Below are 144,179 nucleotides of genomic sequence, written 5' to 3' on the forward strand. Positions count from 1 at the left end.
AGCGCCGACTGCACCTTCGCTACGGTGGAGAGAAGGAAGAACGCGACGATTCGGCCATCTGGTGCAACAAGCTTGTCGACATCCAGAAGCAATACAAGATCATCAGCAACGGGCAGGAGAAGGACTCCGTGGTTGACCTCGCTGAGACCATCATCGACCCCTGATACGCCAACATGAAAGAAGACGACCTGAACACGTGGGAGGTACCTCTGAATCTAGCCTACATAACCTATGCGGCCAAGGACGCATACGCATGCTACGACATGTACAGGCAGATCTTGGACATGAGGGCGTGTCTGCTTCCCGTAACCGACGAGTACACGGACAGCCGCAGCGTCATGATCAAGCGTGCCAGGAAGGTCTAGATGTTGTACTTTATCTGTTTATAAGCACCTTTATCATCTGAGTGTTTCATGCATTAGCCTATGTGTCGTAATTATCTGTTTTGTCCGAAATATTTCTTTTAAGAACCCATTAACCTGATTGCTTTTTTAGTGGCTATTTGCTTATGTATGTAAACTAGTTCACTTGTCCGTAAAAAAACTAGTTCACTCGGCTGCCGTGCTTTGAATCTCCTTCCTCCCAACATATTCCTCTCCTCAGGTGGACCCAGCAGGTCTCTGAATTTTCTCCCACTTTCTTTTTCGATGTAAACTGAGTTTTCTCCCAGTACTTTCCCCTAGAACCAACTCAACTGTCCCACGTCTAGCCTAAAAAATAATAATACCCCACGTACTATTAACTCATCAAATTAAAATGATATTTTATTTCGTAAGTTGAAAGTTCTTACAAAATAATAATAATAATTGTTTATATATAACTTGCCAAGTTAACTCCTAGTGATTGCGTACATAAGCTTGCAAAGATTTTACTGACGTGCAATCATGTGTTTATGTTTTTATAACATTTCTCCGTCTAGCCCAACATGATATTTTCACCCAGCCCAGCAAGTCCGCGGATTTCGAGAAAAATGCAAATGGGATTTAAACGGGCTGCATAGATGCTACATCATTGTTTCACCCAGCCCACCAAATGGACTAAAAAACAAATGGACTGGCTGACATGTGGGCCAGTAGGTCGAAGCCTAAGAAGGCGTTGGATTTACATCCAACGGCCGGCATTCTTCTTCAATCTCTCGTCTTCTTCCCCCAGCGCTGCCGGAACCGCCTGCTCCAGCCTTCGGCGTCCAGCGGCGTTGTTTTGCGCTCCTCAGCGAAACGCTACCCCGCCGACGGCCAGGCCATCCCTCCACTCCGCACCTCCTGTTATTCTCTGCCGAGTGTAGGCCCACCCCGCACCCGAACCAGTCAAGTTTCCCACTCCTCTCCGTCTGCGACTCCACTGCCGCGTCTTCCCCATCTCCGGGTCGTTCCAGTCTGGGGCCTTGCCGTCGTCCACCGCCTCGGTGCGCTCGGCGCGGCGTGGTCAACATACGAGAGTCATCGGAAGAGGACTGTACGTGGAGAGCCTGACGGCTGGGACCCACGAGGTCCATGGTCGCACGCAAGGAAAGTTCCTCCTTATTACGCACTGTACGTGCACTGTACGTGGGAAGGGCTTCTGTATTTCGCGAAAAAAACGTTCCCCCCGCTGACAGGTCGGACCCACCAGCTATATCTTCGCACGCAAGGAAGTGCCTCCTTATTACGCACCAAAAAATGAATACCCCCTGCTAGCTGGGACCCACCATAGTGGGTGGCTGACTTGTGGGCCTACTAAGTTGACGAGGACGGAGGGCTTTGTCAACTTAGTCAATATGAACGATTCTAGCTCCAGTGACCGTACGATGTCCATCCAACGGCCATAGTGCTTCTTCAACCTCTGGTCTTCTTGCTCCAGCCGCCCAAAGCAGCGCCGGTCGTGCCGCGTGCTCCTGCCTCTCGTGGCCGGCTGTGATGCCGCGGAGGCCTCACCGCCCCCTACTACTCCCACCGCTGGCCCAGGGTATCCCTCTACTCACCCACACCCCCTGTTATTCTGCGGCGACAGCAGCCTCACGCCGCAGCCGAACCAGTGAACCCTCGTACTCCTCTCCGCGTGGGCATCCACTGCCGCGTCTTCCCCGGCTCCGCGTCGTCCCCTTCCTAGGCCTCGCCGTCGTCCACCGCCTTGGTGCTCTCGGCGCGGCGTGGTCAATGTGGTCAACGACCGACTTCCATCGGAAGAGTACTGTACGTGGAGAGGCTGACAGCTGGGTCCAAGGCCACAGCCCAGTTTTTTTGTGATTTGCCAAGTAAGTCGCTTTGTCAGGCCTGTTGGGCTGCAAATCTTTCAAGACGAGGAGAGCTTCATTCGGCTGGCCGAGAAAATGGCCTATCAGTAATGAGAAATGGGCTGTACATTTTTAAAACACATCAAACCGGCAATTAGTTTCAAATATCTTTTTTTCATTTCGAGATTTTAAATTACATTAATTTTTATGCGTGGAGAATTTGTTGGATTTTATATTGATATACATTTATTTTTAAAATCAGTTTGAATGTGAGTCGAAATTTCGGGATTAAAAACAGTTCGGACCGCACCGAAATATGCAAAATTTCGTATAATTTTTTAACCGTGGCCACAATATGGGCTGTAATGCTAACAAAAAGAATATGGGCTCCAAAAAAACCTTAAGAATTAGCAAATGGGATGTAAATTATTAGAAATAATGGCGGATGGGCTGTATGCTGTTTTCCACAGATTTGAGGCTTTCCTAAAAAAAGGTTGACGCACAAGCAGTGACTGTTGGATGTCCATCCAACGGCCGTCGTGCTTCTTCAATCTCTGCTCTTCCTGCTCCAGCCGCTCAAACAAGCACCGGCGGGACTGCCTGCTCCCTCCTCCCCGCGGCCGGCTGTGCTGCCGCGCAGGCCTCACCGCCCCACGTACTCCCATCGCTGGCCTAGCCATCCCTCTACTCACCCACACCTGCTGTTATTCTCCGGCGACGGCAGACGAACCAGTAAACCCTCGTACAGTCGTACTCCCCTCCGCGTGGGAAACAACTGCCGAGTCTTCCCTGCCTCCGTGTCGTTCCCTTCCTAGGCCTCGCCGTCGTCCACCGCCCTGGTGCTCTCGGCGCGGCCTGGTTAACATGGTCAACGACCGACATGCATCTGAAGTGGACTGTACGTGGAGAGGCCGACAGCTGGGTCCACGGCCGCACGCAAGGAAATGCCTCCTTATTACGCGCAAAATAATGATTCCTCCACCTGACATCAGGGACCCACCGAAAGGGCCTCTGTATTTCGTGAAAAAAACGTTACCGCCGCTGACAGCTCGGACCCACCAGCTATATCTTCGCACGCAAGGAAGTGCCTCCTTATTACGCACAAAAAAATGAATACTCCCCTGTTAGCTGGGACCCAGTATAGTGGCAGGCTGACTTGTGGGCCTACTAAGTTGACGGGGACGGAGGGCTTTGTCAACTTAGTCAATATGCACGATTCTAGCTCCAGTGACCGTACGATGTCCATCCAACGACCGTAGTGCTTCTTCAACCTCTGGTGTTCTTGCTCCAGCCGCCCAAACCAGCGCCGGTCGTGCCTTGTGCTCCTGCCTCCCGTGGCCGGTTGCGATGTGGCGGAGGCCTCACCGCCCCCTACTACTCCCACCGCTGGCCAGACCATCCCTCTACTCACCCACACCCCCTGTTATTCTGCGGCGATGGCAGCATCACACCACAGCGAACCAGTGAACCCTCGTACTCCTCTACGCGTGGGCATCCACTGCCGTCTTCCCCGGCTCCGCGTCGTCCCCTTCCTAGGCCTCATCGTCGTCCACCACCTGGTGGTCTCGGCACGGCGTGGTCAACGTGGTCAAGGAATGGCTTCCATCGGACATGGACTGTACGTCGAGAGACTGATAGCTGGGTCCACGGCCGCAGCAAGGAAGTGCCTCCTTATTACGCGCAAAGTAATTATTCCTCCACCTGACAACAGGGACCCACCGGACGGGCCACCGTATTTCGCGGAAAAAACGTTTCACCCTGACTACTGGGACCCACCAGCTACATCTTCGCAGGCAAGGAAGTGCCTGACAGTCGGGACCCACCTGGTCGAACCGTACGTAGGGTTGTCATTCTGGTCGCGAACGTGTACGTACATACTGGTCGTTGTAGAGGCGCACATGAGTCATAGTAGAGGCGCGCAGGTAGCATGTACACGTACGTACAGCGGCGAGGGTGCAAGAAAGAAAATACGGCCACGTACATACATACGGGCAGTGTCTCGAACGCCTACTCGTGCATACGTACATGGCTGGGTCGGAACAGAGAAACAGCGTCGTTGTCGTGTTCATGGGGTGCCAACCGGCTGGGTCAGAACGGAATGTGTGGCCGTGTTCATCGAGAGGGCTTGGATGAAATAGGCGATGGAAATGAGGCCTGGCGTACCGCACAATGGAGGAAACGACCTTGTGTTCGACCGGCCACGTTCGAAACGGGATCCTGTTGATCGGGAGGGGCCTGGCGTACCGCACAATGAGGAAACAGACCTCCTATGGTCAAAACGGGGGTCCTGTTGATCGGGAGGGGTGTGGCGTACCGCAAAACGGACGAAACGGACCTCCTACGATCGAAATGGGGGTCCTTTTGATCGGGAGGGGTGTGGCGTACTGCAAAATGGAGGAAACGGACCTCCTACGGTCGAAACGGGGGTCCTGTTGATCGGGAGGGGTGTGGCGTACTGCAAAACGAACGAAACGGACTTGTGTTGGAGCGCTATGGTCGAAACGGGGGTCTCGTTCATCGGGAGGGATGTGGCGTACTGCAAAACGAGACTCCACGGGATACTGTTCATCTCCACCATCGACCTCCTCCAGCCTCCACAGGCTACCGTCGACCTCCTCCAGCCTCCACGGGCTCCTGTTCATCCAGCCTCCACCGCGCGCTACTCCACCGGCTACTGTTCAACCACCCCTCCACGGGCACCCCTCCATCGTCTACTGTTCATCCAGCCCTCCACACCACGGGGTCCTGTTCAGCCACCCCTCCACGGCCACCCCTCCACAGTCTACTGTTCATCCAGCCGTTCACACCACGGGGTCATGTTCATCCAGAGGCAACGCCACCGCTCACTGTTCATCCAACCCCCCCCCAACGATCACTCTTCATCCAATCGATCGGCTTCAATTAGCAGCAGTAGCGAAGGAATCGCTCTATCGGGTTCAGTTAACAGCCATCGATCGATCGCCTCGGGTTCAGTAACGCTTAGCCTGCAGTGCAATCACTCAGGTTCAGTTAGAGCCCAACGCCTAGCTCGGGTTCAGTTAGAGCCAACGCCTCGCACATGTACGAGACAAACGCGCATCACTCAGCCCTCGACCTCCCCACCGTAACCAGCAACTCCCCGAAATTTTCCTCCCCTCGCTTCTACCACGGTTTTTTCCGTCATGGACGGCCCAAAGAATGTCATCCAGCTGCGTCTCCGGCCCGCCCAGGACGAAAAGCCCATTTTCTGTCAAGATTTTTTGTCATAGAAGTATGAGCCCACCACATCTATGATGATACCAGGTTTTGTCACAATTATCGTCATAGAAGTGTCATATGTATGACAGAAAAAAATTTCGTTCGGCCCAAAATGTCACGGATGTGTCTTTTTTTTGTAGTGCCAAGGGGACATTGATGACCCCAAGTTTAGGGGTTATGTATATAAGTATTCGAACAATGAGGACGAGGAAAGACAAGCAGTTTTCAGAAGGTTTCTCTGGCACTGAAATTTCGACAATAGTTTGTGAAGGGTAATTTAACGAGTACAAGGAAATGTGCAGTGGCCCAATTTTTTGTACAAGTACAAGCCTGGACAAGTTCTTATATAGAGAAATGCGCTCCCAAGGACACATGGGAATTATTGTCAAGCTAGTTTTCATCACGCACATATGATTCGCGTTCGTTACTTTGATAATTTGATATGTGGGTGGACCGGTGCTTGGTTACTGCCCTTTCTTGGACAAGCATCGCACTTATGATTAACCCCTATTGCAAGCATCCGCAACTACAAAAGAAGTATTAAGGTAAACCTAACCATAGCATGAAACAAGTCGATCCAAATCATCCCCTTACGAAGCAACGCATAAACTAGGGTTTAAGCTTCTGTCACTCTAGCAACCCATCATCTACTTATTACTTCCTAATGCCTTCCTCTAGGCCCAAATAATGGTGAAGTCTGATGTAGTTGATGTTCACATAACACCACTGGAGGAGAGACAACATACATCTCATCAAAATATCGAACGAATACCAGATTCACATGACTACTAATAGCAAGACTTCTCCCATGTCCTCAGGAACAATTGTAACTACTCACAAAGCATATTCATGTTCATAATCAGAGGGGTATTAATATGCACTAAGGATCTGAACATACGATCTTCCACCAAATAAACCAACTAGCATCAACTATAAGGAGTAATCAACACTACTAGCAACCCAGAGGTACCAATCTGAGGTTTTGGTACAAAGATTGGATACAAGAGATGAAATAGGGTTTGAGAGGAGATGGTGCTGGTGAAGATGTTGATGGAGATTGACCTCCTCCTAATGAGAGGATCGTTGGTGATGACGATGGTGATGATTTACCCCTCCCGGATGGATGTTTCCCCGGTAGAACAGCTCCGCCGGAGCCCTAGATTTGTTCTGCCAAGGTTTCGCCTCATGGCGGCGGAGTTTCCGCCCGTAAGCTTGCTTATGATTTTTTCCAGGGTAAAAGCCTTCATATAGCAGAAGATGGGCACCAGAGGGCTGCCAGGTGGCCCATGAGGCAGGGGGCGAGCCCAGTGGGGTAGGGCACGCCCCCCACCCTTGTGGCCGGGGTGTGGGCCCCCTCTGGTACTTCTTCCGCTCAATATTTTTTATTTAATCCAAAAATGGCTTTCATGGAGTTTCGGGACTTTTGGAGCTGTGCATAATAGGTCTCTAATATTTGTTCCTTTTTTAGCCCAGAATCCCAACTGCCGACATTCTCCCTCTTCATGTAAACCTTGTAAAATAAGAGAGAATAGGCATAAGTATTGTGACATAACGTGTAATAACAACCCATAATGCAATAAATATTGATATAAAAGCATGATGCAAAATGGACGCATCAACTCCCCCAAGCTTAGACCTCGCTTGTCCTTAAGTGGAAGCCGATATCAAAAAATATGTCCACATGTTTAGAGATAGAGGTGTCGATAAAATAAAATACGTACATGAGGGCATCATGATCATTCTTATAACAGCAACATATATATATATATATATATTGTCATATGATTTCTTATGTTCAAGTAACAATCTATTTACAATGTCAAGTATGAATCAGAAACTTCATTGAAAACTAACAAACTATGATCTCGGTCATTGAAGAAATTGCAATTTATCATAACATCGGAAAGAGTCAATATAAGAGCTTTTCAGCAAGTCCACATACTCAACTATCATTTAGTCTTTCACAATTGCTAGCACTCATGCAATACTTATGGTTATGAAGTTTTAATCGGACACAGAGAAAGATAGGGGCTTATAGTGTTGCCTCCCAACCTTTTACCTCAAGGGTAATGTCAACAATAATAGTTCATGCTAACTTACATCCAACTGGATATATATATATATATACACACATATCAGGATCTTTCCAACACGAGGTGCTTGCCCAAGGATAAAATGTAAAAAGGAAAGGTGAAGATCACCTTGACTCTTGCAGAAGACATATGTAAAAGATAGGCCCTTCGCAGAGGGAAGCAGAGGTTTTCATGTGCTTTTTGGTTGGATGCGCGAAATCTTAATGCAAAAGAATGTCACTTTATATTGCCACTTGTGATATGAACCTTTATTATGCAGTCCGTCGCTTTTATTGCTTCCATATCACAAGATCGAATAAAGCTTATTTTCTCCACACTAATAAGTCATACATATTTAGAGAGCAATTTTTATTGCATGCAACATGACAACTTACTTGAAGGATCTTACTCAATCCATACGTAGATATGGTGGACTTTCATGGTAAAACTGGGTTTAAGGATATTTGGAAGCACAAGTAGTATCTCTACTTGGTGCAAGGAATTTGGCTAGCATGAGGGGGAATGGCAAGCTCAACATGTTGGATGATCCATGACAATATACTTTATTTCAGATATAAGAAAACATAACCCATTATGTTGTCTTCTTTGTCCAACATCAACTCTTTAGCATGTCATATTTTAATGAGTGATCACAATCATAAAAGATGTCCAAGATAGTATATTTATATGTGAGAACCTCTCTTTCTTTATTACTTCCTATTAATTGCAACGATGACCAAAACTATGTTTGCCAACTCTCAACAACTTTTATGCATCATACTCTTTATATGTGAAGTCATTACTCTCCATAAGATCAATATGATCTCTTTATTTCTTTTTATACTTTCTTTTATTCCCTCAATATCATAGCAAGATAGAAAATCCCTTGACTCAACACTAATCTTTATTATATATATATATATATATATATATATATATAGCTCACAGACTCGATTACATAGAGGGATCATAAAGCAAAACTCAAAACTAATTCATACCAAAACTTTATTCTACTAGATGAAGATATTACAAAAAGGATCAAACTAAATAAAATGGTAAAGATAGGAGTGTGATGGTGATACAATACCGAGGCACCACCCCCAGGCTTGGCAGTTGCCAAGGGGAGTGCCCATACTCATGTGATTATGTCTCCTTTGCTGGTGTAGAAGGTGGAGTTGTTGATGATGGATAGTCGCACATCGAGCGTAACCGCTCCTCCAGTTTGCGGATAATGCCCTTGAGAGAAAAGATATGATCCTTCAACAAAATATTTTCACTTGTGAGATACTTGTTTTGTATGCGAGCTAACTCAATCATCTTGAAAGCTTCAATCTTAAGTTGGGGTAAAGAGGTTGGGAAGAGGTTGAATGTCTTCTTGTTCTCCCTCCGGAGCTTGTTCCTCCATGGCTTTCTTGATCTCCTCCTCCTTGTTGATCTCCCCGGGTTCTTCTCTCTTCAGATGTATCTTCAATAGCCAAGCATCCTTGTCTTCATTGTTGGAGGAGGGTGACGTCATGATGCCTGGCCTTGACAAGTCTGACAGAAAACAGCTCAAAATAAAGACAGAGGGTATTTGCGTGATACGGTGATCAAAACCTTCGGGAGATTATATAATGAATTTTTACCGACCAAAAGAAGTATCATGCAAGAAAAGGGAGTCTGGAGAGCACACGAGGTGCCCACGAGGCAGGGGGTGCACCCAGGGGGGTACGGCGCACCCTCCAACCTCGTGGACGCCTCGTGCCCTTCCCGGACTACTCCTTATTTTCCTATTTTCTTAAATATTCCAAAACAGAGAAAAATTGCTATTAGAACTGTTTTGGAGTCGGTTTACTTACCATACCACATACATATTCCTTTTCATAGTCTGAAACGTTCTGAAAGTGTCCCTTATGTATTTCTCTGGGGTTACGGTTTCAATAATGTTAGTTTCAACATTTATAGGATTACCTGAGATGTAATGTTTGATCCTTTGACCTTTAACCACCTTTGGCTTTGTGCCTTCGAAACTGTTGATTTTTATGGCACCGGAACGATAGACCTCCTAGATAACGTGAGGGCCTTCCCATTTAGAGACAAGTTTTCCTGCAAAAAATCTTAAACAAGAGTTGAATAGCAAGACATAATCACCTACATTGAACTCACGCTTTTGTATCCTTTTGTCATGCCATCTTTTAACTTTTTCTTTAAATAGTTTGGCATTCTCATAGGCTTGGGTTCTCCATTCATCAAGTGAGCTAATGTCAAATAATACCTCTTCTCACCGGCAAGTTTGAAGTCATAATTGAGCTCTTTAATGTCCCAATATGCCTTATGTTCTAGTTCGAGAGGTAAGTGGCATGCCTTTCCGCAAACCATTTTATATGGAGATATACCCATAGGATTCTTATATGCAGTTCTATAAGCCCATAATGCATCATCAAGTTTCTTGGACCAATTCTTTCTAGATCTATTAACAGTCTTTTGCAAATTTAATTTAAGCTCTCTATTACTCAATTCTACTTGACCACTAGACTGTGGGTGATATGGAGATGCAATTCTATGATTAACATCATACTTAGCAAGCATCTTACGAAAAGCACCATGAATAAAATGTGAACCACCATAAGTCATTAAATATCTAGGGACACCAAACCTCGGAAAAATAACTTCTTAAGCATCTTAATAGAGGTGTTATGATCAGCACTACTAGTTGGAATAGCTTCTACCCACTTACTAAGGCAATCAACAACAACTACAATATGTGTATATCCATTAGAGGAAGGAAATGGTCCCATATAATCAAAGCCCCCAACATCAAATGGTTCAATAACAACAGAATAATTCATAGGCATTTCTTGGCATCTACTAATATTAGCAATTCTTTGACATTCATCACAAGACAAGACAAACTTACGGGCATCTTTGAAGAGAGTAGGCCAATAAAAACTGGATTGTAATACCTTGTGTGCAGTTCTATCTCCAGCATGGTGTCCTCCATATTCCTCGGAGTGACACTTGCATAGGATATGTTCCTGTTCATGCTCAGGTACACAACGTCTAATAACACCATCTACTCCCTCTTTATAAAGGTGTGGGTCATCCTAGAAGTAATGTCTTAAATCATAGAAGAACTTTTTCTTTTGCTGGTATGTGAAACTAGGTGGTATAAATTTAGCAACAATGTAATTATCATAATTAGCATACCATGGAGCAGTACGAGAAGCATTTATGACAGCTAATTGTTCATTAGGGAAGCTATCATCAATAGATAGTGGGTCATCAAGAACATTCTCTAACCTAGACAAGTTGTCTGCAACGGGGTTCTCAGCTCCCTTTCTATCAGTAATATGCAAATCAAATTCTTGTAGGAGGAGGACCCATCTAATAAGTCTAGGTTTAGCATCTTTCTTTTCCATAAGATATTTAATAGCAGCATGATTAGTGTGAATAGTTACTTTAGAATCAACAATATAAGGCATGAACTTATCACAAGCAAATACAACTGCTAAGAATTCTTTTCAGTAGTAGCATAATTTCTCTCGGCACTGTCTAGAGTTTTACTAGCATATTGAATACCATTTAGTTTCTTATCAACTCTTTGTCTTAGAACAACACCTACAACATAATCACTAGCATCACACATAATTTCAAGGGTAAATTCCAATCAGGTGGCTGAACAATAGGTGCAGAAATCAAAGCTTTCTTAAGTATTTCAAATGCTTCTACACAATCATCATCAAAGACAAAAGGAATATCTTTTTGTAAGAGATTGGTCAGAGGCCTAAAATTTTTAGAGAAGTCCTTAATGAACCTCCTATAAAAACTGGCATGACCAAGGAAACTTCGTATACCTTTAATGTCCTTGGGACATAGCATCTTTTCAATAGCATCAACCTTAGCTTTATCAAGTTCAATACCTCTTTCAGAAATTTTATGCCCCAAGACAATACCTTCATTAACCATAAAGTGGCACTTCTCCCAATTCAAGATGAGGCTAGTATCTTCGCATCTCTGCAAAACTCGATCAAGGTTGCTCAAGCAATCATCAAAAGAAGACCCATAAACGGAGAAATCATCTATGAAAACCTCACAAATCTTTTCACAGAAGTCAGAGAATATAGCCATCATGCATCTTTGAAAGGTAGCAGGTGCATTACATAAACCAAAAGGCATACGTCTATAAGCAAAAGTACCAAAAGGGAAAGTAAAAGTGGTCTTTTCTTGATCCTCTGCTGACACATGTATTTGAGAGAAACCAGAGTAACCATATAGAAAGCAAAAACGTGTATGTTTGGTTAATCTTTCTAGCATTTGATCAATAAAAGGTAAAGGGTAATGATCTTTTTTAGTAGCTTTATTTAATTTGCGGAAATCAATTACCATCCTATAACCTATAATAATTCTTTGCGGGATCAATTCAGCTTTATCATTAGGAACAACAGTAATACCTCCCTTTTTAGGGACACAATGGACAGGGCTTACCCACTCACTATCATCAATGGGATAAATTATACCTGCCTCCAGGAGCTTTAGTATTTCATTTCTTACCACTTCTTTCATCTTAGGATTTAACCGTCGTTGGTGATCAATAACTGGTTTGGCATCTTCCTCCAAATTTATTTTGTGTTGGCATAGAGTGGGACTAATGCCCTTAAGATCATCAAGAGTATATCCAATAGAAGCACAATGCTTCTTCAGAGTTTTCAATAATCTCTCCTCTTCCTGCTCTGAATGGTTAGCACTAATAATAACAGGATATATCTTCTTTTCATCAAGATAATCATATTTAAGAGTATCAGGTAATGGTTTAAGCTCAAACACGGGATCACCTTGGGTGGAGGACGATCCCCTAGGATTTCAACAGGCAAGTTGTGTTTCAAAATAGGTCCCTGTTTAAAGAATACTTCATCTATCTCCCTTCTTTCATTCATAAACATATCATTTTCGTGGTCTAGCAAATATTGTTCTAAAGATCATTAGGGGGCATGGCAATAGAAGCAAGACCAATAATTTCATCCTTACTAGGAAATTCTTTGTCATGGGGTTGTCTATGAAATTTAGCAAAGTTAAACTCATGATACATATTCCCCAAACCAATAGTAACACCATCCTTTTCACAGTCTATCTTAGCATTAACAGTATTCAAGAAGGGTCTACTAAATATAATGTGACAAAAGTCATCTTATGGGGAACCATGAACAAGAAAATCAGCAGGATATTTAACTTTCGCACACAAGACTTCAACATCTCTAACAATCCCAATTGGTGAAATAGTATCTCTATTGGCAAGCTTAATTGTAACATCAATTTCTTCTATCTCAGCAGGTGTAATATCATGCATAATTTCTTTGTATAAGGAATGAGGTATTGCAATAGCACTAGCACCCATATCACATAAGCCATGATAACAACGATCTCCTATTTTAACAGAAATAACAGGCATGCCTGCAACAGGTCTATGTTTCTTAGCATCGGGTCTAGCAATTCTAGCAGCTGCATCACAGAAATAAATAACATGCCCATCAATATTATCAGCCAAGAGATCTTTAACCATAGCAATACTAGGTTCAACTTTAATTTGCTTAGGTGGTGTATATGTTGTAGTATTACTCTTACGAACTACAGTTGAAGCTTTAGCATGATCCTTTATCCTAACAGGGAAATGTGGTTTCTCAATATAGGTAGCAGGAACAATAGGATCATTATAAGTGATAGTCTTTTCTTCAACTGTAATAGGTCCAACTACTTTTACTTCAGTGGGAGGATTATATTTAAATGACTTCTCCTTAGTGAGGTCAACATGAGTAGCAAATGATTCACAGAAAGAAGCTACTATCTCAAAGTCAAGTCCATATTTAGTGCTAAATTCACGAAAAACATCGTTATCCATAAAATATTTTAACACAATCAAACTTAGGTGTCATACCTGACTCCTTACCTTCGTCGAGATCCCAATCTTTAGAGTTGCATTTAATTCTTTCCAATAAATCCCATTTGAATTAAATAGTCTTCATCATAAAAGACCCAGAACAAGAAGTATCGAGCATGGAGCGATTACTGAGAGAAAGTCGAGCGTAAATATTTAGAATAATCATTTCTCTTGAGATCTCATGATTGGGGCATGAATATAACATTGACTTAAGCCTCACCCAAGCTTGAGCGATGCTTTCTCCTTTGCGATTCCAAAAATTATATATATAATTACAATCACGATGAACAAGATGCATAGGATAAAACTTCTAGTGAAATTCCAGTTTCAATCGTTTGTAGTCCCATGATCCCATATCATCACATAGCCTAAACCATGTCAATGCATCTCCCTTCAAAGATAAAGGGAAGTCCTTCTTCTTGACAACATCATCGGGCATACCTGCAAGCTTAAATAATCCACAAACTTCATCCACATAGATTAGGTGTAAATCGGGATGCAATGTTCCATCTCTTATAAAGGGATTAGCTAGCAGTTTCTCTAACATACCCGAAGGAATTTCAAAGTAAACATTTTCAGTAGGTTCAGTAGGTTGAGGAGCAACTCTTTGCTCTACTGGTCTGGGTGAAGATACCCCGAACAAGCCCGTCAAAGGATTATGTTCCATACTAACAAGTGACAGTAAATTTCAGCACACTATATATTTTTTCCTTACCAAGTTCCACTTACCAAAGGCGCTTCACTCCCTGGGAACGGCGCCAGAAAAGAGTCTTGATGACCCACAAGTGTAGGGGATTTATCGTAGTTCTTTCGATAAGTAAGAGTGTCGAACCCAACGAGGAGCAGAAGGAAATGACAAGTGGGTTTCAGTAAGGTATTGTCTGCAAGCACTGGAATTATCGGTAACAGATAGTTTTGTGATAGGGTTATTTGTAACGAGTAACACGCAATGAAAGTAAATAAGGTGCATCAAGGTGTCCCAATCCTTTTTGTAGCAAAGGACAAGCCTGGACAAGTTCTTATATAGAGAAAAGCGCTCCCGAGGACACATGGGAATTATCGTCAAGCTAGTTTTCATCACGCTCATATGATTTGCGTTCATTACTTTGATAATTTGATATGTGGGTGGACCAGTGTTGGGTACTGCCATTTCTTGGACAAGCATCCCACTTATGATTAACCCCTATTGCAAGCATCTACAACTACAAAAGAAGTATTAAGGTAAACCTAACCATAGCATGAAACATGTGGATCCAAACCTGCCCCTTACGAAGCAACGCATAAACTAGGGTTTAAGCTTCTGTCACTCTAGCAACCCATCATCTACTTATCACTTACCAATGCCTTCCTCTAGGCCCAAATAATGGCAAAGTTTCATGTAGTCGACGATCACCACTAGAGGAGAGACAACATACATCTCATCAAAATATTGAACAAATACCAAATTCACATGACTACTAATAGCAAGACTTCTCCCATGTCCTCAGGAACAAACATAACTACTCACAAAGCATATTGATGTTCATAATCAGAGGGGTATTAATATGCATTAAGGATTTGAACATATGATCTTCCACCAAATAAACCAATTAGCATCAACTACAAGGAGTAATCAACACTACTAGCAACCCACAGGTACCAATCTGAGGTTTTGGTACAAATATTGGATACAAGAGATGAAATAGGGTTTGAGAGGAGATGGTGCTAGTGAAGATGTTGATGGAGATTGATCCCCTCCATATGGGAGGATTGTTGGTGATGATGATGGTGATCATTTCCCCCTTCCGGAGGGAAGTTTTCCTGGCAGAATAGCTCCGCCGGAGCCATAGATTGGTTCTGCCAAGGTTTCGCCTTGTGGTAGCGGAGTTTCATCCCGTAAGCTTGCTTATGATTTTTTCCAGGGTAAAAGCCTTCATATAGCAGAAGATGGGCACCGGAGGGCTGCCAGGTGGCCCACGAGGCAGGGGCGCGCCCAGGGGGTAGGGCGCGCCCCCCACCCTCGTGGCCAGGGTGTGGGCCCCCTCTGGTACTTCTTCGGCTCAATATTTTTTATTAAATCCAAAAATGACTTTCGTGGAGTTTCAACTTTTGGAGCTGTGCAGAATAGGTCTCTAAGATTTGCTCCTTTTCCAGCCCAGAATCCCAGCTGTTGGCATTCTCCCTCTTCATGTTAACCTTGTAAAATAAGAGAGAATAGGCATAAGTATTGTGACATAACGTCTAATAACAGCCCATAATGCAATAAATATCGATATAAAAGCTTGATGCAAAATGGACGTATCAGACACTCAAGAACATGTCCAATCACACATCCACTAGACAATCAAACACACAAGATCCACAAAGGTACATGAACAACAAAAGGAAAAATACAAGGTAGAGTTCATCTCCATGAGGAGGTCTTGATGGGGGGTCCACCCGTGAGGAGGTCTTGATGATATCCCACAGGATTCTTCTCCAAGATGGAGGTCTTTGCCTCCAATGGAGTAGTAGTCTATCTTTCTCTCAAGAGAAGAGGTAGGTAGGAGCAAAGCTCACATAAAAATGATCTATCACTTTGCTAACCCTAGAAAGGAGAAGGGGGAGGTCTATTTATAGTCTAAGCCTCGAAGGGGTAAGTGGAACAGGGGACACATGGTCCTCCAGCCTGAGCCTGCGCGCAGGCAGGCGCTGGATGTCCGGGGCTTCGGGACGAGCCGGATGTCCGAAGTCTCGGCCGGATGTCCGGGCAGAAGTGGCCAAACTTCAGGTGTGTTCCGTCGTTGATGCCGGATTTTTGGGGGAGAGGCCGGATGTCCGGGCTTTGGCGGGGCGCCAGATGTCCGGCTGCTGATGCTGTTGGCCGTCCGTTGGTACAGCTCCTTGGCGGCTGCACAGGCGCCGGATGTTCGGCCTCTGGGCCGGATGTCCGGCCGATATAGCTTCAGCAGCTCCGTCTTCTTCCGTCGTCACTTCCAGGCTGCCCGCGCGGACGGTGTAGTTGTTCCTTGGCGCTTGCACTCCTCCTCGACATCCATGAAGCTCCGACAACACCCATGCATGCACATGGGAGAAGTGTCAAGTAGTATACCATCCTCGAAGGGATCAAGTGAGCACGTGTAAATGATAAGATTTACCTTTGTGTATGTGAAGTAGATGTCGCACGTGTCACTCTCCGAACGGACTCTTGACATGGTGATTTCCATAGGATGCTCCGCATCATCTCACTCCCTTGGGAAAGATCCGACCTCGGATCGAAAACCAAATCACCATGGGAAAGAGATGGCTTCACCATGTAGAAGTGGACGTTCACCAAGTACTCGTCATCTTCAAGCTCGAAATGGGCACTCTCCAATCTCGCACCGTTTTGTGATTCCTTAAAAAAACAAGAACAACAAACACTTGGAAAAACAAATGTGGTTAGCGTTAGTGCAAAACCAAGCATTCAAGAGGTGATTCACCTAACAAGTGTTGTCATCAAGCATAGCATATGGTTTGACAAAGGGTTGTGTCATGACATGTAAGTATATGAATTGAGCACAAGCAAAGATATCATGGGGACAAGCATGTAAATGTGAGGTAGAGATGCTAATATGTTTGACAAGAGAATAAGCATCTACCTCGAAGTCATAGCAAGCATTGACAAAGCATTTGACAAATGGTCGATGGTAGGCATAGGAATCATTCACAACACCAAATAAGTTGAGATGCCTAAACACATGGGTCAAGTGCAAGACAATCCAAACATAACGTGCATAGGGTGTAGTGAATATAGTGTGGCACTCAACACAATAGAAAGAGCAATTGTTCATCATGTGTGAGGCAATCAAGTGAATCATGTGACAAGCAAAGGGACATGGCATATGCGAAGAAATGATATTGGTGCAACCAACCATATGATAGTAGCAATTAGTCCAAGAATTGGATGCAACACACAAGGTATATATGTCATGAAGAATGGAAATGTGGCAATCATGGGTGAAAGCAATATCTCGCACATGCATGCAAATGGTGCAAGAAACACATGAAGTATGATCCACAATATCCAAGATCAAGAAGGATGTCACCTTGAAAGCGTGTCCTTGTGCAATCTTCACAATGCCGAAGTGGTAGGAAATGTGGTGTAGAAGCGAGTCATGGTAGAATGTATGAGGGTTGCTCTCAAGAGCTCGAATGGTCAACTCACGTGAAGTGGAAGTCGACACAAAGTCCAAGTATCCTACACATGCACACAACAAAACAAAGAATGTATGCCCATGGTAGATAAACACATCGTCCATCATGATGGTTCTTTTCTCTTGCACATAACCATTAGAAGCACAAGTGCATGAATAATATGATGCAACAATGACAATATTCATGGCACTAGGTATATGATGAAAAGAGGTAAGACAAGCATGCTTCACAAGAATTATGTCAAAATCTCCAAATATATGCGAGAATGCTATGGGGGCAATCTCATGAGCAAGACGAGAATCATTGTTCCACTCAATACATGGCAAACCATCTCGCATGAGAGAGGCAACACATGGAGATATATGACAATAAGCAATATGAGTCATGTGCAAAGCATGGAAATGGTTGTCATAAACCGCATGAAATGAGCAAGTATGATTCATTGGTCATGCAACATAAGCAAGCATAGTAATCAAGTCGTGCAAACTAGTGGAGCGAAGATGCAACACGCTAGAAGAAATCATGGCAATCATGTCATGTGAGTAAATACTAGGCATAGACAATTCACATGACATATCGGAAGCACGAGCACAAAGCAAGATGAAAGTATCATCATAGGAATGGGGCACAAAGAAAACATGGCAATAACAAGATATATCTCCACCAAGCTTGCAAGTACACATAAAAGTATGAGAATCAATCATCATGTGTAAAGCAAAGCATGGGTCACAAATGCATGGAGAAGGCATAGGAATGGGCATATCATGCAAAGTGAACATGGCAATATGGGCAAATGATACATAAAGGACAATAAGCCATAACCATGTGAGGGGCATGTAGAAGAAATGCGCGAAGTGTTTGCACGAAGAGAGCGGTGGGAAAGACAATCCACGTGATCCCAAGTCATCATTGCTCTCTAGAGCTCATTTTGTCAACTCATGGGATTGTGAGGTTGACAAGTATTTATGGGTACCTATAAAAAAGAGACACAAACCAAAGAAATTGTGCGCGTGGTAAATGTACACATCATCCATCATGATGTGTATGTGCACATGTGAGTTAGCACAAGATAAGCATCGCTCAAAGAAATTAGATGCATGGTATAAGAACATGTCATCCATCATGAAAGAATAGTTATTATGTATGACACGACGGGGACACAAATTGAGAATGCAAGTATATGGCACATCAATAGCATGTTTGTTCATGGGGAGCATATGGTGAACACAAGTATTGGGATCATGCAATGAGTTGGGTGGATCAAATTCTCCTAACATGTATGAGGAAACTATGGGGGTCTCCTATTGGAAACATCATATGGAGAAAATGGACAACATCCAAAACAATGCATATCTGAAGCTAGGTTGTCATGGCATGGCATATGATATAAATAATGCAAAGGAAGCATATCAATATCATCACAAGACAAAAAAATGCCAATAACCATGGGCTTGTCATCTTTGCCATAAGTGTAATTTGGGTTTATTTGAATGGCATATGCATAGTAACTATGAAGAGATTGCAAATATGACATATGGTGGATCTCATGCATAGCATATGACAAGTCAAGCGGATTGTCAAACATGATGTGACCTAAAGAATTGTCATAAGAAATCCTATGTAACATGGCATCACAACTAATAGACTCCACATGAGAATCATCATATTCATCATAAATGGGCAAATCATCGCATGGTGAAATCATACTAGCATGAAGCATGGTACTAGGTGGATCAACATCATGCAAGCAATCAATGTCAACAATGTCCACTAGTGGGACTAGAGCATCACCGTCACCTATGTTACCTTTGTCATTCCACTCAAGTGGTGTAGGTGAGGTGGGAAATACCAAATGGTGGTCAATATCGTCATCTTGATGGAACCATGTGGGGGGTGCATCATATTCCACCATGGTCATCGTCTTGTCCAAAGGAAGGACGAAGTCGTCAAGGATCGACACGTCATCATAAATGGGACCTAGCACCAAATGAGAAGACACAATAGAGGTAGAGGTCAAGTCGTTAGTGTTGAAATTGGCCTCACAAGACCTATCAACTATCTCACTCTCTCTATGTGGTGGTTCACTCACTCCCTCAAAATAGGTGCACTCAAAGTCACATATGGTGGAGTCACTCATCTCACTCAAGTGGTGGGGGTTGTGGCTCACCTCACATGGGAATTGTGGAAACTCATCATATGTGGGGCTAGTGGTGAACTCACTCTCACTCTCAATATGGTGGCACAAGTCACTCAAGTCATCATATGTTGTCGTGGTCGAAGGGACAATCCCATGCTCAACCATATCGTCATCGTCGCCGTGGATGAAGGCTGAACATGGCACATCATCACTCTCGCCTCCAAAGATGGAAGCATCATCCTTGCTCGCCACCTTATCGCTTGCCTCCAAAGCTTGGTCCTTGAAGGTCTCCTTAGTCGTACTCGTCGCTGCACCGTCTTGAAAAAGAGTCGAAGTAGACTCGGCATCATCAATGCCACAAAGAGGGATGGCTGTGAAGTCGAAATTGGGAGTATCATATTGGAGCTCGTCGGGCTTGGACATCGTGGTGGTACAAACCTCATGCTTGGTCACCGCGAAGTGTTCTTGGGGTGGAGAAGCTTTGGCCTTCATGAGTTCTTGTTCCGGCTTGAGAGCACCAATATAGTAGTCGTCGAGGGACTTGTAGTTCTCGAGGAAGATAGTCTTGGAGATGTCGTTGTTCAATCCCATCATGAAGTGGAAATTCATCGAAATGGGGTCGTCCATGCCGGCTCGTCGCAAGGCAATCTTTATCTCCTTGAAGTACTTGTCGATGGTCTTGGATCCTTGGATGGTTTTCTCCAATTAGCGTTGAAGTTGTTCCATGTAGGTTGGTGGCACAAAATCTCTCCGCAAAACTCTCTTCATCTTGGGCTAACTCATGTCGTAGTTTTCGGAAGGTGTGTGAAGCCACCATGCTGATGCATAGTCGTGGAAGTTTCTTGTGGTGCACTTCACTTGATCTTCAGGACGAACTTGATGTAGCTTGAGGTAGTCGTCCATCAAGCGCTCCCACTTGAGATACTCCTTGGGTTCTTGACTCCCATAGAAAGGAATCTCACTGTCGTTGTCGAGGTCATAGTAGCTCGTGGAAGTTGTGGACTTGAGCTTGGGGAGCTTCTCTTGAGCGTAGTCCTTGGGTGCCTGTTGGCGAAGATGTCGTATGTCCGTAGGCAAAGATGCCTTGAAGTCGCTTGGCGAAGATGCCAAGGGAGATGGTGAAGTTGTTGAGCAGTTGTTGGTGTTGAGCTCTTGACCTTCACGTTCGTGTTGGTGATGGTGTCGATGCCGGTGTGATCTTGCCGGAGATGGTAACTCGGAAGCATGTGCTCTTGAGCATCTTCTCGAAGATGAGGAAGATCTCTTGTAGGACTTGATGAGGGCTTTGATATCCTCCATTTGAGCTTGCATCTTGGCATCGGAGTTGTTTTTCATGGCATCGAAGTCATCGTTGTTGTAGACCGAAGGTGAAATGCCTCGCCTATCCATCACAAGACTCGAGTAGAGGTGAGTAGGAAATGAGATAAACAATACCAAGTTAGCTTTTCCCAAAGTTAAGGATGTATCCCGTTTCACTCAATGTGAAATGAAAGAATAGTGGAATTGGTACCAGACTTGTTCACTCACACCTATCAAGTAAAGCTTATGGTGTAGCTCGGTGAGGATAGTGGCACAAAAAATTGATGCAAAATGTTAGCAAGAGTGAAAAATGTTGAAAGAGATTCACAAATTCACAAGTGAAACGAGTAGACCAGTAGCAAACAATGGCACACGGAAACACACACACACGGATAGATAAATGGGGTCATGCAACCAAGGAATGAGCAAAAAATGTGGAGTCCACGGAAAACGCTCGTGTTGCACAACTCAAGAGAGACGCTAGCAAGATTGCTCAATAGGCGGATACGACACTTGTGCACAACCTATAAGATGTAAAATGGATAAACTTTCTATCCCAAGTATGCTATATATGTATGGTTCCCGGTGTTTCTCACACAATGATCCAAGATGATCAAGTATGATACCATATGATATATTGTGATGCACTATGATACGATGCTATGGCTCTTGATTACAAGCTCTTTGTTCACTCTTTTTCTTTGCTTAAAAGCTTTGTTTTGATATGGATGGCCACTTTGCGAAATGCACAAACCAAGATAGCAATTGTGTATATGTGGGAACAATCTTGTGACATAAGAGATGATATGATACCAATATGATATGGTATGTATGCAATGGAAGGTGTAGATCACTAATGTGCACAAGTAACGTTGTCGGCAATACTCAAAGGCTAGTCTCGATAGGCAAGTGACGCAAAATGGGATAATGGTTATCAATGCAATTGCAAGGGGAATATACAGTGGTGTCGTCGAAGTTACCGTCCTTGATGATGATGAGAGGCGGTGTTGCCGATGTTGATCCGTTCCTAATTAGCCGAAACACCTTAGGAAACGGAAAAACCGCAAACTCAAAATCTCAAACGTCAAATGTCAAATGGTGGTAGCGGAAAGCGGTGGTAGTTTTGCACTTGGCAATGCAGAAGTGGAATGATGGGCTATGCACGTGTCGGAGTTGAAGTTTCCGTCCCTAAGTAGCCGAAACACCTTAGGAGACACAAGCCACAACTCAAACAAGCTCAAACAATAATTGGGTTAAGTTGGGTTGGCGAAATGTATGGTGGGAAAGGTTATGCGGAAGTGGTCGTGGTGGTTGATGAAGAAGCAACCGTCCCTAAGTAGCCGAAACACCTTAGGAGACTCGTATCACAACTCAAACAACGTCAAATGTGATGGGGAACAAAATTTGTTAGGTTGCGGAAGTCGGCGGTGGTAATGCGGATGATATGGTGGAGGGCCTAGGAAAACTTGCCAAATTTTCGAAATTTTTATGGAGTTAAATGGTGTTTAAACCTATCTAGATGGATGGGGGATGTCAATAGCTTCTCAACGAGCTAAAGAACGCGAAAGTCGGACTCCAGATGTGAAAGTTGTGGGCAAAACGGTGAAACACAGGAGGCTGAAATGCCAGGGGGCGGACATCTGGGGGTTTGGCCGGATGTCCGGGAACTGATGTCCAGAACCGCATGTGATTTGCGCTCCGGGAGCCGGATGTCCGGCTTGGGGCCTGGATGTCCAGCCCGCTAGCCCGGATGTCCGGCCCAACGATTCCAGATCGGGATTTGGACTTCGAAACTCGATTTGCGGGCGGAAATTGATGATTTCGGGGGGAAAATTATGGAGATTTCGTCGATGGAAGATGGGGAAACTTGGCGAGATGCTAGATCCACTCGAAACCAAGCAAATCCATGGATCAAAATCAACAAAACATCATCAAACCAACAAGTCACAAAAAAATTGGGGGCTTTTTTGATGGGGATTTTCGAATTTAGGATGAAATCAAGCAAAAGAAGGCTAGAAAATGGTGGGAGGGACTCTAAATACGTGATAAACGTGGCTCATGATACCATATGATACGGGGCTAATCCAGTGTAGGCCTATCTTTCACGATTGGAGTGGGATCCCTCGAAGAACACGGGGAAGAACGGGGAGAAATCACAAAGGGAAACCCTCAAGAACAAGTCCAATCACACATCCACTAGAAAATCAAACACACAAGATCCACAAGGGTACATGAACAACAAAAGGAAGGATACAAGGTAGAGTTCATCTCCAGAGGAGGTCTTGATGGGGGGTCCACCCGTGAGGGGGTCTTGATGATATCCCGCAGGATCTTCTCCAAGATGGAGGTCTTGGCCTCCAATGGAGTAGTAGTCTCTCTCACTCAAGAGAAGAGGTAGGTAGGAGCAAAGCTCACATACAAATGAGCTATCACTTTACTAACCCTGGAAAGGAGAAGGGAGAGGTCTATTTATAGTCTAAGCCTCGAAGGGGTAAGTGGAAAAGGGGATACATGGGCCTCTAGCCCGAGGCTGCGCGCAGGCAGGTGCCGGATGTCCGGGCTGGGGGGGGGGGGCGAATGTCCGAGGCTTCGAGATGAGCCGGATGTCCGGGGTCTCGGCCGGATTTTCGGGCAGAAGTGGCCAAACTTCGGGTGCATTCTGTTGTTAATGCCGGAGTTCCGCGGGAGAGGGTGGATGTCTGGGCTTTGGCGAGGCGCCGGATGTCCGGGGCTAGTGCCGGATGTACACCCGCTGATGTTGTTGGTCGTCCTTTGGTGCAGCTCCTTGGCGGCTGCACAGGCGCCGGATGTCCGGCCTCTGGCCCGGATGTCCGGCCACTGTAGCTTCAGCAGCTCCGTCTTCTTCCGTCGTCGCATTCAGGCTTCCCTCACGGATGGTGTAGTTGTTCCTTGGCGCGTGCACTCCTCCTCGACATGTGTGAAGCTCCGACAATACCTATGCATGCACACGGGAGAAGTGTCAAGTAGTATGCCATCCTCGAAGGGGTCAAGTAAGCACGTGTAAAGGAGAAGATTCACCTTTGTGTATGTGAAGTAGATGTCCCACGTGTCACTCGCGGAACGGACTCTTGACATGGTGATGTCCATAGGATGCTCCGCATCACCTATGGTAATGTGCGCTGTTGAAGGTAGATTGTTTGACCGGTCAATTGATCGTGCATCAACAAATTACGGAGTTGGATGGTGAGCCAGTGAACATATGATCACCATAAAATGTATTTTATTAACACAGCACAGACTCAAACTACCCTTTCTTTCTTTCATGTGCACGCTGAAAGGTGGGCCCCACGGAAACGCGTGCTGATGGTGCAACACTATTTGCGCCACATGGAATGTTTGACTGGTCAATTGATCGTGTCATCAACAAAATACGGAGTTGTACGGGTGAGCCCGTGACCGTATAATCACGACATGTATTTTTTGACACAGTACAGATGCAAGCGCTCATATATACATGCAAACACTCACCGCTATAAGCGCACACATGCAGACCCTACCCCTATGAGCACCTTCGAGAGAGTGAGCCAACATGTGATCTTGAGATTTTATGAAGTCATGATAGGTGCCTAATAGTCGAGGGGAACGTCTCCTCCCACTGAACGCACATCACCAGAAAATACTGAAATTAATCCAGCATAAATGTGAGCACCAGGACTTTAGCCCTGGTGGGCTGGGGAAACCACTGGCATCCTAACCATCCAACCACAGGTTGGTTAGCACCACAAAATGTATATGGTGACCATGATGAGCTTATTCTGAAGTCCAATGACCATATCGTGCATTCGGTTCAAATACAATGACTATAAGTGTCGTCAACAAAATACGGAGCATGCATCAAATACAATGTCCATTAGTGTCATCAAAAAAATACAGAGACATATCCCGAGCTAGATACAGTATGATCACCACGAGAATGTATACGGTGACCATAATGAGAATATTCTAAAGTCCAGTGACAGTATAGTGCTTTCGCTTGAAATACATTGACCGTCATGCGTGAATGTGTCAGGGGCATGCATACTTTTAGAGGGCCGAGAGATAGTTTGTGTGCGTACGTGACAGTGGTGTAGAAAGAGGGGGTGTTCGGTGGAGACAAGGAGAGATATGCCATTCGTTCTCTTTCCCGTGACTAAGATTTTACAAGAAAAATATAAACATTTACAATGCAGAACAAATATTATTGGATGCACCATGCAATTAACTTTCATGTATAACATTATACTATTGTATATGCTTATTTTCTTAGTGGCCGATTGCGTGTGGGGTGTGGTGGGCACATCATTTCTAGTTGTGGTGGGTCAACGTGAGGACTCATGGGTCAGCTCCATCCTGCGCCAAATAGGTTGGACCGAGATGCATTATACGAAGACCCATGTGGAGAACTCGGCATACAAGACGAAGCTACCAGAGTCGTGGAGGACTCTATCCCCACTAATGATAAGCCGACTGTATATGATTTGTAACCCTAGGTCCCGAGTATGTTATAGAAGCCCAGGGGCTAGTTCGTTGATACTATACCCACACGCACAATGTCTGGTATTCACGTGTACTTTATACACACCCCTATCACAAATATACAGTACCAGGAGTAGGCTTTTTCCTAACCTACAAGGGCCCAGAGTTGGGTAAAACTTTGCATCATATTACCATCCAGCCTAACAGTCAGGGATATCCTACTGAATGATCTGATGGAATCATATCTGCCAACTACTAAGAGAGAGGTGTTGGGGGGAGGGCAATGTGTGCGAGAGAGGCCTTGTGGCACCCCGGCTAAGAGCAACCGGTTTAACTTGCATTGCCAACCCACAGATCATGTCTTCTTGCAATACACAACATCTTGGTATAGAAAATAACTGCTTTATTAAAAGTAGTGGAAACATAGTTTGATATTACATCAAGTAGCGAGGCCAATCGGCACACTCCGCGCGGCTGAACAATATCTACATTATTTAGTGAACATAAATGGGCCTCGAGCACGACATCTACACGGCAGTGGAACAACGACGTAGCGGGACTCCATAGAACAGGGACACCGATGTGGAGATGATCTAGACACGGGAGCACTCCTATCCAGTTAGACTTTCCTGAAATCTGGCATAATACGCCAGGTCAGTACATTGAATGTACTTGCAAGCTCACAACAAGCATAACCATAATGACAAACAATATCATGACATTTAATCAAGTTAAATACAAACATCAACATGCTACTCATGAAGTGAAACCAAACTTGTGTACTGAGTCACTCGGACTCTCTTACCAACGTGTTGCCTTGCAACCAAATGGTGATCATAGTGGATCACAAACGGAACCATACTCGATTCAATGGGTTACCTTGTAACCAAATGGTGATCACTCACGGATAGCAAATGATACAACAACAGTCAGCCTCACTGACATCATCATGATTCAACCAGTGCAATGCAAATAACTTAGTGTGCAAGATTTCTTTATAAAAGTTGATCCATGGCGTGACTTACTTACGAACTGGGCCCTTATCCGCGGGCGCGGCTATCGATAGATTAATACACTCTGCAGAGTTAGCACACTTTACCCACACCACGGAACCCATGGCCTCGCACTCCCATTCGGGTGGACCAACAACATTCCGATAGAACTCTCCCATTGCCATGACACTCTTTCGCCCACTCTGACCAACTCCCCACTGGGCTATGTCATGGGTGGCCCCAGCCTACCAAAGGCAAAATGGCCACCATTGTGGCAAATAAACGGTCCCAAACAGGGACAAGGTACCATAACAACAACGGGCTCACAAGGTTATGTCTACTTACCAGGCCAAGGTAATGCACGCCCATAACCTTCCCTCGTTGGAGGCACCGACAAAAGGCATGACAACGGGCCGACTAACGGCCTCCCCATACTAAGGCAAATGTGGTTGCAGTTGTTAGCCCGATTCAGTGGCACCATGACCCGACCAAATTTATCTTCAAGTTCAATTATCATCAGGTTTAACTTGAAATAAAATTCTCGAGTCACTATATGCCATGCTAATGCAACCATATATCATGCATCACATATCACTTAGAAACAACAGATCAACCTCATTCAACAGTTCTACTTGCACAAACTCATCTTTTAACATTTCTGGTCCTTACTTACTGGTCATTTATACTCACCACTTTTTAGTTGGCATTTATCATACGAAACTCATGATGCATATAAGGAAAATAATACCAATGCTCATATTACCGAATTCATGACAAACTCACTTAGTCCAACTACTCAAACTATATCTCACTAGTTCAAGCATTCATTTCTGTTAACTAAGCATCTTGATCATGACAAACTAAATAACACAAGCATTATTTATTTTAATACTATATGCAATGAATATCATATATATTCAAGTGGAAAATCATGGATATTGCCAAGACACCATGAAAATGTTGTTGTGGCTTGCCTTAGTGGAGAGGAGCTTCACACTCCTCCTAGATGCCTTCAAGACAAGCTTCACCTTCTGAAAATAATTAAAATGACAAAAAGAAAATATCAAGATGTAATGCCCCGAATCCGATGCGCCAGGTGTCTTCCAGCCATTCGTCGTTGCTGCCATGTCATTTGCTTGCGTATTGAACTTTGCCATGTCATCATCTACATTTCATCTGCATGTTTTCCAAAACTTGCATCCGTCCGAGTCCTTCCTGTTCGCTCTGTTGTCCGTTCTGAGCCCTTTCACACTCGCACGCGCCCGCGACACCTCCGAAATATTATTTTATAAGTGGCATAATAATGTTCTCGGAATGGGGTGAAAGTTGGCGTGCGGTCTTATTATAGTGTAGGTAGACCGCCTGCCAAATTTTGTCACATTCGGAGTCCGTTTGATAGCCCAACCGTCATCATAGCGGCACCATTGTCGGTTTATTCGTCGGACGTTTAGGTCTCCAAAACTGCCGTTGGGCCTCTCTCTCTTCTCTCCCTAAGCCCAAGGCCTTCTCTACACAGCGCACATAGGCCTACCTACCTCCCCTCGTGTCTGGAACCGTCCGATCGAGATCGGAGGGCTCCAAAACGCTCCAACCCCCCCAAACCCTAGTCTTCCATATATATAGACCCCTCCCTTCCAAAATGAGCAACACTAGTCTAATCCTACCCCTAAGCCCCTCCCTCTCGGATCCTGCATCTCCGCTCCACCTCGTTTCTCGTGCCCGTCCAGCCGTGCGCCGCCACTTGGTGGATCTAGGCGAGTCAGAGCCACCACCGCAACCGTCGCTCTCCACCAACCGCAGTGCGCCACTTGTCCATCGGCCTCCCACCTCCAGCAGCCAGCCCCACCTCCACTGCGTGGGCCCACGAAGCCCATCGGCAGCCCGCGCAGGCCCGGATCTCCGCCGCGTGGCTCGTGCGCCTCCCGCTCAATCCCATCGGGATCGGGAGGAGCCCGTCCCCGCCGCCGCTCTCTCCGCACCGGCGTGTGCCGTCTTCAGCCACCCATGCCAGGTGCACCACTGTCGTACACTAGTAGAAAACAGGGCTTTCGTTCGGCCAGAAAAGAGCATTAATCCTGGTTGCATTATGAACCGGGACTAATGTGAGCATTAGTCTCGGTTCGAGCGGCGAGGGCACCTTACAGGCATTACTCCCGGTTCAAATGCGACCTTTAGTCCCGGTTGGTGCCACGAACCGGTACTAAAGGGTGCGATGCCCATTAGTACCGTTTCATGCCACGAACCGGTACTAATGGGGCTGAGACCTTTAGTACCGGTTCGTGCCACGAACCAGTACTAATGGTCCCATTTTCAAACTCTACCCCCCACCCCCGTGTATCGCCGTTTCAGTTTTGAAAAATACAAAAGAAAATGATAAAAAATTCAAAAAATAAAATTCTTTGAGATGTAGTTATATTACTACATCTACTAGTTAGGAAAATTTAAAAACTTAAATTTGAACATGTTTTGCAAAAAGTGTAGGGAAAATGTAAAACGGCTATAACTTTTGCATACGATGTCGGAAAAAAGCGTATAATATATCAAAAAATTCAGCATGAAAATCCGCATCCTCAAATCCTTAAATACGGCTTGTTTGCAAACTTTTAGAATCCTCAAATTCTACAAGGAAAAAAAGTTATGCTCAAATTTATTTATTTTTTCATTTTTTGTTAAATCTGGTCAAACTATGGTCAAACTACTTATTCAAGAAGTATTAGTGTTACTAAATAATTATTCAAGAATATTAGTGTTACTAAATAATTATTTCATTTTTTTTTAATTTTGGTCAAATCTGGTCAAACTGTGGTCAAACTATGGTCAAACAATGGACAAACTACTTATTCAAGAAATATTAGTGTTACTAAATAATTATTCTAGTTTTTTAAAATTTTGGTCAAATCTGGTCAAACTTTGGTCAAATTATGGTCAAACTGTGGTCAAACTACTTATTCAAGAAATATTACTGTTACTAAATAATTATTGTATTTTAGAACAATAGTTTCAAACTCAAACAGTGAAATGTGTGACTTCATGTTCAAGCTAAATTCCTGAGGGTTAGTAGAATTGACATCTTACTATTGTCAGGAAAACAACAAGTGCAGACATGGAAACGAGGGAGAATAGAACCCGGAAGTTAAGCATGCTCAGCTTGGAGTAGTGAGAGGATGGGTGACCGTCCGAGAAGTTAGATGATTTGGAATGATGAGGGGTGATTAGAGATTAGAGGTTAAATTGAGCAGTGATGAGGGGTGATTAGAGATTAGAGGTTAAAATAATTCAAAATTTTGAAACTAAAAAAATTCAAAAAAAATCATAAAATTTCCTTTAGTACCGGTTGGTGTTACCAACCGGGACTAAAGGTGGACCTCCAGGCAGCGGCCACGTGGACGGCCTTTAGTCGCGGTTTGTGTAAGAAAAGGGACTAAAGGGGGAGGCTTTAGTAACAACCCTTTAGTCCCGGTTCCAGAACCGGGACTAAAGGCCCTTATGAACTGGGACAATAGGCCCTTTTTCTACTAGTGGTAGTATCCCCTCACCACCCAGAGCTCTCCGCCGGCCCCTGTCCTCCTTTGTCGTCGGAGCCGCATCCCTGCCGCCACTCCACGCGGACCCAGCTCGCCGGAGCTCACCACCACCGCCTACCTCGCCGCCGGCCTCCCTCCGTCTAGATCCGGCCAGGAACGGATGCCCTGAGGTCGGATCCGACCCCCCTCAGCCTCGTTCTCACCTCTGGTGGCCGTCCTCGCCAAACCACCACGGCATCCATCCCGCCATGGCTGGGCCTCCTCAACCCCCACGTCGGGACCTCCTCGACCCTGGATCTGCGGATCCCGTGATCCCGACGCCCTTTGGATGGCCCCGTCCCGCTCGGCGTCGTCCCTGGCACGGCTCCAACCCGGGATATCCATGGAGGAGGGAGCTCGAATAATCATAATGGCCCCAAGAATGGTAAAGGGAATGGAGGAAGCAACGACCAGAACCGTACCAACCCGTCAACCCCAGCCAAGAGAGACCTGAGCCAAGTCACTTGCTATAAGTGTCAGAAGACTGGACATTATGCCAATGAATGTCCTGAAGCCCAGAATGGAAATGGAAATGGAAGCTCAGGGAAGAAGCCGAACCCTTTGAATAGGGGACAGGTGAACCACGTTAACATGGAGGAGGTGGAAGCTCAGCCAGATGCAGTAATAGGTAAGGTTTTGGTTAAGTCATTTACTGCACTCGTTCTTTTTGATACTGGTGCATCGCATTCATACATCTCAAGGGGATTTGTGGACAAGTATAAACTGCCAACCCAAGCCCTTAGGTCATCCATATTAATAACCTCGCCTGGAGCAGAATATATGGCTAGTTTATGGTGTGATCGGTTACCATTAAGGATTGGTAACTACGTATTTCCCTCGGACCTAATAGTATTGGAATCACAAGGATTGGATGTGATATTAGGCATGGATTGGTTATTGAAGTATGGAGGGAACATTGAATGCACCAGTAAGACGATTTTGCTTACAACGCCAGAAGGAAGAAGGATCAAGTATGTATCCCGGCATGTGCCGAAGAGGACTCAAGTAAATTCCTAATCAGAAGTGGTGTAGGAGGAAGTACCAGTGGTGAAGGATTTCCCTGATGTATTTCCAAGGAGTTGCCAGGCATGCCATCGGATAGAGACATTGAGTTTTTGATTGAGCTTTTGCCAGCCACAGGGCCAATATCTAAGAAACCATACAGGATGCCCGCAAAAGATTTGGAGGAGATTAAGAAGCAGATTAAGGAGTTACTGGATAAAGGTTATATTCGTCCAAGTTCTTCACCTTAGGGATTGCCAGTACTTCTAGTGGAGAAGAAGGATGGATCATTAAGGATGGTTGTTGATTATCGAGGATTGAATGAAGTAACAATCAAGAACAAGTACCCACTGCCAATGATCAATGACTTGTTTGACCGATTGCAAGGAGCCAAGGTATTCTCCAAGATCAATTTGCAATCAGGATACCATCAATTGAAGATTCGAGAGCGGGATATACCTAAGATGGCTTTTACCACCAGGTATGGGTTGTACGAGTATACCTCTATGTCATTTGGTCTGACTAACGCACCTGCATATTTCATGAACATGACGAACAAGGTGTTTATGGAGTTTCTGGATAAGTTCGTCGTGGTGTTCATTGATGATATTTTGGTCTACTCAAAGAATGAAGAGGAGCATAAGGAGCATTTGTGTTTGGTACTTGAGAAGCTCAGAGAACATCAGTTATATGCCAAGTTCAGCAAATGTGAGTTTTGGTTGAAGGAAGTTGGATTCCTTGGACACGTTATATCCGGAGAAGGAATAGCAGTAGATCCCACCAAGGTTGTCACTGTGACAAATTGGGAAGCCCCAACAACAGTTGGAGAGATCCGGAGTTTTCTGGGATTTGCAGGATACTACCGGAGATTCATTGAGAATTTCTCAAAAATTGCGAAAACCATGACGGAGTTTTTAAAGAAGAATACCAAGTTCAAATGGATTGCGGAATGTGAGGCCAGTTTCCAAGAGTTGAAGAAACGTTTGGTTACATCACCAGTGTTGATTTTGCCAGATCAGCGCAAGGATTATGAGGTGTATTGCGACGCTTCATGTCGAGGACTTGGAGCAGTGCTTATGCAGGAGGGAAGAGTTGTTTCGTATGCTTCACGATAGCTGAAACCTCATGAGCTGAATTATTCCACACATGATTTGGAGTTAGCAGCCGTAGTGCATGCATTGAAGACTTGGAGACATTTTCTCATTGGAAACCATTATGAGGTGTACACGGATCACAAGAGTTTGAAGTATATTTTCACGCAGAAGGAGCTAAATCTCAGGCAAAGGAGATGGTTGGAGCTCATCAAGGATTAAGATATGAGATTGCATTATCATCCCGGAAAGGCTAACATAGTAACCGATGCGTTGAGCCACAAGAGCCATGTGAACACACTCATGACCGGAGAGTTACCAAAGGAGTTAGCCGAGGACCTTCGTGAGCTATGTTTGGAGATAGTTCCGAGAGGCTATGTTGCAGCATTGGAGATTCAATCTACCTTGATGGATAAGATCAGAAAAAGCTCAGAAGACTAACAAAGAGATGGCCTCTATAAAGGAGAAGATGAACAAAGGAAAAGCTAAAGGATTTCATGAGGATGAGCACGATACCCTATGGTTTGAAGACCGTGTTTATGTACCTAATGACCCGGAGATCAGGAAGTTGATTTTGCAAGAGGCCCATGATTCACCATATTCGAATCACCTAGGAAATACCAAGATGTATTTGGATCTGAAGGATACTTTCTGGTGGACTGGAATGAAGAAGGATATTGTGGAGTATGCAGCAGTTTGTGATGTATGTCAGAGAGTAAAGGCAGAGCATCAGAAGCCAGCAGGATTGTTACAGCCATTGCCAATACCCGAATGGAAGTGGGATAAACTAACATCGATTTTATCACGGGATTGCCCAGGACTCGTTCAGGCTATGACTCGATTTGGGTTGTAGTCGATCGTTTGACGAAGGTAGCTCATTTCATACCAGTGAAGACTACTTACACCAGTGCCAAGTTGGCTAAGATATACATGACCAGGATCGTATGTCTGCATGGAGTTCCGAGGAGCATTGTATCAGTTGCACGAAACTTGGGGTACCAGGCTAGAGTTCTGTACAGCTTTTCATTGGCAGACAGATGGACAGACCGAGAGAGTCAATCAGATTTTAGAGGATATGCTGAGAGCTTGTGCGCTAGATTATGGATCTAGTTGGGACGGCAATTTGCCATATGCAGAGTTCTCTTACAACAACAGTTATCAATCCAGTTTGAAGATGGCCCCTTTCGAAGCCTTGTACGGAAGGAGGTGCAGGACCCCATTGTCATGGGGTGAAGTTGGAGACCGCCAGTTGTTTGGACTGGATTTGATTAAGGAGTCTGAACAGAAGGTGAAGTTGATTCGCGATAGGCTCAAAGTAGCCCAGTCCAGGCAGAAGAGCTATGCAGATTCTAAACACAAGGAGACAATGTACGAAGTCGGAGATATAGTTTACCTTCGTGTATCTCCACTTCGAGGAGTTAAGCGCTTTGGAGTTAAGGGTAAGTTAGCGCCATGTTTTGTGGGACCATACAATGTTTTGGAGCGTATGGGAGAAGTAGCCTACAAATTGGAATTGCCCGAAGGATTGTCAGGAGTTCACGATGTATTCCACGTTTCCCGGTTGAAGAAGTGCCATGATGAGATGGCTGATATACCACTGAGAGATACAGTGCCGCTGGAAGCGATTCAGTTGGACAGTGATTTGACCTACGAGGAGAAACCAGTCAAGATTCTTGAGTATGCCAGCCGAGTCACCCGCAACAAGGTTTTCAAGTTTTGCAAAGTTCAGTGGAGCCACCACACCGAGGATGAAGCCACCTGGGAGCGAGAGGAGGATCTGCTGAAGGACCACCCTCACCTATTTTCTAGCCAACCCGAATCTCGAGGGCGAGATTCATCTTAAGGGGGGTAGGTTTGTAACATCCCAAATTTTCAATTTGGAATGTTATACACTAGATCATCAATGCATATCATATTTTATTTGCTTTTGGTTTGATCCTAGAAATTCTACACAACTCAAGGACCCTCGGAGAGAGTTGGGGATTTCGTTATTTTCATATTTGAGTCTTCTCGAATTTTCAAAATAGGATCATTTGATTTTATTTATTTATCTTCAATTATTTCTATTATAAAATATGAGAGAGGGAATAAAATGACTTTCCCAAAATAAAGAAATATTGAGGATTTAATAAAAAATCAAATAAGTTTTATTTTGTAGTTTTTGCTATTTTATTTGATTTTAGGAAAAATTGCACATTTTCAAAATTGCATTTAGGGGCCAAGAAAATGTTCATCTCGTTCTAAATATTTTATTTAGACGGTGAAAATTTGTTTTGTCATTTTTAGATTTTTATTTATTTTTCTAGAATTTATTTTCTGTTCGGTGTTATTGTTTTTAAAAAAAATCTCCCGCGCCCGACGGGGCCGAAGGCCCAGCCGAGCCAGGCCGGCCCGCCTCCGCGCCGCCGCCGACCCGGACTAGGAGTCCAAGCCGGACTCCACTCCCCGCCGCCTATTCCCCTCCCCCAAGCCGCCACCCCCTCTTAAATACCGCTGCCGCCCCTCCCCACCCCGCCACCCGACCCGCCCCGCCGCCGCAGCAGCAGTAGACGCAGCCGCTGCCGCCGCCGCCGCCAGGAGCCACCGCCGCCGCCTCCCGCCACCACCGCCGTAGCCCCGCCACCCAATGCCGTCCCGCCGCCGCACCGGAGCCCCGCCGGAGCCGAGACGAGGTAGCCGCCCCGTCGCCCCGGTTTTTCTAAAGAAATCGATCCATTTTTTTAGAAAAACCTAGTTTTCGTTTTTTAAATAGATCGGTTTTATTTTTTTTCTGGTTTACTTATTTAGCGAGCATTCGCCCGTTCGTTCATTTTAAAGGACAAATTCGTCGTTTAGTTCCAGTTAACGAACGTTCGTTTGTTAATCTGTTCGTCAGTTTTTCTTTTTCTCGGATTTTTCCGCGGTTATTTCTGATCGCGATTTCTGATCCGATTTTTGTTCTAGTATAACTTTTCGCTCATTTATCGGAATCAGACGATTCAAGCGCCTAGAGTTTCATCTCGAAACTCTGTTTCCGTGTAACCTACTCAAACAAGATTTTGCTTCTGTAAAATTTGAATTAATCCAGATTAGTAAACGAAGCTTGTTTCTTTTGTCGTTTGACTTTTGTTGCTTCGTTTGATTTGATTCTTTTTGCAAACCGGAGTTCTTAAGTTGAACTTTTTGGTTAGATCTCTTATTTGAGTTTTACCCATGCATTAGATGAGTACTTATTGTATTCTTGTTTGTTTGCAATAGAGTACCCGGAGTGCGACGCTTGCTACTTTGAATCTCTAGGTTTCACGGATCATCAGCAAGGCAAGAACACTTTGATCATACCTCTTTACTACCCAGTTTTATTGCATTAGATCAATCCTCAAACAATTGCATGATTAGGATCTGATTAATATGTGGGTTTTGGGAAGTAGATGAGGTAGTACCTATTACCTGTTTTATTTTCAAACCCTTGGGAGTTACTTCTACGTTTGCTTATTATGCCATGCTATGCTAGTAGACGTGCATTGGGTGAGTGTATCCATGACAGATGTGAGATTGTTAAATTAATGGTGTATTTAAGGTGGCAAATTAAACACACATCTGGGTGGATTGAGGCACCTGGGTATTCCAGCGATTGCCTGTTTTTCTTTATGGACCGCCACCCAGGTTCAAAGGGATCATGAGATTATTCATGTTGGAAACTTGCACGTGCAGGTACAAGCTACTGTGGGCTCTAGGATAGTTGACTAAGTCGTGCGAACTCTTACGGTGGTAGACTAGCAAGTGTAGGGGATGTAGGTTGGTACTGTCTACCCGATCGTAAGGTGCTAGCGCTTCTGAAAGACTATGTCTCGGTCATCTGTTTCTCAAACATCATGCAGTGCGAGAATCCCAACAGAGGAGATCGAGTCTTGTGGGGAAAAGTGCGCAAACCTCTACAAAGTGCATAAACTAATCATGGTTAGCCATGTCCCCGGTTATGGATATCTTGAGTATCTAGTACCTAGATTATCATGTGAATCTCATCATGTTACTTTAATCAATTTTGTTGGGTTTAATGATGATGCTTAATTGGGATTGAGAGGATGTCTATCTTCTCAATGTTTAACAACCACCATGATATTTAAATAAAAATTATTCCTTTGTAGTATGGAAAAATTGGCTTTACGCAAACTGTAAGCATAGAGCTTTCCACCAGCCATATATGCATGTAGTATAGCATTATTCTTTCATTACTCTCTATGTGTTACATTGCCAGCATATTCCATGTGCTGACCCGTTTTCAGGCTGCAACATTCATGTTGCAGACTTTTCAGACGAGGAGTAAGGTGCCTTTAGGTCGTGGTTCTATACTCAGTGAAGCCGTTGGAGTTGATGGACTCACTTATCTTCCAAGCCTTCCGCTGTTATCGTTATTAGATGGCCTTAAGCCATATTTATTGTATTAAGTTCTCTTTTGAGACATTCGATGTAATAAGTGTGTGATTGCTACTCTGTTATAAATCCTTCAAGTACTGTGCGTGTCAGCATTACTGATCCAGGGATGACACTAAAGCACAGAGATCAGACTGTTTGAGGTCTGGTCGCTACATTAAACTGGCAGGCTTGTGACTGAGGGCATCAGCAACCACGTTGGCCTTGCCTGGATGGCAATTTATTCCTAGATCATAGTCCTTGACCAACTCGAGCCATCTTCATTGTCAAAGGTTTAAGTCTGGCTGGGAAAATATATATTTGAGACTCTTGTGGTCGGTAAATATTTGACATCTTTTTCGAATGAGGTAATGTCTCCAAATCTTTAGAGAGTGCACAACAGCGACCAGTTCCAAATCATGTGTAGGATAATTTCCTTCACGAGGTCATAGCTAGCGAGATGCGTAAGCTACCACCTTGTTGTCTTGCATGAGTACGCACCCAAAACCCTTTCTGGACGCATCAAAATACACATCAAAGTTGCGGTAAATGTGTGGGAGATTCAGTACTGGTGCTGATGTCAATCTGGTTTTTAACTCGTTAAAGATCTTCTCGTAATCCTCGGTCCATTCAAACTGGTTGTCTTTCTTGAGGAGTTCTGTCATTGGCTTGGCAATTTTGGAAAATCCTTCGATGAAATGACGGTAGTATCCGGCTCATCCAAGAAAACTTCGAATTTCGGATACCATCGTGGGTGCTACCCAATCAAGCACATCTTTTACTTTGCTAGGATCCACTGTGATGCCTTCTGCTGATATAACATGTCCTAGAAATCCGACTTGTTTGAGCCAATACTCACACTTGCTGAATTTTGCATAGAGCTGATGGTCACGGAGTCTCTGTAAGACTGATCGGAGGTGTTCCTTGTGTTCTTCGTTGCTTTTAGAGTATATGAGAATATCATCGATGAAAACCACCAAAAACTTATCCAAGAATCCCATGAACACCTTATTCATCATATGCATGAAAAAAGGTGGGGGCATTTGTGAGACCAAAAGACATCACCGTATATTCATAGAGACCTTAACGAGTAGTGAACGCGGTCTTACGAATATCTTCCTTCTTGATCTTGAGTTGATGATATCCCGTCCTTAAATCAATCTTGGAAAATACTTTTGCCCCACTGAGCTGATCGAACAAATCATCAAACCATGGTAGAGGGTATTTGTTCTTGATGGTGACATCGTTCAACCAACGGTAGTCCACGCACATTCTGAGACTGCCGTCTTTCTTGTCTACGAATATTGCGGGTGATCCCCATGGTGATGAGCTTGGGAGGATATATCCTTTCTGCAGCATCTCATCCAACTGTTTCTTTAATTCCATGAGTTCTGATGAAGGCATTCGATAATACTTTTTGTACAATGGTGCAGTTCCAGGTACAAGATCAATTGCAAACTCAAGCTCTCTGTCTGGAGGCATTCCGGGTAATTCCTCGGGGAATACATCAGGAAATTCACTGAGCACAGGAATCAGATCCAATTCTTAAGCTACTGCTGTGAGGACCAGTTCTCCTTTGGGTATGCTTTTGCGGGCATAAAATTTGATGGATCGCCCTTCCTGATTTGTCAAGGTGACTTCTTAGGTCGCACAATTTATGCATACTTGATATTGGGTCAACCAGTTCATTCCCAAAATAACATCCAACTTGGCAGACTCAATGACTATCATGGAGGTTGGAAAACGAACTCCCTTGATATCAATTTCCAAATTTTTGCAGACCAGATTGCTTTTGACTATGGATCCCGGGGATTGAACCATCATACTTTTTCCCAAAAGCGAGCAAGGAAATTTGTTTTAGGCAACAAAACTGCGAGAAACAAAGAGTGGAAAGCCCCAGAGTCAAATAAAATTATTGCGCGTATGTTATTAACGAGAAACATACCAATGACGACTTCGGGGTTTTCCTAGGCTTCGTCTGCGGAGAGGTGATGAACTTGCCCTTGGACGATCTTTTGGTTATGATATGGCCCCATGTGATTGACTTGCGGCCAGAACGGGGAATTTGACATCTTGGGACACTGCCTGGCATAATGTCCAGTTTGTCCACAATTAAAACAGTGTTGTCAATTAAAACGGCGTTGTTGCATTGATGCTCCTCGTGCATTCTGCTGCCAATTTGGTTTGTACTCCACTTGAGTCTGTTGCCAGGTACGGGCCTTCTACATGGGCTGTCCGTCCTTCTTCGGCTCGAATTTACGCTTGTGGTCAATATTTGCGGGTCGGTTGTCTTGCACAGGCTTGTACTCTCTTTCTGCGATGAGGGCCATGTTCACCAGAGTGAAAATCTGGAAAGTTGAGCATGCATGGAGCACTCCTGAGGTGCTGATTTAATCATCCAAGGAACATGTCCATATTACTTTCTTCCATGGCCACATCATAGAGGGAATAACGGGCCAGATGGTTGAACTTATGCAAATATTCGCTTACCGGCAGACATCCTTGAGTGAGACCAAGGAATTCGCGTTGCTTGACCTTCATGATACCAGCTGGAATATGGTACTTGAGGACTTGGTCCTTGAAATTAGTCCATGTGATTTCTTCTCCCGCAGGCCACAAAGCTTTAGCATTGTCCCACCATATAGCAGCGGCTCCTTCAAGATAGTGGGTAGCGAACGGAACCTTGTCAGCTTCGTCAGTGCGAGCAATTTCAAGTTTCTTCTCAATGGGTGTCCCGAAGATAAAGATGGCTGAGGACATGCGTCATGACTGAGGAAGATAGCGCGCGGGCCTCTCCCTCCACCATGGGGCCCAACCTGACAATGACACCCTCAAACGCCGCAACGAGCAGGGGAAGCAGAAGGCGGGACCCTGCTCTGGAGTCACCGCTGGCTCCTGGGGCGCGTCCCCGAAGAGATCCTACAACACCTTGCAGGACCTTGCCTCAAGAGAGACAAAGGTCCCGCGTTCCATGGTGGCTGCTTCCTCAGCCTTGGCGAGGAGCTTTTCCTTGGCCTCCAGCCGAGCCTTCTCGTCGGAGACAAGTTTGAGGGACGCCTGGGTCGCCTCTACCTCCTCATTCAACTTCTCCAGGCGGCTGCGCTCCGTGGCCTGCTCCTGGGCTGCCTGCTCCAACTCAGCATCACAGTCGGCAATTGCAGCAACCTGGGCCTCAAACTCCTCCTCCTGCACCCTGAGCTGATTGGCCTGGGTGGCCTGTTGATCCCAGAGGGTCTTCAGTTCGGCCTCCACTGCATGGTAGTGCTCCTATGTCTCCTTGGCTTCCTTCAGCGCCACATTGTGTTCGGCCGCGGCTAAGCCGTCCACCCTCTGGACCTCCTCCTCGGATGCCACGGCTTGACCCGAGGCCGTCTAGACAGATGCATCAGCCCGGAGCCACCCCGAGACCAGCTCTAGGCGCCTGACGCCCTGCGCCAGTTCGGACCCTGAAGATCATCCTAGAGCTGGTCTAGCGCAGAGCGGGCCTCCTCCAGGGCTCCAGATGCGGCGGAATCACCACAGCTCGGCGGCGTGGTGGATGGAAGAGAAGGTGCTGCTGGCACCTAGACTGGCGGAGCAGCAGCAGATAGGACCGGGGGCTTCGGAGGCCGTGGGTCCCTAGCAAGAAAGTCGGGGATAGGCACCTCCGGGTTCATCTCTACCACGGGAGACGCTTCCTCCTGAGGCTGGGCCCCAGAGCTTCAGGAGGGCAGCACCACTGCAAGAGCGACAGGAGCTGTTGCGCCCCTCTACGCCGGAGTTGCGGCGACCACAGCAGCGCGCTTGACCTCGGCGGCTCCAGCATCACCCTTCTTCTTCTTCGCCACAGGCTGAAGCCTGACATCAAATGAAGATATTAATCACTACATGGAATTCTAAGAGCAAGAGCAAGGAGGAGCACTCACTGGTCCATGGCGACGTAGTTCCTCTTCAGGCCCATAAGCGCGAGCATCACGGGTGCGGGCGGTGCTGCATTCTTGGGAGCCGGCGAGCATGTGGCCGGCCCCGCGCTGGATGGTAGCGGCAAAGCATGAGCGCTGCTCAGGGGAATCAGTGCAGACCTGCCCCTCTTCGGGACTCCTCGCCTCTGCTTCTTCGGAGGGGTCCCCTCGGATCTAGTGGTGTCCCCGGCAGAGCGAGCCGACTCCCTCACCGGGTGTGCACCAGCATCGTCATCGTCGGAGAGGTCGCGGAGGAGGTCGCTCTGCCATGGGGAGGAGCTCTCCCACTCCTCCTCCTGGGTGGCTTCGGAGGAGAGGTCACCAGAGGACACGTCCACCAGGGGACCCGCCAGATGGGGAGGCTCCGTCGACATGAGCCCGCGCTTGTTGCGGACAGTCATGGCGGTGGCTATCCTATCCCCGTCATCTCGGCGGTACAGCAGGAGGTGGTCATCCGGGGGGCCGCCCTAGTCCTTTCCGAGAAAGGAGTGCATAACTTTGCTCAACTCCTTGTCAGGCAAGCTGTCCGAGTGCAACCGGAGCTTGTCTTCCACACCCCCAATCTTCCAAAAGGGGCGGGGGCGCTCGTGGAGCGACGCCAGGCGCTGCGTCAAGACCTCCCTGACGATCATGGCACCATCAGCTTCTCCGCCTTCATGTCAATCGTCATCTTCTTCAATAGTGGTTGCGCCAAGGGGTCGGTGAGCTTCTCGTGAGACCACCCCCTCACCAGACGTCGGGAGCCTAGTTGGCAGCTCCAGGAGGGCATGGGAGTGCTTCGCGTCCATGAGGATCCACTTGTTCCGAAAGTCTTCCACCTTCTTCCCGGTGCGGGAGATTGCATTGTTGTCGTTGGTCGCGACGAAGCAACCGCACCCTGTGCGTTGGTTGTTGTTCACCCGGAGGAAGAAGAAGTGGCGAAGCAACGTGACGGAGGACATCACCCCCACAAACACCTCGCAATAGAAGGCGAAGATTGATAGGAGAAGGACGGAATTGGGGTGAAGATGGAGGGCATGGATCCCATAATGGCGGAGGACGGCATAGAAGAAGCGGGAGAAAGGAGGGATCAACCCAGCATAGACGCTATGCAGGTAGAAGGGGTAGAAGGTGTTGCTCAAGGATTCCGGCTTGGGGGAGCTGACCCGGAGCACCGCCCCCCCCCCCCCCCCCCCGCTGTCGCCACTCGCCGTCAAGAGAAGCGCGGTGTGATGCTTCTCTTCGGCAACAGTGGGTGCACTCAGGGCAGGCTCAAACCAAGAGGTGGAGCCTGCAGCCGAGGCTGGAGCTTTAGCCTTGTCGGTGGCCATCTAGCTAGAGCTTGGTGGAGAGGGTCGGTAGATCTGGAGGATTTTTCTGGCGTTGGGAGAGAAGGGGATCTGGAGCAAGACAAAAGGAAGGCAATGAAGGCTTAGCAGCAGGCGTCAGCCTTTTTGTCAACCGGGAACGGTTGTCGAGGCAGCATGGGGAAACGAAGACGCCCACGTTCCATCAATCGCCACGCGTCACCCAAGGCCGCATGCGGTTAGGGCCCGCGGTGCTCCGCACTTGCCCTTTGGCTTCGCCCAGAAGCCAAGTCCGAGCGCACCTTGAGCCCGGGGGCTGTTGTCGGCATTCTGGATACGGGGGTACCTAGACATGCCTGCCTGCGGCCCACGGCATGGCTCCATCGACGGCCTGGTACGGCCCAGCTTCAACATCAACAACCCAAGACCCTCGCGAGGCGAACAACACCAAAACCTCCAAAGGGATCAGCCTCCTCAGTCTGGCTCTCGAGGAGCGGAGATTTCTATGCAAGGCTCACCTCGCGAGGTTTGGCTGACGTGGGCCGTGATGACCAAGGCCAAGCGGGCGCCAACAGGCGCAGAGTACCAGTTTCCTCATTGGTGCAAAGGAGGCAAGCAGCAGTCTCGGAGTCCCGAGGAATCAACCAAAGGTTTCCATTCATGTGCAACAAGACCAAGACTGCTAGGACGTCAGGACAAAGGTCATCGTCGATCCAACCGCAGCGTCGGGACCAAAGGCTTTTGCAGGCGAACACCACTTTAGTCAGGATCATATGTACTTGTTGTCTCCCTTCAAATTTGGCCGTTGTGGGATACCTTCCCACCTCCATTCAGGAAGAGTACCAAGGCCACTATAAATAGGACCTAGCCACCACCAAGGGGGAGGGGGTCCATTCCACCCTCACCAGCTCACCAGCTTACTTGAGCCCAAGAACACGCCTCCTGAGGCTGTTCTCCTCTGTACTAGTTCTTTCTCAGCCCCTCGAGGCAAATCCACCACAAAGCAGGAGTAGGGTTTTACACCGCAAGGTGGCCCGAACCTGGGTAAACTGCCTTGTCTTTCTTTCCCCACGAGGTTAACGCATTAGGCTATGAGGTTAGGGAGTCGGAAGGCTGGGTAGGTTGAGATCTCCGCACGCATGCCAGAGTTCAATCCTCAAAGGGTTTGCGGAACCCGAAATCCGACAGGTTGCATGTTGCATATGGTGTCTAGCTTGTATTGCTTCTAATTAGTGTAAACTGCATCTGCTTAGCTTACACATGATACGTGTGAATATGACACGCCTTCCTGTTTTTGGTACATACTATATATGTCTATCACACCATGTTCTTCCATGAAACTACTCTCCTTGTGTATCCTACATCAGTCACTTATGATGGGACACCTTTAAGTTGATAGTGCAATATTGGGTTGCGTCTTGAATATGATTTCTAGCATGTAGTGTTTCTAGTTTGATGAAAGCCACCTATGACGAGACAGTTTTAACTTGGCAGAGTGATATTGATTGCACCTTCCATATGATGTCTAGCTTGTCATGCTTCTAATTTGTTGAAGTGCCTTCTGCTTAGTTACCACATTATAGATGTGAATATGTCAGGACGTCCAGTTTTTCGTACATATTCCATCCTCGTATCATGACTTTGCCTTTCACCAAAGTAGTGTTTGTCAGTATCATGTATGAATGAGTTGTGAAGAGCGAATTTTATTCCTTTTTCTTGTCGGTTTGACCTCACAATGCATAATCAATAAAGCAGAAGGAAATTGGTAAGGCATTGGGTGATGGTGGTCCTTCCGAGCAACTGAAATAGGAGGTCTCTACAGATTCTCCACAATCCTCCCAACAAGATTTGCAAGACAAGGCAAGGCTAGGCAGTCAACTTAGCTATGTAGATGATGAGAACCTCTCCCCTACTCCACCATCACAGGTGTTTGCTCTAACTTGGCACTATTATATGTGGTTGCATGTTGCCTATGATGTCTAGCTTGTATTGCTTCTAACTTTGCTGAATTGCATGTGGTTACTTTACACATAATGCATGTGAATATGATACGTGTTCCTGTTTCTTGAACATACTATATCTGATCACACCATGTTCTTACATCAGACTATTGTTCATGCATATCCCGCATCAGTCACTTATGATAAGGCACCTTTAAGTCGCCACTATGATATTGGTTGCATCTTGCATATGATTTCTAGCATGTACTGCTTCTAATTTTTTGAAACGCCAGACAATTTGAACTTGGCAAAGTGATATTGCTTGCATCTTTCCTATGGTATCTACCTTGAAGTGCTTCTAATTTGTTGAAATGCCTTCTGCTTAGTTACCACATCATAGGTGTGAATATGTCATGTCGTCCTGTTTTCCGTACATATTCCATCCTCTTATCATGTGTTTGCCTTTCATCTGAGTAGTGTTCATTAGTATCATGCATGAATGAGTTCTAGACAGTGAATTTTATTCCTTTTTTCTTATTGGTTTGACTTCACAATGCAAAAATACAGCTGAAGGAAATTAGTACGATAGTGGATGATGGTGGCCCTTCGGAGCAACTCAAATAGAGGGTCTCTACAGATTCTACTCCGCCATCCTCCCAACAAGATTCGCAAGACAACACAAGGCTGGACAATCAACATAGTTGTGTAGATGATGACCACATATCCCCTACTCCACCATCACAGGTGCTTGCTCTAACTTGGAACTGTTATATGTGGTTGTGTGTTCCATGATGTCTAGTTTGTATTGCTTGTGATTTTGTTGAATTGCATCTGCGTAGCTTACAACTTATACCTGCAACAATCACTTACCCATAAGACACATTTAACTTGGGAGTGTGATGTAGGTTGCATGTTCCATTGTCTTCTAGCTTGTACAGCTTCTAATTTCTTAAAATGGCACTTGCGACGAGATACTTTTTAACTGATAGAGTGATATTGGTTGCATGTTCATATGGTGCCTAGCTTTCATTTCTTCTAATTTTTTTGAAATGCCTTCTGCTTACTATTTTTCATACATATTCCATCCGACTATCGTACGTGTGAATATGCAATGCTGTCTTTTTTTGTATATACTCCGTCCTCCTATCCCGCGCTTGCCTTACATCAAAGTAGTGTTCGTCTGTATCATGCATCAACCAGTTATGCAGAGCTAATTTTATTCATCTTCTTGTGGTTTTGACTTCATAAAGATTTATCAGAGAAGAGGAAGGAAAAGAGTAAGTTAGGGGATATTGGTGGTCCTCCGGATCGATGCAAATAGAGACTCTCTTGATTTTCCACTGCACTTCTAATGCAGTTGAAGTCCCACGTCTACATGATGAGTTCATCTCCAGTACTCCACCATCGCAGGTTCTTGCTCTAAGTTGACAGTGTGATAATTGGTTTCATGTTGCATATGTTGTTTAGCCTGTATTTCTTCTATTTTGATTAAATTGCACCTGCTGAGTATATATACGTTATACATGTGCATATGACATGCCTTTCTGTGTCTAGAATACACTTCATCAATCTATCATACCATGTTCTTACATCAAAGTACTGTTGTTGTGTATCCCGCATAAGTCTATCATGATTGGACGCTTTTAATATGACAATTTGATAGTGGTTGAATCTTGCATTGATTTCTGGGTTGTACTGCTTCTAATTTTTTGAAATGCCACTTATGACAAGACACTTTTGACTTGGCAGAGTGATATTGGTTGCATCTTTCATATGGTGTGTAGCTTGCATTATCTCTATTTTCTTGAAAATCCTTCTACTTAGTTTACACATTGTAGCTGTGAATATGTCACGCCATCCTATTTTTCTTACATATTCCATCCTCATACGGTTGTCTTGCATCAAAGTATTGCTTGTCTGTATCATGCATCAATGAGTTCTGAAGAGCGATTTTATTCTTTTGTGTTGTGGGTACGGCTTGACATGGCAAAGTCAAAAAAGAGCAAGGAAAAGAATATAGTAGGGAATGGTGTTACTCATCGGGTGTAACCGAAAAGGATCTGCCCTCCAGGTTCTGATGGTACTTATAGTGCAATAGAAGGTCCAAGTCCACCAGCTAAATCTACAAACACAGTATCACCTGCTCCACCAGCTACATCATCCGCTTCAACTGTACCGGCATCTCAACGAGTTACTTGTTTGTTTGCTCCGCAACTGGCCAGTTCCCAAGCTGCCTTCACACCTAACACTACTTCCGAAGCACTGCTGACACAACAAGACTTGGCAAGATCGGATCAACCTCATGAGCATCAACACCAAGACGGTACCTGACCGAGTCAAGTTGCAGTTGCATGCTCCTTTATATGTACTCTCATAGTTTGATGTGCACTAACACTTTCCATATTCGTTATTGAACTAGCACCATGGTGCAAGCAGAAACAGACGTCAGGGATAATGCTTGACAGATTAACAAAATCTAAAGAAGAATGGAGATCCATTTTGAGGCAGGTTTCAAAAGGCCACGTGATGCTACAGAGTCAGCCAAGTTAGTATCAGAGGCAGCTGTCGCCGTTAGTTGTCATGGACGTATCCTCCCAATGTGGATCCAGTACAGGAATGAGGAAGACGATACCGAGTTTAACACCTTCCTTGACCATTTATCTGTAAGTAATGTTATTCATCGCAATTTGCAATATTGTCTTGCTTTGCCCCATACTTTCTAGCTTCCTCCTAATAAGACTCACATTCTTTTTTCAATAGATGCGGTTCAAGTTGGATCTGAAAGATGATGCAACTAAACAAGCATGCACTCATGTTTTTCAGTCTGCTCTGTGATAGTATCGGTATCACCTTAGAAAAACTCACTTTGAAGGCAAGGCTAACAATGAAATTGCCCAAACATCTCCAGTGGAATATATTACAGATGAAGACTGGACAACCCCTGCTAAACACTGGTCTGATCCAAACTATCAGGTAGGGTATATGTATTTGATCATATCATGTATTGAACTTGTATTTACATATGTGCCTTACAAGTGTATCTTCTTCTAGGCTAACTGTTTGAAGAACAAGACCAACCGTTCTAAAGTGGAATTCCAACAGACAACAGGATCTCGTAGCTATATTGCACGCTAAGAGGCTCTTGTGAATAGCTGCTACTTCCTTCTTTTATCTGTGCCATATTATTGTATCTATATTGACTTGTTCCAAAGACAGAGGAAAGCCCGTGCGGACCAAAAATAACCTGAACCGAATGCAGTGCAAATCTTCAAGGATTGCCACACGAGCAAGATGAAGGGCATGAGCACACCAGTTCAAGCCACTATTGTAAGTCCTTACTCCTCCTGCCTTTGAACTGCTTGTTACTGTGAGGTATTCATTTAACTGCTTGGTTTGCAGCCTATGTTAGGTACTATGTTCACTTTTATACACAATTGTCTTACCGTATCATTTCACCTTACACGGTTTAAAAGAGATGAAGGATATTCTTTTGGTCTTGATCTGCAACCTAGTTGTGATGTTCAGGTGCCCACACAATGATACAATAGCATGTTTGTTTTATATCTGTTTGCCCATGATATGAATGATGTCATACTTTGTTCATCCTACTTTAAACCATGTCTCTTTATCCTTACATGTCAACGAATGTGAGGAAATAGACAATACAACAGGCATGCTACATGGACATATGTACCAAAAGTGATTTTATTATGTAGTTGACACTACAATACATGTTAATGTATTACAGTAGTTCACCAAAATAAGTGATGTATAAACGTGAAACCTACTTTGTTTGTTTTTGCCTCATTAGTAACTTATCTGGTACACTAATCTACAAGTTCAAACTTTCAGCAAGCTATGGAACAAATGATTGAACAACCACAACCACCTGAAGGTAACGAGGCTACAACAGGCACAATGTCACCTCTTGCTGCAATGTGTCAGTATCTCTCCAGTAACGGTACAAAAAGCACCTTCCTGTGCAATTCTGGGTTGGTTGTCAAGGTAACCTCAACCAAATCGCGTACTGAACAAAATCTTCTGGCTAGACAGAGCGATATATCTGTGCTCCAGACACAAGTCCAATCCGTAATGGACGTCATTTTGTAAACAAGAATAGTGGTTGACAAATGTCGTCAAGATATTAATGGCTTCGAAACCAGACTATCAGACATTTGCTTCATTGTTCAAGAGCAATGGCGGAAAAAAGGGGATGATCATGCTGCTCCATCAGATTCTACAGCCTGAAACATTAGCACTCGGGACAAACGATTTGTGCTTCTATACATGTGATGGTGCTTTTATCTGCAAGGACTGTAAACTATATGCCAATGGGACTTTTGTTGTATGGCTGGAATTTATTTTGTTGTAATATAGCATTTATCGTGTTGCCAAAGGCTGTAGAAATTACTACACTATTTTTGTATATTGTAGGTTTATCTTAGTAATGTATTCGGCAGAAAGCTTCGTAGGAGCCCAACATGCCAACATTCGTTAGGCCTATTCTAATTGGGCTAAAAACGATTATGGGCCGTAATTGGCATGTAGCCCACTAAAAATATCTCGGCCTAAACCAGCATAAGCTTTCATATTTTTGGTAGGCCTGTGCACTGGTACTTCTTGAGCTTGTGTTGGGTTTTCCCTTGAAGAGGAAAGTGTGATGCATCAAAGTAGAGATAAGTATTTCCCTCAGTTTGAGAACCAAGGTATCAATCCAGTAGGAGACAACGCACAAATCACCGAATACCTGCACAATCAATCAAACAAACTTGCACCCAACACGATAAAGGGGTTCTCAATCCCTTCACGTTTACTAGCAAAAGTGAGATCTGATAGAGATAGATAAATTGTAAAGTAAATATTTTTTGTATTTTTGGTTTATAGATTTTAAAGTAAAAGATTGCAAGAATAGTAGATCAGAAACTTGTGTGATGGAAAATAGACCCAGGGGCCATAGGTTTCACTAGAGGCTTCTCTCAAAATAGCAAATAATAGGGTGGGTGAACAAATTACTGCCGAGCAGTTGGTAGAAAAGCGCAAAGTTATGACGATATCTAAGGCAATGATCATGAATACAGGCATCATGTCCGTGTCAAGTAGACCGAAACGATTATGCATCTACTACTATTACTCCACACATCGACCGCTATCCAGCATGTGTCTAGAGTATTAAGTTCATAAAGAACAGAGTAATGCATTAAGTAAGATGACATGACGTAGAGGAATTAACTCAAGCAATATGATGAAAATCCTATATTTTTATCCTCGATGGCAACAATACAATATGAGCCTTGCTGCCCCTACTGTCATTGGGAAAGGACACCGCAAGATTGAACCCAAATCCAAACACTTCTCCCATTGCAGGAAAAACCAATCTAGTTGGCCAAATCAAACCGATAGTTCGAAGAGAATTACAAAGATATCAAATCATGCATATAAGAATTCAGAGAAGATTCAAATAATATTCATAGATAAACTGATCATAAATCCACAATTCATCGGATCTCGGCAAGAACACCACAAAAAAGTATTACATCCAATAGATCTCCAAGAACATCGAGGAGAACACGGTATTGAGAATCAAAGAGAGAGAAGAAGCCATCTAGCTACTACCTATGGACTCGTAGGTCGGTGGTAAACTACTCACGCTTCATCGGAAGGGCAATAGAGTTGATGTAGAAACCCTCCATGATCGAATCCTCCTTCGGCAGGATGCCAGAAAAGGTCCCTAGATGGGATCTCACAGGTACAGAAGGTTGCGGCGGCGGAAAAGTGTTTTCGTGGATGCTTCTATTGGTTTGGGGATATATGGGAATATATAGGCAAAAGAATTAGGCCAGGAGGGTCACGGGGAGGGGGCACGAGGGTGGGGCGCGCCCTCCCCCTGGGCGCACCCTCCATCCTTGTTGCCGCCTCGTGTCTCCTCTGACTTTATCTCCAAGTCTCCTAGTTGTCTTCTGGTCCAAGAAAAGTCATCGTGAAGGTTTCATTCCGTTTGGACTCCGTTTGGTATTCCTTTTCTGCGAAACTCAAAAACAAGGAAAAACATGAACTGGTACTGGGCTCTATGTTAATAAGTTATTCCCAAAAATAATATAAAATAGCATATTAATGCATATTAAACATCCAAAACAGATAATATAATAGCATGGAACAATAAAAAATTATAGATACGTTGGAGACGTATCAAGCATCCCCAAGCTTAATTCCTGCTCGTCCTCGAGTAGGTAAATGATAAAAATAGAATTTTTGATGTGGAATACTACCTAACATATTTATCCATGTTATTGTGGCATGAATGTTCAGATCCATAAGATTCAAAACAAAAGTTTGATATAAAAACAATAATACTTCAAGCATACTAACAAAGCAATTATGTCTTTTCAAAATAACATGGCCAAAGAAAGCTTATCCCCACAAAATCATATAGTCTGGCTATGCTCCATCTTCATCACATCAAATATTTAAATCATGCACAACTCCGATGACAATCCAAGCAATTGTTTCATACTTTTGATGTTCTCAAACTTTTTCAACTTTCACGCAATACTTGAGCATGAGCCATGGACATAGCACTATAGGTGGAATAGAATATGGTGGTTGTGGAGAAGACAAAAAGAGGGAGATAGTCTCACATCAACTAGGCGTATCAACGGGCTATGGAGATGCCCATCAATAGATATCAATGTGAGTGAGTAGGGATTGCCATGCAACAGATGCACTAGAGTTATAAGTTTATGAAAGCTCAAAAGAAAACTAAGTGGGTGTGCATCCAACTGGCTTGCTGATGACCCACAAGTATAGGGGATCTATCGTAGTCCTTTCGATAAGTAAGAGTGTCGAACCCAAAGAGGATCAGAAGGAAATGACAAGCAGTTTTCAGTAAGGTATTCTCTGCAAGCACTAAAATTATCGGTAACAGATAGTTTTGTGATAAGATAATCCGTAACAGGTAACAAGTAACAAAAGTAAACATGGTGCAGCAAGGTGGCTCAATCCTTTTTGTATCAAACTACAAGCCTGGACAAACTCTTATATAAAGCAAAGCGCTCCCAAGGACACATGGGAATTATCGTCAAGCTAGTTTTCATCATGCTCATATGATTCGCGTTTGGTACTTTGATAATTTGATATGTGTGTGGACCAGTGCTTGGGTACTGCCCTTCCTTGGACAAGCATCCCACTTGTTATTAACCCCTATCGCAAGCATCCGCAACTACGAAAGAAGAATTAAGGTAAACCTAACCATAGCACGAAACACGTGGATCCAAATCAGCCCCTTACGAAGCAACACATAAACTAGGGTTTAAGCTTTTGTCACTCTAGCAACCCATCATCTACTTATTACTTCCCAATGCCTTCCCCTAGGCCCAAATAATAGTGAAGTGTCATGTAGTCGATGTTCACATAACACCACTAGAGGAAAGACAACATACATCTCATCAAAAAATCGAACGGATACCAAATTCACATGACTACTTATAACAAGACTTCTCCCATGTCCTCGGGAACAAACGTAACTACTCACATATCATATTCATGTTCATAATCCGAGGGGTATTAATATGCATAAAGGATCTGAACATATGATCTTCCACGGAATAAACAAACTAGCATCAATTACAGGGAGTAATCAACACTACTAGTAACCCACAGGTACCAATCTGAGGTTTTGAGACAAAGATCGGATACAAGAGATGAACTAGGGTTTGAGAGGAGATGGTGCTGGTGAAGATGTTGATGGAAATTGACCCCCTCCCGATGAGAGGAACGATGGTGATGATGATGGTGACGATTTCCCCCTCACGGAGGGATGTTTCCCTAGCAGAACAGCTCCGCCAGAGCCCTAGATTGGTTCTGCCAAGCTTTCGCCTTGAGACGGCGGCGCTTTGTCTCGAAAGCTTCCTTATTATTTTTACCAGGGCAAAAGACACCTTATACCAGAAGATGGGTAGGGTGGCCCCCCTCTGGTGCTTTCTTTGCCCAATATTTTTAATATATTCCAAAACTGACTTTCGTTGAGGACTTTTGGAGTTGTGCAGAATAGGTCTCTAATATTTGCTCCTTTTCCAGCCTAGAATTCCAGCTACCGGCATTCCCCCTCTTCATGTAAACCTTGTAAAATAAGAGAGAAAAGGCATAAGGATTGTGACATAAGTGTAGTAACAGCCCATATTGCAATAAATATCGATACAAAAGCATGATGCAAAATGGACGTATCAACTCCCCCAAGCTTAGACCTCGCTTGTCCTCAAGCAGAAGCCGATATCGAAAAATATGTCCACATGTTTAGAGATAGAGGTGTCGAAAAAATAAAATGCGGGCATGAGGGCATCATGATTATTCTTAGAACAACAACATATATATTGTCATATGATTTCTTATGCTAAAGTAATAATCTATTCACAATGTAAAGTATGAATCAGAAACTTCATTGAAAACTAGCAAACTATAATCTCAGTCATTAAAGCAATTGTAATTTATCATAACATCGGAAAGAGTCAATATAAGAGCTTTTCAGCAAGTCCACATACTCAACTATCATTTAATCTTTCACAATTTCTAACACTCACGCAATACTTATGGGTATGAAGTTTCAATTGGACACAGAGAAAGATAGGGGCTTATAGTTTTGCCTCCCAACCTTTTACCTCAAGGGTAATGTCAACAATAATACTTTATGAAAACCTACATCCAATTGGGTATATATATTATCATGATCCTTCCAACACATAGTGCTTGCCAAAGGATAAAGTGTAAAAGGGAAAGGTGAAGATCACCATGACTCTTGTATAAGGTAGAAGACCAAAATAAAAGATAGGCCCTTCGTAGAGGGAAGTAGAGGTTGTCATAAGCTTTTATGGTTGGATGCACAAAATCATAATGCAAAAGAATGTCACTTTATATTGCCACTTGTGATAGGGACCTTTATTATGCAGTCTGTCGCTTTTATTTCTTCCATATCACAAGCTCGTATAAAGCTTATTTTCTCCACACTAATAGATCATACATATGTAGAGAGCATTTTTTATTGCTTGCAACAATGACAACTTACTTGAAGGATCTTACTCAATCCATAGGTAGATATGGTGGACTCTCATGGCAAAATTGGGTTTAGGGATGTTTGGAAGCACAAGTAGTATCTCTACTTGGTGCGAAAAATTTGGCTAGCATGAGGGGGAAAGGCGAGCTCAACATTTTGGATGATCTATGACAATATACTTTATTTTGGATATAAGAAAACATAACCCATTACGTTGTCTTCCTTGTCCAACATCAAATTTTTAGCATGTCATATTTTAATAAGTGCTCACAATCATAAAAGATGTCCAAGATAGTATATTTATATGTGAAAACCTCTCTTTCTTTATTACCTCCTTTTAATTGCAATGATGACCAAAACTATGTTTGTCAACTCTTAACAACTTTTATTCATCATACTCTTTATATGTGAAGTCATTACTCTCCATAAGATCAATATGATCTTTTTTGGTTTCTTTTTATTCTTTCCTTTTTCTTTTATTCCCTCAAGATCATAGAAAGATAGCAAAGCCCTCGACTCAAAACTAACCTTTATTATATATAGCTCACGGACTCGATTACATAGATAGGGATCAACACAAAAACTCAAATCAAGATCATACTAAACTTTATTCTACTAGATCAAGATATAACCAAAAGGATCGAACTAAGAAAACCGGTAAATATAGAAGTGTGATGGTGATAGGATACCGGGGCACCTCCCCCAAGCTTGGCAGTTCCCAAGGGGAGTGCCCATACCCATGTGTTTATGTCTCTTTCTTCGGAGGTGGTGATGTGATATTTTTGGTGATGATTCCCCTTAGGATACAGTTGTCCTCCTCCAGCTTATTGACTTGCCTCTTAAGATCCATTGTTTCCTTACGGAGTTTACCCGCGATGGTCAAAGCTTCTTTCACCCATGGATGTTGCATAGCTGCGGGAGAGAAAATAACACTCTTTTTCATATTTTCGTAAGAAAGAAATCTAGCATTGGGAGGGATGACCGAATTTGGGATTGCTGAGCTCTAGAGTTCCTCCATCATAAATCTGGCTTGGAGACAAGAGGTAACTTCTTGATCCTCCTCCATGGCATTTATTCTTTTTATATCGGCCTCCATCTCTTCCTTCGTTGATGGCCCAAAGTGATCAACATCGTTGTTTGCTCTTGGCCACGGTGTCGGGTGAGATACTCAACTCTCCCCGACTGACTCTTCAGAAGACATCTTGTTCTAGATCTGCTGCAGAAGCAACTCAAAAAAAACAGAGGATTTTGTCGTGGTACGGTGGTAAAAACCTTCGGGAGATTATATAATGAATTTTTACCAACCAAAAGAAGTATCGCACAAGAAAACGGAGTCCGGAGTGCACACGAGGTGCCCACGAGGCAGGGGGCGCGCCCTCCTCCCTCGTGGACGCCTTGTGTCCTTTCTGTACTACTTCTTATTTTCCTATTTTGTTAAGTATTCCAAAACGGAGAAAAATTGCTATTAGAACTGTTTTGGAGTCGGTTTACTTACCGTACCACATACCTATTCCTTTTCGGAGTCTGAAACATTCTGGAAAGTGTCCCTTATGTACTGACACTAGCACCCATATCACATAAGCCATGATAATAGTGATCTCCTATTTTAACAGAAACAATAGGCATGCCAACAACAGGTCTATGTTTATTTTTAGTATCGGGTCTAGCAATTCTAGCAGCTTCATCATAGAAGTAAATAACATGCCCATAGCAATACTGGGTTCAACTTTAATTTGCTCAGAGGGTACATGTGTTCTAGCATTACTCTTACGAACCACAGTTGAAGCTTTAGCATGATCCTTTATTCTAACAGGGAAAGGTGGTTTCATAATATAAGCAGTAGGAACAATAGGATCAACATTATAAGTGATAGTCTTTTCTTAAACTTTTATAGGTTCAACTACTTTTACTTCAATGGGAGGATGATATTTAAATCACTTCTCCTTAGGGAGATCAACATGAGTAGCAAATGATTCACAAAAAGAAGCTACTATCTCAGAGTCAAGTCCATATTTAGTACTAAATTCACGAAAATCATCGGTATCCATAAAAGATTTAACACAATCAAACTTAAGTGTTATACCTGACTCCTTACCTTCGTCGAGTTCCCAATCTTCAGTGTTGTGTTTAATTATTTCCAATAAATCCCATCTGAATTCAATAGTCTTCATCATAAAAGAACCAATACAAAAAGTATCAAGCATGGAGCGATTATTGAGAGAAAGCCGAGCATAATTTTTTTAAATAATAATTTCTCTTGAGAGCTCATGATTGGGGCATGAATATAACATTGACTTAAGCCTCCCCAAGCTTGAGCGATACTTTCTCCTTCGCGAGGCCAAAAATTATATATATAATTACGATCACGATGAACCAGATGCATAGGATAAAACTTCTAATGAAATTCCAATTTCAATCGGTTGTAGTTCCATGATCCAATATCATCACATAGCATAAACCATGTCAAGGCCTTTCCCTTCAAAGATAAAGGGAAGACCTTCTTCTTGATAACATCCTCGGGCATACATGCAAGCTTCAATAATCCACAAACTTCATCCACATAGATTAGGTGCATATCGGGATGTAATGTTCCATCTCCTGTAAAAGGATTAGATAGCAGTTTCTCTATCATACCCGAAGGAATTTCAAAGTAAAAATTTTTAGTAGGTTCAGTAGGTTGAGGAGAAACTCTTTGCTCTACTGGTCGGGGTGAAGATACCCCAAACAAGCCCCTCAAAGGATTATTTTCCATAGTAACAAGTGACAGTAAATTTCAGCACACTATATAAATGTTTCCTTACCAAATTCCACCTACCAAAGGCGCTTCACTCCCCGGCAACAGCGCCAGAAAAGAGTCTTGATGACCCACAAGTATAGGGGATCTGTCGTAGTCCTTTTTATAAGTAAACAGTGTCGAACCCAACGAGGAGCAAAAGGAAATGACAAGCAGTTTTCAGTAAGGTATTCTCTGCAAGCACTGAAATTATCAGTAACAGATAGTTTGTGATAAGATAATTCGAAACATGTAACAAGTAACAAAAGTAAACAAGGTGCAGCAAGGTGGCTCAATCCTTTTTGTATCAAACTACAAGCCTGGACAAACTCTTATATAAAGAAAATCGCTCCTGAGGACACATGGGAATTATAGTCAAGCTAGTTTTCATCATGCTCATACGATTCGCGTCCGGTACTTCGATAATTTGATATGTGGGTGGACCAGTGCTTGGGTACTGCACTTCCTTGGACAATCATCCCACTTATGATTAACTCCTCTCGCAAGCATCCGCAACTACGAAAGAAGAATTAAGGTAAACCTAACCATATGCCCAAATAAGCCCCTGACGAAGCAACGCATAAACTAGGGTTTAAGATTCTGTCACTCTAGCAACCCATCATCTACTTATTACTTCCCAATTCCATCCCCTAGGCCCAAATAATGGTGAAGTGCCATGTAGTCGACGTTCACATAACACCACTAGAGGAAAGACAGCATACATCTCATCAAAATATCGAACGAATACCAAATTCACATGACTACTTATAACAAGACTTCTCCCATGTCCTCAGGAACAAACATAACTACTCACAAATCATATTCATGTTCATAATCCGAGGGGTATCAATATGCATAAAGGATCTGAACCTATGATCTTCCACCGAATAAACCAACTAGCATCAACTACAAGGAGTAATCAACACTACTAGCAACCCATAGGTACCAATCTAAGGTTTTAAGACAAAGATCAGATACAAGAGATGAACTAGGGTTTGAGAGGAGATGGTGTCGTGGTTGAGGGAGTCCTAGATTAGGGGGTCCTCGGACAACCGGACTATATAGTTTGGCCGGACTGCTGGACTATGAAGATACAAGATTGAAGACTTCGTCCCGTGTCCGGGTGGGACTCTCCTTTGCGTGGAAGGCAAGCTTGGCAATTCGGATATGTAGATCTCCTTCTCTGTAACCGACTCTGTGTAACCCTAGCCCCCTCCAGTGTCTATATAAACCGGAGGGTTTAGTCCGTAGGACAACAACAATCATAATTATAGGCTAGCTTCTATGGTTTAGCCTCTACGATCTCGTGGTAGATCAAGTCTTGTAATACTCATATCATAAAGATCAATCAAGGAGGAAGTAGGGTATTACCTCCATTGAGAGGGCCCAAACCTGGGTAAATATCGTGTCCCCTGCCTCCTGTTACCATTAGCCTTAGACGCACAGTTCGGGACCCCCTACCCGAGATCTGCCGGTTTTGACACCGACGTTGGTTCTTTCATTGAGAGTTCCACTGTGTCGTAACGATAAGGCTTGATGGCTCCTTCAATCATCTTCAACGATGCGGTCCAGGGTGAGGTTTTCCTCCCCGGACAGATCTTCGTATTCGGTGGCTTCGTACTGTGGGCCAACTCGCATGGCCATCTGGAGTAGATCGATAGCTACGCCCCTGGCCATCAGGTCAAGTTTGGAAGGTTGAACTATACTGCCGACATCCGCGGAGACTTGATCTTCGACGAATTTGAGCCCATGTCAGGTGCACTGAACAGTCATGACGAGCATGACTTAGATCTGACATCGGACAATGTTCGGGAGATCGCGCCTGCGGCGGCCCCGAGAATCAATCCAAAGCAGATCGTGCCATCTGAGGACGGGTGGATGGACCCCGCCAAGGAGGCCGCACCCTCAGCAGCGATAGAGCCGAACACTGACCTCACCCTCCATGAGGTCGGTGTCATCAGACCCTTGGACTCGTCTCCGGCTACAGGCTCCGAACCGCGTGCATCCGTGCCTATCGAATCTGATTGGGCACCAATCACGGAGTTCACCTTCGCGGATATCTTTCAGCACTCGCCCTTGGGTGACGTGCTAAATTCATTGAGGTCTCTCTCCTTGTCAGGAGACTCTTGGCCGAACTATGTCCGACTGGAGTGGGAAGAGGACGACGAAGAAATTCCTTCCCCACCACCACCACCCAATTAATAGCCACTGTCGATGACTTAACCGACGTGCTTGACTTCAACTCCGAAGACATCGACGGTATGGACGACAATACAGGAGAAGAGCAGGAACCACCGCCCACATGGCGCTGGACAGCCACCTCATCATATGATATATATGTGGTGGACACGCCCAAAGAAGGCGATGGTGATGAGGCAATGGAGGATAGTCCCCCTGAGAAGCAATCTAAGCACAGGCGTCATAGGCGCCGCTCTAAGCCCCGCCAAAGCAAAAATAGTAATACCAGCACAAGAGATGATAGCAATTCGGATGGTGCCGAAAACAAAAACTATCCCGCCCAGCCAGGCTTCGAGCAAGCCGAGCGGGAGGATGGGCAAGCTAGCCCTAAGGAACAGGCAAAGGATGGAGAATCAGAGGATGATAATTACATGCCTCTCTTCGAAGACGAAGTGAGCCTTGGCGAGGAAGAATTCATCGTGCCTGAGGACCCCGTCGAGCAAGAGCGCTTCAAGCGCCGGCTTGTAGCCACTGCAAAAAGCCTGAAGAAAAAACAGCAGCAGCTTCAAGCTGACCAAGATCTGCTAACTGATAGATGGACTGAAGTCCTGGCAGCCGAGGAATACAGACTCGAGCACCCTACCAAAAGTTACCCAAAGCGCAGGTTGCTACCTCAACTCGAAGAGGAGGCACCAAAGCCTACACTACCGGCCATCTCGTGCCCGAGACAAAGCGTCATTTCAGCCTGAAGTCCAGCCCGCGCCCCGATGCTAAACAAACAAAAACATGAAGGCCCGGGGCTCCACGCATGACCTGTGAGACAAATTGAAAAACAAAGCAGGACAGTCAAGATCGATCTACGGATCACGGGGGTCCAACACGTGATGATGACCGTCACGTCGGATATACCAACAAATCCGGCCAGATCGAATACAATGTAGCCCGGCACAGAGGCGCCGCACACCCCCAATGCTTCACTGATGAAGGAATGGATCATGAATTGTAAGAAGGGTTTAAACCCGTGAACATTGAATCATATGATGGTACTACACACCCCGCGGTATGGATAGAAGATTTCTTCCTCCACATTCACATGGCCCACGGAGATGATCTACACGCCATCAAGTACCTCCCACTAAAACTCAAGGGACCAGCTCAACATTGGCTGAATAGCTTGCCCGCAAACTCCATCTGGAGTTGGGAGAACCTGGCAGACACATTCCTGGACAACTTCCAGGGCACTTATGTGCGACCACCGGATGATGATGATCTAAGTCACATAACCCAACAGCCCGGAGAGCCAGCAAGAAAATTTTGGACTCGATTCTTAACTAAAAAGAACCAAATTGTCGACTGTCCGGATGCCGAAGCCCTAGCGGCCTTTAAGCATAACATCCGTGATGAGTGGCTTCCCCTACATCTCGGTGAAGAAAAGCCAAATTCCATGGCAGCCCTCATGACACTCATGACCCGCTTTTGTGCGGGCGAGGATAGCTGGTTGGCTCGTAGCAACAACACAACAAGCAATCCTGGCACATCAAAAGCCAGAGATAGCAATGACAAACCACGACGCAACAAACACAAGAGTCACAAAAATGGTGATAGTGCCGAAGACACGGCAGTCGATGCCAGATTTGGCTCTAAGTCCGGTCAAAGGAAAAAGCCATTCAAAGATAACAATTCGGGCCCGTCCAGTCTGGACCGCGTACTCGACTGTCCATGCCAAATTCATGGCAACCCAGGAACACCAGCCAATCATACCAACAGAGAATACTGGGTCTTCAAACAAGCCAGCAGGACAGGTGCTGAAAACAAGGAGAAGGGGTCTCAAAGCGACGATGATGACGAGGAGCCCTGATCACCGAATACAGGAGGGCAAAATAAATTTCCTCCGCAAATCAAAACGGTGAACATGATAAGCGCCACCCATATTCCCAAGTTGGAATGGACATGCACTCTTAGGAATGTCAACTTAACGGAGCCAGTCGCCCCACAATATAACCTATGGCCGATCACCTTCAATCATACGGATCGTCCAGCCAATACTGATCAGGGCAATCCAGCTGCACTTGTCCTGGACCCAATAATGGATGGATTCCACCTCACATGAGTCCTTATGGACGGAGGAAGCAGTCTAACCCTGCTGTATCAGGACACAGTGCGCAAGATGGGTATCGATCATTCGATGATCAAACCCACTAAAACCACCTTCAAAGGTGTTATACTAGGTGTGGAGGCCAGTTGTACAGGCTCCATCACCCTGGAGGTTGTCTTCAGATCACCAAACAATTACCGTACTGAAGAGTTAGTCTTTGACATCGTCCCTTTCGCAGTGACTATCAGGCAGTGCTCGGACGAACCGTGTTTGCTCGATTCAAGGCGGTGCCACATTATGCCTACCGTAAACTCAAGATGCCCGGTCTGCGCGGCGTCATCACGGTTAATGGCAGGGCCGAACTTCCCCTCACTGTCGAAGAGTCTACCGCCGCTTTAACAGCATAAGCAACGAGTGGCACCTTTCAATCAAACATAGAGTCGATGGCCAAGCTCCCGGACACCGCCAAAGGAGTTCGAACTACTGCGCGGCAGGATAGCCCGACTCATCCAGAGCTCAGTTAAACACTCCGGCAAAAGTTAAGGCAAGCCACATACTGTGACTCAACCTCCTTGTGGCACACAAACATTTCTTGCATTTTCTTTGCAGGTTCACCTTGGCGTAGGCCAGGACTGATGGCGTGGAAATAGTTCAAACGTGTAAGGGAATCTTTAGATATTCCCCTCGATGACCATCCGACTACACTCTGGAGCCGCATACAACATCATCCCGCCTAGTCTCAGCAGGTTCCGCAGTCATATTTCTTTTTATCATATTACATGTACCCATACGAATTGACGTATTACTCGAATATAACATGTGGATTTATATGACGCTTATCTGCTATTGTTTCTTACTAACACCCTTCGTCAAAACGACATCCGTACATCGTAATATGCCTTAATATGCCAAGGGCTTCATTATACCCATAATACGGCAATAAAGTGCGAACACCTTCATGGAAGTTTGGCACCCCAAACTTATAGCATTATATGCATCAGCTACGAATCATGTCTTGGTTCAATAGTTGGGTTTGCCCGGTTTCCATGTTTTGGTACCTTGTGTTCCGCTATATCGGCTAAGGTAGCACAGGGAGAACTAGTGTGATTGTGTCCCGGTTCTTCGGGACGAGCACCTCAATAGAGAAAGCCGAAAACTGACTGTCATGATACAGTGAGAGCTGGTCAGCTGTTCGAGAGGTTGTAAAATCTTTAAGGATTTCTTCCGCATAATGACATAACTAATGCAGCATGCGAAGGATCGGCTTTTCTTCCAATCAGGTGCTTATAGAGCCCCTCATGCGGTCTTTCGAACACCAGGGGCTGCACCTACCTTCCTTTTGTCAACCTCCTATGGCTAACTGAGAGTGATACAACCCTATAGTCCGATTTCCTGGTTCGTTGTGCTGAACACCTCCTTCAAGGACCCAAAACTGGGATAAAGAGTGCTCAGGTTTATCCCGAACACCCCCGTACTTCCTATGTGGGGGCAGAAGCCGATGACTGGCCATCTCTCGGGATTAATATATAAAACGGCCGCGCAGGAGAAGAAACTTTCAAATAACAGGCAATAAATAATAGAAATGACCTTGTAAAACATTACAAAGGACAACATGATTGTATTCATGGAAATATAATGTCCTTGGTGCATTGCTCTGCCGCAAGGCGGGCTCCTTTCAGGACACTATCATAATATAATTCAGGCTTGCGGTGCTCCTTCCCCTCTGGTGGTCCCGTGGTCATCAGCTTTTCCGCATCCATCTTCCCCCAGTGCACCTTTGCGCGGGCGAAGGCCATTCACGCACCCTCCATACAGAACGACCGCTTGATGACTTCGAGTCGAGGGCAGGCACTCACAAGCCGCTTCACAAGCCCGAAGTAGCTGCTTGGAATCGGCTCGGCGGGCCATAGCCGGATAATTAAATCCTTCATGGCTTGCTCGGCCGCCTTATGTAGTTCGATCAGCTGCTTCAGTTGATCGGCAAAAAGCACCGGATAATTCGGTGCCAGATACTGCATCCAGAAGAGCTTATCTGCAGTGTTCCTTTCTTCGGCTCGGTAGAATTGGGCGGCATCAGATATGCTGCATGGCAGCTCCACAAATACCCCTGGAGAAATCAGAATTCAAATTATCAACTTGATTTTCACCTTTCAATACCTGCTTTGTATAGCAAAAGCCTTACCAGCCGCAATCTTCCTCGCCTCCTGGATTTCCTTCAGGGCACCTAGGGCTTCCCCCTAGGCATCACTTGCAGCTTGGCAAGCTTGGGAGAGTTCGGATTCTTTCCCTGATAGACTTTGCTCCAAAGTCTCGCATTTCTTCACGGCCTCTTAAAGCTCTCGCTCAACTTCAATAACCCTGGCCTCTTGCTTTTTGCAAAGGGCCTGCTCTGCGGCGACCTTCCTCTCGGCTTCGGCCACAGCCTTCTTAAGAGCCTCAACTTCGGATATCACTCCTAGAGCACGTCATAAAAATATTTTCATCATGCACACTTATTCATTTGTGCTAAATGAACAAGGTTTCTGCATACCTTGGTTATCCTCCAACTGCTTCTTCAATCGGCCAAGTTCTCCTTTGGCCTGCTCCAGACTCCGCCTCAGTCCGGATACTTCCGCAGTACGAGAGGTGGCAGTCGCTATAGACGCTTGCTTATAAAAGAAGAGAGCTAGATGTCATCAATTGAGTCTCCTGCGAACATATATTTGATCCTTTGTCCGGTTCTTTCTTCCACCGAATAGTGTATCAGGGGCTACTATCTATACTATGACACTCTTCAAAACCTTATAAAACATACCTCAAAGCCTCTTATAAGGCTAATGTAGGCTTCATCTAGTCCACTCTCAGTGGACTGAATCTTCTCAATCACTGCGCCCATAAGGGCACGGTGTTCATCGACAATGGAGGCGCTCTTCAGCGTTGCGGATAAACTATCCGGAACCTCTGGTTGGACAGAGGTTGCCGGTGGAACAGGCACACCCCCTCCAGTCGAGGGAGGCCTCCTGCCGGATTCTGGAGCTATATTTGCCTCCGGGATTGCGTCCGGCTGGGGGCCGAATCGAATATCGCCCCCGCCGTCGAAGTGTAAAAAGTATGGATCAGATTAAAATATTATGCCATGACAAGTCTGGACGCATAAGCGTGTTCGGATTTTATACTCACGAGTTCACCAGGGGCTGGGCCCTGGGATCCTAGTCTGGGCTGCTATCAGCGGCAGCGGTGGACTCCTCTGGAAGAGGAGTTTTTCCCCTCTTAGACGACTCAGCCTCCAAGGATGAGGAGGCCGTCCTTTTCTTTCTTCCCCCCACTGGGGATTCGTCTTCCTCCTCCTCGTCGTCCTCTTCAGAGGAATAACGGGCATTGGAGTCTTCGGATTTTGTGTCCGAAGCTCCATGGCGACGGAGGCCGCCCCTGGTCTTCTTGGCCTCCTTCTTGGCCTTCTTCTTCGGCGCCTTGTAAGGCGCCGGGACTAGCATCTTCGTTAGAAGTGGGCCGGCCGGTTCTTCTGGCAGCGGGGCCGGACAGTAGATCTGCCCCGCCTTCTTCGCCAAGCCCTAGGAGAGTTATGGGAAACACATTAAGCATTTTCCTAAGTATATGTGAATAAAACACATGAATTGTCAACATACAATGACTTACCGAACTTGCAGGGCGGGACAGTTGGTACCCGCGGTCCTCGGCGGAGTCCGGCCATGATTTACCGGACTTAAAAAGCACCTTCCAGATGTCCTTGTGCGAGGAGCCAAAGAGCTCTAGTAGGGTCTGGTGCTTGGCCGGGTCGAACTCCCATAAATTGCAAGCCCGGTGTTGGCAAGGCAGAATTCGGCGAACTAACATCACCTGGACTACATTGACAAGTTTGATGTTCTTGTCTTCCATATCCTGGACACGTTTCTGGAGCACCGACAGTTCGTCGGACGAGGCCCAGTTCAGGCCCTTCTTGGGCAAGGACGTGAGTCGCAAGGGGGCGGCGGATCTGAATTCTGGAGCCACGGCCCATTGCTTGTTGCGCGGCTCAGTGATGTAAAACCACTGCTGCTGCCACTCCTTGACGGAATCATTGAAAGTACCTGTTGGCCATGTAACATTTGGCATCTTGCTCACCATGGCGCCTCCGCACTCGACGTGCTCGCCGCTCACTACCTTGGTATTCATATTAAAAACCTTCAGCCATAAGCCGAAGTGTGGCGGGATGCGGAGAAAGGCCTCGCACACGACGATGAATGTCGAGATGTTGAGGAAGGAATTTGGGGATAGATCTTGAAAATCAATCCCATAATAATACATGATGCCGTGAACGAATGGGGGGAGGGGAAACCCTAGCCCGCGGATAAAATGAGGGAGGAATACAACTCTCTCGTGGGATTCGGTAGTAGGTACGATCTGTCCCGCCGCCGGAAGACGGTGGCCGATTCTCTTGGCCAGATACCCAGCCTCCCGAAGCTTCTTGATATCCTTCTCCCGGACGGTAGAGGCCATCCACTTGCCTCCTGCTCTAGATCCGGAAATTTTTAGGAGGGCCTTAGCGGGCGGAGAAGACGAACGCTTGGGCGCTAGGGCTCGAGCGCGGGGGAATGGATGAGCAGAGCAAGAAGAAGGCATGGATGAAAAAGGGAGTCCTTATCTCCATATAAAGGAAGTAGGGATCCTGCGCCTCCCCACTTGCCCGGTAAAATTGCTTATTCCCCAAGTGCCACGACTGATGGCGCGGTTGGGTTACCCACACCCGTATTGATGAGAATCCCGTCATAAGGGGACACAATCTCTGCTTCGACAAGACGTGCCAATAAAACCGCCACGCAACACGTACAGTGACAGGCTGGAAAAAATGGTTTGTAATAACCGGGCCCCGTCATGAGATTTGTGGAATATTGTGCTCTCTACGGTGGTATGTGGAAATTATTTTGCAGAGCTAGACACGCTCCTTGAGTTCAAAATCTTCTATGGAGTATTCGGAGAAGGAACCCGCCTTGCAATGCCAAAGACAATCTGCGCGCTGGACTCATCATCATTGAAGCCTGGTTCAGGGGCTATTGACGGAGTCCTGGATTAGGGGGTCCTCGGACAGCCGGACTATATACTTTGGCTGGACTGCTGGACTATGAAGATACAAGATTGAAGACTTCGTCCCATGTTCGGGTGGGACTCTCCTTTGCGTGGAAGGCAAGCTTGGCAATTCGGATATGTAGATCTCCTTCTCTGTAACCGACTCTGTGTAACACTAGCCCCCTCCGGTGTCTATATAAACCGGAGGGTTTAGTCCATAGGACAACAACAATCATAATTATAGGCTAGCTTCTAGGGTTTAGCCTCTACGATCTCATGGTAGATCAACTCTTGTAATACTCATATCATCAAGATCAATCAAGCAGGAAGTATGGTATTACCTCCATCGAGAGGGCCCAAACCTGGGTAAACATCGTGTCCCCCGCCTCCTGTTCCCATTAGCCTTAGACACACAGTTTGGGACCCCCTACCCGAGATCCGCCGGTTTTGACACCGACAGTGGTACTAAGTATGACAGTAAGAGTAGGGGTACGTATGAGGAGGCGAGGGCCTAGCTACGACGAGGTTGTACACATGAGTTTACGAGTTCAGGCCCCTCTCGAGGGAGGTAAAAGCCCTACGTCTCGGTGCCCTGAGGCAGTCGACTGGAATATAGATGTGTGTTACATGGGGTGCGAACCCTTGTCCCGGAGGAGGGGGTGGCTTATATAGAGTGTGCTAGGACCCCAGCCGCCCTCCGTTACAGGGGTTCAATGTACATTAAGATAGGGCATTACTTGTAACGCCAGCTATAAAGTGCCATTAATGATCTTTAAGACTACGGAGTGAACGCCTGACCGTTGCCATCCTGAGTGACTCTAGGTCTTCTGTACTCCGAGTGGTTTCCTGTATGGTCGAATGACTCCATCCAGGTCGAGTGAAATTGGGGGTATCCGAATGAGGTGACTGGCCGAGTGGATTGCACTGGATGGCTTCAATCGATACTTCCTCATGTGCTTTGAATGTCCTTGCTTCTAGGGTAGTGACCTTGGGTAGGGCATATGGGTCAGGTCTACGACCCTATGCTAGTTCTATGGCATCGTCATTAGCCCCCGAATGGATTGAGGTCTGAGTGAAAACAAAATGAAGTTGGCCCTGCCTTGACTCTTGTGCTTCACAAGCATTCATACTGAGTTCGAGGTCCATGCTGAAACTTTGGCTTTTGTCGGTGTTCTAGGAAAGGGGGTCCCCAGACTTGCCTGCCTGCGGCCTGCGGCGTGGCTCAAGTGGTGGCCCAGTACGGCCCATCTTCATCAGCACAAGACTCAAGACCCTCGCGAGGGGCCAAGCCTCACGGGGCGGATGACGCTAGGCTTCCTCAGGAACGGCCTCGCCAGGCAGGCTCGCGAAGAGGCAGAGAGATCAAGGCAGGGTACCTCGCGAGGTGCTCGTGACGCAAGCCATGACGATCGAGACCAGGCGGGCGCCAGGCGGGCGCCTGCCTGCGCAGTGTCCTTGTTTCCTCTTTGGTGCAAAGGGGGCAAGCACAGACGTGGAGTACTGAGGCATCAGGCAAAGGTTGCCATTTTAGTGCAACGAGACCAAGACTAGCAGAGCGGCATGATGGAGGTCACCGTGGAGCCCAAGATGGCATCATCGCCAGTGCCTTTGGCAGCTGAATACCAACTTTAGTCAGGATAACTTATACTAGATGTTCCCCTTCAAAATGGCCGTTGTTGGCGCCCTTCCCGCTCAATATTTGGGAAGAGGCTCCGGGCCTCTATAAATAGGACTAGCCACCACCGAGCGGGGGGGGGGGGGACTGAGTAGAGAGAGAGAGGCGATCGAACTCATCCAAGCAGTTCATCGCACCAGCTCAAGAACACCTCTCGTGAGGCTGTTCTTCCCTATACTATTCATCATCAGCCCCTGAGGCAATCCACCACACCACACACTGGAGTAGGGTATTACACCACAATGGTGGCCCGAACCAGTATAAATCTCGTGTCCTTTGTGTTGTTCATCGTTTTCAGCTTAGATCTCACGAGGCGATCGGACGTAGATCGGTATGGGAGAGATCTTCGTGCGCACCCCAGAGTTCGACCCTTAAGGGTGTGCCGGAATCCAACATCTGACATTTGGTGCGCCAGGTAAGCGTGCGCCGGAATCCTCTTTCTTCCATTCTATGTTCCGCCGCGTCACTGCCTCCATGTCCGGTGACCCAACGGCCAACTCCGACCACTGGGCGGCATGGCCTGCCCACGCCGTGCCGCCTGCCCAAGGTGACCTCAACCCCACATCTCAGGCAGCCCGTGCCCCGCAGAACACTGCAGGGCGCGCGCGACGTGGTCAGGCGTCCCCTGCCCTCACTCCACGGCTAGTACGATCGGCAGCAAGGGCCTCAAGCCACACTACGGCTACGGCGCCGCACACTCGACGGGAGCAGGCAAACATGAAGTCCGCGCTCATGGTGGCGCGAGAGCTGCTTCGATGCGGACTGCAAGAAAGCAGTCGCAACATGCTGCTGGAGCGCGTCGCCGAGCTCCTGGACGCCGCTGCATCGGGGGCTCCCCCGTTCTGCTTCGAGCTTCCACCCCAGGCCCTGGGAGGATCACGAGGCGGACCGATCCGCGCCCACGCGCCTCCGGGTGCACCTCAAGTGTCGGATTTCAGGTTCCGGCAGACCCTTGAGGTTCGAACACTGGGGTGAACGCGGAGATCACACCCCCAGCCTACCCACGTCTCACCGCCTCGCCAGGATCTAAACTACACAAATAACAACACAAGGGACACGAGATTTATACTGGTTCAGGCCACCATTGTGGTGTAATACCCTACTCCAGTTTGTGGTGTGGTGGATTGCCTCCGGGGCTGATTTGGAACAGTACAAGGGAAGAACAACTTCGCGAGGGTCTGTTCTTGGCGGGGGAGTTCACTCGCCTCTCTCTCTCTCTCTTGGATGCTTATCTGATCAGATGCCCTACCATGTGGGTGGCTAGTCCTATTTATAGGCGAAGGCCCCGGGCCTTTTCCCAAATATTGAGCGGAAAGGGCGCCAACAATTCGCCATTTTGAAGGGGAACATCTAGTACACTTATCCTGACTAAAGTTGGTCCTCACCTGCCAAAGACCCTGACGATGACGCTGGCTTGGGCTCCAGGATGACCTCCGCTCTATCGTCCTGCTGGTCTTGGTCTTGTTGCACTAAAATGGTTGCCTTTGCTTGATACCCTTGCCTGCGCTTGCCCCCTTTGCACCAAAGGGGAAACAAGGACTCTGTGCAGGCCGGCGCCCGCCTGGCGCCCGCCTGGCCTTGGTCGTCATGGCTTGCGTCAGGGGCACCTCGTGAGGTACCCCGCCTTGATCTCTCCGCCTCCTCGCGAGCCAGCCTGACAAGGCCGTGCCGGAGGAAGCCTCCTTTGGTCCGCCCCGCGAGGCTTGGCCCCCCGCGAGGGTCTTGAGCATGTGCTGATGAAGATGGGCCGTAATGGGCCACTCCTTGAGCCATGCCGCAGGCCGCAGGCAGGCAAGTCTGGGTACCCTTGTTCCCAGAACACCGATAGTAGCCCCCGTGCCCAAGGCACGCTTGGACTTGGCTTAGCAGAGAAGCAAAGAGGCAAGTGCGAAGCGCCGCGGGACCCAATAGCCTACAGCCTTGGGCGCCACGTGGCGGTTGATTGGACGTGGGCGTCTTGGCTCCCCCATGACACCTCGGCAACTGCACAAATTGATAAGGGAGCGGTACCCATCTAGGCTTACCTTCTTTGCCTTCTCCTTCACTGCCCAGATCCCCTTTCTGGCTCCTGTCCTTCTTGCTTCCGAAATCCCCAGATCTACTCCAACCCTGCATCCTAGCAAGGCATGGCGCCTCGCTAGACCCCAGCTGGAGCATGGTACTCGCCCACCTTGGATCCTCAGAATGTGTCGGAGAAGAACCTCGCTCGGACGCGCCAGATGATGGCGGCGCAAGGCAACGACGGGGCGGCCGCGCTCAAGGTTGGCTCCGCCCTTCCTGAGGGCAGAGGAAGCACCTTTTACTCGCTCTTCGTGAGCGCCATCGCCGCCGGCCTAGTGCCCCCTTTTTCTGAGTTCTTCCTTTCTGTTCTCCACCATTACAATCTGCAAGCTCTGGACCTCCATCCCAACTCTCTTCTTCTCCTGCCGATTTTCGCCTATTACTGCGAGGCTCATGTCGGGGTGAGGCCTTCGATGGCCTTGCTGCGCCATTACTTCTACCTCCGGGTCTCCCGCGGCTCCATCACCGCGTGCGAGAGCTTTGTCACGCACGGCAGCTCTAATGCCATTTTGAAGCCCGGGAAGAGGATTGAGGTCTTCAGGAGCAAGTGGGTCATGGTGGATGCTGGGCGCGCCCACTCCCGGCTGATTCTGCCCACGAGGCAGCCCAAGTCCGTTGACGCTTGGTCCCATGCGGAGCTCGTTGATCCCCGCGTGAGGCCGGTGCTGGAGAAGATGGACGCGGACCTGTGGCCGGACAACATGGCGACGGCGAAACTGACCTGGACGTCGCTCCTGAGGGAGTTCCTGGAGCATCGGGTGGCTCCGCTCCAGGAACACTCGCGTCCGCTGTGGAAGCTTGGGGGGCGATGCTGCCCTTGGCTCGAACCCCGAAGTCCTGGCCGATGAGGATCTGGCCGCGGTCCTCCAAGCCTTGGTTGGGGGAAACGTGGCGAGGTTGGAGGATGCTCCCGTGCCCTTGTTCCTTCGGGATGACTGGGAGCCGGTGGTGAACTCCATGTCCGCTTTGAACAAGGGCGGGCCTGTGCCCGCGGAGGTTCCTGAGGACCCGGCGGCCCTGGCAACGGTGGACGTGTCTTCCGGCGACTCCAGCGGAGGGGAGGAAGAAGAGGAGGAGGAAGAGGAGCCCGATTCCGAGGCGACCGACGGGGAGTCCAGAACACCCCTCCCCCAGCGCAGGTCCCGTGCCCTTCGTCTCTTGCCGGATGACGACGAGGATGGCGACAAGGGAGGTGGCTAGAGCTTGCCTCTAATCCCGAAGAAGGATAGGGCGGGGCTGGTTCCCCGCGGGTCTACTCCGGATCCGACGCGATCTGCTGACGCGCCTCCTGCTCCCGAGCATCTTGAGGTTGATCCCAGCATCCGGCTCTCGGGCTTCAAGTTCGGCCGGAGGTTGCCTGAGCCCGCGAGCGATGACGAGTAAGTGCTCAACTCTCGTTTTGCTTCTTGCTTCGTTGTTGAGGCTTGACGATCACATTCCTTGGCTAGGCCAGTGCCTGTGGCGAAGAAGCTGAAGGGGGCTCCCGAGGCTTTGTCCGGGACAGCACCCCCACCCGCGGGAGAAGGGGGCGGCAAGACGCGGGCCTCTCCTACCCGGTCATCCTTGCGAGGCCTGGCAGGGCTAGCTGGAGCGAGCACAGCCCCCATGGCCCAAGCGACTCCCAAAGCGTCCTTGCCTGATGCCACTGCCGCAGTCGTCGGGGCGCAGAAGGTCCTGACCCCTGCTGCCGTCTTCTCCTCCTACTCCGCCAACTGCCGTCTCTCTGACTCCTTCTACTATTCTGGATCGTGTTGCTGCTGAGCTGGACCGGCTGCGGAAAGATCTTCTGGGTGCCGACCCTCGCTTGGCGGCCGTGCGCCTGGAGCTGGTCTCTGGTTGGGTCCGCTCTGATGCTTCAGTCTGAGCGGCGCTGGCTTAGGCCGTGACAGCTTGTGACGAGGAGAAGAAGGCCATCCTCAAGGTGAAGGCCGCCCGCGATGCTGCCTCGGGTGAGGTTGCGGATATCCGGGGTTAATACAAGGTGCAGGAGAGCGAGCTGCAAGGCCTACGCGACCAGCTTGCCAAGGAGGCCCGTGTCCGCCAGGAGAAGGAGGAAGACATGAAGGCTCACAAAGTTGCCGCCAAGGACCGGGATGCCGAGCTTGACAAACGCCAAGGCTGCTTGGGTGCGCTGGAGCAGGCGTTGGAGGCGAAGAAGATCGAGCTGGACGGCAAGGTGCGGGTCCTGGCCGAGGACCGCGTGGCCTTCGCGAAGCTGGAGGTGAAGGCTCGCACCCTGCTGAAGTCTCTCTATGACAGTGGCCTGGAAAGCCCTCTGGCCGGCACCGAGGAGGGCCCCGCCAAGCTGCTTCCTTCCTGGTCCGCGCCCTCGAAGATGTCGCCCTCAGCCTTGGCCCCACGGCTGAGGCTGAGGCGCGTGTCCTTTCTTCTGAGGCGCTGACACGTGTCTTCACCCACGTCTACCTCCAGGACCCCAGCGTTGACCTCGACAGCCTGTTGGGGCCTGTGAGCGGCGAGCTTGCCGCCGTAGCTGCTAAGGCCGTGAAGGGTCATGCAGAGGCTCTGCTGGCGAAGTTCTGGGCCTTCAGCACCAAGCCGAAGCGAGCCTCTTCATACTCGCACTCAAGGCCAGCGCGAGCCTCCGCCACGTGATGGTCGATCTCCTCCTGGATCCGGGCCTCCCGCGCGCCAACGTCGTCATCCGCACGGGAGACCTGGCGCTCCCTCGTCTCCAACCGCTCCAGATCGAGGTTGTGCTCGGCAGTCTCCAGCGTCAGCGCTTCCTCGCGCCTCTGGAGCTCCTCCTCCTTGGTGGGCCCTCCCTTCAGCAACGCAAGGGCGGACCGGTGCAGATCCACCTGCTGCTCCAGGGAGTTGCACCAGTCTTGGAGCTCCAAAGCACGCTCCTCAGCAGCTTCGCGTCACTTGTCTGCCTCCTCAGCTTCCTCAAGAGCCCGGGAACAGGCCCCCCGAGATGTCGCCAGGGATGCCTCGCCCTTGGCATTTTTGAGGTCACGCTGGTGGCGCGCGAGGCCAACGGCCACCTTCAGCTTGCACAGCTCCTCAACCAGCCTCAAGCCTTCAGCTTCGAGATGCGCGTCTTCGGCCGCCAGCTCTGCACCGAGCTAGATCACTTCATCGGCTGCCCTCTGGAGGAACTCTTGGCGGAGAGTGCTGCGCTCCCGCGCACTCCCAAGCACGTCGTCAGCACCATCCTCCATCGTCGATGCTGGCGGAGGGCCTTGGAGTGGTTCGCCCCCTCTCGTCAGGGAGCTGGGGGTTGGTTCCCCTGTGATCGCCGGGCGGGCCCCGTAGGGGACCCAACCAGGCATCGATCCACCTCCCGCTGAGGACTCAAAGATCGGCTTCAGCCACTCGCCGCCTATTATCAGTGGAGGAGCTCGGGGCAAGCTGGTGGTGCCCGAGGAGAGCTCACGAGGGAAGAGCGGCGTGCCGACAGCATTGAGGTGTGCCGCAAGCCGGCCTGCATCTCCAGTCGGGCTTGCACCTAGGGCAGCCCACAGACTCGGGGCGACCAAGGTCAGTGAGGGAGGAGAAGCCTGAGGGAGCGGCTCGTCAGCTGGCTCCGCGGGCTCGTCAGAAGGAATCCTGAAAGACCATGGTCAACAAAGGGAGTTGCAGACAAGGAACTATGAGAAGGAGGGACTTACTCGTCCATGGCAAAGTACTTCATGTGCTTCAGTGGGCGGAACGGGCGATCATCACCACTGGAAGCCTCCTTCCTCTTTCGAAGGGCCTCGAAATCTATGCGGAACAAGCCAAAGCTCGCGATGTGAGGGCCGGTGCGTGGCATAGGAGCCGCAGCATCGGGACGGCTTGCGTCAAGTGCACCATCCTGAGAGGAGCAATTAGGTGCCACCCCTTGGTGGCCTGCCGAGGCCTCGGGGGCTTCGGCCTCGGCAGTGGCAGGCCACGCCCTCTCGTCAGCCATGACCTCGCGAGGGGCTCCGTAAGCTCCGGAGGTTGACGCTTCGGGAGTCCCCCGCAACATCAACACCTCGACATCATCCCCCCCAGCTCCTGCCGATGCTTGCCTCCCTACGACAACTCCTGGGGCAAGGACAGCGCGGGCGGCTGGGGGAAGGACCACAGCAACCGGGTTCTCACGGGACCCCACATGGCCAGCTGGGTGCAACCCCCATTCGTCGAAGCGGGGCATCTACTTCATGAAGTCGACCCTGTTTGAGCAAACATACAACAGGGCGCCTCCGTGACGAACGCTGCCAGGAGAGGGGTCGCCAGTCAGGACCAGCAGCACCTTCTTCAGCGTCTCAGGCGCAAGATCCACTTCCTGGAGCCTCATGCGATCTTGACGACCGGAGTAAGCTCACATTGGGCGGGAATGGCGCTGGAGAGGAGCAATGACGCTGGAGGAACTCCTTCACCACTCGGGGCGCCGTCACCCCGAGCTCCCTTACCCTCTCGAAGCGATGCCAGGTGAAGGCAAGCTGGGGGCTCATAAGCTTCTCGTGATCCCAACCAGGATTGGGGATGGCAGGCAGCGTCGGGTGCACGAGCAGGGGACTGGGCACCCTGACATCCACATACAACTACCGCTCTCGAAACCCGCTCGCGGAAGGTGGGAGGCCGAAATCGATCCCGGAGGCGGCCGTCTCTGGTACGACCTGGAAGCTCACGCATCTCGAACACCGGGAAGGGTCAGACAAGTGCCAAGAGAAGAAGTAGCACAGAAGGGCAATGGAAGGAGGAATCCCCACCTTGGCCTCACAGACAAAGGCAAAGACAGCAAGCAGAGTAATGGATTGGGGGCCAAGATGCATCATGTGGATCTGGTAATGAGAAGGCACCGCGTTGAAGAAGGCGGAAAAGGGGGGAACCAGTCCTGCCCACAAGGCGTCGGCAAAGAATCGGACCTCCATGATGATCCTGTCAAAGGAGGCGTGGCACGCGGGCCAGACCGTTGTCTTCCCGCACTCATTGAAGCTGGAGGCAAGCGCGGAGCAGACCTTCTCCAGAGCTTCCAGCTTGAGTATGAGCGATTTGTCGACTACGAGAGCAGCCGTCGGAGGCATGCTGGTCGAGGGCGCAGGTTTCTTCCCCTTATCCTTTTTCATTGGCGCCATGGCAATGGGAAGGGAGAAGAACTCAAGATAGATTGGAGGCGGAAGCAGAGACTTGAGGAGGTAAGGGGAACAAGGAGTGCGCAGGCTGCAAAGGGATGATAACTATGTACAAGCCTCGTGGCCGCCTCGCCAGGCGCATAATGGGAAGCGTGGGGAAGCGGAGAGGCCCACGTCCAATCAACCACCACGCGGCGCCCAAGGCCGCAGGCTGATGGGGCCCGCGGCGCTCCACACTTGCCCCTTCGCTTCTCTGCTAAACCAAGTCTGAGCACGCCTTGGGCCCGGGGGCTACTGTCGGCCTTCTGGGAACGGGGGTCCCCAGACTTGCCTGCCTGCGGCCTGCGGCGTGGCTCAAGTGGTGGCCCAGTACGACCCATCTTCATCGGTGCAAGACTCAAGACCCTCGCGAGGGGCCAAGCCTCGCGGGGCGGACGACACTAGACTTCCTCAGGAACGGCCTCACCAGGCAGGCTCGCGAAGAGGCGGAGATTTCAAGGCGGGGTACCTCGCGAGGTGCTCGTGAAGCAAGCCATGACGATCGACACCAGGCGGGCGCCGGCCTGCGCAGTGTCCTTGTTTCCTCTTTGGTGCAAAGGGGGCAAGCACAGACGTGGAGTACCGAGGGATCAGGCAAAGGTTGCCATTTCAGTGCAACGAGACCAAGACCAGCAGAGCGGCAAGCTGGAGGTCACCGTGGAGCCCAAGACGGCGTCATCGCCAGTGCCTTTGGCAGCCGAAGACCAACTTTAGTCAGGATAACTTGTACTAGATGTTCCCCTTCAAAATGGCCGTTGTTGGCGCCCTTCCCGCTCAATATTTGGGAAGAGGCCCCAGGCCTCTATATATAGGACTAGCCACCACCGAGCGGGGGGGGGGGGGAGACTAAGTAGAGAGAGAGAGGCGATCGAACTCATCCAAGCAGTTCATCGCACCAGCTCAAGAACACCTCTCGCGAGGCTGTTCTTCCCTGTACTGTTCATCATCAGCCCCTGAGGCAATCCACCACACCACACACTGGAGTAGGGTATTAAACCACAACGGTGGCCCGAACTAGTATAAACCTCGTGTCCTTTGTGTTGTTCATGGTTTTCAGCTTAGATCTCACGAGGCGATCGGACGTAGATCGGTAGGGGAGAGATCTTCGTGCGCACCCCAGAGTTCGAACCTTAAGGGTCTACCAAACCCAACATCCGATAGCTTCATTTTACTTGCTTTGATCGATTCAGAGGTCATTGAGTGAACTTATGCTGGCAATCTACGAGTGTTGCTGTGACGCAAAATCTTCGACGTGATTGGTTACTGCAGTTCTCGGATCTAACAGGATTCAAAAATTTCGGGAAGCACGCGAGGTAGAGCGCGCCGCAGTAAATGGGATGGATAGACAAGGGCGCCTCGATTTCTGCGCCACCTTTTACGCCACGTATCCGGTGCGTGACTGTTGCGGGATTTGACAGGATCGCTCGGGCCCACACGTCAGCCACTCGGAAGTAGGCCCTTAAAAGGCGTCGAGGCCGATGCATCTGCACAGTGTGCTCCCATTCCCCTTCTTATTCCTCTGCTTCTCCACCACGTCCTCTTTCGCCCTCGATGCCACTGCTCCGCTAGTGCAGCCCAACACCATGGTGAAGGATAAGACGGCGGCACTAGAGTGCGTGAAAAAAGCAATGGCAACGGCGGAGGGCAAGAAAATGAATCGGGGATCATCATCGAGGTCCGGGATGCCGCCTAGTTGGATTCAGGGAGACTGGGTTCGATCCACGCTCCGGCCAGAGGATCTGGAAGATCTGGCCACCACGGGCTTGATCGCCACCGGGACTTCGAGGCTGCCGGGGGACAAGATAGTGCCTCTGCCGTGGGCGGGTGAGTGAGTCCTCCTTACCACCCATGTCGACCGTGTTTCTCCCTTCCCTCGCATCCTTTCTTCTGGGGTTTTCTAAACTTTTTCGGTGCTCAGCTTCACCACTTCTCTCCCAATACCATCACGTATCTTGCTGCATTCGTGTCTATGTGCGAAAACTTCTTGGGTTGTCGACCGCACTGGGGTCTCTTCAAACGTATTTTCACAGTCCATTCCCAGACCGTGAAGAAGGCAAATCCAAATGACGAGATGATGCACATGATCCAGATGTGTCGGGCTTTAGGGATTCAGATGAGGAAGAGGAGCATGTTCCCCCTATGACACTTCCCAGGTCGGTTAGGGGCTGGCAATCAACATGGTTCTACTACCAGGACATTGCGACCCCCGGTCAGTCGACCGGTCTTCCTCCCTTTACCCTAGATCGAGTACAGCAACCTTTTTCACTGATTGTGACCGCATCAGAGAAAGTAGAGACGAACATGTTGGTCGAGAGGGTAGTACAGTTGGTCCGTCGGGGTGTAACTGGCATGGATTTATTGGAGGTGTTTCTCAGTCGACGCATCCAGCCACTCCAAGCCCATGACCACTCGATGTGGATGTACTCGGGCTCCAATGACACCGCTCGGGTCCACCCAGAGGAGGTTCCCAATGAGACGGTGGCCCTGTGGCTGAAGAGCATTACCGGAAACAAAGATAACCCCAGGGGGCCAGGAGAGTCGATCCATTCAAGGCTAACAACTAGCCGGACAAGGTCGGATCCTTGTTACAGAGTGTACTTCATTCTATCTTGCAACTGCCTCTGAATCCGACTAATGTTTGATTAACTTCTTGCCTTGCACGTTTATACTGAGATGTATTCGATGCCGAACGGGGAACAAGCCCAGGAGCAAGTCCAGGAGGGAGCGGATAGCATAGAAGAGAGCACCGACTAGCAATCTCCTGACGATGAAGATGAGGAAGAGAGTGATGAGTCGGACGACGAAGAAGAGGAGGTCGGCTCACCACCTCGCACAGAGCGCCGATCCAAGCAGTTTCATGATCCAGCGGGCGGGCGTAACAAAGTTGTGGCTCCAAGAACGCAAGTGCATAAGCGCACTCGGACTTCGACTCCGGAGCCGTCAGAGAAGGTCGCCAAGAATCCCAAGGTTGCCCCTTCGAAGTATCGGAAGACCTTGCCCAAGATCAAGATGGACGTTCTTGTTGCTTCTGCGTGAGTGTTTTGTATTTCTGTGTTTTCCTACTGACTCAGACTTCTGCTCTGACCGAGTGGATTATGAACTTTTCAGTGTTGCAACTTCCGGGACCTCCATGGATATTGACAAGGCTCGAGATCATGAAGAGACTAATGATGCAGCTACTTCCAAAGCTGGTACGATCCTGCAATCTTGAACTTGTTTTGTCGACTGGATTGTCGGTCGATTGAGCTCCTATGGTTGCATTTTGTTGTAGCTCCACGGGATGTCATTGAGCTTCTAGACGACGATGAAGAAGTTCCTCTAAAAAAGACGAGAAGGAGGGGCAGGGCTTCAAGCAGGAGGACGGCCGTAGGCCAGGAGCCTCAGTCGATATGAGCGCCGGAGACGATGGTTCAGCGATCCGGAGATCTGGCTCAGGCCAAAGTTTCTTTTGCCAATCCGGTGTCGACTGACCGTCCCTCGGTGTCGATTGCTCAAGTCTTTCCTTCGCCTGCACAGCTCCATGCTTCAGATCTTGTGGTTGCCCCAATTGTACTGCCATCATCGCTCTTTAGTGCACATCGCACTCCAGATGACCCGACGGGTGCCGCCAAGGAAGCCATACTCCAAGCAAACCATATGATGGAATAGACGAAGGTGGTGCACGAGGCCAGCCAGGCTGCCTACAATGCCAGCTCTGCTCTACATGTCAATGTCAAGTTTAGTTGATTTCCGACTGATCTCTCAATTTGATTTTTGCCTTGCTATGATGTGGTAGTTGTAACTGTTGCTTCAGTGTCCGTAAGATGTCCCTGGATGAGTGTTTTGGAACCTTTTATGCGCATCTATCATGAGTCTGCATTTTGCCTCCAATCACCCACTGGGTGCTTTAACTTAGTGTTGAATAGTTCTTCTACTTGAGTCGACCAAGTTGAGTCGAGTGTATCTCTGAACCAGTGGGGGCACACAAAATGCACCCACTGGGTGTAGTCCTCGAGACTGCCATCGGATGTTTGATGCGGCGGGGGTCTTTGTCGAATGTCACTTCATTGTTCTTTCACTCGGTTTAATAGCTTCATCCCCCACTGGGTGTAGTCCCCGAGACTGCGGTCGACTGCTGACAGTCGGTTGAGGTCTGAGAATCATACTCATGCTGGGCAGACCATGCTGAGTGGAAAACCGGACTAGTGGGGGAAAGCTAAGTGCACCCACTTGGTGTAGTCCCCGAGACTACTGTTGAATGTTTGCTTTGGCGGTAGTCTTAGAGCAATTTTTGCTATGATTGACCTTTGTTTCAGTCAACTGACACATCGACCGCAGAAATCTTGTGATCTTGGAGCCCAATTTGCTGAATTGGAGAGGAAACAGATCAGCCTCAACCTCGACCTGGAGCTGGCCAAGAATAATCTCCAGAAGGCCCAGGAAGAAGCAGCTACCATAGGAGGTAATAATTTGTCAACTGTCCACCTTATGACTTTTTTCCTTTTAGTCTCTTGAACCGAGTGACTCCACTTGAACAGATGTGCGTAGTGAAAATCGTCAACACCAAGCTCGTCTGAAGAACGTTATTTCTTTAGAGAAAATGAAGTAGGCTCTAGAGAAGAAGGATCAAGACCTTGCCACAGCACAAAAGGCGGCGCGAGAGAAAACATCACTTGCCGATAAGAAGCTAGCCTCAGTCAACAAGTTGGAAGAGGAGAACTCCAAGATGAAGAATGCTGTTACTGAAGCCAATAAGGAGGTTGTGAGGCTGAATCAGGACAAGGATACCTTGACTGACAAGGTTGGAAATCTACGGCGAAGAAGGGCGAACTGGAGGCTTATCTGGGACTGCTTGCTGAGAAACTGGTCCTGAAGCTTGAAGGTACTTCCTCTCATTCGACTGATTTGCCATTATCGACTCATTATTTAACTATCGACTCACCGCTTTTACGACTGTTCAGAACTCTGTCAAGACTTCAAAGGAGAGACGGGGCGGATCGAGATAGGCCTTGACCCCATAAACTCTCATGTCAAAGATGACATCGCGATGAACGTGCTGCGATTGGAGTCTCGTCTGGATAGTGTTGTGGATTATCTTGCTCGTCTGAAGGTGGCGATGTCGCGGATTGACACTGAACTCTGGACCCGTGCGGAATTATAGAATGATCTCGGGTCTTTGATGACTCGACTGAATGAAATCCCTGGTCGAGTGCAAGACTGGAAGAAGTCGTCTGCTCGCTGTGGCGCCGATGTGGCTCTGTCATTAGTTCGAGTCCACTGCGATGATGTCAGAGAAGACAAGCTGGTAGCTCTCAAGGTTGCCAACACCAAGAAGCTCAACATCTAGTCCTTCATTGACACCTTCATCGACGCTGCTACTCGTATCGCAGACAACATTGACCTTGATAGCTTCGTCGAGCCAGCAAGTCCTCCTCCCGTCGAGTGAACAAACATTATGCCCCACCTTTATTTGCCTCAGAACGCCAAGTGGTTTTTTAACCGTTAAACTATTTTAGGCCTGATGCCTGAGCACTTCTGCCCACTATGGTTCTGAACTTTTGCGGGGTTTATCTGAACTTGGTTTTTCCTTGAATATGGTGGCTTTGTATTTACTACTTCTGAATCTTTTTTAGTTTTTGAGCGGTCTTCACTTCCCACTCGGAGTAGATGTTTTGCCTATGCAACGTCGACAATGTGCTTGATTTGCACCTCATCGTCCTTGCGGATCGTGATGGAGCGCACGTTGTACTTGTGATGCAGCTCAGACGACGCGCTCGGTCGGCGCCTCGTTGTCCTTGCGGGTCGAGATGGAGCGTATGTTGTACTTGTGATACAGCTCAGAGGATTTTTGTGACTTAGGTGAGTGTGGGGTCGTAGCTAAGCTTCCGAGTGGGAGGGTTTCTCTCCACTCGGAGTAGTTTCTTAACTTAGGCGAGTACGGGGTCGTAGCTAAGCCCCCGAGTGAGAGGATTGCTCTCTACTTGGAGTATTTTTTTAAATTAGGCGAGAATGGGGTCGCGGCTAAGCCCCCGAGTGGGAGGATTGATCTCCACTCGGGGTAGTTTTTTAACTTAGGCGTGTACGGGGTCGCAGCTAAGCCCCCGAGTGGGAGTATTTCTCTCCACTCCGTGTGTTTTTTAAATTAGGCGAGTACGGGGTCACAGCTAAGCCCCCGAGTGGAAGGATTGCTCTCCATTCGGAGTGTGTTTTAACTTAGGCGAGTACGGGGTCGCAGCTAAGGCCCCGAGTGGGAGGATTGCTCTCCCCTTAGAGTGTTTTTTAACTTAGGCAAGTATGGGGTCGCAGCTAAGACCCCAAGTAGAAGGATTTCTCTCCACTCAGGGTGTTTTTTAACTTAGGCGAGTACGGGGTCGCAGCTAAGCCCCCGAGTGGAAGGATTGCTCTCCACTCGGAGTGTTTTTTAACTTAGGCGAGTATGAGGTCGCGGCTAAGCCCCCGAGTGGGAGGATTGCTCTCCACTTGGAGTGATTTTTTTAACTTAGGCGAGTACGGGGTCGGAGCTAAGCCCCCGAGTGGGAGGATTGCTCTCCACTCGGAGTAGTTTTTTAACTTAGGCGAGTACGGGGGCGCAGCTAAGCCCCCGAGTGGGAGGATTGCTCTCCACTCGGAGTGTTTTTTTAACTTAGGTGAGTATGGGGTCGCAGCTAAGCCCCAGAGTGGGCGGATTGCTCTCCACTTGGAGAAGTTTTTTAACTTATGCGAGTACGGGGTTGCAGCTAAGCCCCCGAGTGGGAGGATTGCTCTCCACTCGGAGTGTTTTTTAACTTAGGAGAATCAGGTTTATGGCTAAGCCACCCACTAGGGGATTTGGACGCAAATGATAATGGGAAATCAATCATTAAGATACTGCAAAAATCTTGTCTTTGGTAAGCAAACTGAAGGACTCTTATTACAACTCGTCAATCCGAGCGGTTTAGGTATAGAAAGGGCGAAGCACCTCTGCGTTCCACGCGCGTGGCTCGTCCATTTTCTTGGCTACGTTATAGATGTGGTACGGTCTGTTGTGAAGCACCTTGGTGATGATGAAGGGAACATCCCAGGCCGGAGCGAGCTTGTGAGGTCGTTTCTAATCCACTCGGAGCACAAGGTCTCCTTCCTGGAACGCTCGACCTCTGATGCTACAAGCATGGAATTGACGCAAATCTTGCTGATAGATGGTCGACTAGATCAGAGCCATCTCACGTTCCTCTTCCAGGAGATCAACTGCGTCTTGGCGTGCCTATTCTGCTTTAGCTTCTGAAAAGAGTTCCACTCGGGGAGCGTTGTGCAGCAAGTCACTCGGAAGCACAGCCTCAGCATTGTACACCAAGAATAAAGGGGTTCGGTCAGTCGACCGGTTCAACGTCGTTCTCAGCCCCCATAGGACGGATGGTAACTCAGTCACCCAAGCTTGGGCAGCATGCTTGAGGTCGCGCATCAGTCGGGGTTTCAGCCCTTGAAGGATCAAACCATTCCCCTTTCTGCTTGCCCATTCGACTGTGGGTGTGCAACAGACGCGTAGTCGACCCGAGTGCCTTGGGAAGCATAGAACGCCTTAAACTCATCGGAATCAAAATTGGAGCCGTTATCTGTGATAATGTTGTGAGGGACTCCATATCTGAATATCAACTCCCTGATGAAACTGATGACAGTGCTTGAGTCAAGGTTTTTCATAGGCTTGGCTTCGATCCATTTGGTGAACTTGTCGATAGCCACGAGCAAATGAGTGAAAACACTTCTGCCAGTCTTGAAGGGTCCAACCATATCCAAGCCCTAGATTGCAAATGTCCAGACGAGTGGAATAGTCTTCAAGGCAGACGCGGGCTTGTGAGACATGTTGGAGTAGAACTTACAACCTGCGCACTTGTCGACTATATCCTTTGCCGTCTCATTCGCACAAGGACAATAGAATCCCACTCGATATGCTTTGGCCATGATGGTCCGAGAGGTCGCATGGTGACCACAGGTCCCCGAGTGGATATCGTTTAGGATCATTCGACCTTCTTCTGGGGTGATGCAGCGTTGAGCCACTCCTATGACACTTTCTCTATAAAGCTGCCATTTTATCACAGTGAAAGCTTTCGCTCGACAGACTATCTTGTGGGCCTCATCCTCATCGTCTGGGAGTTCCTACCTGAGCAGGTATGCGATGTACGGCACCGTCCAATCGGGCGTGATCACTAAGACTTCCATGATCAGGTCGACCACAGCTGGGACTTCAATCTCAGTCGGATTGGTTGAACTTATCGGTTGTGGGGGATCTTCCTTGAAGGGATCTTCTTGTACTGACGGGGTGTGGAGATGCTCCAAGAACACGTTGCTGGGGATAGGCTTCCGAGTGGAACCTATCTTCGCCAGATAATCACCAGCTTGATTCTTGATTCGGGGTATGTGGTGGAGCTCCAACCCCTCAAAACTTTTTCTCAAACATTCTTACTACGTTGCAATAACCGGTCATTGCTGGACTCCTGATGTCCCATTCCTTCATTACTTGATTAACCACTAAGTCTGAGTCGCCATAGACCATCAAGCGTCGGACGCCGAGTGAAATGGCCATACGCAACCCATACAATAGTGCCTCGTACTCAGCTTCATTGTTTGAAGAACCAAAGTGAATCTGGAGGACATAACTGAGCTTGTCTCCTCTTGGGGACACCAAAACCACCCCTACGCCAGACTCATTCAACATCTTGGACTCATCAAAGAACATAGTCCAATGCTCCGACTGAATTTGAGTCGGTTGTTGTTGTTCAATCCACTCTGCGAGGAAATCTACTATTGCTTGGGACTTGATGGCTTTCTTTGCCTCAAACTTGATATCTAAAGGAAGGAGTTCAATCACCCATTTTGCCACTCGACTAGTTGCATCTCTATTATTCAGAATTTCTGACAATGGAGCATCACTGACGACTGAAACCGAGTGGTCTGAGAAGTAGTGTGCAACTTTCTTCATGCTCGGGTAAATTCCATAAACAAGCTTCTGATAATGAGGATATCTCTACTTGGACGGGGTCAAGACTTCTAAAATGTAATACACAGGGCACTGAACTTTGAAGGCTTTGCCTTCTTCTTCCCGCTTGACCGTGAGCATTGTGCTGACAACTTGTCCAGTGGCTGCGATGTAAAGCAGTAAAGGCTCCTCGCTGACTGGAGCGGCAAGCACCGGCTGGGTGGAAAGCAGGGCTTTGAGCTCTTCAAACTCTACTTCAGCTTCATCATTCCACTCGAACTTGTCAGACTTCTTCATCAGTCGGTAAAGAGGCAGTGCCTTTTCATCGAGGCATGAGATGAATCGACTCAATGCAGCAAAACAACCAGTAAGCTTATGTACAGCGTGCACATGCACAGGGCACTTCATTCGGAGGATTGTGCCAATCTTCTCTGGATTTGTGTCGATCCCCGGTTCGGAAACGAGAAAACTGAGTAACTTTCCGCCTGGGACCCTGAATGTGCACTTTGATGGATTGAGCTTGATATCATATCTTCTTAAGTTGGCAAAGGTTTCAGCGAGGTCAGTCAGCAGGTCGGAACCTTTGCGTGACTTAACCACTATGTCATCCATGTATGCTTCCACATTCTGCCTGATTTGAGTGAGCATGCACTTCGAAATCATGCGCATGAATGTGGCACCAGCATTCTTGAGGCCAAAGGGCATAGTAACATAGCAAAAACACCCAAATGGGGTGATGAAAGTTGTCTTTTCTCGTCGGGTCCATACAATCGCATCTGATGGTACCCAGAATAAGCGTCCAAAAAGGACAATCGCTCACATCCCTTAGTTGAGTCGACTATCTGGTCGATGCGGGGCAGAGGAAACTGATCTTTCGGGTAGGCCTAATTGATGTGCTTGAAATCAATACACATTCGAAGTGATTTATCTTTCTTGGGGACCATAACGACATTGGCGAGCCACTTGGAGTGGTATATCTCGCAGATGAAATCGACATCTAGAAGCCGAGCCACCTCCTCGCCAATCGCCTTTCTCTTCTCCATGGCAGACTGACGGAGATGCTCTTTAACAGGTTTTGATTTTGAGTCAACTCGCAAACGGTGCTCAGCTAGTCCCCTGGGTACTCCTGGCATGTCAGATGGCTTCCATGCAAAGATGTCCCAGTTCTCATCGAGGAACTGGATGAGCACTTCTTCCTATTTGCTGTCGGGTGTCGTTGAGATATGGGTCGGAGCAACATTTGGGTTGGTTGGGTGAATGTGAACCCGCTTTGTCTTGCTGGCCGACTGGAATGCGGACTCCAAGGCAGGCCTCTTGGCACGCAGCAAATCACTTGGATCTTCATTTTTCTGGTATTCTGGAAACTCTACTTCTGCCATCTGCTCATCGGCGATCTTCGAACCATTCTGGAGACAATCTTCTGCTCTCTGCCGGTTTCCAGTGACCGTGATCACGCCTTTGGGGCCAGGCATCTTCAACTTGAGGTACGCATAGCATGGTCGAGCCATGAAGCGAGCATAAGCAGGTCTACCTAGAATGGCATGATAGGCACTGTCAAAATCCACTACCTCAAACGTCAACTCTTCCTTGCGGTAATTCATAGAATCACCAAAAACCACATCAAGAGTGATCTGACCGAGTGAATCGGCTTTCTTTCCTGGGATGATACCATGGAATCTCATGTTGCTCTCACTGAGTTTGGACATTGGAATGCCCATCCCCTATAGGGCCTCAACGTACTATTCAGTCCACTACCACCATCCATCAAAACCTTGGTCAATCAGGTACCCCCAACGACTAGGTTAACCACCAACGCTTGCCACCCAGGGATAGAAATGTGCGGTGGGTGATCGGACTGGTCGAATGTAATAGGGGTTTTTGACCACTTCAAAAATCTTGGCATCGCCGGAGCAACCATGTTCACCTCTCTGTTAATAACTTTTAGTCGATTTTGCTCTCGAGGTCAGCAAAAATCACCAAAGTGGCATTAACATTGGGGTAACCACCATCTTCCTCTTTGTCTTCCTCCTTATCAGATTCTTTGTCCTTTTCACTGGGTTGGCTATCTCGGAAGCTCTGAATCAAGAGACACTGTCGAGTGGTATGCTTGGGGAGAATCAGATTCCCCTCTTCATTCTTTTTGGTGTGTATATGACATGGCAATCAAGTACATCATTTCCTGGTTGATCTTTCACTTTTTTAGGGGTCCAAGGCCCCTTGGGCTTCCCTTTGAACTTTCCTTGGTTCGAAATTGCAGCTTCAGCGGGGCCCACCGCCTCAGCATTTCGCTTCTGCTTCCGACTGGAGTTTCCTCCTCCCGTGTCCTGGACGACTGGTCTGTTCTTGCCACTCCGGAGTCGGTCCTCTTCTTTGTCGTTAGCGTACTTACTGGCAATCTCCATCATCCGAGTCAGAGTCATGTCTCTGGTCCAACCGAACTTCAGATTGAGCTCTCTATAGCGAACGCCTTCTTTAAAGGCACAATCTGTTTGGTGATCCGATACATTCTCCACCGTGTGGTGAAGAGTGATCCATCTCTGGATATAATCTCTCAAGGACTCATTCTATTTCTGCACGCAATGCTGCAATTCCAACAAACTGGTAGGTCTCTTGTAGGTGCCCTCAAACGTTTTGGTAAACACTCGGGCCAACTCATCCCAATTGAAAATGCTTCCGGGGGCCAACTGATTCAGCCAAGCCCTAACAGAACCTTCAAGCATCAATGGGAGGTGCTTCCTGGCCACCTCATCGCTGCCGCCAGCAATAAGCACAGCCACTCGGTAGTATTCCAACCAAGTGTCAGGCTTCGACTCCCCTGTGAACTTACTGACGCCAGTTGCCAATCTGAAGTTGTGAGGGATCTCAGCGGCTCGGATGGCCCTTCCGAAACACTCAGGGCCGGAAACATGGACCCTGCTTCCTCCGGGCCTATCTCTATCCAACCCTTCTCTGTATGCTCTGTTTCAGCCAACAAAACCTTGAACAAGGACTGACCTCGCGTCAAACCCAGGCTCTCTTGGGTCGACTGGAACCCTGCGGTCATTACCATACGGGCGCCTATCGTCATACCGCTGGGGCGCGTACGACCCGTCCAACGGAAGGGGCGAAGGCACTCGACGGTGATTGTCACGGGCGTACTCACAATCAAACTCTCCATGAGCTCTTCCCAAGTGCCGATCTCGGCGGTGATCACGATCTTCACACCGCAAAGGTAACCCAGGACTGTGTGCCGACTGAACTATATCTGCTCTTACCAACCTGTTGTGGATCCTATTCCGCGATTGAGAAACGGCGGAGTTCAGCTCTCCTGCTGCTCAGAGCAGCGCTCTGATCTGTTCCAAGCCCCTTCCAGCCTCTGAACGAGACGGCTAAATAGACTCTGCTATACCGCAGCAGCTGCAAGATTCTGGATCAGAGTGCAGAATACCTGAGGCTCAGGCAGAAACAACTGTCCTTGACGTCGACTAGATTCGGGCATCAGTCGACGGGCGCGTTCATCGAGAGAATGTTGGAGATTCTCCAAACGAGTGCGCTCAGCCAGCATGGCTAGGCGCGCAGCCTCCAAGGCCCGAGCCTCGGCGGTTTCCCCTATGATGGGGGTCTGGAGGGCCTCCATGTTGCGGCAGTGCAACTCTTCCCTCTGCTACGAATTGAGAGGTTGGGGCTCGTACTCCTCATGGCCGAATGACGGGCCGTCACCATCGCCATTGCCGCCGTTGCGGCAAAACCCGGGTGGGCTGCAACGGGAGTCGACCATGAGAACTTCTGCCATGGGGTCACAGCTCCTGCTCTCGAAAAATGTACATGCAGAGCTAGTCGACAGGTCGACTGGACCATAGCAAAATTCGTCGGGCTTGATTGCCGCGACTTGGGGGTGGCCGTCTGGCAAGCCACCGCATGCTTCACCCACCGCTGGAGCCACGACCAACCAGATCACTTGGGGCTGCGTCTAGCGAAGTGAGAAGGCGACATGAAGACTGACCGATACGGAGTCGACGGCTGCCATAAGAGGACGTCGCAGGCACTCGCGTAGAAGTGCGATGATCCATGGATCGGGAGAGCCTCGACACCGAGGGGGGCTTCTTGCAGCCAGGCGTAGTCGTCCGCGACAAAAGTGAGCGCACTGAGTCAGAATTCGCGGCCCATGACCAACCGCTGCCGGAAACCATGTTGATGAGGATCGAAGAAAATGCAACCTCGCCGGAAGTCGCAAAGACGCTTTGCCCAACGGTGGGTGCCAACTATCGTGGTACTAAGTCTGACAGTAAGAGTAGGGGGTACGTATGAGGAGGCGAGGCCCTAGCTACGGCGAGGTTGTACGCACGAGTTTACGAGTTCAGGTGCCTCTAGGAGGAGGTAAAAGCCCTACGTCTCCGTGCCCTGAGGCGGTCGACTGGAATATGGATGTGTGTTACAAGGGGTGCGAACCCTTGTCCCAGAGGAGGGGGTGGCTTATATAGAGTGCGCCAGGACCCCCAGCCGCCCTCCGTTACAGGGGTTCAATGTACATTAAGATAGGGCATTACTGGTAACGCCAGCTATAAAGTGCCATCAATGATCTTTAAGACTATGGAGTGAACGCCTGACCGTTGCCATCCTGGGTGACTCTAGGTCTTCTATACTCCGAGTGGTTTCCTGTATGGTCGAATGACTCTATCCAGGTCGAGTAAAATTGGGGGTATCCGAGTGAGGTGACTGGTCGAGTGGATTGCACTCGATGGCTTCAGTCGATACTTCCTGTTGTGCTTTGAATGTCCTTGCGTGTAGGGTAGTGACCTTGGGTAGGGTGTATAGGTCATTTCTATGACCCTACCCTAGGTCTATGCCATCGTCAGATGGTGCTGGTGAAGATGTTGATGGAGATTGACCCCCTCCCGATGAGAGGATCGATGGTGATGATGATGGTGACGATTTCCCCCTCCCGGAGGGATGTTTTCCCGGCAGAACAGCTCTGCCATAGCCCTAGATTGGTTCCGCCAAGGTTCCGCCTCAAGACGGCGGCGCTTCATCCCGAAAGCTTCCTTATTATTTTTCCCAGGGAAAAAGACAACTTATACCAAAAGATGGGCATCGAGGGGCTTCCAGTTGGCCCACGAGGCAGGGGGCGCGCCTAGGGGGGTAGGGCACGCCCCCCACCCTCGTGGACAATGGGTGGCCCCCCTTTGGTGATTTCTTCGCCCAATATTTTAATATATTCCAAAACTGACTTTCCTGGAGTTTCAGGACTTTTGGAGTTGTGCAGATTAGGTCTCTAATATTTGCTCCTTTTCCAGCCTAGAATTCTAGCTGTCGGCATTCCACCTCTTCATGTAAACCTTGTAAAATAAGAGAGAAAAGGCATAAGGATTGTGACACAATGTGTAGTAACAGCCCATATTGCAATAAATATCAATATAAAAGCATGATGCAAAATGGACGTATCACTTGCTCACGAAGACCTAGGGCAATTTGAGAAAGCCCATCATTGGAATATACAAGCCAAGTTCTATAATGAAAAATTCCCACTAGTATGTCAAAGCGACAAAATAGGAGACTCTCTATCATGAAGATCATGGTGCTACTTTGAAGCACAAGTGTGGAAAAAGGATAGTAACATTGCCCCTTCTCTCTTTTTCTCACATTTTTTTTCTTTGGGCCTTTCTCATTTTTTTGGCCTCCCCTTTCTTTCATCCAAAGTCTCATCCTGACTTGTCATAGTCTCCATCATCCTTTCCTCACTGGGACAATGCTCTAATAATGAAGATCATCACACTTTTATTTACTTACAACTCAAGAATTACAACTCGATACTTAGAACAAAATATGACTCTATATGAATGCCTCCGTCGGTGTATCGGGATGTGCAATGAATCAAGAGTGGCATGTATGAAAGAATTATGATAGGTGGCATTGCCACAAATACGATGTCAACTACATGACTATGCAAAGCAATATGACAATGATGAAGCATCTCATAATAAACGGAACGATGGAAAGTTGCATGGCAATATATATCAGAATGGCTACAGGAATGCCATAATAGGTAGGTATGGTGCTGTTTTGAGGAAGGTATATGGTGGGTGTATGGTACCGGTGAAAGTTGTGCGGTAAAGAGAGGCTAGCAATGGTGGAAGGGCGAGAGTGTGTATAATCCATGGACTCAACATTAGTCACAAAGAACTCACATACTTATTTCAAAAATCTATTAGTTATTGAAACGAAGTACTACGCGCATGCTCCTAGGGGGATATATTGGTAGGAGAATACCATCACTCATCCCCGACCGCCACTCATAGGGAAGACAATCAAAAAATAAATCATGCTCCGACTTCATCACATAATGGTTCACCATACGTGCATGCTACGGGAATCACAAACCTCAACACAAGTATCTCTCAAATTCACAATTACTCACTAGCATGACTCTAATATCACCATCTTCATATCTCAAAACAATCCTAAAGAATCAAACTTCTGATAGTATTCAATGCACTTTATATGAAAGTTTTATTATATCCCTCTTGGATGCCTATCATATTAGGACTAAATTTATAACCAAAGCAAATTAACATGTTGTTTAAAGACTCTCAATATAATATAAGTGAAGCATGAGAGTTAATAAATTTCTATAAAATAAAACCACCGTCGTGCTCTAAAAAGATATAAGTGAAGCACTAGAGCAAAATTGACTAGCTCAAAAGATATAAGTGAAGCACATAGAATATTCTAATAAATCACGATTCATGCATGTCCCTCTCAAAAGGTGTGTACAACAAGGATGATTGTGGCAAACTAAAAAAGCAAAGACTCAAATCATACAAGTCGCTCCAAGCAAAACACATATCATGTGGGTAATAAAAATATAGCCTCAAGTAAAGTTACCGATAGACGAAGACGAAAGAGGGGATGCCTTCTGGGGCATCCCCAAGCTTAGGCTCTTCATTGTCCTTGAATATTACCTTGGGGTGCCTTGGGCATCCCCAAGCTTAGGCTCTTGCCACTCCTTATTCCATAGTTCATCAAATCCTTACCCAAAACTTAAAAATTTCACAAAACAAAACTCAACAGAAAATCTCATAAGCCCCGTTAGTATAAAAAAATAAATCACCACTTTATGGTACAATTGTGAACTATTTATATTTCTGTAATGTCTAATGTATTCCAACTTACCATGGTTCATACCCCCCGATACTACCCATAGGTTCATCAAATTAAGCAAACAAAACAAAGAAAATAGAATCTGCCAAAAATAGAACAGTCTATAGCAATCTATAACTCCCGAATACTTTTGTAACTCCACAAATTCTGAAAAAATAGGAAAACCTGGGAAATTTGTGAAAAACTCCAGAGCAAAAACAATCAGATCAAAATCATGCTTCTGTGAATTATGAAAATTATTTTTCTGGGCGCAAAAGTTTCTGTTTCTCAGCAAGATCAAAAAGAACTATCACCGTAAGCTATCCCAAAGGTCTTACTTGGCACAAACACTTACTAAAACACAAAACCACATCTAACCAGAGGCTAGATGAATTATTTATTGCAAAATGGGAACAAAAAGCAAAGACAAAAATATAATTGGGCTGACTCCCAACAAGCGCTATTGTTTAACGGCCTTAGCTAGGCATAAAAACACGAATAGATCTAGGTATTGCCATCTTTGGTATGCAATCCATAAGTAGATATCATAATAGATTCATATAGCAATTTAATTTTCTTCTAGGAAAGTGTTCCATGCCCTTCCTTAACGTAAATTTAAATCTAATGTTTCCTTCTTTCATATCAATAATTGCACCAATCGTTCTAAGGAAAGGTCAACCAAGAATAATAGAACATGTAGGATTGTAATCGATATCAAGAACAATGAAATCTATGGGCACATAATTCCTATTTGCAACAATAAGAACATCATTAATCCTTCCCATAGGTTTCTTAATAGTGGAATCTGCAAGATGCAAATTTAAAGAACAATCATCAAATTCACGGAAACCTAACACATCACATAAAGTCTTTGGAATTATGGAAACGCTAGCACCCAAATCACACAAAGCATGGCACTTATAATCTTTAATCTTAATTTTAATAGTAGGTTCCCACTCAACATAAACTTACCTAGGGATAGAAATTTCCAATTAAGGCTTTTCTTCAAAAGATTGCATCATAGCATCAACGATATGTTTAGTAAAAGCTTTGTTTTGATTATAAGCATGAGGAGAATTCAACATGGATTTCAACAAGGAAATACAATCTAGTAAAGAACAATTATCATAATTTAATTCCTTGAAATCCAAAAGAGCGGGTTCATTGCTACTTAAAGTCTTGACCTCTCCCGTCCCACTTTTATCAATTTTTGCATCAAGATCTAAAAACTTTGAATCATTGGAATGCTTTTTAACTAAAGTTGACTCATCTCCAGTCCCATATTTATCAAGATTTATATTGGAAAACAAAGATTCAATAGGAGTCACATCAATCACTTTAAGATCTTCATCATTATTTAAAGCCTCCAGTTTAGTGGCCATCTTATTTACTAAGGTAGCTTGTTTATCAGAAATTTGGCCTACTAAATTTTCAAGATGAGCAAAATGAGATTTCAAACCATAAAATTTCTTAGACATATCATGGAGCTCTTTATTCGTGTACTCCATAAAACTTTTCTGCTCCTTAAGATCATTTCTATATAAACTAATATGCTCAAATTGTAAAGACATGAAGCTTCCAACATTATTTTCAATTTGTTCCAACCTCCTAAAGTGAGGATCAACGTATTTTGGTTGAGCCATAAAAGCAAGCAGGCACACCAACACATGAGCACACAAAAAGCAAGCGAAGAAGACAAACGAAAGAGGGGTGAATAAAAGGCATCTTTTTTTAAATCGTTTTAGAAGTGGGGGAGAGGAAAACAAGAGGCGAATGCTAAATAATGTAATGCAAGAGATGAGAGTTTATGATGGGTACTTGGTATGTCTTGACTTGGCGTAGATCTCCCTGGCAACGCTGCCAGAAATTCTTCCTACTACTTCCTGAGATTGCGTTGGTTTTTCCCTTGAAGAGGAAAGGGTGATGCAGCAAAGTAGAGATAAATATTTTCCTCGGTTTGAGAACCAAGGTATCAATCCAGTAGGAGACAACGCACAAATCACCGAATACCTGCACAAACAGTCAAACAAAATTGCACCCAACGCGATAAAGGGGTTGTCAATCCCTTCACGGTTACTTGCAAAGTGAGATCTGATAGAGATAGATAAATAGTAAATTAAATATTTTTGGTATTTTTGTTTTATAGATCAGAAAGTAAAAGATTGCAACAATAGTATATAGGAAACTTGTATGATGGAAAATAGAACCGGAGGCCATAGGTTTCACTAGAGGCTTCTCTCAAGATAGCAAATAATACGGTGGGTGAACAAATTATTGCCGAGCAATTGATAGAAAAGCGCAAAGTTATGATGATATCTAAGGTAATGATCATGAATATAGGCATCACGTCGGTATCAAGTAGACCGAAACAATTATGCATCTACTATTATTACTCCACACATCGACTGCTATCCAACATGCATCTAGAGTATTAAGTTCATAAAGAATGGAGTAATGCATTAACTAAGATGACATGATGTAGAGGAATTAACTCAAGCAATATGATGAAAACCCCATCTTTTTATCCTCAAGGGCAACAATACAATATGTGCCTTGCTGCCCCTACTGTCACTGGGAAAGGACACCGCAAGATTGAACCCAAAGCCAAGCCCTTCTCCCATTGCAAGAAAAACCAATCTAGCTGGCCAAACCAAACTGATAGTTCGAAGAGAATTACAAATATATCAAATCATGCATATAAGAATTCGGAGAAGATTCAAATAATATTCATTGATAAGTTGATCATAAATCCATAATTCATCGGATCTCGGCAAACACACCGCAAAAAGGTATTACATCGAATAGATCTCCAAGAACATCAAGGAGAACATGGTATTGAGAATCAAAGAGAGAGAAGAAGCCATCTAGCTACTAGTCATGGACCCGTAAGTCAGTGGTAAACTACTCACGCTTCATAGGAAGGGCAATAGAGTTGATGTAGAAGCCCTACGTGATCGAATCCCCCTCCGGTAGGACGCCGGAAAAGGTCCCTAGATGGGATCTCACGGGTACAGAAGGTTGCGGCGGCGGAAAAGTGTTTCCGTGGATGCTCCTATTGGTTTGGGGGGGGTATAGGGAATATATAGGCGAAAGAATTAGGTCAGGAGGGTCACGGGAGCCCACAAGGGTGAGGGCGCGCCCTCCATCCTTTTGGCTGCCTCGTGTCTCCTCTGATTTCATCTCCAAATCTCCTGGTTGTCTTCCGCTCCAAGAAAAACCATCGCGAAGGTTTCATTCCGTTTGGACTCTATTTGGTATTCCTTTTCTGCGAAACTCAAAAATAAGGAAAAAACAGGAACTGGCACTGGGCTCTAGGTTAATAGGTTAGTCCCAAAAGTAATATAAAATAGCATATTAATGCATATAAAACATCCAAAACAGATAATATAATAGCATGGAATAATCAAAAATTATAGATACGTTGGAGACATATCATGCACCTAGTGGGCCTTTAACATGCCTAAATATAATTTGGGCCCTCGGTAACAATAGCCGTTAACATGTGTAAATATCTCGAGCCCATAAATAACATGGGCCTTAATAGGCCAAAAGTGAGGTTGGGCCCTAATTGTGCCAAATAACCCACTGGTCATTAGCAGGCCGAAATGTATCTCAGCTCGTGGTGGCCCATTTACAATGGAGATTGTTCGCAGGCTGAAATTCAGACGGGCCGTAAATGCGCCGACCTACTACACAGGCCTTTAACAGGTCAGAAGTTCGGTCGGGCTTGATTATTATCAGTTTTATATGGGCCGTTGATAGGCCCGTTGTGATGTTTGGCCACATATGACCCATGGATTTCGTCCGACGTTAACAGGCCAAATATCACAACAGGCAGGTCGTAATTCGGTCCAAATACTTAGCGGACTGTTAACGGGCCAGAAGTGACCATGGGCCGCGATGATGACAAGTTTAAAACGGGCCGTTGACAGGCCGATTTGACAATAATCGTACGCGCCTTAACTATGAATCAGCCGTCTGCAAGCAGACCGTTAATGGGTCAACCCGCTAATTTTGACTGGGCCAGCCTTTTTAACCTAAATGGACCGTTGTTGGGCCTTGACACATGTTGACGTATCATAGGTGCTTCTTGTCCATTGGGCGGTTGACATCTGTCCTTTTCGGGTGCTGACATGTGGTTGCTATAGCCAGTGATAATTTTACACATGGAAAATCCCCATTGGTCCGGGCTGTTAACGGGATACCAGATCCAAACCAGAACCCGATAGCTTAACGGCAACCCGTTATGGTGGATGCCACATGTCGGTCACCCTTGATGAAAGCACTTCTATGACGCGTGATTTATCATCATGGAAGTGGACACTTCCGTGATGATAATTTTGGTAATGTCATGGAACACTTCTACGATAGCACATGTATGACTATCATGACTCTGTCATAAAATCGTAATGGATGTACATGCATGACAGAAAACGTGGCCTACTATGACAAACACGTATCATCACAGAAGTGTATTTTTTTGTAGTGTATAATGATATCTATGGCATAAATTCCAAGCATACCAATGCAGCATATCAATTTGATCCCATATCAGTTTCCCTCTTTGTGTCAAGTGATAATCCCTAAAGTATTCATGTTGAATGGGGTTTTCTTAGGATTATCAAAGTAGTGTTTAACATTTTTCACGTAACGAGCATCGAGGGTTTTAGGAGATTCCCCATCTCCATGAGTATCAAGTACAACTAATTTTTCTTGGTATTTTGTGTTCCATATCTATAACTAAAGATAGAGAACAACTTAGAACAGAAAATAAAAACTACTTAGTGATAGAGAAAACAAGCACACGCGAGAATATTCACCCCCACGCTATTGCTCCCCGGCAACGGCGCCAAAAAAAGGTCTTGCTAACCCACAAGTATAGGGGATCATTTGTAGCCTTTTCAATAAATAAGAGTGTGAAACCCAATGAGGAGCTAAAGGCATAACAAATATTCCCTCAAGTTATATCGACCATTGATACAACTCTAGGCACACTTAACATTTGCTTTACCTGGAACAAGAATAAAACTAGAAGTACTTTGTAGGTGTGGATAGGTTTGTAAGATAATAAATAATGTGAAAATAAAAGATAGGTGATGTTTAAATAAAGAAACAATTAAGTTTAGTAAAACGAGTGTGGATTAGTGGTGGTAGGATTTGCGGAATTGTCCCTTAACAAATGACTACGTTGCTAGACCAATAGCAAGTTTTTATGTGGGAGAGGCCACTGCTAACATGTCGTCCCTAACTTGGAATTCTATGCACTTATGATTGGAACTATTAGCAAGAATCCACAACTACTAAATTTCATTTAAGGTAAAACCCAACCATAGCATTAAGATATATATTGGTCCCTCTTCAATCCCATACGTATCAATTTCTATGTTTAGGTTGAAGCTGTCGTCACCCTTTCCCTCCAAAGCATAGTCCTATAAATGTACAACTAACCCTATGGTGTGATCCACGCGTGCGCTCATAAGATGGGAACCAAAGGATAGCAACATAACCACAAGCAAATTAAACCAACCATAGCAATTCACCAATTACCGGTAGGAGAACAAAAATCTACTCAGACATCATAGGATGGCAACACATCATTGGATAATAATATGAAGCATCAAGCACCATGTTCAAGTAGAGGGTACATAGGGTTGCGGGAGAGTGGACCGCTAAATATAGATCAGGGAAGGTGATGAAGACGTTGGTGAAGATGATGGAGTTGTTGGACTAGATCGTCGTCACATGATGATTGTCCCGGCGGCGTTCTGGCGCCACCAAGTGAGAGGGAGAGAGAGCCCCCTCCTCCTTCTTCTTCTTCTTTGAGCTCCGCCCTAGATGGAAGGAGGGTTCCCCCTCTGGTCCATAGACTCCATGACGGCGGAGGGGAGAGAGCTCCTCAGAGATTGGATCTGTCTCTCCATTCTCTTCTGTTTTGCGTTCCTGTTTTCTAGCCGAAAACCGTTTCTTATATTCCCGGAGATTCGTAACTCCGATTGCGCTAGATTTTAACACAATTGTTTTCCGGATATAGGCTTCCTTGCGCCCGAAGTAGAGCCCCAACCGACTTACGAGGAGGGAACAACCCACCACCATGCGCCTGGGCTGCCTGGCATGCCTAGGTGTCTTGTGGTTGCTGTGGGCCCCCATTTGCGTTGATTCCATCTCCCAAAAATCACAAATATTCCAAAATAATTCTCCGTAAATTTTTAGCACATTTCATATTCATTTTATATGTATATTCTGCTAAACAAAAAACATGCAGAAAAACAGGAACTAGCACTGGGCACTGGATCAATATGTTAGTCCAACAAATCATATAAAATGTTGCCAAAAATATGCGAAAGTTGTATAATATTGGCATAAAACAATCAAGAATTATTGATAGGATGCACGTATCACCTACGAGCGGATGCTACTTGTGAGCTGCGTTGGGATTTCCTTGAAGAGGAGAGGATGATGCAGTACAATAGAGATCAGTATTTCCCTCAGTTATGAAACCAAGGTTATCAATGCAATAGGAGAACCAAGCAATGACCAGTAAACAACATCTGCACACAAACAACAAATACTTGCAACCAATGCGCAGACCGGTTGTCAATCCCTCAACGGTTGTGTGAAAGATTAAACAGTATAGTTTTTGGTAGATAGATTGAACAAAAATACAAAATAAAATAGATAATATAAAATTGCAGCGAGGTATTTTTTTGGTTTTAATATTTAATAAAAGATAGACCGGGGGCCATAGTTTTCACTAGAGGCTTCTCTCAAGAAAATAGCATATGATGGGTAAAAAAATTACTATTGGGAAATTGATAAAAGAGCAAATAATTATGACGGTATCCAAGGCAATGATCATGTATATAGGCATCACGTCTGAGACAAGTAGACTAGAACAATTCTGCATCTACTACTATTACTCCACACATCGACCGCTATCCAGCATGCATCTAGTGTATTAAGTTCATGGAAAAATGGAGTAACACCTTAAGCAAGCTGACATGATGCAGACAAGATAAACTCAGGTATGAAATAAATCCCATCTTTTTACCCTTAATAGCAACGATACATGTGTGTCATGTCCCTTTCTGTCACTGGGATTGAGCACCGCAAGATCAAACCCATCACAAAGCACCTCTTCCAATGGCAAGATAAATCAATCTATTTGGCCAAACCAAACCAATAAATTGGAGAAGAAATACGAGGCTATAACAATCATGCATAAAAGAGTTCAGAGAAAACTCAAATACTATTCATTAATAGATCTGATCATAAACTCACGATTCACTGGATCACAACAATCACACCGCAAAAAGTCATTGCAATAAATAGATCTCCAAGAACACCGAGGAGAACATTGTATTGAAGATCAAAAGGAGAGAAGAAGCCAAAGCTACTAACTATGGATGCATAGGTCCGTGGTAAACTACTCATGCATCATCGGAGGGCGGCAATGATGATGAAGAGCCCCCTCCATGATCGAATCCCCTCCCGTAGAGTGCTGGAAAAGGCCTCCAGATGGGATCTCGTAGTTCTAGAGCTTGAGACGGGGGAAAAGTATTTCGTGGACTTCTCTGTTGGTTTCACGATTTTAGAGAATTTATAGAGGTGGAGTTAGGTCAAACAGAGCCACGTGGGCCCCACCACCCACTAGGGTGCGCACTAGTGCCTTGTGGGCCCACGATCTATTGTCTGGTCTTCTCTCGAAGCTTCTAGTGTCTCTTTTTTGTAGAAAAAAATCTCCAAAAAGTTTCATGGCATTTGGACTTCGTTTGGTATTGATATTCTGTGAAACCAAAAACAAGCAAAAAATAGCAACTGGCAATGGGAACTAAGTTAATAGGTTATGCCAAAAAATGATATATAATTGCTTGTAAGTGTATATAAAACATCCAAGATTGATCAATCAAAAATTATAGATACGTTAGAGACGTATGAAGCATCTCCAAGCTTAATTCATGCTTATCCTTGAGTAGGTAAATACAGAATTTTTGATGTGGAATGCTACCTAACATATTCATCATATATTATTTTCCTTTGTAGAATGGATATTTGGACTTGAATAATTCAAAGCAATAGTCTATTGTTTGACATGAAAACATCAATACTCAAGCATATCAACAAGCAACCATGTATTTCAATGCTAAAGAAAGTTATTGTTGGGGAACGTTGCATAAAATAAATAAAAATTCTACGTTCACCAAGATCAATCTATGAGTTCATCTAGCAACAAGATAGAGAAGTGCATCTACATACCCTTGTAGATCGCGAGCGGAAGCGTTCAAGAGAACGGGGTTGAGGGAGTCGTACTCGTCGTGATCCAAATCACCGGAGATCCTAGCGCTGAACGGACGGCACCTCCGCATTCAACACACGTATGGTCAGCGTGACATCTACTCCTTCTTGATCCAGCAAGGGGAAAGGAGAGGTTGATGAAGATCCAGCAGCACGACGGCGTGGTGGTGGATGCAGCAGGGATCCGGCAGGGCTTCGCCAAGCAACTACGGGAGGAAGAGGTGTAGCAAGGGGGGAAGGGAGGCACCAGGTATCAGGGTGCGGCTGCCCTCCCACCCCCCTCTTTATATAGGGACCCCATGGGGGGGCGCCGGCGAAGGGGGGAGACTTGCCCCCCAAGGCAAGTGGAGGCGCCCCCTCCCCTAGGGTTCCCAACCCTAGGCGCAGAGGGGGGCCCAGGGGGGCGGACCAGCCCACCAGGGGCTGGTTCCCCTCCCACTTCAGCCCATGGGGCCCTCCGGGATGGGTGGCCCCACCCGGTGGATCCCCGGGACCCTTCCGGTGGTCCCAATACAATACCAGTGAACCCCGAAACTTTCCCGATGGCCGAAACTCAACTTCCCATATATAATTCTTTACCGACGGACCATTCCGGAACTCCTCGTGACGTTCAAGATCTCATCCGGGACTCCGAACAACTTTTGGTTTGCTGCATACTAATATCTTTACAACCCTAGCATCACCGAACCTTAAGTGTGTAGACCCTACGGGTTCGGGAGACATGTAGACATGACCGAGACGGCTCTCCGGTCAATAGCCAACAGCGGGATCTGGATACCCATGTTGGCTCCCACATGCTCCTCGATGATCTCATCGGATGAACCACGATGTCGAGGATTCAAGCAACCCCGTATACAATTCCCTTTGTCAATCGGTACGTTACTTGCCCGAGATTCGATCGTCGGTATCCCAATACCTCGTTCAATCTCGTTACCGGCAAGTCACTTTACTTGTAACGTAATGCATGATCTCGTGACCAGACACTTGGTCACTTTGAGCTCATTATGATGATGCATTACCGAGTGGGCCCAGAGATACCTCTCCGTCATATGGAGTGACAAATCCCAGTCTCGATCCGTGCCAACCCAACAGACACTTTCGGAGATACCTGTAGTGCACCTCTATAGCCACCCAGTTACGTTGTGACGTTTGGTACACCCAAAGCACTTCTACGGTATCTGGGAGTTACATGATCTCATGGTCTAAGGAAAAGATACTTGACATTGGAAAAGCTCTAGCAGAACGAACTACACGATCTTGTGCTATGCTTAGGATTGGGTCTTGTCCATCACATCATTCTCCTAATGATGTGATCCCGTTATCAATGACATCCAGTGTCCATAGTCAGGAAACCATGACTATCTGTTGATCAACGAGCTAGTCAACTAGAGGCTCACTAGGGACATGTTGTGGTCTATGTATTCACACGTGTATTACGATTTCCGCATAATACAATTATAGCATGAATAAAAGACAATTATCATGAACAAGGAAATATAATAATAATCCTTTTATTATTGCCTCTAGGGCATATTTCCAATAGTCTCCCACTTGCACTAGAGTCAATAATCTAGTTACATTGTGATGAATCGAACACCCATAGAGTTCTGGTGTTGATCATGTTTTGCTCGCGGAAGAGGTTTAGTCAACGGATCTGCGACATTCAGATCCGTATGTAATTTGCAAATATCTATGTCTCCATCTTGAACACTTTCATGGATGGAGTTGAAACAACGCTTGATGTGCCTGGTCTTCTTGTGAAACCTGGGCTCCTTGGCAAGGGCAATAGCTCCAGTGTTGTCACAGAAGAGAGTGATTGGCCCCGACGCATTGGGTATGACTCCTAGGTCGGTGATGAACTCCTTCGTCCATATTGCTTCATGTGTTGCCTCCGAGGCTGCCATGTACTCTGCTTCACATGTAGATCCCGCCACGACGCTCTGCTTGCAACTACACCAGCTTACAGCTCCACGATTCAACATATACACGTATCCGGTTTGTGACTTAGAGTCATCCAGATCTGTGTCGAAGCTAGCATCGACGTAACCCTTTACGACGAGCTCTTCGTCACCTCCATAAACGAGAAACATGTCCTTTGTCCTTTTCAGGTACTTCACAATATTCTTGACCGCTGTCCAGTGTTCCTTGCCGGGATTACTTTGGTACCTTCCTACCAAACTTACGGCAAGGTTTACATCTGGTCTGGTACACAGCATGGCATACATAATAGATCCTATGGCTGAGGCATAGGGGATGACACTCATCTCTTCTTTATCTTCTGCCGTGGTCGGGCATTGAGCTGAGCTCAATCTCACACCTTGCAACTCAGGCAAGAACCCTTTCTTGGACTGATCCATATTGAACTTCTTCAATATCTTATCAAGGTATGTGCTTTGTGAAAGACCTATGAGGCGTCTCGATCTATCCCTATAGATCTTCGTGCCTAATATGTAAGCAGCTTCTCCAAGGTCCTTCATTGAAAAACACTTATTCAAGTAGGCCTTAATGTTGTCCAAAAGTTCTATATCATTTCCCATCAAAAGTATGTCATCTACATATAATATGAGAAATGCTACAGAGCTCCCACTCACTTTCTTGTAAATGCAGGCTTCTCCATAAGTCTGCATAAACCCAAACGCTTTGATCATCTCATCAAAGCGAATGTTCCAACTCCGAGATGCTTGCACCAACCCATAAATGGATCGCTGGAGCTTGCATACCTTGTTAGCATTCTTAGGATCGACAAAACCCTCCGGCTGCATCATATACAGTTCTTCCTTAAGATAGCCATTAAGGAATGCCGTTTTGACGTCCATCTGCCATATTTCATAATCATAGAATGCGGCAATTGCTAACATGATTCGGACGGACTTCAACTTCGCTACGGGAGAGAAAGTGTCATCGTAGTCAACCCCTTGAACTTCTCAGTAACCCTTAGCGACAAGTCGAGCTTTATAGATGGTAATATTACCATCCGTGTCTGTCTTCTTCTTAAAGATCCATTTGTTTTCTATCGCTCGCTGATCATCGGGCAAGTCTGTCAAAGTCCATACTTTGTTTTCATACATGGATTCTATCTCGGATTGCATGGCTTCAAGCCATTTGTTGGAATCTGGGTCCGCCATCGGTTCTTCATAGTTTGAAGGTTCACCGTTGTCTAACAACATGATTCCCAGGACAGGGTTGCCATACCACTCTGGTGTGGAACGTGTCCTTGTGGACCTACGAAGTTCAGTAGCAACTTGATCTGAAGTACCTTGATCATCATCATTAATTTCCTCTCCAGTCGGTGTAGGCACCACAGGAACATTTTCCTGAGCTGCACTACTTTCCGGTTCAAGAGGTAGTACTTCATCGAGTTCTACTCTCCTCCCACTTACTCCTTTCGAGAGAAACTCTTTTTCCAGAAAGGATCCATTCTTGGCAACAAATATCTTGCCTTCGGATCTAAGGTAGAAGGTATACCCAATGGTTTCCTTAGGGTATCCTATGAAGACGCATTTTTCCGACTTGGGTTCGAGCTTTTCAGGTTGAAGTTTCTTGACATAAGCATCGCATCCCCAAACTTTTAGAAACGACAGCTTAGGTTTCTTCCCAAACCATAATTCATACGGTGTCGTCTCAACGGATTTAGACGGAGCCCTATTTAAAGTGAATGTAGCTGTCTCTAGAGCGTATCCCCAAAATGATAGAGGTAAATCGGTAAGAGACATCATAGATCGTACCATATCCAATAGAGTGCGATTACGACATTCGGACACACCGTTACGCTGAGGTGTTCCAGGCGGCATGAGTTGTGAAACGATTCCACATTTCCTTAAGTGCATACCAAATCCGTGACTTAAATATTCTCCTCCACGATCTGATCGTAAGAATTTTATCTTTCGGTCACGTTGATTCTCTACTTCATTCTGAAATTCCTTGAACTTTTCAAAGGTCTCAGACTTGTGTTTCATCAAGTAGACATACCCATATCTACTTAAGTCATCAGTGAGAGTGAGAACATAACGATATCCTCCGCGAGCCTCAACGCTCATTGGACCACACACATCAGTATGTATGATTTCCAATAAGTTGGTTGCTCGCTCCATTGTTCCCGAGAACGGAGTCTTGGTCATTTTGCCCATGAGGCATGGTTCCCATGTGTCAAATGATTCATAATCGAGAGACTCTAAAAGTCCATCAGCATGGAGCTTCTTCATGCGCTTGACACCAATGTGACCAAGGCGGCAGTGCCACAAGTATGTGGGACTATCGTTATCAACTTTACATCTTTTGGTATTCACACTATGAATATGTGTAATATTATGTTCAAGATTCATTAAGAATAAACCATTGACCATCGGGGCATGACCATAAAACATATCTCTCATATAAATAGAACAACCATTATTCTCGGATTTAAATGAGTAGCCATCTCGTATTAAACGAGATCCAGATATAATGTTCATGCTCAAACTTGCACTAAATAACAATTATTGAGGTTTAAAACTAATCCCGTGGGTAAATGTAGAGGCAGTGTGCCGACGGTGATCACATCAACCTTGGAACCATTCCCGATGCGCATCGTCACCTCGTCCTTTGCCAGTCTCCACTTATTCCGCAGCTCCTGCTGTGAGTTACAAATATGAGCAACGGCACCGGTATCAAATACCCAGGAGTTACTACGAGTACTGGTAAGGTACACATCAATTACATGTATATCACATATACCTTTAGTGTTGCCAGCCTTCTTGTCCGCTAAGTATTTGGGGCAGTTCCGCTTCTAGTGACCCTTCCCTTTGCAATAAAAGCACTCAGTCTCAGGCTTGGGTCCATTCTTTGACTTCTTCCCGGCAACTGGCTTACCGGGAGCGGCAACATCTTTGCCATCCTTCTTGAAGTTCTTCTTACCCTTGCCCTTCTTGAACTTGGTGGTTTTATTGACCATCAACACTTGATGTTCTTTCTTGATTTCTACCTCTGCCGACTTCAGCATTGAAAATACTTCAGGAATAGTTTTCTCCATACCCTGCATATTGTAGTTTATCACAAAGCTCTTGTAGCTCGGTGGGAGTGACTGAAGGATTCTATCAATGACCGCCTCTCCCGGGAGGTTAATGTCCACCTGGGACAGGCGGTTGTGCAACCCAGACATTTTGAGTATGTGCTCACTGACAGAACTATTTTCCTCCATCTTACAACTATAGAACTTGTCGGAGACTTCATATCTCTCGACCCGGGCATGAGCTTGGAAAACCATTTTTAGCTCCTCGAACATCTCATATGCTCCGTGTTGCTCAAAACGCTTTTGGAGCCCCGGTTCTAAGTTGTAAAGCATGCCGCACTGAACGAGGGAGTAATCATCAGCACGTGACTGCCAAGCGTTCATAACGTCTTGGTTCTCTGGGATGGGTGCTTCACCTAGCGGTCCTTCTAGGACATATGCTTTCTTGGCAGCTATGAGGATGATCCTCAGGTTCCGGACCCAGTCCGTATAGTTGCTGCCATCATCTTTCAGCTTGGTTTTCTCTAGGAACGCGTTGAAGTTCATGTTGACATGAGCGTTGGCCATTTGATCTACAAGACATTTTTTGCAAAGATTTTAGACTAAGTTCATGATAATTAAGTTCATCTAATCAAATTATTTAATGAACTCCCACTCAGATTTGACATCCCTCTAGTCATCTAAGTGTTACATGATCCGAGTCGACTAGGCTGTGTCTGATCATCACGTGAGACGGACTAGTCATCATCGGTTAACATCTCCATGTTGATCGTATCTTCCATACGACTCATGTTCGACCTTTCGGTCTCTGTGTTCTGAGGCCATGTTTGTACATGCTGGGCTCTTCAAGTTAACCTAAGTGTTTTTGCATGTGTAAAACTGTCATACACCCGTTGTATGTGAACGTAGGAATCTATCACACCCGATCATCACGTGGTGCTTCGAAATGACAAACTTTAGCAATGGCGCACAGTTAGGGGGAACACTTTCTTGAAATTTTTATGAGGGGTCATCTTATTTACTACCGTCGTTCTAAGTAAACAAGATGCATAAACATAATAAACATCACATGCAATTATATAGTAGTGACATGATATGGCAAATATCATATAGCTCCTTTGATCTCCATCTTTGGGGCTCCATGATCATCTTCGTCACCAGCATGACACCATGATCTCCATCATCGTGTCTCCATGAAGTTGCTCGCCAACTATTACTTCTACTACTATGGCTAACGGTTTAGCAATAAAGTAAAGTAATTACATGGCGTTAAATCATTGACACGCAGGTCATACAATAATTAAGACAACTCCTATGGCTCCTGCCGGTTGTCATACTCATCGACATGCAAGTCATGATTCCTATTACAAGAACATGATCTCATACATCACAATATATCATTCATCATTCATCACAACTTTTGGCCATATCACGTCACAAAGCAATTGCTGCAAAAACAAGTTAGACATCCTCTAATTGTTCTTGCATCTTTTACGTGGCTGCAATAGGGTTCTAGCAAGAACGTTTTCTTACCTACGAATAACCACAACGTGATTTGTCAACTTCTATTTACCCTTCATAAGGACCCTTTTCATTGAATCCGCTCCAAGTAAAGTGGGAGAGACAGACACCCGCTAGCCACCTTATGCAACTAGTGCATGTCAGTTTGTGGAACCTGTCTCACATAAGCGTACGTGTAAGGTCGGTCCGGGCCGCTTCATCCCACAATACCGCTGAAGCAAAATAAGACTAGTAGTGGCAAGAAAGTTGACAACATCTACGCCCACAACAGATTTGTGTTCTACTCGTGCAATAGAGAACTACGCATAGACCTAGCTCTGATACCACTGTTGGGGAACGTTGCATAAAATAAAAAAAATCTATGCTCACCAAGATCAATCTATGAGTTCATCTAGCAATGAGAGAGAGGAGTGCATCTACATACCCTTGTAGATCGTGAGCGGAAGCGTTCAAGAGAACGGGGTTGAGGGAGTCGTACTCGTCGTGATCCAAATCACCGGAGATCCTAGCGCCGAACAGACGGCACCTCCGCGTTCAACACACGTACGGTCAGCGTGACGTCTCCTCCTTCTTGATCCAGCAAGGGGAAAGGAGAGGTTGATGAAGATCCAACAGCACGACGGCGTGGTGGTGGATGCAGCAGGGATCCGGCAGGGCTTCGCCAAGCGACTACGGGAGGAAGAGGTGTAGCAAGGGGGGAAGGGAGGCGCAGGTGTCAGGGTGTGCCTTCCCTCCCACCCTCCTCTTTATATAGGGACCCCAGGGGGGGCGCAGGCCCTAGGAGATGGGATCTCCTAGGGGGCGCCGGCCAAGGGGGGAGACTTGCCCCCCAAGGCAAGTGGAGGCACCCCCTCCCCTAGGGTTCCCAACCCTAGGCGCAGAGGGGCCCCCAGGGGGGCGCACCAGCCCACTAGGGGCTGGTTCCCCTCCCACTTCAGCCCATGGGGCCCTCCGGGATGGGTGGCCCCACCCGGTGGACCCCCGGGACCCTTCCGGTGGTCCCGGTACAATACCGGTGAACCCCGAAACTTTCCCGATGGCCGAAACTCGACTTCCCATATATAATTCTTTACCTCTGGACCATTTCGGAACTCCCCGTGACGTCCGGGATCTCATCCGGGACTCCGAACAACTTTCGGTTGCTGCATACTAATATCTTTACAACCCTAGCGTCACCGAACCTTAAGTGTGTAGACCCTACGGGTTCGGGAGACATGTAGACATGACCGAGACGGCTCTCCGGTCAATAGCCAACAGCGGGATCTGGATACCCATGTTGGCTCCCACATGCTCCTCGATGATCTCATCGGATGAACCACGATGTCGAGGATTCAAGCAACCCTGTATACAATTCCCTTTGTAAATCGGTACGTTACTTGCCCGAGATTCGATCGTCGGTATCCCAATACCTCGTTCAATCTTGTTACCGGCAAGTCACTTTACTCGTACCGTAATGCATGATCCCGTGACCAGACACTTGGTCACTTTGAGCTCAGTATGATGATGCATTACCGAGTGGGACCAGAGATACCTCTCCGTCATACGGAGTGACAAATCCCAGTCTCGATCCGTGTCAACCCAACAGACACTTTTGGAGATACCTGTAGTGCACCTTTATAGCCACCCAGTTACGTTGTGACGTTTGGTACACCCAACGCACTCCTACGGTATCCGCGAGTTACACGATCTCATGGTCTAAGGAAAAGATACTTGACATTGGAAAAGCTCTAGCAAAACAAACAACACGATCTTGTGCTATGCTTAGGATTGGGTCTTGTCCATCACATCATTCTCCTAATGATGTGATCCCGTTATCAATGACATCCAATGTCCATAGTCAGGAAACCATGACTATCTGTTGATCAACGAGCTAGTCAACTAGAGGCTCACTAGGGACATGTTGTGGTCTATGTATTCACACGTGTATTACGATTTCCGCATAATACAATTATAGCATGAATAAAAGACAATTATCATGAACACGGAAATATAATAATAATCCTTTTATTATTGCCTCTAGGGCATATTTCCAACAGTTATCCCTTGCCCATTATGCTCAATCATTGATCCATTCATGAAACACACTCAAATATTAGCTACATCCAATACACAAGTATGACAATAGTGTTTCCTAGTTGGTGCCTTGTAAGAGAAGATGGAGACTCTAGTAAAAACAAATTGCATAAATGTAAATATATATAGGCCCTTCGCAGAGGGAAGTAGATATTTGTAGAGGTGCCAGAGCTCAAAGCTTAAATTTACAGATAAAATTATTTTGAGAGGCATGCTTTTCCTGTCAATGAAAATGACCGAGAATTCCCAATATCTTCCATGCTAGACAAATCATAGGTGGTTCCCAAACAAAAAATAAATTTTATTTCCTTTCCACCATTCTTTCACAATCCATGGCTAGTCCTATCCACGGGTGCCCTCCATACCAACACTTTCCAAGGAATTTATTATTATAGTAATTTTTTTATTTTGGGACTGGGTATCCCTATTAGTTGTCATGCTCTCATGCAACGACAAGTGAATAAACAATCATAGTGAGAATAAAATACCTACAATGGAAAATATTGGCCACCCCCTGCCGCTTCATGAGCGGTATGAGCACACAAAACAAAAATTCATTTTGAAAAATTAGAGTTGGCACATGCAAATTTACTTGGAACGGCATGGAAATACCGCATATAGGTAGTTATGGTGGACTCATATGGCACAAATTTGGGTTTTAGGAGTTGGATGAACAAGTAGCATTCCCACTTAGTACAAATGAAGGCTAGCAAATAGATTGAGAAACGACCAACCAAAAAACACACCTTAACTTCATTGCATAACTATTAAGGCTAGCATTCCCACTTAGTACAAATGAAGGCTAGCATTCCCATTAAACATAATTAGTAGGATATAGCTTCATTGCATAACTATTAACTTAACGTGCTTGCATAGGGAATCACAAACCTTAACACCAATACTCTTACTAAAGCATAATTACTCACCAACATGACTCACATATTACTATCTCCATATTGCAAAACTACTGCAAGGAATCAAGTTTATTATATCCAATGATCTATATGAAAGTTTTTATTATATCCCCCTCGGATATCTATCACTTTGGAACCAAATTCATATCTTGTGCAAATTACCTTTGCAATTATCAACTCTCAAACAAATGTAAGTGAAGCATGGGAGTGCAAATATTTCTTCGAAAAAATTCAACTCTCATGATAATATAAGTGAAGCATGAGAGTGTATTTATTAAAAAAATCAACTCTCAAAACAATATAAGTGAAACATGAGAGTGTATTTCTTTAAAATATAACCATCACCGTGCTCAAAAAGATATAAGTGAAGCACTAGAGCAACTACCTAGCTCAAAACATTTATGTGAAGCATATAGAGTACTATAAGAAATCATGATATGCGTGTGGCTCTCTCAAACAAGTGTGTTCAGCAAAGATGATTGTGACAAAATAAAAATCAAAACAAGCAAGATCTCATACAATACAAGACGCTCCAAGCAATACTCATCATATGTGACGAATGAAAATATAGCTCCAAGTAAAATTACAGATGGTCGTCAGAAGAAAGAGGGGATGCCTTCTAGGACACCACCAAGCTTAGTTGCTTCGGAGTCCTTGAATATTACCTTGGGGTGCCACGAGAATTCCAAGCTTATGGTCTTGCCACTCCTTATTCCTTCATCCATCGTAATCTCACCCAAAACTTGAAAACTTCAGTGACACACAATTCAACAAAACCTCATGAGATCCGTTAGTATAATAAAGCAAACTACTACTTTAAGTACTATTGCCCCATTCATATTTTCTTATTGCATTATACCTACTGTATTCTAACTTTACCATGGCCTATACCCCCCGATACAATCCATAGATTCGTTAAATAAGCACACAACGCAACAAAAACAGAATCTGTCAAAAACAGAACAATCTGTAGTAATCTGAACATTGATCACACTTCTGCAACTCCAAAAATTATGAAAAATTAGGACAACATGGGAAATTTATATATCAATTAAGTGCAAGTAATTCAGAATTTTTTGTCGCTCCAATGATTTCTAACAATTCTGCTACAGGACGTAAAAGTTTCTATTTTCTCACAGAATCAAAGCAACTATCAACCAAATCATCCCAAAGGCTTTGCTTGGCCCAAACACTAATTAAACACTAAAACACAATCATAACAGTAGCATAATTGTGTATTTATTGAAAAACAGAAAACAAACTAAAAATTAAAACATAACTATTGGGTTGCCTCCCAACAAGCGCTATTGTTTTATGCCCCTAGCTAGGCATAATGCAAAGTTTAGAGTATTGTCATCTTTCTTTTCCGAGGATACGTTTTCATCGGGCCGCTTTTTGAAAGTAATATAAAGCACATCATCCGTAGAAATCTTAGCATTAGCAAGTTGTCCATCTGCAAAAAAACCTTGATTACCGGCTACAATCCAAGAGTATTGTTGATTAACATTATTGAAAACTTGGTGGATCATATTCAAAGGAGGGACTTCCTTTTTAATATTCTCATCAAAGATGCCACCATTGGGAAGCAATTGCCTCAATAAGTAATCACTATTATAAAGGATCTCATCTATTACCATTTTTTCGCGGTTCATACCATAGAAATCAAAGATCTCTCTGGCTTCTCGTACTATGTGATCAAATTCATTCATGACGACAAGGGTAGCTATATTTTTAGCTCTAGGTTCTTTTATAAATGGCAACACATAAAAGAACCTTTGCAAAGTTCGATCAGTGCGAATAAATCTTCTCTCAAGTTTAAGAACAAGTGCAGAAATAGCTTCGACATAAGTTTTGGTTCTTTTAAGTATAGGAGCATCATCACAAGTTAAAGTTCCAACACAATTAAAGAACTCTTCGATGACACATTCTCCTATAACATTGCCTTGTCCCAACACAAAACTTTTAGCATCAAGATTAGTTGAATTTCCAATTTTATGAGTTCTACCACCATCCGTTTCTGCCATACCAAAATCACTCATGTTCAAAGCAAGCAAACAAGAAATCACACAAAAAGGCAAGCGAAAAGTATTTTTGTATTTTTGTAAAAACTTTTTAGAAGTGTGGGAGATGAAAACAAGAGGCAAATGGTAAATAATGTAAATGTAAGGAGATGAAAGTTTATGATAGGTACTTGATAGTTGTTGATGATGTCTCTCCGACAACAACGCCAAAAATTCTTCTTCCTACTTGTGTGTTGTGTTGGAATTTCCTCAAAGAGGAGAGGATGATGCATTATAGTAGAGATAAGTATTTCCATAAGTTATGAAACCAAGGTTATCAATCTAGTAGGAGAACCAAGCAACAACTAGTATGCAACACCTGCACACAAACAACAAATAATTGCAACCCAATGCGCAGAGGGGTTGTCAACCCCTCAACAGTTATGAGAAAGACTAAACGGTATAGTTTTTGATTGATAGATCAAACAAAAATACAAAATAAAATAAATAAAAGAAAATTGCAGTGAGGTGTTTTTTTGGTTTTAATATATAATGAAAGATAGACCCGGGGGCCATAGGTTTCACTAGAGGCTTCTCTCAAGAAAATAGCATACGGTGGGTAAACAAATTACTGCTGGGCAATTGATAGAAAAGCAAATAATTATGATGATATCCAAGGCAATGATCATCTAAATAGGCATCACGTCTGAGACAAGTAGACCAAAATGATTCTGCATCTACTACTATTACTCTACCCATCGACCACTATCCAGCATGCATCTAGTGTATTAAGTTCATGGAAAAACGGAGTAACGCCTTAAGCAAGAAGACATGATGTAGACAAGATAAACTCACATATGAAATAAAACCCATCTTTTTCCCTTAATAGCAACGATACATGCGAGTCATATCTCTTTCTGTCACTGGGATTGAGCACAGAAAGATCGAACCCATCACAACGCACCTCTTCACATGGCAAGATCAATCAATCTAGTTGGCCAAACCAACCCAATAAATTGGAGAAGAAATACGAGGCTATAACAGTCCTGCATAAAAGAGTTCAGAGAAAACTCAAATAATATTCATTGATAGATCTGATTATAAACTCACAATTCATCGGATCCCAACAAACACACCGCACAAAGTCATTACATCAAATAGATCTCCAAGAACACCAAGGAGAACATTTTATTGAAGATCAAAAAGAGAGAAGAAGCCATCTAGCTACTAACTATGGACCCATAGGTCCGTGGTAAACTACTCACGCATCATCTAAGGGCGGCAAGGATGATGAAGATCCCCCTCCGTGATCAAATCCCCATCCGATAGAGTGCCCGAAAAGGCCTCTAGATTGGATCTCGTGGTTCTAGAACTTGTGGCAGCAGAAAAAGTATTTTGTGGAGTCCTCTATTGGTTTCACGATTTTAGAGAATTTATAGAGGTGGAGTTAGGTCAAACGGAGCCACGTGGGCCCCACCACCCCTAGGGCGCGCCTGCCCTCAGGGCGCCCTGGTGCCTTGTGGGCCCATGGTCTATCATGTGGTGTTCTCCCGAAGGTTCTAGTGTATCATTTGTCCAAAAAAATCTCTACAAAGTTTTTGTGGCATTTGGACTTTGTTTGGTACTAATATTCTGTGAAACCAAAAACAAGAAAAAAACAATTGGAACTGGGCACTAAGTTAATAGGTTAGTCCGAAAAATGATATACAATTGCTTGTAGGTGTATAACAAACAATCAAGATTGATAATATAATAGCATGGAACAATCAAAATTATAGATACTTTGGAGACGTATCAGCGGCACGATGAATTCCAGAAATGGGCAGAGCCACCAAGAGTGCCCACACCGATGAACACGTCGCCGCCATGTCAGACCGAGCGTGATGAGTAGCGTCTCGGCGAGAGCAACACTGGACGTCCCCATGGGAAATCTCCTCTGGATTATCCCCAAGATGCGCAAGATCAACATGGGTGCAAGCATGCCAGCGAAGACAAGCCAAGGTTGCAAGCTCGAGGTGGTGCTCCTTCCAAATCCTTTGGAAGTAAAAACACCTCTCGTTCCTCGCACCTTTCATTGTCGTCGACACCGGAAGAAGTTATTGCACGTGCACAATTTCTCCTAAACTTCCCTCCTACTGCAAATAAGATGGATGAGTGGAGAGATGCTATCCAGAGCCTCCTCACCTTCACCAACAATGATAAGCCGCAAAGTGCAGGACCTTGCCAGCAGCTGCCCGCGGCGCTGGTGCGTGCTGCTGGCAAAAGGACTGGAGGTGGAGCGTCCATGATGCAGTCCCCTCCACGACAGCAACAATCTCAGCGGTAGAGCCAGCCGGTCAACGCCCATGATGATGTGTCCATGGCGTCGTCCGATCCGCGAGCCCATCGCGACCAATGCCAAGTTCTCCAAGAACGGCATGGAGAATAGACCCGTACTACCATCGAACGGCAACGGGGAACAATGGTGGCTTGCCTTATGAGGTGGGTTGTCTAGCATTTACCCGTGAGCTGCGGCAAGTTCAGTGGCCCAATTCTCGGAACTTCAAGCCATAGGTGGATAAGTATGAAGGCAATACACACCCATCAGAGTTCCTGAGCATCTACACCATCGCGGTGCATGCTGCCGGAGCTTGCGACGACAAGATTTTCGCCAACTACTTCCCATTGGTGATCAAGACCAATGTTAGGTCGCGGTTGACGAACTTACCGGAGGATTACATTTCCTGTTGGTCAGATTTGTGCCACAAGTTTGTCGGCGCCTTTACTGGAGGCCACAAGGTTCTTGGTCAAGGAACTGATCAAGAGTTGATCCCACAAAAGGAAGATGAGTTGCTCCACAAGTATATACAGATATTCAGTCGTGTATAGTGCAACATTCCTGATATCCACCTCGCACCAATCATTGTTGCGTTCCGCAAGAACGCGAGGAACCGCAAGATGCGGGAAGAGATGGCCATGACCAAGGTGAGGGATGTTTCTAAGCTTTATGCTCTGGCCGACAAGTGTGTCCAGGCTGAGGAAGCGAGGATACTTCTTGGGGAGGAGGTTGGCACGGGATCTGATTCAGAGGATGATGATGCTGCCATTGTCTCGAAAAAACCCGTGAGCATAACAGGAAGCGCACGGGCAAAGTTTGTACTTGTTGTGGAGGGATCCGACAATAGCAGCCCCGCCAAGAAGTCTAAGGCAGAGATCTCCAGCAAGGAGGTTGTTGATTGCACCTCATGCGAGGGCCTCGGCGGCCGCTGCTTCGACCGGGGTCTCTGACAAGCAGTAATACAAGATCCATCCCTCCAAGAGCCATGACCTTCAAGACTGCCGGCAAGTCGAGCAGCTTGCCGAGAAGCAGAAGGCTAAATATGAGAAGAGAGATAAGGAGAAGGCTGACGATGCAAATAGATCTGGCAAGAAACGTGGCCGGCGAGGTCGCTGCGGCAAGACCAAGCAGCAAAAGTAGAAGCCTGTGAGAGATCGAGACAAGAAGGAAGATGATGATGATGAAGACGAAGAAGATGATGACGAGTCTAGTGAGACTGAGTTCTAGAAAGCCACTGGAGCAATGTACATTGAAGGAGGTGCATCCTTACACTCTTCTCACCGCCAGGTCAAGCAGTGGGTGTGTGAGGTCAATGCGACGGAGCCAGTAGTGGGTGCACAGAAGCCCTTGAGATGGTCCAATATGCTCATCGATTTTTACACCGAGGACCACCCTGATCGCACAACTGCGGTCAGGTGTTTTCTGTTGTTGGTTTCACCAACAATACGCAACCTCAAGGTGATGAAATGCTGGTTAAGGGTGGGGTTGGTCTCAACTTGATCTCACATGATGTGATCAAGAGGCTGCAAATTTCTGATGAAGAAATGAAGAAGACTGGCACGTTCTAGGGGATCAATCCAGGAAGGAGTCAGCTGAAGGGCAAGATCACCCTACCAGTGACATTCGGTGGTGAACTCAATTACAGGACAAAGAAGATTGTCTTCAACGTCATCAAGATTCTATTGTCGTACAATGGGACTCTTGGATGCCCAACACTTGCAAAGTTCATGGTTGCATCCCACTATGCCTACAACACAATCAAGATGCCTGGGCCAATAAGTGTCATCACCATTCACTCTGACAAGAAAGATGTGTTGATTTGTGCTGATCAACTCTACCCGGAAGCAGTTGCAGCATCTGCCACCAAGGCACTTGCTCCTGTCGATAAAGCTCTTAGGGGGAGAAGAGGAAGAAGACCAGCAAGACCACTGACTCTGGCAAGCATGCCTCTTCAAAGTGTTGTGCTGTTGTTAAGGATGTACCAGAGAGCTCTGCTGGCTTGAGCAAGAAGAATAGGGCTGCTCCGCCAGAGACCAAGAAGGTGTCTGCCAAGGAGGACGACTCGGTGGGAACTTTCACTATACTTTTCACCCTTGACGACAAATAGGAGAGCGCGCTCATTGCCATCCAGTGGGCAAATGTCAATGTGTTTGCATGGCAACCATCTGATATCTCCGGTGTTCCCAGGGAGGTAATTGAGTACCACCTTGTCATCTGCCCTCACGCGTGGCCCGTCAAGCCTAAGGTGCGGAAGAAAGCATTTGAACGGCAATAGTTCATTGCCAAAGAAATAAAGAAGTTGGAAGCGGCAGGTTTGGTCAGAGGTGTACTCCATCCTACGTGGTTGGCCAATCCAGTTTTTCTGCGCAAGGCGAACGGAAAGTGGCGGCTTTGCATTGACTATACAAATATCAATAAGGCTTGCCCAAAGGATCCTTTTCCCTTGCCGCGCATCGACCACATTGTCGACTCCACTGTCGGATGTGAACTGCTGTCATTCCTCGATGCCTATTCTGGGTATCACCAGATTTTCATGTCAAAAGAAGATGAAGAGAAGACCGCATTTATCACTCCATGTGTCACGTACTACTTTGTATGTACGCCTTTTGGATTGAAAGTTCTATTTCAACATTTGCAAGAGCAGTACATATTGGTTTTGAGCCCTAGCTGCACAAAAATGTGGAAGCATATATAGATGACATAGTGGTCAAAACTAAGGACAAGACAACGCTGATAAAGGATTTAGAAGAAACATTTGCTAATATGCGCAAGATCAATCTGAAGCTCAACCCCGAGAACTGTGTGTTTGCCATTCCATCCGGTAAGCTTCTTGGGTTCTTTGTTTCTCAACATTAAACCGAAGCTAATCCCGACAAGATCAAGGCGATTGAGCAGATTGAAGCACCAAAGCGCATCAAGGATGTGTGTCGCCTTGCCGACTGCATTGTTGCACTGAGCAGGTTCATTTCCAAGTCTGCTGAGCGTGCCCTGTCATTTTTAAAAATCTTGAAAAAGGCAGGTCCAACAAAGTGGACTCCGGAAGTAGAGACAGTACTGCAAGACTTGAAGAAGTACCTTTCTTCTACATCAAAACTAGTCGCGCCAAGACCGCAAGAGCCGTTGCTACTATACTTGGCAGCAAGGAATCAAGTGGTCAGTGATACACTAGTGGCGGAGAGGGAAGCTAAAGGTGAAGAAGCAGTGGATGCAGGCCGTCAAGCGACAAGTTGGAATTTTCTCCGTCAAGTCTTGGTGCCAACAAGTCAAGTGCAGAGCAAGCAAGTGGATAAGAACAACAAATTGTGTAGAAGAAGAAGTTGGTGTAGCGCCTAATCTATTTCACCAGCTCCCTTGTTGAAGGAGCTCGATCGAGATATTCTGGTGTGCAAAAGGTGCTCTTTGATCTTCTTACGGTCTCAAGGAAGTTGCGCCACTACTTTCAAGCACACCAAATCACCGTCGTCACTATGTTTCCGATGTAGAGGATCTTGAGGAATCTAGATGCAACAAGCAGGATTGTTGAGTGAGCATTGGAGCTGTCATGCTTTAATCTCAAGTTTTAAAGCACTTCAACAATTCAGAGTAGAGCCTTGGTGGAGTTCGTTGCAGAATGGACACCAACGTCAGATGAAGAAACCCCAGAAACCTCTCTCCCTGGCAAGGAATCAACTTAGGATTGGATTATGTACTTTGATGGGGCCTTTTCGCTGCAAGGCGCCAATGCTGGAGTGCTACTTACCGCACCTAGAAGGAGCACCACAAGTATGTAATTCAGATGCATTCCCCGGGGAGAAGGCGACAAACAACAATGTTGAATATGAAGGATAGCTTGTCGGTCTCAGGATCGCGGCAAACCTTGGAATCAGAAAGCTCATTGTCAGAGGTGACTCGTACTTAGTTGTTGTCAGATTTCAGGTTCTGCAAACCCTTGATAGGTTCAAACTCTGGGGTGCATGCGGAGATCTCAATCTACCCAGCCTGCTACTAGTGAAACCTCACAGCCTAGCGCGTCGGGCTCGAAGAGAAAGAGAGACACATCAGTTTATCCTAGTTCGGGCCACCTTGTGGTGTAATACCCTGCTCCAGCTTTGTGGTGGATTGCCTCAAGGGGTTGAGGATGAACTAGTATAGTGGTTGAATAGCCTCAAGAGGTGAGGTGTTCTAGAGCTCAAATGAGCTGGTGAGATGGTGAGGGAGGAATGGATTCCATCCCCCTCTATGTGCTGGCTAGGTCCTATTTATAGTGGCCTTGGTCCTCTTCCCAAATGTTGGCGGGAAGGGATCCCACAGCGACCAGATTTGAAGGGATACAACAAGTACATCCTATCCTAACTAAATTAGTCTTCACCTGCAAAAAGCCTCTGGTCGTGACGCTGCGGTGGGCTCGGTGATGACCTCCGTCCTGTCGTCCTGGCGGTCTTGGTCTCGTTGCACCAGAATGGAAACCTTTGGTTGATTTCCTCGGGACTCCGTGCCTGCTGCTTGCGTCCTTTGCACCAAAGAGGAAACTGGTACACTGCCCCCTGGCGCCCGCCCGGCCTTGATCGTCGTGGCCTACATCAGCTGAGCCTCATGAGGTGCACCTTGCATAGAGGTCTCCGCTCCTCGGGAGCCAGTCTAAGGAGGCCGATCCCCTTAGAGGTCTTGGTGTCGCCCGCCTCGCGAGGGTTGGCCCCTCAGAAGCGTCTTGAGTTGTATGCTGAAGTTGGGTCGTACCAGGCTGTCGATGGAGCCACGCCATGGGCCGCAGGCAGGCAAGTCTCGGCACCCCCGTATCTAGAACGCCGACAGTAGCCCCTGGGCCCAAGGTGCGCTCGGACTTGGCTTCTAGGCGACGCCAAGGGGCAAGTGCGGAGCGCCACGGGCCCTAACCACATGTGGCCTTCGACGATGCATGGCAATCAATGGGACGTGGGCGTCTCCTCTTCCCCACATTGCCTTGAAATCCGTTCGACTTGACGAGTCGATGCTGCATGCAGAGGATCATCATTGCGCGAGGTCGTGGAGGCCGGCGGTTGGCCTCCCTATGGCTATAAATGAGGCGAGGGGCAGATCCCCCCTAGCTAATCTCTTCCTCCGTCTTCTCGCTGCGCGTCCCTTCTCCTTCTCTATCTTGTTGTAGCACCCATGGCGCCGACGAGGAGGTTCTCGACTGCTGAGAATGGGAAAGCTCCGAAAGAGGGGCCAGCTTCTCCACGACCCAAGTGGGGTTGCAGCCGTCCCCGCAAGCATGTCATGACCCTGGCGGCTGCACCCAGGGGGCGCGGGTGCATATCTCTAAGGGTCGGCGTCTCCCTTGGCGTCCGTGGTGGTGCTTCTTCTCGCGACAGAGGCCACCGGCCCCGGGGTAGCCCCCACGATGAGGGGAGGTGCGATGTGGTTGCTCGCCCTCCTTGACCATGCTTCTCCATGTTGGACATGCTCCTAGAGTTTGTGGTGTGGTCGGAGAGGCCCGCCAGCACCACGTTCTAGCTTCTGCGCTTCTTCTCTGACGAGCTGCTATCCTCGAGGCTCGATGACCTCTGGCTGCCGGACGACGGGTGCTACAGTGGGGCCCCGTGGGTGGGGACTGAGGTCGCCGCCACGGGCAGTGTGGTCCTGACCCACGGCTGGCAGGCGTTTGCCCGTGCATGACGCCTGAGCGGGAGGTGCACCCTCCACTTCAAGTACGACAGCCTAGCGACCCTCTTCGTGAGGGTGTTTAGGGAGGACGGCCACCACGCAGGGTACTGCCCAGAAGACGGCAGCGACAATGAGCTTGGCCTTGACGTCGGTCGTGCCGACGGCGGGGGTGAGCTTGGCCTTGACAACGTCCACTCCTCCTCCCGCAGCGGTAGCTTTTCCTCGGGCGAGATCTCGAGCAGCAGCGGCTACGATCAACCTCCACGCCATTGATCTCAGATTGAGGGAGGCAGCGGATCATCTCGCTGCCACATCCTGGTGAAGCAGGAGTAGAGCCCGGCCTGAGCTCGGGGCCACCGAACTTGGACTCAAGACCTGCCGAGGCCTTGCGGGCTGCTTTTGTTTAACCTTTCCTTTCTTTTGCAATTTGAAAAAAGTAGGGTTCCCCGCTGGGGTGTGTAATGAACTATGGCAGCTATGCCCCTTTATGCTATGCTTGTTATCTTAATGTTATGCCATGCTATCTGTATTATGGGTAGGCAAGGCTAGGATAACTTAGCTTGACATGTTTGCGGTAACTTCCCACCTCACGAGGGCGAGACCCTTGACACCTGGCAAAGCCCCCATTCCTGGTGACTCGGGGGTGCACTGATCTCAGGAGGCGTTTAAGGCCTCGGGAGACGATGTAGATCTGCTGCAGAGCTATTTAGATAAAAAGAAAACATATCGAGAACCTCTTTACTCCTTGTGCAAGCCCCTTGTCAAAGGTTACCTGTTTCTTAGTGCACCGCGCCGTGCTGCCCGAGGGGCACGGACATGAGGGGGTGTTGGTTCCTGTGAGCTTGATCAAGGCTCCTCGCGACGATAAAGCCGAAGCACCGGGGCAACGGGGTTCGACGAGGTGTGCTTGTGCGAGGGCGGGCCCGTGCGCACACACCTACCTAGCCACCATGCGCGAGGCACGCGAGGAAGAGCGATGGGCAACTGCCACCCTTTCCTGGCCCAGGCTAAGAACGAGCAAATGAGAGGAGAGAAAATCCAGCTTGGTGAACCAAAGCACAAAAATACCAACTCCATTAAAGATCATTAAAAGATTGCGAAGCAACTTCGGAAAGCAAATGAACAGCCGCGTCCGGCACCTAGTCTAGTCATCTCACCAGAGTGGAGCTAAGTGCTGCCACTAGGACGTGGGAAAGGGAGCCCCCGTGAGGCCCCAAGGCGGCTCTCAGGAGACTCCGGGGCGTGTACAGCCCCACTTATTATTACGTGAGAGTGTCACGGGCTGAAACCTTAACAGGCCACAGCCTTGCTTCATGGGTAGAACTTCCGGAGGTGCTGGATGTTTCAGGCGTGGAGACACAGGCAATTCTAAACAGGCTCTTCTACATGTGAGAGAGATTGTGCAGCCCCTCCTTGGAGAGCACCCGCCTCAGGACGAGATCACCCACCTAGTGGTACCGCTGCAGCGCCTGCTGGTACCTTGCCGCTCGGGGCGAGGCTTGATGGCGGCATTCCTCCCCCAGCACGAGATCCATCCCCCGTGTGGCATCCTGACGTTCCTCGTCGAACGCCAAGACCTGCGTGGAGCGATGATTGACCTCATGTGGGAGAACCACTTCAGCTCCGTAGATGAGGAATAATGGTGTCTCGCCCGTCGGCCTGGTAGCGGTGGTGCGGATGGACCACAGCACGGACTGGAGCTCGTCGAGCCAACCCCTGCCACGGGCCTCGAGCTTATTCTTAAAGGTCCTTGCCTTGAGGCCTCTTAAGACTTCTGCGTTGGCACGCTCGGCCTGGCCGTTGCTCCTAGGGTGCACCACTAAGGCGTAGCATATGTGTGTTCCAAGGTTAGCACAGTATGTTTTGAAAAGGTTGCTTGTGAACTGCGAGCCATTGTCGGTGATGATGCGGTTAGGAACCCCAAACCGACTCATGAGCCCTTTGATGAACTTGATGGATAACCCAGCTGGGATGGTGCGGATGGCTTCTACCTCTGCCCACTTAGTAAACTTGTCGATGGCGACGTAGAGGTAGCAGTAGCCCCCTGGCGCTCGGGGAAATGGCCCCAAGATGTCCAGCCCCCAGGCTGCGAACGACCGCGTGAGTGTGATAGTCTGGAGGCCTTGCGCGGGCTGGTGGATCTGCTTGGCGTGGAACTGGCATGCTTCGCAGGAGCGCACCAGCTCAGTGGCGTCATTGAGTGTTGTGGGCCAATAGAAGCCACTGCGGAATGCCTTGCCCACGAGGGTACATGACAAAGAGTGGTGTCCGCAGTCCCCACCATGTATGTCTTCCAGCAGCTCGAGCCCCTACTCCCTGGAGATGCATAGCAAAGAAACATCATTGGGCCTTTTGCGGTATAGCTCACCGTCCCGGATGTAGTACGCGGTGGCCTGATGAGCCACGCGCTCGGCAGCATCCTGCTTCTCCGGCAAGGTCCCCTGAAGCAGGTACATCTTGAACTCCTCAGTCCAACACCCCTCCTGAGGCTCGAGCGCTAGGAGCAGGCGGTCCCCTGAGGATGGGCAACAGGCCGAGGAACCAGTTGCTGGTGCTTGGGGTAGGTTCTCCTGAGGTGGTGCTGGTGCTGCAGTGGGAGGAACCGTCGATGGCTTGAAGAGTCGTTCCTCAAACACCCCTGGCTCCTTAGGTAGCCTCCGAGATGCCCTCTTGGCGATGTCGTCCGCCTCCTTGTTCTTTCCTCTGGGCACGTGCTGCAGTTCCAAGCCCAGGAACCGTTTCTCCATTTTGCGTACCTCTTCCAGGTATGCCTCCATGTGCTCGTCCTTGGGTATGTACTCTTTGTTGAAGAAGTTGATGAGAAGCTGGGAATCGCCCCTGATGGTGAGACGCTTCACTCTTAGCGTCGCCGTGGCTCTGAGCCCGGTGAGCAAGCCTTCGTACTCTACGATGTTGTTGGAGACCTTTTCGCCCTACTCGAAATAGAGTTGTACATCATAGTAGAGCTTGTCCTTGGTGGGTGAGATGAGGACGGCTCTAGCCCCTGCACCTTGTCGTGAGAACGCGCCATCGAAGTACATGATCCACCCATCTGGCGCCTCATCTCCACATGAGAGGGAGCAATCCTCGCATATTCCGCGGTCAGGGACGTCGGTCCGTTATGCCACGAAATCTGCAAGGGCCGCACCCTTGATGACCCTGGTGGTGTTGAACTCAAGCTAGAACACCTGGAGCTCGATGTTCCACTCTGCAACTCGCCCAGCGGCGTTAGGGCTCTAGAGTACCCTCTCTAGTGGGTAGGCTGAAACAACCTTGATGGGGTTGCCCTGGAAGTAGTGGCGCAGCTTTCGAGAGGCAATGAGGAGTGCGAGCAAGAGCTTTTGAGGCATGAGGTGGCGCGCTCGCACCTTCCAAGCACCGTGCTAACAAAGTAGACCGAATGCTCGACGAGGGAGGGTGTGTTGGTGAGGTCTTGTGTTTCTTGAGGAGCCTTCGGGGGTCCCATCACTTCCCGCCCAGCTGCGGCCTCGTGAGCCTCGGCCTCAGGAGCCCCTCCGGCTGAGGGATTGGTTTGAGCCTCAGGAGGGATACTGACTGTCGGGTCAGGTGGGGCCTCAGGAGTGCCACCTTGGGGCTTCTATGACTTTCTTGGTGGCGGGGCACCCTTGGTCGGGCGCTCTTCCCTTAGCGCCACCAGTGCGGTGCTGGCGGAGTGAGGGGTGGCGGCCAAGTAGAGCACCAAGGGTTCCAGAGGGCGTGGCGCCACCATCACCGGCGGGCTGGTTAAGTATCTCTTGAGGTCTTTGAAGGCCGCGTCAGCTTCAGCGGTCCATTCAAACGGTCCATGCCTCTTCATCAGCTTGAAGAATGGGAGGGCGCGTTTCCCCAGCTTGGAGATGAAGCACCTGAGGGAGTCCCGGACTAGGGGGTGTCCGGATAGCGGAACTACCATCATCGGCCGGACTCCAAGACTATGAAGATACAAGATTGAAGACTTCGTCCCGTGTCTGGATGGGACTTTCCTTGGCGTGGAAGGCAAGCTTGGCGATACGGATATGTAGATCTCCTACCATTGTAACCGACTCTGTGTAACCCTAGCCCTCTCCAATGTCTATATAAACCGGATGGCTTTAGTCCATAGGACGAACAACAATCATACCATAGGCTAGCTTCTAGGGTTTAGCCTCCTTGATCTCGTGGTAGATCTACTCTTGTAACCCACATCATCAATATTAATCAAGCAGGACGTAGGGTTTTACCTCCATCAAGAGGGCCCGAACCTGGGTAAAAACATCGTGTCCCTTGTTTCCTGTTACCATCCGCCTAGATGCACAGTTCGGGACCCCCTACCCGAGATCCGCCGGTTTTGACACCGACATTGGTGCTTTCATTGAGAGTTCCTCTGTGTCATCACCGATAGGCTCGATGGCTTCTTCGATCATCAATGACGATGCAGTCCAGGCTGAGACCTTCCTCCCCGGACAGATCTTCGTATTCGGCGGCTTCGCACTGCGGGGCAATTCGCTTGGCCAGCTGGAGCAGATCGAAGGCTACGCCCCTGGCCGTCAGGTCAGATTTGGAAGTTTGAACTTCACGGCTGACATCCGTGGGGACTTGATCCTCGACGGATTCGAGCCATAGCCGAGCGTGACGTACTGTCACAATGGGCATGATTTAGCTCTGCAGCCGGACAGTACCCTGGAGGACGCACTCGAACCCGCTCCGATCTTCGACTCGGAGCCGGTTGCGTAGACCAAGGATGGATGGCTAGACACCACCTCGGGGGCTGCAACCTCTACGGCGATAGAGCCGAACACCGATCTTGTCCCCCATGAAGCTCGTGACTCCGAGGTGCCGGACTCCTTGCCGGACTCCGGACCTCCCGCGCCCCCTCCAGTCGAATCCGATTGGGCGCCGATCATGGAGTTCACCGCAGCGGACATCTTTCAACACTCACCTTTTGGCGACATCTTGAGTTCGCTAAAGTACCTCTCGTTATCAGGAGAGGCCTGGCCGGACTGCGGCCAGGACGGTTGGGATGCGGACGACGAAGAAATTCAGAGCCTACCCACCACCCACTTGGTAGCCACTGTCGACGACCTAACCGACATGCTAGATTACGACTCTGAGGACATCGACGGTATGGACGACGATGCCGGAGACGACCAAGAACCAGCGCCCATCGGGCACTGGAAAGCCACCTCTTCATACGACATATACATGGTGGATATCCCAAAGGATGGGAACGGCGAAGGAATAGCGGAGGATGATCCCTCCAAGAAACAGCCCAAGCGCCAGCGTCAGCGGCGCTGCTCTAAATCCCGCCATAGCAAGAATGAGGATTCCGGCACCGGAGACAACAATACACCGGATAGCACCGACGACAACCCACTCCAGCAAGATCCAGCACAGGCGGAGGGGGACGCCAGTCCTCATGAGAGAGCGGCCGAAGAAGAGGTAGAGGACTATATGCCTCCCTCCGGAGACGAGGCAAGCCTCGACGACGACGAATTCGTCGTGCCTAAGGATCCCGTCGAACAGGAGTGTTTCAAACGCAGGCTTATGGCCACGGCAAACAGCCTCAAGAAAAAGCAGCAGCAGCTTAGAGCTGATCAAGATCTGCTAGCCGACAGATGGACCGAAGTCCTCACGGCCGAAGAGCATGAACTCGAACACCCCTCCAAAAGCTACCCCAAACGTAAGCTGCTCCCCCGATTAGAGGTGGAGGCATATGATCCCGCTTCACCAGGAGACAATACGGCTGATCGACCACCCCGTGGTCGCGACAGATAGGCCTCAAGGCCCTTCACTAGACCCGTACCCCGGCATCGCTCGAAAAGCACAAGGCCACAGGGGAACACTCCAGACCTGCGCGACATATTCGAGGATAAGGCAAGACAAGCAAGATCGATCTATGGATCACGTGGGCGCCCCACGATACGTGACGATCACCGTCACCCCGGACACAGTAAGTCTGGCCGGGCCGAACACAACAGACAAAGCTCTTTTGAGCTCCGTCGCGATATCGCCCAGTACAGAGGCGCCGCACACCCACTGTGCTTCACAGATGAGGTAATGGATCATCAAATCCCAGAAGGGTTTAAACCTGTCAATATTGAATCTTATGATGGCACAACAGACCCCGCGGTTTGGATCGAGGACTATCTCCTCCACATCCACATGGCCCGCGGAGACGATCTCCACGCCATCAAATATCTCCCACTCAAACTTAAAGGACCAGCCTGGCACTGGCTTAACAGCTTGCCAGCAGAGTCAATCAAGAGTTGGGAGGACCTGGAAGCCGCATTCCTCGATAACTTCCAAGGCACATACGTGCGACCACCAGATGCAGATGACCTAAGCCACATAATTCAGCAGCCAGACGAATCGGCCAGACAATTCTAGACACGGTTCTTAACCAAGAAAAACCAAATCGTCGACTGTCCGGATGCCGAGGCCCTCACGGCCTTCAAGCATAACATCCGCGACAAGTGGCTTGCCCGGCACTTGGGACAGGAAAAGCCGAAATCCATGGCAGCCCTTACATCACTCATGACCCGCTTCTGTGCGGGTGAGGACAACTGGCTAGCACGCAGCAACAACCTCAATAAAAATGCTGGCAGTCCGGATATCAAGGACCACAGTGGCAGGTCGCGTCGCAACAAAAACAAACGCCGCATTAACGGCGATAACAGTGAGGATACGACAGTCAATGCCGGATTCAGAGGCTCTAAACCCGGTCAACGGAAAAAGCCATCCAAAAGAACAACTCAGGGTCCGTCCAATTTGGACCGAATTCTCGACCGCTTGTGCCAAATACATGGCACCCCTGAAAAGCCAGCTAACCACACCAATAGGAACTGTTGGGTGTTCAAGCAGGCAGGCAAGTTAATTGCCGAAAACAGTGACAAGGGGCTACATAGCGACGACGAGGAAGAGACCCGACCGCCGAACAATAGAGGACAGAAGGGTTTCCCCCCACAGGTGCGGACGGTGAACATGATATATGCCACGCACATACCCAAAAGGGAGCGGAAGCGTGCACTCAGGGATGTATACGAGATAGAGCCAGTTGCCCCGAAGTTCAATCCATGGTCCTCTTGCCCGATCACCTTTGACCGAAGGGACCACCCCACCAGCATTCGCCATGGTGGGTTCGCCGCATTGGTTCTAGACCCAATCGTCGATGGATTTCATCTCACCAGAATCCTGATGGACGGCGGCAGCAGCCTAAACCTGCTTTATCAGGACACGGTGCACAAAATGGGCATAGACCCCTCAAGGATTAAACCTACCAAGACGACCTTTAAAGGCGTCATACCAGGTGTAGAAGCCAATTGTACAGGCTCAGTTACACTGGAAGTGGTCTTCGGATCCCCGGATAACTTCCGAAGCGAGGAGTTAATCTTCGACATAGTCCCGTTCCGCAGCGGCTATCATGCCTTGCTCGGACGTACCGCGTTCGCAAAGTTCAAGGCGGTGCCGCACTATGCATACCTCAAGCTCAAGATGCCAGGCCCTAGAGGAGTCATCACGGTCAACGGAAACACCGAACACTCCCTCCGAACGGAGGAACATACAGCGGCTCTCGCGGCAGAAGTACAAAGCAGCCTTTTAAGGCAATTCTCGAGTCCGGCTGCTAAGCGGTCGGACACAGCTAAGCGTGCATGGAGTAACCTACAACACGACCACCTGGCACGTTCCGAGCATGCGTAGTAGTGCGGCCCCAACCCCAGCCCCTGTAAAACATTAAGACAGACCCTTCGCGTACTCCATTACACTCTGAAGATACCATGGGCATGGGGAAGGGGCTCGACCACGATAAGCCCAGACTGCGGCTCAACCGCACCAGGGGCTCTTAAGTGTGTCGTTTCTTTTTCTTTTCCTTTTATTTTTTACCTACAGGACTCCGTTCGTCAGAGGCCCTGTTCGGCAGTAGTCATGCCGAACCCACGATGCAACAGCCAGGGAAGGAGAAAGGCTACAACGAAAACCCAGGTGGTCTCCATCATGAGCATTAAATCTGTTTTATGCATTATTCCGTAGCCTACCCCTGGAGGGGGACATGTTAAACAGTCCCATCCCTTGCTTACCGCACCACTTGTATCGTCCTGCACTTATAGCAGTTTTTACTGAATAAAGCAATGCAACACACTTTTGCTTCTAATTGCATTTCTTTCTTACACATATGTTCATCTATGACATGTTGCATCCGTACGTTTTGGTACGGCTAAATACACCAGGGGCTTATGTTTCCCGCGTTATGGTGTGATAAGTCCGAACACTTTCACAAGTGCGGCACCCCGAACTTATAGCATTATATGCATCGGCTCCGAATCATGTTCTTGGGTCAATAGTTGGGTTTGCCCGGCTCCCATGTTTTGGTACCTTACGTTCTGTTTTATCGGCTAAGGTAGCACTGGGAGAACCACTGCGATTGCGCCCCAGTTGAGCTGGGTTAACGCCTCAGTGGAGAAAGCTAAAACTGACCATCATGATGAGGCGAGAGCTGGTCACTGTTCGAGAGGTTCTTTGCGAGTCCCTAAAGACTTATGCCGCTTCGAGCGAGGAGCCGGATTCTGTCCGGCCAAGGCATGGACAGCGCCCCAAATTCGGCCTTCCGAAAACTAGGGGCTTCGCCGAAATTTAAAATTCTAGAATTCTATGGCTATGTGAGAGTGTTCAAGCATTATAAGTCCGGTTGCCTTGTTCGTTGTGTTGAGCGCCTCCCTAGATGGACCCAAAAATGGGAAAAAGAGCGCTCGAGTTTATCCCGAACACCCCAGCACTTGTGGCATGGGGGCTGAAGCCGACGACTTGCCATCTCTCAGATTTGATAAACAGCCGCACAGAAGGTAATATTTTAAATTAACAAGCGTTGCTGAGCGCATATGAACCAAGTTTTTAGCGCAAAGGATAACAAAATGCGAGTCTACTCAAATATTACATCTTTGGAGCACTCACCCGCAATAGTGCGGGCGCCCTTCAGCACACTCCTATAATACATCTCGGGCGTGCGATGCTCCTTGCCCTCTGGTGGGGGGTCCGTCACAAGCTTCTGGGCATCCATCTTGCCCCAGTGCACCTTTGCGCGGGCAAGGGCCCGACGCGCACCTTCAATACAGGCGGAGTGCTTGATGACTTCAACCCATGGGCACGCATCCACCAGCCGCCGCACCAGGCCGAAGTAGATCCCAGGCATGGCCTCCTTAGGCCACAGCCGAACTATGAGGCCCTTCATGGCCTGTTCGGCCGCCTTGTGGAGCTCGACTAGCTGCTTCAGCTAGTCGCTAAGGGGCACCGGATGTTCGGCCTCAGCATACTGAGACCAGAAGACCTTCTCCATCGAGCTCCCCTCCTCGGCCCGGTAGAATGCGGCAGCATCGGACACGCTGCGAGGAAGATCTGCGAACGCTCCTGGAGAGCTCCGAATTCGGGTAAGCGACAGGTAATTAACACTCACATGCTTACTTTGCATGAAAAATGCCTTACCCGCTGCTATTTTCTTTACCGCCTTGATCTCCTGGAGGGCCTTGTAGGCTTCGGCCTTAGCGGCTTTGGAACTCTTAAGAGCCGTTGCAAGCTCAGACTCTCGAGTCTTCGAGTCACGCTCCAGGCTCTCATGTTTCCTCACGAGATCCTGGAGCTCTTGCTGTACCTCCGCCACCCGCGCCTCCTGTTTCTCTCGCTCGGTGCGCTCCGCAACCCCATTGCGTTCGGCCGCGGCCACCGCCTCCTTCAGGGTCGCCATCTCGTTAGTGGCCCCAGCAATACCCCAATTATCCTTGTCATTTTTCTTGCAACCAAATCCTTTTTTGTAAGGTACAATTTTCATAAGGTATTACTCACCTTCTTTTTCCTCGAGCTGCTTCTTGGCATGGCCGAGCTCGTTCTCGGACCGCTCGAGGTTTTCCTTCAAAGTTTTGACCTCCGCAGTCAGTGCGGCAGAGGTCAGCAGCACAGCCTGCAATCCCATATTGACATATTTTCATGACTCATGCGTTTATCTTTCTAAAGATCCTCAGTCCGGCTTTTCTTTCCGAACACCGAACCGAGCATCAGGGGCTACTGTCTATGCGGTACCATTTTACATATATTGAAATTCTTACCTTAAAGCCTGTTAGAAGGCTGCTGCAGGCTTCGGTCAGCCCACTCTTGGCGAGCTGAACCTTCTGAATCACCGCACTCATAACAGTGCAGTGTTCCTCTTCGATGGAGGCGCCGTTGAGCGCCTCCAGCAAATTATCCGGCACCTCCGGTTGGACGGAGGCAGCCGGCGTCGCGGTCTTGCCCTTCTTACGAAGGGGTCGCTCGCCGGACTCCGGAGCCACTATGGGTTCCGGGGCTGAGTCCGGTGCAAAGTCCGGGAGGTTGTCCTGCGACACCTCTAGGGCCCTCTCCTGCTGGTGGGTCCCTTCCTGGGATCCCACCTCGGCGCCGTCCACATAACGGGGGGTGGAGGCAGTCGAAAGAGAATCCATATCCGACGCCCCTAAGGACCCGCTCGACGAAGTGGGGAGATCATCCTTAGGCGGACTGCAGGGTTGTATGTGCCATTAGAAAGACATAATATGGCAGAAAACGAAAACCTTGAAGTTATTCGGGAGTCCGGATACTTACGATCTCGCCAGAGGCTTGGCCCTTGGAGGCCAGTCCTCGTCGTCGTCACTGGCGTTGGCGGAACAGTACGAGGGAAGAGTTTTCCCCTCTTGGACCCTTCGGCCTCCCTTGTTGGGGAGGCCTTCCTTTTCTTCCCTCCCCCTGCTGGGGGAGAGGCTTTCTTCTTCTCCTCCTTCCCTTGGTGGGAGGAGTCGGTCTCGGATTCATCGTCCAATAGCACCTGAAAACGGGAACTCTTCCGAGTCCCCGTGGCCTTCTTCTTGGCCTTTTTCTCCGGCACCACGTGGGGTGCCGGAGCCAGCAGCCCCGTTAGGCGGGCGTCAGCTGGGTCCTCTTGCAATGGGGCCGGACAGATAGCATGTGCGGCATTCTTCAGCCAGTCCTGTCAAAGGAAAGGGAGTTTAGATCCCGCATAGAGTCAAACTATGAATAACAAGCGTCCCGTAAAGGACAATATCACTTACCTCATCAGCTGGACGCTGCGAGCTGAATCTGCGATCTTCGGTAGCGGATGCGGGAGCCTCGGCGCCCTTGAACAGCACCTTCCCGACCTCTTCATACGTAGTGTCGAAGAGCCCATTCAAAGTCTGGTGCTGCGCCAGATCGAACTCCCACATGTTGAAGCCCCGTCGTTGGCACGGGAGAATCCGGTGGATGAGCATGACCTGGAAAATGTTGACAAGCTTGAGCTTCTTGTCCACCAGCTTCTGGATACAGGCTTGGAGTCCGGTCAGCTCCTCCGAATCCCCCCAGATCCGGCCACTCTCTTTCCAGGAGGTGAGCCGTGTAGGGATACCGGATCTGAATTCAGGGGCCGCTGCCCAATCAGGGTCACGCGGCTCGGTGATGTAGAACCACCCCGATTGCCACCCCTTAATGGTTTCCATGAAAGTACCCTCCAGCCACGTAACGTGGGACATACTGCCCACCATGGCGCCTCCGCACTCCGCTTGGCTGCCCTTCACAACCTTTGGCTTGACACTGAAGGTCTTGAGCCACAAGCCGAAGTGGGGCTGGATGCAGAGGAAGGCCTCGCACACGACGATAAACGCCGAGATGTTGAGGATAAAATTCGGGGCCAGATCATGGAAATCTAGGCCGTAGTAGAACATGAGCCCCCGGACAAAGGGATGAAGTGGGAAGCCCAGTCCGCGGAGGAAATGGGGAAGGAATACTACCCTCTCATGGGGCCTAGGGGTGGGGATGAGCTCTCCCTCGTCGGGGAGCCGATGTGCGATGTCGCTGGACAAGTATCCGGCGCTGCGCAGCTTCTAGATATGCCCCTCCGTGATGGAGGAGGCCATCCACTTACCTCCCGCTCCGGATATATTTGGAGAAGGTTGAGGTGAGATGTGCGGGCTTGGGTGCTAGAGCTCAAGTTCGAAGAGATGGATAAGCCAAGGAGGAAGAAGGCGCAGGTAAAAAGGTTGGATCTTTATCCCCTTATATGGGCGGACGGAAACATGCGTCCCCACCAGCCTGATAAAACTCGCTTATCTCCCAAGCGCCACAATCAATGGCGCGGTTGGGTTACCCACGTCCGTATTGATGGGAACCCCGGAATAAGGGGAACACGATCTCTGCTTCGACAAGACGTGCCAAGGAAACCGCCTCGCTAAACGCGCTGAGATGGAACAATAAAAACAATTTGAAGGCTTGGTAGTGGTGTGACGTTACGCCACAAAATACGTCAGCAGATTGAACTTGTGTAATATTATTCTCTCTACGGTTGTATGTGGAATTTATTTTGCAGAGCCGGACACTATCCTGTTGTTCACAATCTTCTATAAATTATTCGGAGGAGGAATCCGCCTTGCAATGCCGAAGACAACATGCGCGCCAGACTCGTCGTCATTGAAGCCTGGTTCAGGGGCTACTGAGGGAGTCCCGGACTAGGGGGTGTCCGGATAGCCGAACTACCATCATCGGCCGGACTCCAAGACTATGAAGATACAAGATTGAAGACTTCGTCCCATGTCCGGATGGGACTTTCCTTGGCGTGGAAGGCAAGCTTGGCGATACGGATATGTAGATCTCCTACCATTGTAACTGACTCTGTGTAACCCTAGCCCTCTTCGGTGTCTATATAAACCGGATGGCTTTAGTCCATAGGACGAACAACAATCATACCATAGGCTAGCTTCTAGGGTTTAGCCTCCTTGATCTCGTGGTAGATCTACTCTTGTAACCCACATCATCAATATTAATCAAGCAGGACGTAGGGTTTTACCTCCATCAAGAGGGCCCGAACCTGGGTAAAAACGTCGTGTCCCTCGTCTCCTGTTACCATCCGCCTAGACGCACAGTTCGGGACCCCCTACCCGAGATCCGCCGGTTTTGACACCGACAGCACCCCAGCAAGGTCAAGCAGTCCACCAGCTTCTGCATCTCCTTGAGCGTATGCGGAGGGCTCATGTCTTCTATGGCCTTGACTTTCTCTAGGTTGGCCTCGATTCCTCTGCGACACCAGGAAACCCAGCAGCTTGCCAGAGGGGACCCCAAACACGCACTTCTCGGGATTGAGCCGCAAGTCCACCTTGCGCAGGCTGGCAAACGTTTCCTCCAGGTCTTTGATCAGGGTCTTCGCCTCCCGAGACTTCACCACTATGTCATCAACATAAGCCTCGGTGTTCCTCCCGAGCTGCCGGTCCAGGGCAATGTGCATTAGCCGCTGGAAGGTAGCCCCAGCATTGCACAATCTGAAGGGCATGTAGGTGTAGCAGTACACCCCGCAGGGGGTCAGGAACGCCGTCTTCTCTACATCTTGCACAGCCATCTTGATTTGGTGGTAGCCCGAAAAGGCATCCAAAAAGCACAGCAGGTCGCACTCGGCGGTGGAGTCGACGATCTGGTCGACACGCGGAAGTGGGAAAGGGTCCTGAGGGCCAGCCTTGTTGAGGTTGGTGAAGTCGACGTACATGCACTCCTTCCCTCCTTTCTTGGGTACAATGACTAGGTTCTCCAACCACTCTGAGTACTGCACCTCCAGGATGACTCCAGCATCCTGCAGCTTGTTGGTTCTTGGACGATGAACGCCTGCTTCTCAGTGGACTATCGTCGAGCCTTCTGCTTCACTGGGCGCACATTTGAGCACACCCTCAAGTGATGCTCGACTATTCCCCTTGGAATCCTGACCAGGAACTTGGGCTCCCATGTGAACACATCCTTGTTGGCGCACAAGAAGCTGACCAACGCTTTCTCTTGGTCCGAGGGGGAGGCCAGCTCCTATGGTGAAGGTGGCGCCTGACGCCCCATCCTCATCAATTGGCACTTGCTTCATTTCGGCTCGGTCTTGAGAAAACAGCTGCTGCTTCTTGGCTGGTGCTTCCCCCAGAGCCTCAGGGACCCCTCTCTCACTCGGCTGCACGAACGCCGCAGTCCTGAAGATGAGCTTGAGGGCCCGCAGCGCGTCCTTGGTGTCCCCTGCCACCGTGAGGACACCGCTTCTACCTGGCATCTTCATGAGGTTGTAGGCTGGATGAGTTGCCGCCATGAACTTGGCCAGGGTTGGGTACCCAAGGATGGCGTTGTATGGTAGGTCGATCTGGGCGATGTCGAAGTCGATGAGCTCGGTGCGGTAGTTGTCGCGGGTCCTAAAAGTGACGGGGAGGCGGATTTACCCCAGGGGGCTGGTGGAACCATCGCCGACCCTGGAGAAGGGCTTGGTGGGGCAGAGTCGGCCATGGGTTACGTGAAGCAGGCCGAATGCCTCCACGGGGAGCATGTTGAGGCCAGCTCTGCCGTTGATGAGGGTCTTGGTGACTGCCATGTTGCAAATGGTGGGGGTGCAGAGCATAGGGAGCGTGCCCGCTCCCGCCGTGGTAGCTGGGTGATCTTTTGGACCGAAGGTGAGGTCGGCCTTGGGCGCCGCCCAGCCTCGGGGAGCCCCCGACCTCACCTAGGCGGCGCTTACTTGGAAGTAGAACTGCTTGATGTGGCGGTCGGAGGGTGGCGCCTGTGAGCCACCTAGGAGAGCCGCGATGAAGGGGGGCACCGGTGCCGCGAAGTGCACGATGAAGAGGCCGCCCAGCCCCTCCCAGGAGGCCATAGAAGACTCCGGCAGGTTGAGTAGCCAGGTGCACGGTACGCCTATGAGGGCCATGGGGAGCTAGTTGGCCATCACCTTGTCGTCTCCACCGGCCACCCAAACAGCCTCCTCGCACGCTTGGAGGAAGTCAGCCGGATCCACCGCACCATCGTAGTGGAGCGGCATCTCCGGCCTGAACTTGGGTGGCCACTCCACCTATCGCAAGGCAGGGGTGAAAACGCGGAGACCCATGGCTCCCCAAAAGGTGCACAACGACCTAGTCGACGGGGGAGCGCCCGCCATCGGAGCCGACAGCGAAATGTGGCGGACCAGGCAGCGGATCTCCGATGCACCCCTACCTGGCACGCCAAATGTCGAATTTCAGGTTCCGCAAACCCTTGATAGGTTCGAACTCTGGGAGCGTGTGGAGATCTCAACCTACCCATCCTTCTACTCGCGTAACCTCACAGCCTAGCGTGTCAAGCTCGAAGAGAAAGAGAGACACAGCAGCTTATCCTGGTTCGGGCCACCTTGCGGTGTAATATCCTACTCTAGCTTTGTGGTGGATTGCCTCGAGGGGCTAACGATGAACTAGTACAGTGGTTGAACAGCCTCAAGAGGTGAGGTGTTCTAGAGCTCAAATGAGCTGGTGAGATGGTGAGGAAGGAATGGATTCCATCCCCCTCTATGTGGTGGCTAGGTCCTATTTATAGTGGCCTTGGTCCTCTTCCCAAATGTTGGTGGGAAGGGATCCCACAACAGCCAGATTTGAAGGGAGACAACAAGTACATCCTATCCTGACTAAAGTGGTCTTCTCCTGCAAAAGGCCTCTGGTCGTGACGCTGCGGTGGGCTTGGCAATGACCTCCGTCCTGCCGTCCTGGCGGTCTTGGTCTTGTTGCACCAGAATCGAAACCTTTGGTTGATTTCCTCGGGACTCCGCACCTATTGCTTGCCTCCTTTGCACTAAAGAGGAAACTGGTACACTGCACCCCCTGGCGCCCGCCTGGCGCCCGCCCATCCTTGGTCATTATGGCTCACGTCAGCTGAGCCTCATGAGGTGCACCTTCCGTAGAAGTCTCCGCTCCTCGGGGGCCAGCCTGAGGAGGCCGATCCCCTTGGAGATCTTGGTGTCGTCTGCCTCACGAGGGTCTTGAGTTGTTGATGCTGAAGTTAGGCCGTACCAGGCCGCCGATGGAGCCACGCCATGGGCTGTAAGCAGGCATGTCTGGGTAACCTCGTATCTAGAACACCGACAGTTGTGAAGCAAGTCAACAAAGATTACCAGAGCCCAATGATGGAAGCATACGTTGATGAAGTGAGAAAATTGGAAGAGCACTTTGATGGATTGCAAACAGAGCATGTTCCTCGTTCAAAGAACAACATTGCAGATGATCTATCAAAGTGTGTCACACTCAAGCTACCTGTGGTACCAGGGACTTTTGTGCTCCACTTAACTCAGCCATCCGTAGCACCATCAATTGGGCAAAACAAGAGAAGAAAGTTGAATTCCAGCAAGTATTTTCCTGTTGAGCTCCCAGAAGTTGCCGGCAAGGATGTCCCTGGAGACAACGACAAGCTCGCCGGTGAGCAGCAAGCTCCGGCAAGAAATCAAGTTCTTGCCATCGAGACAAGCACACCCGTAGCTGAAGAAATGCCTTTAGTCCTTGTTGTCGAGCCACAGGCTCCGGCATGGGCACAGTAGATTGTCGATTTCCTTCAAATAGGAGAACTTCTCGAAGATCAAGAAGAAGCCGAAAGAGTAGCCCGTCAGTCCAGTATGTATCAGTTTGTCAGCAATGACCTATACAGAAAGAGACCCAATGGGGTGAAATTGAAGTGCATTTATCGGGAAGATGGACAGAAGCTGTTGGTGGAGATACATGGGGGGACATGTGGCTCTCACATAGGATCAACAACCCTTGTCGGCAAAGCTTTCCGGCAAGGTTTATGTTGGCCCGCTGCCTTCCAGGATGCAACTGAGCTAGTAACCATGTGTAAAGCATGTCAGTTCCATTCAAAGCAATCACATCAGCCAGCTCAAGCTCTTCAAACGATCCCTCTCTCTTGGACTTTCTCAATCTGGGGGCTCAACATACTGGCCCCCTTCACATGTGCTGTCGGGGGCTTTGAGTACTTGTATGTTGCAATCGACAAGTTCACAAAGTGGACAGAAGTGGAGCCGGTGAGGAAGGTGACAACATAGTCAGTCGTCAAGTTCTTTAAAGGACTAGTTTGTCATTTTGGAGTTCCCAACAGGGTCATCACCGACGACGACACATAGTTCACTAGTCATGCCTTCATGCAGTACCTTGACAACCTTGGCAGCAAGATTTGTTTTGCATCAACTGCCCACCCAAGGAGCAACAGACAAGCGGAAAGAGCAAATGTTGAAGTGTTGCGTAGGCTCAAGATGAGACTTTTGACAAGCCGCACAAGTGTGGAAGACGCTATACTGATGAGTTGCTAGCGGTTCTTTGGTCAATTAGGATGACACCAAATCGTGCTACCAGCTAGACACCTTTCTCCTTAGTAAATGGGGCAGAAGCAGTGCTCCCTGCGGAACTCATGTACGGGTCACCTCGAGTGCTTTCTTATGATGAGCTTGAGCAAGAGTAGCTACGTGAAGATGATGACATGCTCCTTGAGAAAGATCGACTCCAGGCTGTTGTACGTGTTGCACGTTACCAACAAGCTTTGTGTCGCTATCACAGCTGCAAGGTTAACGCTGGGAGGCTTGAGGAAGGCGGCCTTTTTCTTTGGTGAGTTTAGTCCGCCAAGAATTCCCACAAGTTGACGTCAAAGTGGGAAGGCCCTTACCGGGTGGTACGAGTCACTAGGCCTGGCGCAGTACGTCTAGAGACTGAATATGGCACTCTCCAGTACATAAATCATGGAATATTGAGCATCTTCGCAAGTTCTAACCATAATGAGCGGGTTGCCGGGCCACCCAGCAACCACCTTTTGTACAAGTTTGCCAGCAAAGCATGTAATCCTTTGTACAAAGACAGGCACAGACCCCGTGTATAAGTAAAATAAAGCTAAGTGTTTCACAACTCTTGTCAATTCACATGTTTAATTATATGTGTTTTCTCTATGATGTTGTGGTATGCTTGCCTTGAATGGATGATTAACGAATCGTCAAGGTTCCATATCATTATTTTCTCTTCTTTCTTTTTCTCAAAGGACAGAAGGTTGCCTTGCAAGCATGTTTGCCGGGGGAAATGATGGTATGGACACCGGCAAGTGATGATCAAGTTAATACTCCATGACAAGAAGTACAACAAAGAAAAGCTAAGTTGAAATACTTTCAAACAAATTCTTTGTTGTAGAGCTATCTTTCCTTGGACGTTTTTGGTTGTAGTATGGAAAACCTGTACGTGAGGGAACCTTGTCATGATCGGTTGCACTCTTATTTTGTTTCGAGTCTGCTCAACAATCTAAGAAGCTGCGTTGAGATCGCCAAGGCCGGTAGTGGCATTCCTAGTAGGCTAGTAAGGATCCATTCCTCAAGCGCTCACGGCAAGTGTGCGCACCAACAAGTTTCCAAACAACATAGGGTATACTTCATGCAAAAAACTGGAATGAACAAGTGAAATAGCAAGCATTCATCAAACACAGATAATTTATATTACATCAGATAACTTGTTGTTGTTCTAACTAAAGATAAATATTGTCTTTCACATGGACTGTTCATGGCAAGGCAAGGCATGGCGACTAGTCCTTGCACTGGCCTTCAATCCTCTTCACCTAGCTTACTCTGTCAAGAATGGGATGGATAACTTCTTCAACGGCCTTAGTGTTAGCGTCTTCTGGCAGGCTTGCGAGAACATTGGAGAAGTCAGTGCCAGGCTTCCAGTAACCAACCTTGACGAGCACCTTTTAGAGAAAGGTTTGGCAAAGTTTGCAGCTCTCGGCGGCATGCGTGGCAGCTCGACTGTTTTGGATATGCTTGAGGGCATCAGCAACACATTTCGGAGAATAGAGTTAACCTCGCTCTGGTGCTCACATTCTCGTTGCCGGGGTACCTGAAGTTCTGAATACCCATGATGGCTAGTTGTGCAGTAAGCTTTTCAGTGGCACTAACAAGCCGCTTGGTCCAGAGTGTCACTCTCTTTTCATAGTCATTGTATGTAGCGGCAGCGCTGGCGAGCAGATATATCTCCTGTTGAAGATTTTTGAGAAAGCCTTTCTCACGATCTCTGCTCTCCTCCAAGTTCTTCTCATTTTTCGACACCTTCGGAGTAAGATCTGCGATGGACGTTGGCTGACGCAAGCTTATTGTTCTTGTCGGATATGGTTCCATCTCCACCAAGTCATGAAGCGTCTTCTCCCTTTCCGCCTGGAAGGTTGAGATCGCTTGCGGAGATCCTCGAGGTCCACCTCCTACTTCTTCACCTTTTCTGTCAACTCACTCTTGGCGGTCTCTGTGGCTCTAGCGGCATCGATGGCCTCCTTGAGTTTGTTGGCATGATCCACAAACTAGGCTGCAAGTTCCTCCTTATGCTTCTGCTCCAGTTCCTGTGTCCACTGCACGACAAGGCTCTCAATTTCTTCGTCCTTGCTGTGGATCTTGGCAGCCAGTACTTCCTCACGAGCGGCAAGATCTTCTTTTCATGAGAATTGAGCTCGGACCTGCGCTCGTTCAACTTGCCTTCTGTTTCTGACAACATTTGTGCAGCTTCATCTTGTGCTTTCTCAGCATCAGATTTCTCCAGCAGAAACTTTCCCATTCCTTATTTAATTGTTCCCGCTGGGTAGTCAGCTCTTCGAGGGATTCAGCATACTCGGCCTTCTTCAACGCATTTAAGAAAATCTGCTTCCACTGCTCCTATAGCTGCAGCCCTGGAGTTCAAATTATCTGGCCGGTTGTGGAAAAGTGCTTGAAGCTGCTGGAAGTTGCTATTCATGGCTCTAAGGATCTCTTCTTACTTGGATCCACTACTGCTGCAGATGGTTCATCAACAATCTTAGTGGCAGCGATGATTTCAACATAGCTTTCTCCTTCAGTTGGCTCTTTGATTTTTACTATCCCCGGGATGCTGACCTACAGATTGTCGCCCACCTTGAGGTACTTGCTTGCTGGAGGATCTTCAGACGTTGATGGCACGCCTTCAATAACGGCCTTGTCGGTGGTTGATGACCTTGTGGCCGCGGTAGCACCAAGCGCTCCTGTGGCAGGAATGTTGTCAGTTGGTGCATTGGTCTTGCTGCCGGCCTCATCTACAGCCTTCTTGGCATTTTCCTCCTCGATAGTCCTCTTGGTGGCCTATTTAGGCACAACCATGGTGGCCTCATCAGCAACAATCCTGCTAGCCTCGGCAGCAGCATCCTTGGCAATACCTTCAACATCAACATCAACATTCATGTCATCGGTTGGAGGTGGATCTGAAGATGAGGGAGAAAGACAAATCAGATTCAAGATCAAGTTCAAGAAAATGAAAACATCAAACGAGATATGAAGTGCTCAAAGACAAGTGGATTACCTGTGTGGGTCTGTTGTGGAGAAACTCACTCTCCTCTGGCAACATCAAACGAGATATGAAGTGCTCAAAGACAAGTGGATTACCCCAAGACGAAGAGCCAGTGCAGGTTTGGTGTTCAAAACGTCGCAAGGAGGGGTGATGTATAACCCATTCTCCCTCCTCAAGGAAGAATGCTCCAACAATGAAGCAGAGTATGAGGCGCTCATCTTCGGCCTCCTCTTGGCGCTCTCCGTGGAGGTTCATTCCTTGCGGGCTTATGGAGACTCTCAACTCATCATCCGTCAAGTCAATGACATCTACGAAGTTCGCAAGCCTGAACTTGTGTCGTACTATGCCACGACCCGAAATCTAATGGAAAAATTTCAACATGTTGAAGTGCATCAAGTCCCACGAAGTAGGAATGCGCCTGCTGATGCCTTGGCGAAACTAGTAGCGTCATTGGTGCTTCCAGATAATAAAACAATGCAGGTGAACGTGGAAGAAAGGTGGCTACTCCCGGCTGTCTTGGAGCTCATCCCGGTAGAGTACAAAGTCAATACCGTCATTACGAATGCCGTAGAGGAGGGCGAGTGGCTGCAACCCTTCCTCGACTACTTCAAGCATGGGAGCCTCCCCAATGACCCCGTCTCGAGGCGCCAACTACAACGATGACTCCCTTTCTATCTTTTTGAAGCAGGTGTCCTATACAGGCGTTCACATGGACAGGAGGTCCTACTTCGATGCATCAACCGAAGTGAAGCCGACAAGATCTTGCGGGAGATGCATCATGGAGTCTGTGGCGGGCACCAAGGAGGAGCCAAGATGTATCATAGTATATGTCTAGCAAGATACTACTGGCCCGGCATTATGGCGGACTGCCTTTGGGTGGCCAAGTCATGCCACAATTGCCAAGTCCATGGCGATTTCAAGCACCAGCCGCCAGTCCCTCTTCACCCTACCATTCCCTCTTGGTCATTCGATGCTTGGGGAATTGACGTCATTGGCCCAATCGACCCTCCATCTTCTAGGGGGCATCGCTTCATCCTCGCCACGATGGACTACTTCTCAAAGTGGGCAGAAGTTGTTCCGCTACGGGAGGTGAAGAGCGACGACATTATCAACTTCCTAGAGAGAAACATCATATATCGTTTTGGGATACCTCATTGGATCACCTCCGACAATGGCAAGGCCTTCAAGTCTAACTAGATATACAGGTTCACGGAGAAGTACAAGATCAAGTGGAACTACTCCACCGGCTACTACCCTCAAGCTAACAGTGCGATCGAGGCTTTCAACAAGACGCTCGGCAAGATACTCAAGAAGACGGTGACAAGGAATAGGAGAGACTGGCATGACCGTCTCTTCGAGTCCTTATGGGCATACCGTGTCACAGTCCGTACCCCATCATAGGCGACTCTGTTTTCTCTTGTTTACGGGAGTGAGGCAGTCCTACCACAGGAGGTCCAGCTACCCTCTTTGAGGGTGGCTATCTAAGATGAAATCACCCACGATGAACAGGTACAACTTTGGTTTCAGGAGCTCGACGCCCTTGAAGAGGGGCGACTTTATGCCCTACAGAACCTGGAGCTTTACCGCCAGAATATGGTGAGAGCTTACGACAAGCTCGTCAAGCAACGCGCCTTTCGAAAAGGCGAGTTGGCTCTTGTGCTCAGGCCATCATCGTGACGCACAAGACGAAGGGAAAGTTTGAGCAAAAGTGGGAAGGGCCATACGTCATCGAGCAAGTCTACGATGGGGGAGCATACCAGCTCGTCAATTCCCAGGGAGTCCAACCTATGCCCCCAATCAACGGAAAGTTCCTCAAAAATATTTTTCTTAAAATTTTGCCTCTTTTGGATTTTCGTTGGGGAAACATTTTCTGTGGGCTATCAGACCCACGGTGCACTCTCCTTAGCATTTCGTGGATATATCTAGTTTTCCCCAATTTTTGCGGACTAAGTCCAACAAAAAAATGGCTTCCCCCTATTGCACTACGCTGTTGATTGAAGTTTCGGTTACCCTAGGACTTGTTGGAGGGCGGCACAATGTGTCAAGTTGCAGGTGGAGCGGCTCCTACACCCACAATGCACAACACATACCAGGTGTATGCTTCCGGAGGCAGCGGAGATGATTACTTGGGCACTTCTGAGTATTGAGGCCCACGCTCTTCATGTTTCCCGGCATGCCTCGTGCTCGCAGAAGCTCGCACTCCAGAAAAGACTATAGGAAAAGATCATGGAGGGCTGCCTGACCCAACACAAGTTGGTTTGGTGCGTAGTCACATGGCAACCCTGGGGTGCGCCACCAGAAGCCCCAGATAATGTGCTGGACGGTTTTTCCTAGTCCACAGAGGTGAACAGTTCCCTTCCAAGTTCCGAAGGTGGGTCCGGAAGAATCCTGGAAGAAGAGTCCCCAAGAAGTTCGAGGCGAATGTCAAAACAAGTCTGTGAAGTCCGTGGCCAATCAATCATCCGCGTGACCAATAAGATGAAATTCTAAAAGTCCAAGAAGCAAATTCAAGAAAGATAATCCCAACAGTCCAAGAAGCAATCAAGTGTTCCCAAGCAGTAAGGGACCCACTGGAAGGAAGGCGGGAGGTAGTTGTTCACCACCCCTCAATATGCATGAAGAAAAATCGCCAAGCTGTTATCCCAAAACCATTTACCCTGAACTTATCACACCCAAGTCTCTAGGCTCATGGGGCATGTGCAGGGGGCATGTTGAGCTGTGGGGGCCCTCAGTATGATGATGGGCTAGAGTATGATTTTTTGTTGCCTCTCGAAAGCATCCCGAAACACGGTGTCTTCATACACGTACACCAAAGCTATTGAAGTTGTTGAGTTGCAATCGTCAAGGTCTTTTGACGGTTCCCAATGACAAGTCCTTCGGTAGCCTTCTCGGATATCACGCCTATAGCTGGTGTATAACGGGAAAGCCAACATTTTAAAACCCTCAATTTTTTTCCCTTTTTCGCCTGTTTTCGTTGGTGTTCTTAGTTGTGCTCGTCCAAGATCATTGCAGCCATGGAGAGGCACTCCCTGTCATCGTCGATAGCTTTCCGACAACAACCACCAGATCAAACTACGTCCTGGGTGCAGCAATACCCATGCATCCCTGATAGCACTAACGACATCCCAACAACCAATGGTCTACACCGACATGCACGATGGGCGCCAGAAGGCAACACCGGCACTCACGAAGGTGGAGCCGGTTCGTCTCCGCAACCCCGTCTCCAACAACAATGAAGTGTGGGGGCAACGTCAACCCCTCGATTATTCGTAAGGCCGATGGCGTCCCGGCGCACCACCAGAATTATCACACCATGGATGGTGTGACGGTTCGCTCAACGAAGGGGAGATATCGACGGTCTACTGATGCCTCGCCTACATCAACACCAAGAGATCACGGGAGCAGTGCAACGCGCCACTGCGGCCAGCGTGAATCTGTGAAACCCTCCAATCAAGTCGGCTGGCACCGTAGCAGCTAGACGGTCGTGACAAGATTGGTAAAAAAATTCTTTTTGTTTCTAGGACAAGGCATGATGTTTTGCATGGAACGAAGACAGGATAGGGTTCCTTCGTTGGCTGGCATCATGCATATTATACGATCCAACGAGCACCCTAGAGAAACACAGGTGTGGATGGACATGCCTACACTAATTTACATTACTATCGATCAATCATCTTCGGGACAACGCTCAATATCATGAACCTCGGGTCAATACTTCTCTAGGCTGCACACATGTTGATGCGCCAATTCGTTACAGAAAAAAATGTTTTCACCAAACTAAGTTCGACCGCTTCACGCTCGAACTTTATTTGGTGAGGGGGCATTTGTTTGATGTTGTTTTGTACTAAAGAAGAGAGGTTAAATAAGTACTAAAAAAGATACGGATCGACTCTTTTTCCTCTCTCTCTTACATGACTAATCCCTTAATTGTTATTATTTTTCTGAACGAAAAGGAATTTCCGAGAGTGCAGGATACACAGGGAAGAGTATATGTACACACATGGTGCACTAGTGCATGCTCAAACTAGTTGATCTCTTGATTCACCTCATACATGGTGCATGTCAATTTTGCCTACGTACATACATGCATGCATGAGGGCGGCAATAAGTACATCGGAAATATATGCCTCAATTATATGTGGAGGCCACGACGACGGACATACAAATAAGCGTACGAACACCCACACATATGATGGATTGATCGATATATTTGTGAGGTCTAGATGTGCACTCGAAGGTGTCGCGGCTGGTGCAAGACAAGTTGAAGTTGTTACATCAAGCATTGGTGGAGTCCAACGAGGACCGAGCCGGAAGGATTGGAGCATCTATACCAGGGAGGTTGTGGTTAGCTAGCCTCATCGTTGTTGGAAGCTGATACAACAGCTCCATGGCCAGTATGAAGCAAAGACCCGGCGAGTAAAGTAAAAAAGGGATATATCACAAAAGCTATCATTTTATTGATCGATGATACAAAAGTTCACTGGGACTAATCAAACTTTGTTCTGTATGAGCTAAGACAAATTATATTTAACTAAGATAGAACCTAATTGAACTAAGTGCAGCTTTTGCAGAGCAGTCCATGATCTCTAGACCGCTCCCTCACTTAGGAGCTTTGTATGCTAGAATCATCGTGATCTCCGGAAGCGTTCCACCGGCGGCCAGGAAGGCAGCTGCCTCCGCACGGCGTCTGGTGTATGAATCGGCCAGCTGTGACGAACTCCAGACTGCATCCTCATGAGCTTTAAGATGGCGGGAGCTAGAAGTCATCATGTCACCTAGGATGCATGTGTGCTTTTCAGCCAGTGCCGCCATCTCGGTTTCCTTCTCGTAGAGGGCCTTGTACTCATCGGCATGCTGCTGATGATTGCCGGCAAACATCTGATGTTCTTTGGCAAACTTATTTTGTCTGTTGCAGATGGAGGCGAGGTCGGGAAGGCGTCCTTCTAGGCGCGGCCCTTCCTTCTCGAGGCGGCGAAGTCCTTGAGTGATCCCGCATGAGCTGCATCGAGTTTCTCCAGCAGAGATGACACTTGAGCCGGCGCGGGTGTCGATGTGTGGGAAGTGCCGAGACCACCTTTTCCGCCCAGACGAGCCACCACTGCTTCAAGGTGGCGAATTAGAATCTCGAGGTCTGGCGGGACCTTGAGAGCATACGGGATCTTCCCATACTTATCACACTCTATTCCCGTTATGGTTAGCTCCTCATTGATCGGCTGCTCCCTTAGCGCCTCTTGTATATTGATACGTCTCCGTCGTATCTATCATTTTTGATTGTTCCATGCCAATATTCTTCCACTTTTATATACTTTTGGCAACTTTTTATACTATTTTTTGGGACTAACATATTGATCAAGTGCCCAGTGCCAGTTCATGTCTGTTGCATGTTTTATGTTTCGCAAAAACCCCATATCAAACGGAGTCCAAACGGGATAAAAACGGACGGAGAATTCTTTTGGAATATTTGTGGTTTTTGGGAGGAAGAATCAACGCGAGACGATGCCCGAGGTGGCCACGAGATAGGGGCCCACGCCCACTTAAAGTGGGTGCGCCCCCACCCTCATCGGCCACCCGTAAGGCGGTTGATGCCCTTCTTTGGCCGCAAGAAAGCTATTTTTTGGAAAAAAATATGGGCGAATGTTTCAATCCAATCGGAGTTACGGATCTCCAGATATAAAGGAAACGGTGCCAGGGCAGAATTCCAGAACGCAGAAACAGAGAGATAGATACAATCTCGGAGGGGCTCTTGCCCCTCCCAAGCCATGGGAGCCAAGGACCAGAGGGGAAACCCTTCTCCCATCTAGGGAGAAGGTCAAGGAAGAAAAAGAAGGAGGGAGGCTCTCTCCCCCTTGCTTCCGGTGGTCGCGGAACGCCGCCGGGGGTCATCATCATCACCGCGATCTTCACCAACACCGCCGTCATCTTCACCAACATCTCCATCACCTTCCCCCTCTATCTACAGCGGTCCACTCTCCCGCGACCCGTTGTACCCTCTACTTGAACGTGGTGCTTTATGGTTCATATTATTATCCAATGATGTGTTCCCATCCTATGATGTCTGAGTAGATTTTCGTTGTCCTATTGGTGGTTGATGAATTGCTATGATTGATTTAATTTGCTTGTGGTTATGTTGCTGTCCTTTGGTGCCCATCATATGAGCGCGCACTTGGATCACACCATAGGGTTAGTTGTATGTTGATAGGACTATGTATTGGAGGGCTAGAATGACAGAAGCTTCGTCCTATCATAGAAATTGATGCAATCGGGATTGAAGGGGGACCAATATATCTTAATGCTACAGTTGGGTTTTACCTTAATGAATGTTAGTAGTTGCAGATGCTTTCTAATAGTTCCAATCATAAGTGCATAGAATTCCAAGTCAGGGATGACATGCTAGCAGTGGACTCTCCCACATAATACTTGCTATCGGTCTAGTAAAGTACTCAATTGCTTAGGGACAATTCCACAACTCCTACCACCACTTTTCCACACTCTCTATATTTACTTTATTGCATCTTTATCTAAACAGCCCCTACTTTTTATTTACGTGTTCTTTATTATCTTGCAAACCTATTCTATCACACCTACAAAGTACCTCTAGTTTCGTACTTGTTCTAGCTAAAGCGAACGTCAAGCATGCGTAGAGTCGTATCAGTG

Source organism: Triticum aestivum, chromosome 3B (genome assembly GCF_018294505.1).
Source record: "Triticum aestivum cultivar Chinese Spring chromosome 3B, IWGSC CS RefSeq v2.1, whole genome shotgun sequence".
In the NCBI taxonomy this organism is placed as follows: Eukaryota; Viridiplantae; Streptophyta; class Magnoliopsida; order Poales; family Poaceae; genus Triticum; species Triticum aestivum.